This window comes from Ornithorhynchus anatinus, chromosome 2, assembly GCF_004115215.2.
Source record: "Ornithorhynchus anatinus isolate Pmale09 chromosome 2, mOrnAna1.pri.v4, whole genome shotgun sequence".
Taxonomy (NCBI): Eukaryota; Metazoa; Chordata; class Mammalia; order Monotremata; family Ornithorhynchidae; genus Ornithorhynchus; species Ornithorhynchus anatinus.
In genome coordinates this window covers 146,506,994-146,651,172 of record NC_041729.1, presented here as the reverse complement: position 1 = coordinate 146,651,172, position 144,179 = coordinate 146,506,994, and the positions used below count along the sequence as shown (strand labels likewise).

At 44.8% G+C, this 144,179-nt stretch overlaps 3 long non-coding RNA genes across 4 annotated transcripts; 2 read left to right on the top strand and 1 right to left on the bottom strand.

Annotated features, from left to right (window-relative positions):
* Nucleotides 1-50,907: 50,907 nt before the first annotated feature.
* Nucleotides 50,908-80,653, bottom strand: LOC114809245. Its single transcript, XR_003757023.2, has 3 exons — nt 80,179-80,653; nt 54,019-54,075; nt 50,908-51,158 (listed from the first exon to the last, which is right to left on the bottom strand). It is a non-coding gene; the product is annotated as an uncharacterized LOC114809245 (long non-coding RNA).
* Nucleotides 80,654-81,114: 461 nt separating this feature from the next.
* Nucleotides 81,115-103,937, top strand: LOC114809094. 2 transcript variants are annotated; one of them, XR_003756853.2, is made up of 3 exons: nt 81,115-81,319; nt 85,810-85,939; nt 103,895-103,937. It is a non-coding gene; the product is annotated as an uncharacterized LOC114809094 (long non-coding RNA). The 2 variants fall into 2 exon arrangements; XR_003756852.2 differs by lacking the exon at nt 103,895-103,937 and adding an exon at nt 94,358-94,552 and having other exon boundaries at nt 81,116-81,319.
* Nucleotides 103,938-103,952: 15 nt separating this feature from the next.
* LOC114809093 lies at nt 103,953-127,400 on the top strand. Its single transcript, XR_003756851.2, has 3 exons — nt 103,953-103,982; nt 116,289-116,396; nt 126,918-127,400. It is a non-coding gene; the product is annotated as an uncharacterized LOC114809093 (long non-coding RNA).
* The last annotated feature ends 16,779 nt before the right edge of the window (nt 127,401-144,179 follow it).

The window sequence follows — 144,179 nt, the reverse complement described above, 5'->3', positions numbered from 1 at the left end:
CCCCCACCCCCCCCAGCTCCACAGCACTAATGTATATATCTGCAATTTTATATATTTGTATTGATGACTATTTGTTATGGTGTCTGTCTCCTCTCCTTGAGACTGAGCTTGGTGTGGGCAGGGATTGTCACTCTTTAATGTTGTACTTTCCCAAGCGCTTAGTACAGTCTTCTGCACACAGCAAGTGCTTAATAAATACTATTGAATGTCTGAATGAATGTGGGACAGGGACTGTGTCCAATCTAATTTACTTTCGTCTACCCTAGGGCATAGGACAGTGTCCTGCACATAATAAGCACTTAAACACCACTCCGGTCCTTACTTCGTTCTGGTCCCCGGATCATTTTCCTACAAAAAAAGTTCAGGACGTGTCACCCCACTCCTTCAAAAACTCCATAGGTTGCCCATCCATCTCTGCATCAAAGACAGATTTTCCACCATTAGCTTTAAAGCACTCCATCAGCTCTCATCCCCTCCTACCTCACCTCCCTTCTCTCCTTCTCCATCCCAGCCCACACACTTCAGTCCTATGGAGCTGTTAACCTTCTCACCGTGCCTCACTCTCACCTCATCACCAACCCTTGGCTCACGTCCTGCTTCTAGCCTGGAACACCCTCCCTCTTTAAATCCGACAATGACTCTCCCCCCACTTCAAAGCCTTATTGAAGGCTCATCTCCTCCAAGAGGCCTTCCCTGACTAAGCCCCTGCCTGTCCTCTTCTCCCCCTCCCTGCTGCATCACCCTGACTTCCTCCCTTTGATCAGTCATTCCTTCAATCGTATTTTTTGAATGTTTACTGGGTGCAGAGCACTTCCCCCCTCCCAGCCCCACAACATTTATGTATATATCTCTAATTTATTATTTATATTAATATCTGACTCCCCCTCTAGAGTGTGAGGTCATAGTGGGCAGAGAATGTGTCTGTTGCCTTTGATTTCATTCAATCATGCTTGTTGAGCGCTTACAGTGTGCAAAGCACTATATTAACCACTTGTAAAGAACAATATAGCAATAAAGAGAGACAATCCCTACCCACAATAAGCTCATACTCTAGAGAGAGGGAGAGAGACAAAAATACAACCAAACAGGCATAAATATAAATAAATAGAATTATACTGTACTCTCCCAAGAGCTTAGTAGAGGACTCTGCAAACAGTAAGTGCTCAATAAATATAATTGAATGAATGAATATTATTATTGTTGTTCTTTTCATTATTATTATTATTGTTGTTGTTGTGAGGCTTTCTTCATTTGGTCCGCAAGTTGCTACACATTGTTGCATTGCATTGTCTGACTTCTCAGGTGCCCCAAGATGCTCCTGGTGTGGTTGATATTTCTCAGCAAGGAAAGTCTTTCCTTTCTGACTCTTTTCACCCTCTGACTGCAAGCTCACTCTCTGCACTGTAAGATCATTATGGTCAGAGACCGTTGCACTGTACTCTCTCAAGCACTTAGTACAATACTCTGCCCATAGCAAATGCTCAATAAATACCACAGATTAATTGGTCGATTGATTGGACCAGTTTTGCTGTCTTCTCTTTACATGCCCAGAATACTGACAGGTGCCAATTATTCAGCATCACAGCAACACACCCACTTAACTGCATATGTTGGTGTTGGTTCTTTGATTTTCATTTTTCAACAGGGCTGGGCTGCTTGTAATGTTGGAGCAGAGTAGATTATGTGACTCCTCATTTTCTGGAAACATTACCTTTTGAACTTTTGGTGGTTTTGAGACCAGTATTTGGTGCAGTGATAATAATAATGATAACTGGGGTATTTCAACAGTGCTTATTGTACTAAGCAGTGGGGTAGATGCAAGTTAATCAGGTCCCACGTGGGGGTCACAGGCTAAGTAGGAGGGAGAACAGGGTTTGACTTCCCATTTTGCAGATGAGAGAACTGAGATACAGAGATGTGAAATGACTTGCCTAAGGTCATACAACTGATTAGTGGCAGACCTGGGATTATAATCCAGATCCTCTGACACCAAGGCCCATATTTTTTCCCCTAGACCATGCTGCCTCCTAGTAACTAATCTCAAATTAATAACTAAAAATTTACCCCCCAAAATCTAACAGGCAATTTACATTTTTAAGGGCATAATGAGCTAGATATGAGGAACACCAAATGTTTAAAATGTTGATTTCATAGAGGGCTCCATTTCACATATATGTATATATATATATATGATGTTCTTAAGGGAAGCAGCATGGTGTAATGGATAGCACATGGGCCGGGGAGTCAGAAGGTCATGGGTTCTAATTCTGACTCCACCACTTTTCTGCTATGTGCCCTTGGGCAAGTCATTTCACTTCCCTGTGCCTCAGTTACATCATCGGTAAAATTGGGATTAACTGTGAGCCTCATGTGGGACAACCTGATTACCCTGTATCTACCCCAGCGCTTAGAACAGTGCTCTGCACATAGTAAGCACTTAAAAAATACCAACATTATTATTAAAATGGGGATTAAGACTGTGAGTCTGACGCAGGACAGGGACTGTGTCCAACCCAATTTACTTGAATTCACCCCAACACTTAGTACGATGCCCGGCACAGAGTAAGCACTTAACAATTATTATTACTATAAAATGTAAGCTCCATGTAGTCAGTGGACCTGTTACTTTATTTGATCCATCCCAAGTGCTCAGTAGAGTATCCTGTCTCCAGTAGTTATTCAATAAATGTTATTACTGAATCCACTAAGCAATGGTATTTATTGACCGTTACAATGGGCAGAGCATCTACTTTTACTGAAAGACCAGTATCTTCTATAACAGTGTATGCATGGAAAAAAACCAGGACAAATTAAATATCAAAGAGGATTAAAAATGAGTGAAATGAAGTCTAGATTCGCACCGCTTTTTGTTCCTTCATGTTGAATATCCGTTAATCAATCAGTAGCATTTATTGACGCCTATTTGCGTGTAGGGCACTGTGTTAGGCCTTGGGGGAGTACAATAGAAATTGGTCTCCATGATCCCTACTCTTATGAATATCTTTAAATACTTTACTCCCTTATCCAACATCAACAAGATCTATTTTTGTTCCACTCGGATGCCCCTTCATTAGCTGCCCTAAAGTGCTATATTAACATTTAGCCCTCGGAATAGATTATCTATAATCGCATCATTAAAAGAAATTACTCTGGTCAATTTGTAGTTCCTCAGACAGAGCTAAGGATTAGTAATACAGTGTTAATGAGTGAGCACTCTGCAGTGACATTTTTAAAAAAGGAATTTTACTTCATTGTTTCTTTTTTCTTTTGGTAATCAAAGTTCACATTTCAAAGAGGCAACAGGGTCACCTGACCCTGGTTCTTTTCTGGCATCTCTGGGGAGCTTGGGAAAGTCAATTAGCTTTTATGAGTCTCAACTAATTATAGGACCATCTGACACTAGCTGGGAAAGGATTTGAAGGAACTAGAGGCAGTCATCGGCCCCAAAATAAAGGCATTAGAGATTCGGTACTGCCTCAGTTGCATCTACCTAGAAGGATTTTCTCTTTCCCCAGTCCCATTCTGTCAAAGATAAGTGCTCGGTACAGCACAGTACAACAATAACGAGGCATTCTAGCATGGGCCTGGGGGTCAGAGGACCTCAGATCTAATCTTGGACAAGTCGCTTAAATTCTCTGGGTTCCAGATATCTCATCTGTAAAATAATAATGATAATAACAATAATACACAGCAGACAAGTGGTGAAGCCAGAATTAGAATCATGATCCTCTTGACTCCCAGGTCACGCTGGGAATTTAGACTGTGAGCTCCATGTGGGACAGGGACAGTGGCTAATCTGATTATCGTGTATCTACTTCAACGATTAATACTGGGCCTAGCAAGTGCTTAAAAATACTGCTAAAAAAGGATACTTAAGTCGCTTAAATTCTCTGGGTTCCAGATATCTCATCTGTAAAATAATAATGATGATAACAATAATACACAGAAGACGAGTGGTGAAGCCAGAATTAGAATCATGATCTTCTTGACTCCCAGGCCATGCTGGGAATTTAGACTGTGAGCTCCATGTGGGACAGACACAGTGGTTAATCTGATTATCGTGTATCTACCTCAACGACTAATACTGTGCCTGGCAAGTGCTTAAAAATGCTACTAAAAAAGGATACTGAGCCCTTAGAACAGTGCTCTATACATAAGAAGTGCTCAGTAATTACCATCGATTGACTGATGATTAGAGAAGCAGCGTGGCTCAGTGGAAAGAGCCCGGGCTTGCGAGTCAGAGGTCATGGGTTCTAATCCCGGCTCCACCACCTGTCAGGTGTGTGACTTTGGGCAAGTCACTTACCTTCTCTGTGCCGCAGTTACCTCATCTGTAAAATGGGGATTAAGGCTGTGAGCCTCATGTGGGACAACCTGTTTACCCTGTATCTACCCCAGTGCTTAGAACAGTGCTCTGCACATAGTAAGTGCTTAACAAATACCAACATTGTTGTTATTATTGATAAATGACTAGAGAGGATGAAGACTAAGTCTTCCTCTCTTCTCCCACTCCCTTCTGCATCACCCTTATTGCTCCCTTTATTCATGCGAAGCAGCGTGGCTCAGTGGAAAGAGCCCAGGCTTTGGAGTCAGAGGTCATGGGTTCGAATCCCGACTCTGCTACTTGTCAGTTGTGTGACTGTGGGCAAGTCACTTCACTGCTCGGTGCCTCAGTTACCTCATCTGTAAAATGGGGATTAACTGTGACCCTCATGTGGGACAATCTGATTACCCTGTATCTACCCCAGCGCTTAGAACAGTGCACTGCACATAGTAAGAGCTTAACAAATACCAATATTATTATCCTTTATTCATCCCAGATAGAGCCCTCCTTGTCCTCAGCTTCGCCACCCCTCCACATCTCCCTGACTGGCTCCCTTTTCTTTAACCCCTCCCCTGCCCACAGCACTTGTGTATATATGTACATATCTCCAATTCTATTTATATTGATACCTGCTTACTTGCTTTGATGTCTTTCTCCCCACTTCTAGACTGTAAGCCTGGTGTGGGCGGGGATTGTCTTTTTTTAGTGCTGAATTGTACTTTCCAAGTGCTTAGTACAGTGCTCTACACAATGTAAGCGCTCAATAAATTTGACTAAATGAATAAATGAATGAATCCTCCTTCCCAGCCCCACAGCACTTATGTACATATCTGTAATTTATTTATATGGAGCAGCATGGCTTAGTGGCAAGAACACGGGCTTGGGAGTCAGAGGACATGGGTTCGAATCCCAGCTCCTCCTTGGGCAAGCCACTTCACTTCTCTGTGCCTCAGTTACTTCATCTGTAAAATTGGGATTGAGACCGTGAGCTGCACGTGGGACAACCCGATTACCCTGAATCTACCCCAGCGTGCAGAACGGTGCCTGGCACATAGTAAGCACTTTAAAAATACCATCATTATTATTATTCATGTCTGTCTCCCCCTCTAAAGTGTAAGCTCATTGTGGGCAGGGAATGAGTCTGTTTACTGTTATAGGGTACTCTCCCAAGTGCTCAGTACAGTGTTGTGTACACAGTAAGTGCTCAATAAATACAACCGAATCAATTAATGAATGAACAGGAACTCCAGACGTCCTTCCTTCTCCATTACTGGTCAGGAGATCTTATGTCCCTTTTGCCTCCAACCGCTCTGACCCCTTTGGTGATTAGGTCCCTGCCATCCCACGCTTCACGATGTTGCAACCAATCCTAAGGTCACCTCAGGCCTAATGCCAAATTATCGAGGGATCTGCTCCTGCCTGATTTATCCAACCTCATCTCTCTGTACCTCGCTATTTAGTGCTCCAAATCTCTTCTATTGCTATATTGTACTCTTCCAAGGGCTTAGTACAGTGCTCAGCTCGTTAAATACTGCTCATTGATTGATTGATTGATAGGAAACTTTTCCAAACTAGCCTCTCTGTCTCCAGTCATTCTAATTAACCCATTTGGGAAGCAACGTGTCCTGAGAGAAGGGAGTTAGAGGACCTCGGTTCTAATCCAGTCACGACCAATTGTCTTCTGTGTGACCTTGAACAAGTCACTTGATCCCTCTGGGCTTCAGTTCAGTTTTTCTTATCTGTAAAATGGGGATTAAGTATCTGTTCTCCCTCTTACTTAAGGCCAAGAGCTCCATGTGGGACAGGAACTGTGTCCAATCTGATTTAACTTGTATTTACCCCAGAGCTTGGAATGGTACTTGACACACAATAAATGCTTAACAAATATGACAATTATTTACCTCCACTCTTTGGCATAGCTCTATACAGACTATACAGGGTCTTTTGATGGTGCCCTCATCAATCTTCTAACATCCTTGTGCTTCCATCTTTCATTTCATTTGCATGTTTTTGCCTCATCTCCTTCCTCTAGACTGTAAACTCATTAAGGGCAGGGAACATGTCTTCTAATTCTGTTTTATTGTATACTCCCAAGCATTTACTACAGTGCTCTGCATACAGTGAGCAGCAGGGCATGGCGGATAGAGCACGGACCTGGAAGTCAGAAGGTCATGGGTTCTAATTCCAGCTCCATCACTTGTCTGCTGTGTGACCTCGGGCAAGTCATTTCACTTCTCTGTGCCTCAGTTACCTCATCTGTAAAATGGGGATTGAGACTGTGAGCCCCATGTGGGACAGAGACTGGATCCAACCTGCTTTGCTTGTACCCAGTCCAGTGCTAGTCCAATGCCTGGCATGTAGTAAGTGTTTAACAAATACTATCATTTAAGCCCCACAGCACTTACGTATATATCTGTTATTTCATTTATTTATATTGATGTATGTCTGCTTACTTGTATTGATGTCTGTCTCCCCTCGCCCTAGACTGTGAGCTCATTGTGGGCAGTGATTGTCTCTTTTTATTGCTGTATTGCACTTTCCCAAGGGCTTAGTACGGTGCTCTGCACACAGTAAGCGCTCAGTAAATACACCTGAATGAATAGTAAGCACTCAATAAATGTGATTGATTGATTGATGTTCCTTAAAGACAAGAGACCATAACCGTCAAAAAAATTATTGAATGGCTACTGTGTAGAGGTTACTGTACTAAGAGCTTGGGAGAGTTCAACAGAGTTAGGAAGGCACGATCCCTGCCCCCTAAGAGCTTAGAGTGTGACATCCTTGTCTACGTGGCTCTGCACAGAATAAGTGCTCAAATATAGCAATCTCTTTGTCCAGTCAACAGCATCCTGGCCTTGATGAATGTTTCAGAGGCAAATTATCATAAGTTCCTTAGGAAAACACAGTATTCCTTTATAAAAGCCTGGAATCACGCTAAACACAGGAATACTGTGAAAAAGACTCAGTGCAGAGCCTTTCAGGAAAAAGCCGAGTTCATTTCCAATAATTACCATGGGCTGAATTCAAGTCTACTTTCCTTAGCACCACCTACATTTTCTGTCTGTCTCTCTGGTACGAGCAAGACAATTTTAATTTTGGAAGCTATCTTCTGTCTGGACCCGGTTTTGCCCTTCTTGTCTCACTTTCTCCTACCAACATCCACACGGAGCTTGACAACACTTTTCCAGGAGGAAGGTTTGTGTGACAGTACCAACTATCACCCTGAATATACGTGCAAATTAAGGATGACATAGTGGGCATCTCTAAATCAGAACTTTCTTAAAAAAATAAAGAAAAAGAAGCCAGCTGGCAAGTTATTTTCAGTCCACAATCCTGCCTTCGACCCATTATTTGCTCCTCAGAACTTTTGTGTGAAATTTCTAGTACTAGAACAGAGTGAAACCTGATTTTAGAAGTCAGATTTTTCTTTTTTAATCATCTGATCACTCTTTCAATCAATTATATTTATTGTTTACTGTGTGCAAAGCACTGTACTAAGCGCTTGAAAAGTACAATTTGGCAGCAGTTACAGACAATCCCCACCCAACAACAGGCTCACAGTCTAGAAGGGGGAGGCAGACAACGAAAAAAACCAAGTAGACAGGTCTCAATACCATCAAAGCAGATTAATAAAATCATAGATTATATACACATCATTAATAGAGTAATAAATGTGTACAAATACACACAAGTGCTGTGGGGAGGGGAAGGGGGTAGAGCAGATGGATGGAATAGGCATGATGAGGAGGGGAGGAAGGGGAGAGGGAAAGGGAGCGCTCAGTCTGGGAAGCCCTCCTGGAGGAGGTGAGCTCTCAGTAGGGCTTTGAAGTGGGGGAAGAGAATTAGTTTGGCGGATGTGAGGAGGGAGGGCATCCCAGGTCAGAGGTAGGATGAGGACCAGGAGTCGAGGCGGGACAGGCAAGAATGAGGCACAGTGAGGAGGTGAAAATGAGGTGAGGTGTGGAGGTGAGAATCACAGTGAGAATGAGCCAGAGGAGCAGAGTGTGTGGGATGGGCCATAGGAGGAGACAAGGGAGGTGAGGTAGGAGGAGGCAAGGTGATGGAAAGCTTTGAAGCTAGTAGTGAGGAGTTTTTGCTTCATGACAACATTGATGGGCAACCACTGGAGATTTTTGAGGATGGGAATGACTTTCCCAGAACGTTTCTGTAGAAAAATAATCTGGGCAGTGAAGTGAAGTACAGACTGAAGCGGAGAGAGACAGGAGGGTGGGAAATTAGAAAGGAGGCTGATGCAATAATCCAGTGGGATATTATGAGAGCTTGTACCAGCAACGTAGCAGTTTGGATGGAGAGGAAAGGGCAGATCTTGGTGATATTGTGAAGGTGAGACTGGCAGGTTTTGGTGATGGATTGGATGTGCGCGGTGAATGAGAGAGCAGAGTCAAGGGTGACACCAAGGTTGTGGGCTTGGCAGATGGGAAATCACCATAGATTGGTTTTCTCCGCCAGTTTTGTCTCTCAGTCACTTTCACTCAGTCATCTTTATTAAGTTCCCCCTGGATGTAAAGCACTGTACTCATACTTGGGAGAAAACACCAGTAGAAAAAGACATGGCCCTGCCCTCTGATGGCCTGAATCCAAGAGAGCTAGGCACATATTAATGATGTTATTTGTTAAGCGCTTACTATTCAGAATGCCTTCACCTTTCCCCTTCTAGACTGTGAGCCCGTTGTGGACAGGGAGTGTCTCTATTTGTTGCTAAATTGTACTTCTCCGGTGCTCAATAAATACGATTGAATGACTGAATGAATATGCCAGGAACTGTACTAAGCCCTGGGCTGGATTCACGTAAATAGGCTTGGACACAATCCCCGACCCACGTGGGGCTCACAGTCTCAATCCCCATTTCACAGATGAGGTAATTTGGGCCCAGAAAAGTGAAATGACTTGCTCAAGGTCAACCAGCAGATAAGTGGCAGAGCCGGAATTAGAACCCATAAACCTCTAACTCCCAGGTTCACGCTCTATCCCACTAGGCTATGCTGCTTCTCATTACACACGTATAAGGGGAGCAGGAATACTACTAAGTATATTACAGAGAGTATCTACATATATCTTTTTCTATCGCTATATATAGATATATATGAATACACATACACACCAATGTATACATATATTTAGAAAGAACTCTCATGCGCGCATGGTTGTGTGCATTTGTGTGTCTGTGCGCTGCCGATAGGCAAAAGTGTGCTGGGTGGTTAAGGGTGTTCATTGGACTGGTGACTTACAGAGTTACAATTCAATGAGGGAAGAGGTTGCTCCCAGTCCTGTCAGTGTCCTCTGGTCCTGAGATAATAATGTTGGTATTTGTTAAGCGCTTACTATGTGCAGAGCACTGTTCTAAGCACTGGGGTAGATACAGGGTAATCAGGTTGTCCCACATGAGGCGCACAGTCTTAATCCCCATTTTACAGATGAGAGAACTGAGGCCCAGAGAAGTCAAGGCCCATAGTCACCCAGCTGACAGGTGGCAGAGCCGGGTTCGAACCCAACACCTCTGACTCCCAAACCCGGGCTCTTCCACTGAGATAAAAACTGCTCCATTACAATCTCGGGCTCCTCCCTCACCGCTGAGAAAAGCCCTGTGCACCTTCCCGCCCACCACTCAGGGCTCCTACTCCCAGCCTGCTCCAGTCCATATGGACCGAGGATGAAAGCTGCTCCGGTTCACCTTATGCTCTGTGCCCACCTGGCCCTCACAGAGCCTTCGGAAGACTAGTGGCTGCAAGGATGCCCTGAAATCTGAGCCCCGAGGGGAAATTCTGTTCCTCTAGGCCCAGCAGAACTGATTCGGCTTTTATTTTGTATATGGGTCCGGTGTTACATTTTGATTTTTCTTCATCTCTGACCTATAGGTGTCCAGCCCCTTCTCCCACTTACACACTTAGATTGCGAGGCCCTCGAGGGACAGGGACCGCGTTTAATTCCCACCTGGGTATTCTCTCCCGGCAATGAATACAATGCCCTGCACATAGTAGGCAACTGATAATTATTATTTCTACTATCGCTACTGCTATCACCTACTGGATGGGATGTTAGGAGAGTTTTGAAGATGTGGAGAACTAAGGACTGGCAAATTTGAAGTGGAGGGCAAATTTAAAGCAGGGGAATGGTATGAGAGAGGAGTCAGAAGCACTTTCTGTCTCTGGCTTTATCTCTGGCTCTCCAGTTCCATGGGTGTTTCTCTCTTACTTGATCTTTCTCTCACTCTCTCTTTCTCTATCTCTCCCTATCTCTCTGTCACTTCTCCCCCCCATACTTTCTTCCTGACTTTCTTTCTTGCCTCTGACCCTGCCCTCCAGAGGCTCAAAATATTGTCCTCCCGCCCCCTCTGTCCCATTTAAAAAATCCTCATCAGTGATCTCACCACCTTAGCAGGGTGGTGAGATCTAATTTAATAGCTTAGACTGAAAACCCTCTAAATTAAGATAGATATTGGGGGATTTAAAGAACCTATTTCAAAGCAGGAATTTCAACCTCTATAATATGGCTAGCACTTAGTTTTACTGCTAGCCAAGCTGTTGCCCTTTAAAAGGAACCATAAGAATTCTGAAGATGGCACCTTCATCATTTTGTGCAACGAGTCATTACTGGACCACGATACCTTTCATTTAAATATCAAAATGTCATGGCCCCAAGTTCTAACCTGGACTTGACTGATCTGCTCCACAATTAATTTTTGAAAATTCAAACACTTATCAAAGCTATCTTGTTGATTTTGAATACTGAAGATCTGGCATGTGTTCAGAACTCCATCATTAAAGCAAGGGAGAAAGATGGTTATAAGAAGGCTTGATTGGGATTTAAAAAAACAACAGTAGTTTAATTATGAATGAGTGGCTTGGGAAATTATAATGTTAGACATAACTACAATCCACTGTAGGCACCACAGTAGTTTCAAAACTGCAATATTCATTAAAGCAGGTGTTTTTTTTTTAACAAAGACTATTTAAACGAGTATGCCAGACATTGATTCTATTTCTTGTCGAACACGGATGACCTCAACATAGTACGCTAGCTCTTTCTTGTCTTATGCCGTCGAGTCATGTCCAACCCATAGCAACACCACGGACACATCTGCTTCAGAATCCCCCCTCCAGCTGTAGTTGTTCTGGTAATGGATCCATAGAGTTTTCTCGGTCAAAATCCGGACGTGGTTGACCACTGCCTCCTTCCTCGCAGTAAACGTGTCCACCCTCGACTCTCTCCCATGCCGCTGCTGCCCAGCAAAGGAGTTTTGACTTGTAGCAGATGGCCTTCCACTCATTGGCCACCGGCCAAGCTAGGAATGGAATGGGGAGGCCCCTGCTTGACTCTCCCTCTCATAATCGAGACCGATAGAGTACTGGAAACTCTCCAGATGCCACCCTGAGAGGGGACATAGTACGCTGAATGGCGTTTAATTTGGAACTCTAAAATCCCAGCATGTGCCCAGAGTCATATAGTTATAGGCAGTAATCTCCTTCTGGATGGGGAATGTGTCTGCCCACTCTGTTGTATTGTGCTCTTAATAATAATTCATTCATTCAATCATATTTATTGAGCGCTTACTGTGTGCAGAGCACTGTACTAAGCACTTGGAAAGTGCAATTCAGGAACACACAGAGACAATCACCACCCACATTGGGCTCACCGTCTAGAAGGGGGGAGACAGGCATCAAAACACATAAGTACAGTGTACTGCACTCAATAAGTGCTTGGTAAATATCAATAATGTTACTAATAATGTTGGTATTTGTTAAGTGCTTACTATGTGCTGAGCACTGTTCTAAGCGCTGGGGTAGACACAGGGGAATCAGGCTGTCCCACGTGGGGCTCACAGTCTTAATCCCCATTTTACAGATGAGGTAACTGAGGCACCGAGAAGTTAAGTGACTTGCCCAAAGTCACGCAGCTGACAAGTGGCAGAGCCGGGATTCGAACCCATGACCTCTGACTCCAAAGCCCATGCTCTTTCCACTGAGCCATGCTGCTTCTCACTGATATCACTGATTAATAAGATAGTATGACAAAGAAACACCTCTCTCAATGACCTGGTTGGCAACTTTCTGAGGACATTACAAGCCTCCTTTACCACCAAGCTTGTTGAACTTTGTCTTGTACGCTGTTTTTTTATATCTATATTAAGTTATCTTTCCCTGAAAGTGTGTCGCCACACCATTCCCCTCTTATTGTTCCAGACTATGAGGCTCTGGAGAGCCATGGACCATGTCTAACCATCACTTATGTACTTTTTCCCTGCAGTTAGTAAACTGTTCTGCACACAGTAAGTGCTAAATAAATGATTATAATGAGGGTATTTAAGTGCTTACAATGTGCAGAGCACTGTTCTAAGCGCTGGGAGAGATACAGGGTCATCAGATTGTCCCACGTGAGGCTCACAGTCTTAATCCTCATTTTACAGATGAGGGAACTGAGGCACAGAGAAGTTAAGTGATTTGCCCAAAGTCACACAGCTGACAAGTGGTGGAGTCAAGATTATTCATTCATTCATTCATTCAATAGTATTTATTGAGCGCTTACTATGTGCAGAGCACTGTACTAAGCGCTTGGGATGAACAAGTCGGCAACAGATAGAGACGGTCCCTACCGTTTGACGGGCTTACGGTCTAATCGGGGGAGACGGACAGACAAGAACGATGGCACTAAACAGCGTCAAGGGGAAGAACATCTCGTAAAAACAATGGCAACTAAATAGAATCAAGGCGATGTACAATTCATTAACAAAATAAATAGGGTAACGAAAATATATACAGTCGAGCGGACGAGTACGGTGCTGTGGGGATGGGAAGGGAGAGGTGGAGGAGCAGAGGGAAAAGGGGAAAATGAGGCTTTAGCTGCGGAGAGGTAAAGGGGGGATGGCAGAGGGAGTAGAGGGGGAAGAGGAGCTCAATCTGGGAAGGCCTCTTGGAGGAGGTGATTTTTAAGTAAGGTTTTGAAGAGGGAAAGAGAATCAGTTTGGTGGAGGTGAGGAGGGAGGGCGTTCCGGGACCGCGGGAGGACGTGACCCGGGGGTCGACGGCGGGATAGGCGAGACCGAGGGACGGCGAGGAGGTGGGCGGCAGAGGAGCGGAGCGTGCGGGGTGGGCGGTAGAAAGAGAGAAGGGAGGAGAGGTAGGAAGGGGCAAGGGGATGGAGAGCCTTGAAGCCTAGAGTGAGGAGTTTTTGTTTGGAGCGGAGGTCGATAGGCAACCACTGGAGTCGTTTAAGAAGGGGAGTGACATGCCCAGATCGTTTCTGCGGGAAGATGAGCCGGGCGGCGGAGTGAAGAATAGACCGGAGAGGGGCGAGAGAGGAGGAAGGGAGGTCAGAGAGAAGGCTGACACGGTAGTCTAGCCGGGATATAACGAGAGCCCGTAATAGTAAGGTGGCCGTTTGGGTGGAGAGGAAAGGGCGGATCTTGGCGATATTGTAGAGGTGAAACCGGCAGGTCTTGGTAACGGATAGGATGTGTGGGGTGAACGAGAGGGACGAGTCAAGGATGACACCGAGATCGCGGGCCTGCGGGACGGGAAGGACGGTCGTGCCATCCACGGTGATGGAGAAGTCTGGGAGCGGACCGGGCTTGGGAGGGAAGATGAGGAGCTCAGTCTCGCTCATGTTGAGTTTTAGGTGGCGGGCCGACATCCAGGTGGAGACGTCCCGGAGGCGGGAGGAGACGCGAGCCCGAAGGGAGGGGGAGAGGACAGGGGCGGAGATGTAGATCTGCGTGTCACCTGCGTAGAGATGGTAGTCAGAGACGTGAGAGCGGATGAGTTCACCGAGGGAGTGAGTGTAAATGGAGAACGGAAGAGGGCCAAGAACTGACCCTTGAGGAACTCCAACAGTTAAAGGATGGGAGGGGGAAGAGGCTCCAGCATAGGAGACCGAGAATGATCGGCCAGAGAGGTAAGAGGAGAACCGAGAGAGGACAGAGTCCGTGAAGCCAAGGTGAGAGAAAGGTATGGAGGAGGAGGGGATGGTCGACAGTGTCAAAGGCAGCAGAGAGGTCAAGGAGGATCAGAATGGAGTAGGAGCCATTGGATTTGGCAAGAAGGAGGTCACGGGTGACCTTAGAGAGAGCAGTCTCGGTAGAGTGGAGGGGACGGAAGCCAGATTGGAGGGGGTCTAGGAGAGAATGGGAGTTAAGGAATTCTAGGCATCGATTGTAGACGACTCGTTCTAAGATTTTGGAAAGGAAGGGTAGTAGGGAGATAGGACGATAACTGGAGGGGGAAGTGGGGTCGAGAGTGGGTTTTTTTAGGATGGGGGAGACGTGGGCATGTTTGAAGGCAGAGGGGAAGGAGCCCTTGGAGATCGAGTGGTTAAAGATAGAAGTTAAGGAAGGGAGGAGGGCAGGGGCGATGGTTTTAAGAAGGTGAGAGGGAATGGGGTCCGAGGCGCAGGTGGAGGGGGTGGCACTTGCGAGGAGGGAGGAGATCTCCTCTGAGGATACTGCAGGGAAGGATGGGAAAGTAGGGGAGGGGGTCGTTGGGGGGGAGGGGAGAGGCGGAGGGGTGACTTTGGGGAGCTCAGACCTGATCGTGTTGATTTTCGTGAGGAAATAGGTGGCCAGATCATTAGGGGTGAGAGATGGGGGAGGGGGAGGAACAGGGGGCCTAAGGAGAGAGTTAAAGGTCCGGAACAATCGGCGGGGGTGACGGGCATGGGTGTCGATGAGGGAGGAGAAGAAGCTTTGCCTGGCGGAGGAGAGGGCAGAGTTAAGGCAGGAAAGGATAAATTTGAAGTGTGTGAGGTCGGCTCGGTGCTTGGACTTTCGCCAGCAGCGCTCGGCAGCTCGAGCATAGGAGCGTAGGAGGCGGACGGAGGAGGTGATCCAGGGCCGTGGGTTAGTGGAGCGAGAGCGGCGGAGGGAAAGGGGGGCGAGAGAGTCGAGATGAGTAGAGAGGGTGGAGTTGAGAGCGGAGACCCGATCGTCGAGAGTGGGAAGAGAGGACAGGGCGGCAAGGTGAGGAGAGATGCTATTGGAAAGACGGATGGGATCGAGAGAGCGGAGGTCTCTGTGGGGCAGTAGCGAAGATTTGCAGGGGGAGGGAGTGTGAGAGATGAGGCAGGTGAGAAGGTTATGGTCAGAGAGAGGGATTTCAGAGTCGGTGAGGGAGGAGATAGTGCAGCGGTAGGAGATGACGAGATCGAGGGTGTGACCGAGTCGGTGAGTGGGAGCGGTATGGTGGAGGAGGAGGTCGGCAGATTCGAGGAGGGATAGCAGGCGGGCGGCAGAGGAGTCGTCGGGTACATCCGTATGGATGTCGAAGTCTCCGAGGATCAGAGTGGGCAGAGAGAAGGAGAGGAGGAAGGTGAGAAAGGGGTCAAGGTGGTCGAAGAAGTCGGAGGTGGGACCGGGAGGGCGGTAGATGACGGCGACAAGTAACTGGAGTGGGTGGTAGAGGCGAATGATATGGGCTTCGAAGGAGGGGAAGGAGAGGGAGGGGGGAGGAGATTATAACCCATGACCTCTGACTCCCAAGCCCGGGCTCTTGCCACTATCCACACTACTATTGTTTCTTTCAGTCAAAACTGGTGTTGTTTTGCCAGCCATATCTTTCATTAAGCAACCTCAATAGAAGGGAGACAGCATGACCTAGTAGAAAAAACCCGGGGCTGGAAGTCAGGTGACAGGGGTTCCAATAATAATGATGGTAATTAATAAATAATAATACTTATTAATATAATGATGATATTTACTATGTGTCAAGCACTGTTCTAAGGGCTGGGATAGATATAAACTAATCAGGTTGGACACAGTCCCTGCCCCACATGGGGCTCATAGTCTTAATCCTCATTTTATATGTGAGGAAACTGAGGCCCAGAGAAGTTAAATGACTTGCTCAAGGTCACACAGCAGACAAGTGGTGGAGCTGGGATTAGAGTCCATGTCCTTCTGACTCCAGGTCCATGTTCTATCCACTAACCCAAACTGCTAGCCAGATCCTTGACTTGCCTGCTGTGTGGCTTTAGGCAAGTCACTGAATTCCTCTATGCCTCAGTTTCTGCACCTGTAAAATAGGGATTGAATACTTGTTCTCTCTCCTCTTGAGATTGTGAGCCCCAAGCCTGTGTTTTAGCTGACTGTATTGTATCTACCCCAGAACTTGACACAGTGTATGGCACAGAGTAGTGCTTGGGATGCACAGAGTAGTGGCCTAGTGGATACAGTATGGGCCAGGGAATCAGAAGGACCTGGGTTCTAGTTTTAGCTCTGCCACCTGTTTGACCTTGTCCTCACTTAATTTATTTGGGCCTCCGTTACTGCATATGTAAAATGGGGATTGACTCTGAGCCCCATGTGGGACAGGGATTGTGTCCAACCTGATCGCCTCGTTTCTACCTCAGCACTGAGAACAGTGTCTGGAGCATAGTAAGTGCTTAAAAAATGCCATAAAAAAGATTAAAACCTTAACGAGTGCCACGGTTAATAACTTTTGTGGTGTTTGTTCACTCAATCATATTTATTGAGCTCTTATTGTGTGCAAAGCACTGTACTAAGCCCTTGGCAGTGGAGAGAATACGGACACGGGAATCAGAAGGACCTGGGTTCTGATCCCGACTCAGCCACTCACCTGCCAATCACTCTCCCAAACACTCATTCTATCCCTAGAAGATTACTGCATCAGCCTCCATGCTGACGTCCCAACCTACTGTCTCTCCCCCCTCCAGTCCATACTCCACTCTACTGCCCGGATCATCTTTCTACAGAAACGTTCAGGACAAGTCACCCTCCTCCTCAAAAATCTCCAGTAATTGCCCAACCAACTCTGTGTCAAACAAAAAAACTCCTCACCATTGGCTTTAAAGCACTCCATCACCTTGTCCCCTCCTACCTCACCTCATTTCTCTCCTTCTACATCCCAGCCCACACACTTCACTCCTCTGGTGCTAACCTTCTCACTGGGCCTCCATTTTGCCTGTCTCACTGCGGACCCCTGGCCCACATTCTGCCTCTGGCCCGGAAAGCCCTCCCTCCTCAAATCAGACAGACAATTAATCTTTCCCTCTTCACTGTCTTATTGAAGGCACATCTCCTCCAAGAGGCCTTCCCAGAATAAGCCCCTCTTTTCTTCATCTCCCATTCATTCAATAATATTTATTGAGCGCTTACTACGTGCAGAGCACTGTACCAAGCGCTTGGAATATGCAATTCGGCAACAGAGAGAGACAGTCCCTGCCCATTGATGGGCTTACAGTATAATCGGGGGAGACAGACAAAAACAATAGCAATAAATATAATCAAGGGGATGTACATCTCATTAACAAAATGAATAGGGCAATAAAAATACACACGAATGAGCGGACGAGCACAGTGCTGAGGGGAGGGGAAGGGAGAGGGGGAGGAGCAGAGGAAAGCGGGGGGGGAAAGGGGGCTTAGCTGAGGAGAGGTTGGGGGGGCAGAGAGGCAGCAGAGGGAGCAGAGGGAAAAGGAGAAGCTCAGTCTGGGAAGGCCTCTTGGAGGAGGTGACCTCTCAGTAGGGCTCTGAAGAGGGGAAGAGAGTTCTCCCACTCCCTTCTGCGTTACCCTGACTTCTTCCCTTTGCTCTCCCCGCTCCCAGCTCCACAGCACTTACGTATATATCTCTAATTGTATTTATGTCTGTTATTTTGCATTATGTCTGTCTTCTCCCCACTCTGCCCTACCGAAGACTGTAAGCTCGTTGTGGGCAGGGATTGGCACTCTTTATCACTGTACTGTACTTTCCCAAGCATTTTGTATAGTGCTCTGCACAAAGTAAGCACTTAATAAATACAACTGAATGAATGAATGCCACTTGTCTGCCGTGTGACCTTGGGCAGGTAACTTCACTTCTCTGTGCCTCAGTTACCTCATCAGTAAAATGGGGACTAAGACTGTGAGACGGAGGCCGTGTCTAACCTGATTAGCTTGTACCTACCCTAGCGGTTAGAACAGTGCTTGGTGCATAGCAAGTGCTTAACAGACCATCATTATTATCATTATTACAATATAAGAATAAACAGGCACGTTCCCTGACCACACAAACTCACAGTGTAGAGGTGGAAACAGACATTAATATAGATTAATAAATAAATTTCAGATATATACATGTGTGCTATGGGGCTGGTGAGGCAGGGAGGTGGGATGAAAGAAGGGAGCAGGTCAGGGTGATACAGAAGGGAGTGGGAGAAGAGGAAAGGAGGGCTTAGTCAGGGAAGGCTCCTCGGAGGTTCGCACCTCTCTTTTCGCCTCTGCACTTCCCATGCATTTTTACAGACTGCAGCAGGAGGAGTCAGAATAGCAGTAATGGCATTTATACCGAGTGTCTACTGAGTGTAACACACTGAACTAAGCAGTGGGGAAATAAAGCAATCAATCATTCAGTGTTATTAGTAAAATTCTTCTTATTTGTGGAGCGCTCTCTTAAGCGCTTGGGAGAGTATGATACCACAGACTTTGTAAGCAAATTCCCTGCCAGTAAGGAGCTTCCAGGTTAGAATGTTCCAGGAGAATAACTCCAATGACTGAAAATGTGATTTTAGTTTCTGGGTAAGAACATTAAAATTGATATATTTATTAAACTACATTTTAAGTTCTACAAACTAGTTGCCAAATGAGTTGGAGTTCAGGTAAAGAATTTGGGCTTTTCTTCTCCTCAAGAACAGGTCTCCAAAATGGAAATAAAAGGACTCTTTGTTCTCAAAACTAATAATGATTGTGGAATTTGTTAAGTTTTCGTTATGTGAAAAGCACTATATTAAACACTGAGGTAAATACAAGATAGTCAGGTCCCTTAATCTGAAGAAGAAAGGAGACATTTTTCAGATGAGAGAACTGAGGCACAGCGAAGTTAAGTGATTTGCCGAGGATCACACAGCAGGTAAGTAGCAGACCTGGGATTAGAATACAGGTTTTCTGCCTCCCAAGCCCATACTCTTTCCACATGGCCATGCTGTTCGATTGACTTGGGGATATTGCTGAATCTAAGCATAACAGTAACATTATTATAATGATTAATAATCATCATAATATGTGCCAAGCACTGTACTAAGCACTGGGGAAGATACAAGATAATGAGGTCCCCAAAAGGGGCTCAAAATCTAAGTAGAAGAGAGAGCAGGTACTGAATCCCCATTTGGCAGATGAGGGAACTGAGGCCCCGAGAAGTTAAGCGTCATGCCCAAGCTCACACAGCAGACATGTGGTGAGCTGGTTTAGAACCCAGGTCCTCTGACTCCCAGGCCCAAGGTCTTTCCACTAGGCCAAATTGCTTCAGCTAGGTGATGTTATCGAAACCAGACTCTTGACACTCAGCCACACTACTCTTCGTGTGGAAGGTCAACAGATCCGGGCGCTTTCCCGTTTTTCATCCTTCTTGGGAAGAAACCGTAATGATGGCACCAGGGAACTGCGGTCGTGTCCCATCCATTTGGGGGCCGGCATTGTCTGCTATTCAGTCTAGAATATTATATTTATTTATGAAAGAGGATAAGTCCTTGTGGGCAGAGACCAGTCTACCAATTCTGTTAGACTCTCCCAAGTACTTAGTACAGTGCTCTGTATCTTTCTACTGCCCACCCCGCACGCTCCGCTCCTCCACCGCCCACCTCCTCACCGTCCCCCGTTCTCGCCTAGCCCGCCGTCGACCCCCGGGCCACGTCCTCCCCTGGTCCTGGAATGCCCTCCCTCCTCACCTCCGCCAAACTAATTCTCTTCCCCTCTTCAAAACCCTACTTAGAGCTCACTTCCTCCAAGAGGCCTTCCCAGACTGAGCTCCCCCTTTTCCCTCTGCTCCCTCTGCTCCCCCTCTACCCCCCCATCACCTCCCCTCAGCTAAGCCCTCTTTTCCCCCCTTTCCCTCTGATCCTCCCCCTCTCCCTTCCCCTCCTTTCAGCACCGTGCTCATCCGCTCAACTGTATATATTTTCATTACTCTATTTATTTTGTTAATGAGATGTACATCACCTTGATTCTATTATTTTGTTAATGAGACGTACATCACCTAGATTCTATTTATTTGCTAATGGTTTAATGAGATGTTCATCCCCTTGATTCTATTTATTGTTATTGTTATTGTCTACCTGTCTCCCCCGATTAGACTGTAAGCCCATCAAAGGGCAGGGATTGTCTCTTATCTGTTACCGATTTGTACATTCCAAGCGCTTAGTACAGTGCTCTGCACATAGTAAGCGCTCAATAAATACTACTGAATGAATAACTGCTCAGTAAATGCCACGGATCGACTGATTAGATATTAGCACCTAGTGGACCCTATTTAGAAGCTGGAACTCTTGACTAGTCAGTGCACATTCTTTGATAAAATTTTCCTTTCCCCCATTATCTTACTTTACTTCCTAAGTCAACTTGCCTCCTTATTCCAGACGACGGGCTTGGCTTGATTCTCTAGTGGAACTTGCAACGAGTTCCTCTATGCAAATGAGATAGGAAACACTTTATTTCATTCACATGGCAACGACAAAAGTATCGGGCAAAATTGATATAAAAAGACAAGAGGTCTAAAATCAGAGTTTTCTTGGCCTGCATAGTCATAGTGAAAAGAAGGCCGGACACACATGTAGGTTAAGTCATAGAGTCATATAGTCAATTTCAATCATCCAAGCTAATATTTCCACCCTGCAATTACATTAGCTGTACCTGTGACCAGTGATACAAAATAGAGTCATCAAGCTTATCATGCCTACCATGAAAATCCTTTGTTCCTTCCTCCAACGCGAAATCTGACTTTTCCTCTCTTTCTGCTGGGATTTTATTTCTCTCTCAAATGATTTTCTCCAAACTTAATAAGTATAAAACATACCTCAGAATCATTATCTTCTTTCGTTCCACTCTCTCAAACTCTTTATTAATAAAACATTATCCACTCTATTCTACCTCAGGGAAAAACTTCAACTATCATCCTGAGAACCTGCATGTCATAGTGGATAATAATGTTGGTATTTGTTAAGCGCTTACTATGTGCCGAGCACTGTTCTAAGTGCTAGGATAGACACAGGGTAATCAGGTTGTCCCACGTGAAGCTCACAGTTAATCCCCATTTTACAGATGAGGTAACTGAGGCACAGAGAAGTGAAGTGACTTGCCCACAGTCACACAGCTGACGAGTGGCAGAGCCGGGATTCAAACTCATGACCTCTGACTCCCAAGCCCGTGCTCTTTCCTCTGAGCCACGTTGCTTCTCAAGACCTTGATCTTGGGAGTCAGAAGGTCATGGGTTCTAATCTCTGCTCTGCCACTTGTCTGCTGTGTGACCTTGGACAGGTTACTCAAATTCTCTGGTCCTCAGTTACTTCATCTGTAAAATGGGGATTAGGACTGTGACCCCATGTGGGACATGGACTATATACAACCTGATCAGCTTTTTTTTTCTAATCTCTCTCCCCCTCTGCAGTCTCACAATTCCTCCTGGCTTCAAGACACCTCTACCTGGATGTCCTCCCATCACCACTTCAAGCTTAACATGTCCAAAACGGAGCTCCTTATCTTCCCACCCAAACCCGTCCTCCCCCTGACTTTCTCAACACTGTAGACAGCACCAACATCCTTCCTGTCTCCCCGGCTCATAATCTTGGTGTTATCCTTGATTCCTCTCCCTTATTCAACCCACATATTCAATCCGTCACTAAATCCTGTGGATCCCCTCTTCACAACATCGCTAAAATTCACCCTTTTCTCTCCATCCAAACTGCTATCATGTAATACAATCACTCATCCTCATAGAGAAGCAGCGTGGCTCAGTGGAAAGAGCCTGGGCTTGGGAGTCAGCGGTCACGGGTTCGAATCCCAGCTCTGCCACTTGTCAGCTGTGTGACTGTGGGCCGGTCACTTAACTTCTCTGTGCCTCAGTTACCTCATCTGCAAAATGGGGATAAAGACTGTGAGTCTCACGTGGGACAACCTGATTCCCCTGTATCTACCCCAGTGCTTAGAACAGTGCTCTGCACATAGTAAGCACTTAGCAAATACCAACATTATTATTATCCTAGCCTGCCTGGATTATGTCATCAGCCTCCACGTTGACCTCCCAGCCTCCTGCATCTCCCGACTCCAGTCCATACTTCACTCTGCTGTCTGGATCATTTTTCTACAAATTCATCCAGGATATGCCACCTCGCTCTTCCAAAAACTCCAGCAATTGCCCATCCACCTCTGCTTCAAACAAAAACTCCTCACCATTGGCGTTAAAGCAGTCAATCACCTTGCCCCCTCCTATCCCACCCGTCTACTCTCCTAACCCTAACCCAGCCCTCACACTTTTTCCCTGTAATACTATCCTTCACATTGTCCCTCGATCTCATCTACCTTGCTGTCCACCTCTCACCAACATCCTGCTCCTCCCTCCTCAATTCCGACAGATTTTTGCTCTCCCTCACTTCTTTGTCTTATTGAAGGCACATTTCCTCCATGAGGCCTTCCCAGACTAAGCCCCTCCTTTCCTCTTCTCCCATTCCCTTCTGCATTGCCCTGATTTGCTCCCTTTATTCTTCCCCCTTCCAGCCTCACAGCACTTATGTACATATCTGCAATTTATGTATTTTTATTGATTTCTTTCTCCCCACCTCTAGAATGTAAGTTCATTGCGGGCAAGGAATATGTCTGTTTACTGTTATACTGTATTCATGTCTGTCTCCCCCACTAGACTGTAAGCTCGTTGTGGGCAGGGAATATGTCCGTTTATTGTTGTATTGTACTCTCCCAAGTGCTTAGTACAATGCTTCGCACACAGTAAGCGATCAATGAATACGATTGAATGAATGATTGAATCTACTCCAGAACTTAAAGTAAAGAGGCTAACACATAGCAAGCATTTAACAAATACCACAAAAAAAGTTATTGCTCATTATCCCCAGGTTAACCCATATTTGTGGTTTAAGCGATCCTCAAGTAAAATAACCCTCTTTCTGTTGGGTAGTTTTGCTCAAGGATGACCACCATTTCACTGTCCAAGGGGCCCATTACCTTGTAGGTACATAGTGAATGAACTCTGGAATAAAGATTAAATCCAAATATAATTATTTATAAGAGCAAATTATATTCCCAGCTCAACCAGTCAACTCCTGTGTGACTTTGGACAAGTCATTCTACTTCTCTGTGCCTCAGTTACCTCATCTGTAAAATGGGGATTAAAATTATGAGTACTATGTGGAATTGGGACTATCCAACCCGACTATCTTGTATCTATTCCACTGTTAAGTATAGTGCCTGGCAAATAGTAAGCGCTCAATAAATACTATTGAATGAATGAATGAAATAGTAAATGCTTAACAAATATTATGATTAGTAATTATTAGTAGTAGTAGTACTAGTAAGAAAAAAACTTGGCTGTTCAGATTGCATTTATTTGTGTGGAGCCTAGGATTTCCTAACTTTTCTCTTTGCAAACACAATTAAGGGATCATCAGATTTTAATTATCATTAATTAATCAGTCAGTGGCATACTTTGAGCACTTGCCGTGTGCAGTGCACTGTACTCGGGGCTTGGGAGAGTACAGTGCAATAGATATGGTCCTGATCCCTGCCCACAAGGAACTTACAATCTATGAGAGGAGCTTAATTTTTCAGGCTTTCGATGAAAGGTTTCAAAAACTCAACCTCTGTTGTCCCCAAGACCTCTCAACAAAATGCTGTGAATTTTACTTTGTACACCTGAGTCAATGTTCTAACTAGGGAGGAGAGGAAGGTCTTGCTTCTTGGCTCAGCCTGGACAGAGAATGGAGGGAGAATTTTGTTTTAAGGAACAGAATGACTACCTAATGGAGTATTTAGGAACTGAGGATCGCAGTTGGAGAGTTTCCAGTATCTACCAGTCCATTCTGGCTCTACCAGTCCAAGCCTATGGGAGGGATAGCCTAGCAGAGGCATACTCTCTTAGGAGAAGCAGCGTGGCTCAGTGGATAGAGCATAGTCCTCAGAGTCAGAAGGATATGGGTTCTAATTCTGGCTCTGCCACATGTCTGTGTGACTTGGGGCAAGTCACTTCAATTCTCTGGGCCTCACTGACCTCATCTGTAAAATGAGGATTTAGAGTGTGAATCCTGTGTGGGATAGGGACTATGCCCAATCTAACTTGTAACTACCCCAGTGTTTAAAATAGTGTTTGGCAGATAGTAAGCACTTTACAAGTAGCATAATTATCATTATTATTATACCCATTCCATTTCTACCTTGAGTAGAAACTAGCGAGTTCATAGGTAATCAGCTACAAGTCAAAACTCACCCACTCCGGGCAGCAGCAGCACGGAGACATCGAGGTCAGAGACTCAGGTTTACTGTGTGGAAGAAGGTAATGGTAAACCACATCCAGGTTTACCACAAAAACTCAATGGATATAATACCCAGAATGCATATAGATAGAGGTGGGACATTCTGGGAGAGGACGTGTCCATGGAATCGCTGCGGGTTGGAGACGACTCGACAGCAAAAGACAAGTGCTACTGCTTGAGCCATTTGGGACAGGGGATGTGATGGTTATATTGTACTCTCCCAGGCGCTAATACAGTGCTCTGCACACAGTAAGCACTCACTAAATACAGCTGACTGACTGACTTGATACACTCCCCCTCGTGACCAAGCTTGGGTCTATTGGCTCCAAGAACTGATTTTATCCTGGACCCAGAGGGAAGAACAGCACAATTGCTCTTTTTTTTCCCCCTTCCTTCAGAATCTCTAACCCTTCAGATTTCCCCCACATTGCAGAAAGGCTAGGAAGAAAAGCTTGCCCAGATGAATCAATCACTGTTACTTACAGAGGACTTATTATGTGCAGAGTATTATACTAGGTATTTAAGATGGTACAATACAATAGAGATGGTGATAATGATAATAGTGCTTACTATGTGCCAAGCACTGTTCTAAGCGCTGGGTAAATACAATAATCTGGTTGGACCCTGTCTCTATCCCACATGGGGCTGACACTCTTAATCCCCATTTTTCACTGAGGCCCAGAGAAATGAAGTGACTTGCACAAGGTCACACCACAGACTTGTGGCTGATCCAGGATTAGAACCCAGACATGATCCCTGCCCTCACGAAGCTTACAATCCTGGCGCGAGAGGGGAGAAACATCCAAATCCATCCAAAATCGATCGTATCTATTAGGTGCTTACCGTGTGCAGGGCACTGTACTAAGCCCTTGGAAGACTACAACATAACAGAGCTGGTCGACATGTTCCCTACCCACGGCGAGGTTCTTAGGGGAAGGAGCCGAGTTTAAGGATATGTTACATGAGTGCTGCGGAGGTAGGGGTGAAGTGAGTAGCAAAGCACATAGTTGCATATATGTACAGAAACTTACACAAAAATGAAAGAGGGTGAGTGTTGTGATGTGAGCGAGGTTAATTTTGGGTGGGGATAATTTTCTGCTCAATCTCTTAACTGAATTTTTTTGAGGAGAAATTTGGGGTTGGACAACTGTCGCCTTCCCTAGCCGAAGAAAAGTACGTTGCAGCGTGGCTCAGTGGAAAGTGCACGGGCTTGGGAGTCAGAGGTCATGGGTTCGAATCCCCGCTCTGTCACTTGCCAGCTGTGTGATTGTGGGCAAGTCACTTCACTTCTCTGGGCCTCAGTTACCTCATCTGTAAAATGGGGATGAAGACTGTGAGCCTCACGTGGGACAACCTGATTACCCTGTATCTACACCAGCACTTAGAACAGTGCGCTGCACATAGTAAGCGCTTAACAAATATCACTGAAATGCTCAGGAGGGCGGGTCCCAACTGAATAAGTGGTACAGAGTAGTGATTAGGAGAGTAGTCAGGGAGGGCTTCCTGGAGGAGATAAATTTTTGCATGGCCTTGTAGAAGGGGAGGGCGGGGGCCTGTAGGATAAGAAATGAGAGAAAGGATGTGAGCAGGGAGTCTAAAGACAGAAAGCTGAATTGAGGCCCAGTAAAGGGGTTAGTGTTAGGGGAGAGGAGTGACTGTGAGCCCCACATTCTCTATCTGTTGCCAAATTGTACATTCCAAGCACTTAGTACAGTGCTCTGCACATAGTAAGCGCTCAATAAATACTATTGAATGAATGAGTGAATGAATGAATGAATGAGTGTGCAGCCTGAGTTGTAGAGGGATATGAGCGAGGAAGTAGGAAGAAGAGAATTCAACCCCAAGCACGTGGATCTTGGTTGAGGAGGGGCAGCCCAAATCTCGCTAGCTATGTTTCACTGTAACTTACTTTTCTTCAGCTAGGGAAGGCGACAATTGTCTAACCCCAAATTTCTCCTCAAAAAAATTCAATTAAGTAAGAGATTGAGCAGAAAATTATCCCCACCCAAAATTAACCTCGCTCACATCACAACACTCACCCTCTTCCATTTTTGTGTAAGTTTCTGTACATATATGCAACTATGTGCTTATATGTTGTATGTGTGTATGTACTTCAATCATATTTATAGAGTACTTCATTTGTACAGAGCATTGTCCTGGAAGAGCACAGTCCAACAGAGTTGTTAGACGTATTCCCTGACCACAAGAAGCTTACAGACGTATCCCCTGACCACGGCAAGCTTACAGCCTAGAGGGGGAGACAAACATTAATATAAATGAATCACGGATATGTTCATAAGTGCTACAGAGCAGAAGGTGGGGTGAATAAAGGGAGCAAATCCAAATGCAAGGGTGACGCAGAAAGGAGTGGGAGAAGAGGAAATGAGGGTTGTCTTGGGGAAGGCATAATTAAAAATACACATGCGCATTTTCCATATGAGAAAACTGAAGTCTAGAGAAGTTGTTAGTGACCCAAAGTCACACAGCAGGCAAATGGCAGAGCTGGGATTAGAACCCAGGTCCACTGATTCCCGGAATCTTGGCCTCTCCATCAGGCCGGGCTGCTTAAAGAAATCAGCTAGACCCGACAGTAGAGCAATCATCGATCCACAGCCAGTGATTGAGTGTCAATCACTGAAATTCTGCAGAATAATTTTGGGGGGAAGTTGGATTCTCAGGGTTCTTTATTTTGTGCTATTTGTTGAGCACTTACTATGCGTCAAGTACTTTCTAAGAGCTGGGGTAGGTAAGTGATCTAAGCCTATGGGGTTCACAGTCCAAGTTTGGGAGAGCAAGGTAGCTTTTTTACCTGGAGGAATCACAGCCCTTTGATAATCGATCCAAATTCCCTGCACAAATCTCAGAAGCTGAAATCCCAAAAAGCCAAACTCTCCATTTTCATTCATTCATTCATTCATATTTATTGAACAATTACTGTGTGCAAAGCACTGAACTAAGCACTTAATTACCACTTCAATAGCCCAAGGGGCTAATTAATATTCAATGTATCACAGGGGCTCTGGTGATGATACAGAACCCCAGACCACTCTAGATAAACAGCATGGCTCAGTGGAAAGAGCACGTGCTTGGAAGTCAGAGTTGTGGGTTCTGAACCCTGTTTTGCCACTTGTCAGCTGTGTGACCTTGGACAAATCACTTAACTTGCCTGGGCCTCAGTTACCTCATTGGTAAAATGGGGATTAAGGCTGTGAGTCCCACTTGGGACAACCTGATTACCTAGTAATCAGCGCTTAGAACAATGTTCGGCACACAGTAAGTGCTTAACAAATGCTATCCTACAAGTTTCACCATGTGATAGCTTTTATCCCGACCCCCTCACTTGTCAGCTGTGTGACTGTGGGCAAGTCACATCACTTCTCTGTGCCTCAGTTACCTCATCTGTAAAATGGGGATTAAGACTGTGAGCTCCACGTGGGACAACCTGATTCCCCTGTGTCTACCCCAGGCTTAGAACAGTGCTCTGCACATAGTAAGTGCTTAACAAATACCAACATTATCATTATTATTATTGCTCTGCACATAGTAAGCACTTAACAAATACCAACATTTTTATTATTATTATCTTAATTCAAGTGATGGGAAACAAAATCCCTTCACCAGAGATGAAACATGATCCTGTGGTAATAAGGATCTTGAAAATGTAGAATAGGAGATATTTAAGCAGCAAAGGGCTACAAAGTGTATTACCTTTCTGAGAAAAACTGTAAAGGCAAAGTTGACTACATTTGCTTCCGGGCTTCCAGTCTTTCTGGCATATGTTCCTGTATTCACCACACACTACTGACTGAAGGATACAAGGATCTACGTAAATTAAAGATCATTTCCTAGAGTCCTTTTCATGGTTGGCATTTAGATTATGCTCTCTAATAGCCGCTTCTTCCAGGGTGACATTTTGACCAGACAGTTTTACGGAAACTTGAACGTGAAACGCTAGCGATAAAAGATTCAACATCCGGATGGCTTTGACCAGATATCTCCTTTCCGGGTTTTCAAGTTTTGGTGATGTGCTCTGAATCCTGCCAATCATGGGCAATGCATCGCCAGATGGAGGATGGTAATTTTGATCGGGCCCAAATGGTAGAAAAAAAGAAGGAATTTCTTGGCATTGGAACCAAAGAATTAAAGGTCAAAATTCATTTAAGAGAAGCATTATCTTTCCACTTCAACATTGCATTGTAATATTCACTGTAATATTGGAACTTCTTCCCCTGGGGAAGAGTTTGCTCCACAATCTCCGTCTAAACTGTAAGTTGATTGTGAGCGGGGAATGTTCCTGTTATATTGTTCTCTGCCAAGCGTTCAGTACAGTGCTCTGCACATAGTAAGCAATCAATAAAGACGATTGACTGACTGACTCAATAAAAGTTGGTGAGACCTTTTCAACTACTGACCCTAAAGGGGATAGACCCTGGAATTTTTCATGTCAGGGCTCATCTGTCTATATAATTTGCCATGAGCATTATCGTTATTTTAGATAGAAGGGGAAGCAATAAATGCTGCCTAGATTTCCTTATTTTTTCTGCTTTACTTATCTCCCCTCTCTTTCCTCAGAAGCAGATTTTGCCCATTTCAATTAGCCAAGAAGGTTTGCACTGCATCGACAAATGCCTGTTAATAATGATAATAATAATAATAATTATAATAATTTTGGTATTTGTTAAGCGCTATGCGCCAAGCACTGTGCTAAGCGCTGGGGTAGATACAAGGTAATCAGGTTGTCCCACGTGGGGCTCAAAGTCTTAATCTCCATTTGGCAGATGAGGTAACTGAGGATTTGGGAGTCAGAGGTCGTGGGTTCTAATCCCAGCTCTGCCACTTACCAGCTGTGTGACCTTGGGCAAGTCACTTCACTTCTTTTTGCCTCAGTTACCTCACCTGTAAAAAATGGGGATTAAGAGTGTGCCCGAATGTGGGACAGGGTCTGTGTCTAACTTGATTACCTTGTATTTACTCCAGTGCTTAAAACAGTGCTTGCACATCATAAGTGCTTAACAAGAACCATTATGATTATTAAAAGAGGAGAAAATTCACCATCTGGGTCTTCACAAAGAGACTAGATGGACTCCCAAAGACCCACTCAACCTCCCCCTCTCTGCTTTGTCTCCTGGCTTTATCCTTGACTCCTCTCTCTTAATAATAACGCTAATAATTGTGGTATTTGTTAAGCACTTACTATGTGCCAGGCACTCTATTAAGTTCTGGTGTAGTTACAAGCAAATCAGGTTCATTCATTCATTCGTTCATTCAATCGTATTTATTGAGCACTTCTTATGTGCAGAGCACTGTACTAAGCGCTTGGAATGTACAATTCAGCAACAGATAGAGACAATCCCTGCCCAATGATGGGCTCACAGTCTAATCGGGGGAGACACCAAAGCAAAACATAACAAAACAAAAACAAGATATCATCAAGATAAATAGAATCAAGGAGATATACACCTCATTAACAAACTAAATAGGGTAATAAATAATATATATGTAATATATATACAAATGAATAAGTAATATATACAAATGATAAATAATATATATAAATGCTGGACTCAGTCCCTGTTCCACATGGGGCTCACAGTCTCAATCCCCATTTTACAGATGAAGAAACTGAGGCCCAGAGAAGTCAAGAGATTTGCCCAAGGTAACAGATCAGACAGGTGGACGAGCTAGGAGTAGGACCCAGGTCCTTCTGCGTCCCAGGCGCATGATCTGTCTACAAGGCCATGCTCAAATCCTGTCCATTCATTCTCCAAAACATCTCCAGCACTGACCCTTTACCAACAATCACCATTCTGCTCCAAAGATTTGTGATTGCTCTACTCGACTATTGCCTCAGCCTCCTCATTGACCTCCTGGCCTCCAGTCTCTCTCCCCTCTCTAATTTTTCACTTCACTGTGTAGCCCAGGATGTCGTGTGTCCCCATTCCTTCCAAAATCTCTACCGATTACCCATTCCTCTACCGATAACCCATTCCTCTCCACGTCAAGCAAAATTTCCTTCAAGGCGGTCAATCGGCTCTCTCCCGCCAATTTAACCTCTGCACTAGCCTAGTACACCCTAGCTCGCACGCTTTGCTCCTCCCAAACTACTCGTTGTGCCTCATTTTCATTTCTGTTACCTCTCACCCCTTTGTCACCTCTTCCTCCAGCCTGGAGTTCCCACCCTGTTCACATCTGGCAAACCACTACTCTCCCCATCCTCTCAGGACCATCAAAAATCACCTCTCCCCCAAGAAGATCGGGGTTCTAATCGCAACTCTGCCACTTGCGGCCTACAGTAAACACTCGATAAATATGATTGATTGTTGGATGACCCTGGGCAAATCACTTAACTCTTCTGTGCCTTAGTTTCCTCATCTCTAAGGGGGCTCAATATCTGTCTTCCCTCCTGCTCAGAATGTGAGCCCCATGTGGGACTGGAACTGTGTCTGATCTAAAATTACCTTGTACCATTTCGTACATTTACGCAATCAATGCAGCATTTAATATGTTCCTTGGCAAATAGTAAGCACTTAACAGAAAATGTTATTATCGTTATTAGTATTTTATTATTATTCCATTATGCATGTGAGCCTGTAGGAGGTTGTATTTCAGTGATCATAGGCTTACGTCTTTCTTTGAATGTCCATGACACAGTTTCTATGGGCACTGTTTATCATTGGTGACCTCTTTTAAAAAGGACAAGTCTGTGCAGTATATAAACACATCTTTGTATCTTTCTGAGTCCACGTGAATGTGTTTGCCTACGAGTATGTCTCTGAATATCTTCCATGCCTGATTGTAAGTTGTACTTAGACGAAGCATGGGTTCTTTGCTGACAAAATAGAAGCACTTTAGACCAATGCTGGCATGTAGATTAAGAAACTCTGGCCTCCCTTTTGAAGCCATCCTAATGGGCCTGAGAGCAAAGTCCTGGACACTGTGAGTGGTTGGAATCCTCTCCTCTACTCACTCTTTTCAAGTGTATATAAGTAAGTGGGTTACAAAGGTAATTTCCTCTCCCATTTCCAGTTGGTCAGAGAGCAGAGGGAGTTGCTGTTTTCTTTGTTTTAGGCCGCGGTCAAAAAAGGAGAAAACAAATTAGGCTTGACCTGAATCAAGTGGAATTTAACTCCTGAAATGTAGTTCTGAATTGATCACCAAATAATATTCAGGGGAATTCTATTTTGGCAAAGCAGTTAATAGAGCTGCACAATGGGGTGATATCCTCAAATGGTAAATGGGCCCCACCTTCCAGATCCCAGATAGAAATAGGTGGGAGATCTGAAACCTATCACCCTGATTTTTCTCTTCTACATCCCTAACTTCCCCTCTACCCATACATTATGGGTCAATTGTCCCATATTTAATTCATCCAAAAACATCCGGTGCTTACATCTACCGACTCTATTATATTTCGATCTCCCAAATGTTTAGTACCACCGTATATAGTCGGCACTCGATAAAGAAGATTGATTTCCAAATTAGACATTGTCTTTCTCTTTGATGGTATCACGTGTAATTTGAAACCAGTCCATAGGAATTATCCTATCTGACAAATGCTAGGGATGAGATTGCGGTTGGATTTCTGATTGATGAATGTTGTTTTATAAAACTCTAAATTGGATATGCTGAGAGAGGCAGTGCTATCTAATGGAAAGATCCCAGGCCTGGGAGACAGAGGACTTATTCTAACGCCACCACTTGCCTGTCACGTGACCTTGGCCAAATCACTTCACTTCTCCATGCCTCAGTTTCCTCATGGGTAAGATGGGGACTAATTACCTGTTCTACCTCCCTGTTGCACTGTGAACTGGAACCGTGTCCAACCTGATTAATTTGTATCTACTCTAGCATCTAGTACAGTGTTTTGTGTGTACTAAGTGTTTTTTACTGCTTATGTACTTATCCTTACACTCTGCTGTTTCCCCTTTAGGTAATTTATTTATGTGTCTGTCTCCCCTTCTAGGTTGTAAATACCTTGAGGGCAGGGATCGTGGCTGCCAACTTTACGAACTTAACTGTATTGCATTCTCCCAAGCATTTGGTGCAGTGTTCTGCACAGAGTAAACCCTCAATATATACCAGTGATTGATATTACAAAAAAATCATTATCCTATTTACACCTCTGCTAGCTAAGCAGCATGGCTTAGTGGAAAAAGCACAGGTTTGGGAGTCAGAAGTTGTGGGTTCTAATCCCGGATCCGCCACTGATCAGCTCTGTGACTTTGAGCAAGTCACTTGACTTCTCTGTGCCACAGTTACCTCATCTGCCAAATGGGGATTAAGACTGTGAGCCCCATGTGGGACAACCTGATTACCTTGTATCTACCCCAGTGTTTAGAACAGTGCTCAGCACATAGTAAGTGCTTAACAAATGCCATAATTATTATTATTATTATTATTAATAGAAGGATTAATTTGAAAATCCCTTCATCTCAGTCATAAATCATTGTTTAAAGTCGTGGGTTTTAATCCTGCCTCTGAATTTCTCTTTTACAAATGAAGACACTGAGGCCTAGAGAACTAAATGACTTGCCCAAGGTCACACAGCAGGAGAGTGGTGAACCTGTGATTAAAATGCAGGTCTCCTGACTTTCAAGCCTGTGACGTGTCTACTGACTCTATTTACTGTCCCAAGTGTTTAGTACAGTGTTATACACATAGTAAGCACTCTATAAGATTGATCTACTGTGTGAACTTGGGCAAGTCATTTCACTTCTCTGTGCCTCAGTTACCTCATCTGTAAAATAGGGATTGAGACTGTGAGTCCATGTGGGACAGAGACTGTGTCCAAACCGATTGTACCCACCCCAGTGCTTAGTACAGTGCCTGGCACATAGTAAGCCCTTCATAAATACCATAATTATTATTAAGAAAATCATTGCTTGACTGTCTCGTTCCAGAATAACCACCTGTCCCTCTCCACCTCATTTCCCAACTTCTTGGATAATCTTTCAAGAGAAATGAATGCTCAATGCTTCTACTATTTCTTCGTCAGCAAATCACTAGGTATGTGTTTCTATCCTCTATTCAAAGAATACTTGCTATACCTGACCCGTGAAAGAACCAAACGCTTTCCTCAAATTCACCCACTGTCTTCTGAATGTTCTTGTTTCACATGCCTCTAAATTCCACCCCTCCAATGTTCATTTCACTCCTTGCTCTCTCGTTTCCATAAGGTGTCTCTCTTCTCACTGCCCTCTAGTTCAGTTCTTTCAACTCCTGGAACATTTCCCTCCTGGAAGTTATCTGCGACATTCTCCCGTCTATTCAACTTCCTCAGTAAGGCACTTCTTTCTGTGGGTTATTGTGTCTTTGTCTTGTTTGCTCTCTGACTTTTATATTCACACACCTCTGTTTTTGCTCATAGAGGAAAAGCCAAAGGTACACATAAAACCTCACCATTAATTTTCTAGTAACATGGAAGAAAAAAAATCAATTCTGTAGCTGAAAGAGCCCGTTTTGAATTTTAATTCTGTACTAACCAGTCATTCAATTAGCAGTATTTGTGGAACAACTACTGTGTGCAGAACGCTGAACTAACCTCTTTTGAGAGTATAATAGAATTGGCAGGCATTGTCTCTGGCCTCAAGGAGTTTACATTCCAGCAGGCAGATTACAGATTAATTGGAGAAAACCTCTAGGAGATATGATTTCAGAAGGACTTTGAAGGTGAGAACAGCAGTCATCTATCAGATGTGAAGGGGAGGAGAGAGTTCTTTTTTATGACATTTGTTAAGCCCTTACTATGTGTCAAACACTATTCTAAGTCCTGGGATAGACACAAGTTAAATGGGTTGGACACAGTCCCTCTCCTGCACAGAGCTACAGTCTCAATAGGAGGTAAAAGAGGAGAACCAAGACACAGAGAAGTTAAGTGATCTCCCCAAGCTCACACAGCGAACGATTAGCAGAGTCGGGATTAGAATCTGACTACCAGACCCAGGTGCTTTCCATTAGACCACACTGTTTCTCCAGGCAAATGGAAAAGCATGAGCAAGAGATTAGAGGAAAGAGAGGCAAGAATGAATCCTAGTGAATAGGGTTAGCCATGGGCTAACCGGTTGTAGTTAGCACCAGACTGAGCTCCCCTTCTCCCTCTACTCCCTCTAACTCCCCCCCTTCACCTCTCTGCAGCTTAACCCTCTTTTCCCCCCATCTCCCTCTGCTCCTCCCCCTCTACCTTCCCGTCCCCTCAGCACTGTACTCATCTGCTCAACTGTATATATTTTCATCACCCTATTTATTTTGTTAATGAAATGTACATCGCCTCGATTCTATTTAGTTGCCACTGTGTTTACGAGATGTTCTTCCCCTCGACTCTATTCATTGCCATCGTTCTCGTCTGTCCGTCTCCCCCGATCAGACCGTAAGCCCGTCAAACGGCAGGGACTGTCTCTATCTGTTGCCGACTTGTTCATTCCAAGCGCTTAGTACAGTGCTCTGCACATAGTAAGTGCTCAATAAATACTATTGAATGAATGAATGAATGTAGCGGGAGAAGAGTGGAAAAATAGGATGAAAAGCCAATAATAGGGCTTTTTTGCTTGGTGTAGAGAGGAATGGATAGCCCTTAGAGGACTTTGAGTAATTGGAGGGATATGGGTGGAATTCTGTTAGCTCTGGGGTCTCTGGGTTGCCAAGCCACACTGACATGGTGCGCGGAAGCAGCAAGAAGCAGCTTTATTGTCTGAAGGTGGGGATGGGGTGGTTCAAGACACCAAAGAGGAGCGGCTCAGAAGGAGCGATTACATCTTTATCGCCAACCTACCAAAGAGCCATCCATCCCGATCTGATGGGTCATCTCTATCTGGGACCGTGTCAACCAAAGAGAGTCACCAGGGCCAAGCAGCAAGGCCTAGTGGCAAGAGCCCAGGCTTGGGAGTCAGAGAACGTGGGTTCTAATCCCAGCTCTGTCACTTGTCTGCTGTGACCTTGGGCAAGTCACTTCACTTTCCCGGTTCCTCAGTTTCCTCATCTGTAAAATGTGGATTAAGACCGTGAGCCCCAAGTAGGACAGGGACTGTGTCCAACCTGACTGCCCTGTATCTACCCCCAGCGAATAGAAGGGTGCTTTAATTTGTTCAATCATATTTATTGAGCACTTACTGTGTGCAGAGCACTGTATTAAGTGTTTGGAAAATATAATACAGAAATAAAGAGCCAATCCCTGCTGATAACGAGTGCTAAACAAATACCACAATCATTATTACAATCTACACGCTTAAGTCCACCTTTCCTCGGATCCATTCTTCTGCTATGGGTCCTTTTCTCCATCTGTGTTCTTCCATGATTGGTTGGTCGGGGTGCTGGTGGCTGTTCCCCTCCGTGAGCCCACCACCACCACCTCCATCTCCTGTCTCAACTGGTTTCGGCTAGGGATTGCAGTGGGTTCTTGCTTCTGTGCCCCGCTGTGGAATTTTTTCCTTCCGGTGGTCTATATTTCATAAACCTCGCTTTTCCTCTCACACCCACCCTTCAGCCGTGCATCCTTATCTGCATTCCTAGCATTCCACCTTACATCCTTTGGTGTTCCCGGCCTTTTAACATATAAAACTTCTAATGCATTTTAATTTGATGCACTATATATGATTGATGGATTGAATGAGTAAAACCTACATCCCCTCTCCTTTGTCACTGCATACCCCCACAAATTTACATTTTAGAGAAAAGATCCGGGCAGCTCGGTCAAGTGCAGACTGGAGAAAGCTAAGATCGGAAACAATGAGATCAGTGTGGAGAATGATATTCACCTTGAAATATCGATCTGTCATATTTTTGAACACCTACACTGCGGAGAGCATGATACTAAGCAGAATGAGGATTAGAATTAGTAGATACACTGCTCCCTGTCAAGGGGATTACAGTTTAGCAGAAGAGACAGGCCATGTTTCCCCACTCCTCAAAAAGCTCTAGTGGTTGCCAAATCCACCTCCATATCAAACAGAAACTCCTCATCATTGGCTCTAAAGCGGTCCATCCCCTTTCCCCCTCCAACCTCACCTCCCTGATTTCCTACTACAACGCAGCCCACACACTTTGCTCCTCCAGTGCCAACCTTCTCACAGTACCTCGATCTTGTCTATCTCATTGCAACCTCACATTCTGCCTCTGGCCTGGAATGCCCTCCCTTCTCAAAACCAACAGACAATTACTCTTCCCACCTTTCAAACCTTATTGAAGATATATCTCCTCCCAGAGGCCTTCCCTGACTAACCCCTCCCTTTCCTCTTCTCCTACTCCCTTCTTTTTCACTTTGACTTGCTTTCTTTATTCATCTTCCCTCCCAACCCCACAACATTTATGTACATATCTGTAATTCATTTATTTGTATCAACGTCTACCTCCTCACCTCTAGACTTTGACCTCTCTGTGGGCAAGGAATATGTCAGATTATTGTTATACTCTCCCAGGCATTTAGCACAGTATCTCCATACAGTAAGCACTCGATAAATACAATTGAATGAATGAAAGGAGAGAAACAGACACTAAAATAAATAACAGAGAAGAGGAAGTAACAGGGAAGAGAGATATATACAAAGGTACCTGAGGGGATTATGTGGATTTAAATGTTTTTTTGGCATGGAATCAATCAATCTGAGGTACTTATGGAGGGCTTAAGTGTGCAGAGCATGGAACTAATTGCTCAAGAACATACAGTAGAGTAGCTAAATATGGATCTCTTCCTTCACAGAGTTTTAGAACTGAAATGATAGTTGAGGCTATTTAATGGAGATAGCATAAATCTAGGATGTTTGGCCATTTCGATGGAGAAGATGAGCTAGATCCAGGGGTGATGGGGAGGAAATACAATGCAGAGGAAACATTGATAGGCTGAACATGTGGATTAATAGATATAAAGAAGTTGAGAAGCTTGCAGGGATGGGGAGGATGATAGTGATTCATTCATTCATTAGAATTTATTGAGTGCTTACTATGTGCAGAGCACTGCACTAAGTGCTTGGAATATACAATTTGGCAACAGATAGAGGCAATCCCTGCCCAATGACGGGCTTACAGTCTAAACGGGGGAGACAGCAAAGCAAAACAGAACAAAACAAAAACAAGACAACATCATCAAGATAAACAGAATCAAGGGGATGCACACCTCATTAACAAAATAAATAGGATAATAATGTATACCAATAATATATACAAATGAGCAGAGTGCTGAGGGGAGGGGAAGAGGGAAGAGCAGAAGGTGGTGGGGGGGAGGGGAGAAGAGGGGAAGCAGAGGGAAAGGAATGTCAAAAGGGATAGGAAAGCTAGGTGGAAGAGAGGAATTGGGAGGGAAGATAAGGAGTTCACCTGGGGACAAATTAAGGTTGAGGTCCTGGCAGGAAACCCATATAGAGCTAGAGATTTGGGATGTAGGAGCAGATGTGAGATTGTGGTGATGGTCCACAGTGCTGAAGGCATGTGAAAACTTGGGAAGAACTTAGGACAGAATCTATTCTATTAGACTTGGCAAAGAGGTCTTTGGTGACCTCCGAGAGAATGGCTCAGTGAAGTGAATGGGGAAGCAGCTGGCCTGTAGAAGGTCAAGGAGAGAGTTGAAAGAGAGGAAGTAGAGGCAGCAGCTGTGTAGAATAGGATAGGGAGACATGAAGGTGTTTAAAGGCAGAGGGGAAGGAACCATCAGAGACTGAAAATAGATGTCCTGGAAGGAAGAAGGTTTTATATGATGTGAAGGGGTTGGATGTTTAGAAAGAGGAGGTAAGTTTCAAAAACAGATGGGAAGGGTAGAGGTCGAAGACACAGTCTGCCTTCAAGATACACTTTAATGGGGGAGAACGACACAAAATACATTATAGATGAAAAGAGGAGGAAAAATGGATAGGACGAGGAGTGATAGGTTAGATGATATGGTATATAAATCAGTAGGTACAGAAATCCTGGGTGAACAGCAAGGAGGACCTGAAGGGAGACTAATTTTTGTCATTCCTTGAGCTTAATATTTATCCGCCCCACAGCCCTTTGGGGTAATATCTGTAATTTGTTTGTATTAACATCTGTCCCGCTCTTGGACTGTAGGCTCCTTGTGGGCAATGAAAAGGTCTATTAACTCTGTTGTATTGGGCTCACCCAGGTGTGGTGTAGTGGATAAATCAGGAGCCTGAGAGTCAGAAGGTCATGGATTCTAATCCCCCTCCCACCACTAGTCTGTTGTGTGACCTTGGGCAAATCACTTTAATTCTCAGTGCCTCAGTTACCTCATCCAAATCGAGGATCGAGGTTGTTAGACCCATGTGAGACAGGGACTGTGTCCAACCCGATTTGATTGTATCCACCTCAGTGCTTAGTACAGTTCCTGGCACATATCATACCATAATTATTATTATAATAGTGCTCTACATATAGTAAATGCTCAATAAATACCATTGATTGAATTATTCCTATTCTGATGGAAGCTTCAAATACAGGTCAGTTATGGAATTTTTTTTTCTTGCTTCTCTTTTTCCCTTAGGGTAAAAGATATTCAGCAAAGGCTTATACAAACAAATGGCATGGAATATACTCTTCCAAGGATTTATAAGAAAATGTCAATTCTCTCTCCCTCTTAGATTGTGAGCCCCACGTGGGACAGGAACTCTGTCTGGTCTGCTTATATTGGCTCAGCCCTGGTACTTAGTACAGTGCCTTGGCATATAGTAAGTCCTTAAAAAAGGGGCCTCTTGTGGGACATGGACTGTGTCCAACCTGATTATCTTGTATCTACCCCAGCTCCTTGCACATAAGTGCTTCAAAATTGCCATTAATAAAAATGAGAATGATGGTATTTGCTAAATATTTACTGTGTCAAACACTGTTCTAAGCACTGGGGTAGATACAAGGTAATCAGGTTGGACACAGTCCCTGTCCCCTGTGGTCTTAATCTCCATTTCACAAACCAGATAACTGAGACTCGAGAAGTGAAGTGACTTGTCTAATGTCACACAGCAGACAAGTGGCAGAAGGGGGATTAGAACCCAGGTCCTTCTGACTCCCAGACCCATGCTCTATCCCCTAGGCCCTAGTGTCGGTGACCGCACAACACTATACCAGGCCTGGCTCTCCATGCACAGACTGATTGACTGGGCACAAGATTTGTGTATTCTCACAGCCAAATATAGATGTGACCTTTAAGGGCCAGAGTTTTTTTGCGGTGTTGGGGGGAGGAGGGGAAGGGGGAAGGGAGACAGGGGGAAAGGGCACTGTCACCATGAAGGTTAAAACCAACCCAACACATAGCCATTCATTTAATCATTTATTGAGCACTTATTATGTATAGAGCACTGTATTAAGCTCTTGGTATAGTAGAATATAACAAATGGAATACATTCTCTGCTCACAACAAGCTAACACTCCTGAGTGATTCAGAAGTGGAGGATGAGTTGGTGGTGCTCTCAGCCTTAGAAATGTCCTACCAACGTCTGATAATAATAATTGTGGTATCTGTTAAATTCTTACTATGTGCCCAGCACTGTTCTCCGTGTGGGGTAGATAGGAGATAATCAGGGCCCAAGTGGGGCCATCGGTCTAAATAGGAAGGAGAACAAGTATTGAATTCCTATTTTTCAGGCGAGGGATCAGAGACATAGAGAAGTTGAGTGACTTGCCCATGGTCACACAGCAGACAGGTGGCAGAGCTGGGACTGGAACCCAGGACCTCTGACTCCCAGGCCCACTAACCCTACTGCTTCTCTGCCATAACATCTGAGGTTATGCCTTCTGGCAACTTGTACTGGCTCTTCCTTGCCGCTCGCAGGAGGCTCAGTTCACTGACTGTCTTCTCTGCCTTGTAGGGAAGGAGAAAGCTGAAGTTTCTTTAAGGAAGCAAGCTTCAGGCCCCGATCGTTCCAGCGAAAAGCTTTTCGTTCCTCAGTACTTGGCAGCCAAGATCGTTCTCTCCTGTGAGGCAGCTGTGTTGTTAAAAGCAGTTTCAAGTGGTTAATTATGTAAGGGTTCTTGCTTCTTCTAGCTGCTCTTCGATAAAACTGCTTAAATGGTTTGTTGAGGGTGCATTTAGTGGGCCGCGTTCTCGCACCTGTATTATATACAGATCAAGGTAGGACATGGTCAATTTGACAAATATCCAAAAAGGTGCATTAGGCTCCCAGGGGCACCTAGAAACAGGATGAAGATTTGGCAGTTGGGAAGGTTGAGAAAGTACCACCCTAGCCAATAGAGCCCTCAAAAATTCATCTGTTGCCATAGAGACCGTATTATCAGAATGACCTCATAGGCCACTGAAAAGCACCGCTACCAATCATCATCAGGCCTGTGACAGTGCATTTAAATGGCTGTGATAGAGCCCTCATCACACATCGCTTCAGGGCTATTCTGGGCTTTTTTCTGACCAGCAGAGAGAGACAACCTCAGTGGTGTGTTCATAATAATAATAATAATGGTATTTGTTAACCACTTACTATGTGCCGAGCACTATTCTAAGTGCTGGGGGTGATACAAGGTGATCAGGTAGTCCCACATAGGGCTCACAGTCTTAATCCCCATTTTAAAGATGAGGGAACGGAGGATCAGAGAAGTGACTTGCCCAAAGTCACACAGCTGACAAGCAGCAGAGCCGGGATTATTACCCAAGACCTCTGATTCCCAAACCTGGGATCTTTCCCCTGAGCCATGTTGCTTCTCAGTTATTGAGCTGATGAAAACTTTTGTGTCCTTTCATGTAGGTGGATGTTTAGCCCTAATCCAGATTTCAGTAGTCGTTGGTCTACTACTGGTCTGTAAACTACTCGTATCTGACAGACAATTACTCTCCCCAGCTTCAAAGCCTTTTTGGAGGCTCATCTCCTCCAAGAGGTCTTCCCTGATTAAGCCTTCCTTTCCTTTCCTTCCACTCTCCTGCGTCACCCTGACCTGCTTCCTTTATTCATCCCCCATCCCAGCCCCACAGCACTTATGTACATATATCCACATCATTTATTCATATTAATATCTGTCTCCCCCTCTAGACTCTAAGCTCACTGTGGGCAGGGAATGTGTCTGTTCTATCATTTTACTGAACTCTCCCAAATGCTTGGTACAGAGTTCTGCACACAGTAAACATATAATATATACGAGTGACCGACTCCCTGGTCACTCGCACCCAGAACAATTGGGTCTAGTGTTTATTTGGTAGTTTATGTAGCACTTCTCTTCCAAAGTGCCGAAGGTCCTGTATGGTTCAGGACAGTTAAACAGCAAAGTAGCATTTCCTAGTGGCAAGGTCGATCAATCCATTCATACTTATTGAGCATTATATGCAGAACATTGTTCTAAGCTCTTGGGAGAATATAACAGAGGTGGTAGACAGGCTTCCTGCTTTCAACAAGTTTCCATTCTAGGGGTTGAAATCATTGATATAAATAAAGAAATTGCTGGTATGTACATAAGTGCTGTGGGACTGAGGGAGGGGTGAATAAAGAGTGCAAATTCAAATTCTTATTGAAATCGCCATCCCCTCACCTCATTTTACCTCACATGCCCACACTATTTTTTTTTCCCCAAAGCTTGTAACACATCACAAAAGATTTTTGAATGAGCATTCAAATACTCTTCTTGGAATATAACCGCAAAGTTTCCAACCATCTGTGGTTGCAATCGATCAATCATCTTTATTGAGCTCATCTTGTGTGCAGAGCATTGTAGTAAACACTTGGGAAAGTATATTACAATAGAGTTATAAGATACGGTATCTACCCTGAAGGAGCTAGCCATCTAGATGGAAAGACCGACATTTAAAATCAATCACTGATAGGAAAAAATGGCAGAGTAAGGATAAGGAGAGATAGATAAATGATGTGGGGTGAGGTGAGTATCAGAGTGCTCAAGTGGTGAAGACCCAAGTGTATAGACAATTCCAATCGCTTATTACAGTGCTCTGCACATGGTAAACATTCAATAAATACTATTGAATCAATGAATGCAGAAGGGAGAGTGTATGGGGGGGGGGAAATGGGCTTAGTCAGAGAAGGCTCTTGGAGGAGCAGGATTTATAGAGAGGGACAGAGGTAGTCTGTTAGATGTGAAGGAAGAAAGTTCCAGGCCAGAGGGAGGATGTGAGCAAGACAGACAATACTGATGTACTGTGGGTACTTGGCAATAGAGGAGCAAAAAGTGTGAGGGCTGGGTTGTAGAAGGAAATCATCAGTGTAAGGTAGGAGGGAGAGAGCTAATTGAGTGCCTAAAAGTGCTTAGTACAATGCTCAGGACAGAGAGGAGATTCTGGTGGCACATAGTAAGCACTCAATATATGAATGGTGGGATTTGCATAAGAGGTGTGATGTGTGTGGTTGGTTTATGAAATTATGATGATGGAAACTGTAAAGCACTTACTAATAATGTTGGTATTTGTTAAGCGCTTACTATGTGCCGAGCACTGTTCTAAGCGCTGGGGTAGATACAAGGTGAGCAGGTTGTCCTCCGTAGGGCTCACAGTCTTCATCCCCATTTTACAGATGAGGAAACTGGGGCACAGAGAAGTGAAGTGACTTGCCCGAGGTCACACAGCTGACAAGTGGCAGAGCCGGGATTAGAACCCACGACCTCTGACTCCCAAGCCCGTGCTCTTTCCACTGAGCCACGCTGCTTCTCTACTTACTGTGGGTCAAACACTGCTCTAAGCTCTGGGGTAAATAAGAGCTAATCGGGTTGGGGACAGTCCCTGTCCCCCATGGGGCTCCCAGTCTTAATCCCCATTTTCCAGATGAGGCAACTGAGGCATAGAGAAGTAAAGTGACTTAACCAAGATCACAAAGCAGAAGAGTGGCAGAGCCGGGATTAGAAACGAGGACCTCCTGACTCCCAAGCCTGTGCTCTACCCACTAGGCCAGGCTGCGGCCTACCAGTTCTACCGGTCCCGAGATGAAGGGGTTTAACTCTAACGTGACACCACCTACCCTTTCCCGGCTTCCCCCCCACTGTCATGTGACACAAGGCTCTTGGAATCCATGAGCTCTTGCAGCCCCTGACTCTGCCCCACCGCTCCATTCCAGAGAAGGGAGTCATTCAATCATATGTATTAAGTGCTTACTGTGTGCGGAGCACTCCATTCATTCATTCAATAGTATTTATTGAGCGCTTACTATCTTCAGAGCACTGTACTAAGCACTTGGAATATACAAATCGGCAACAGATAGAGACCATCCCTACCCATCGACGGGCTCACAGTCTAACTGGGGGAGACGGACAAAAACAAGACAACATAAACAAGATAAATAGAATCAAGGGGATGGACACCTCATTAACAAAATAAATAGGGTAATAAAAATACATCCAAATGAGCACAGTGCTGAGGGGAGGGGAAGGGAGGGGGGAGGAGCAGAGGGAAAGGGGGGAAAAGGGGCTTAGCTGAGGGGAGGTGAAGGGGGGGCAGAGAGCGAGCAGAGGGAAAAGGGGAAGCTCAGTGTGGAAAGGCCTCTTGGAGGAGGTGAGCTCTAAGTAGGGCTTTGAAGAGGGGAAGAGAGTTAGTTTGGTGGAGGTCAGGAGGGAGGGCGTTCCGGGACAGCGGGAGGACGTGGGCCGGGGGTCGACGGCGGGATAGGCGAGAACGGGGGACGGTGAGGAGGTGGGCGGCGGAGGAGCGGAGCGTGCGGGGTGGGTGGTAGAAAGAGAGAAGGGAGGAGAGGTAGGAGGGGGCAAGGGGGTGGACAGCCTTGAAGTCCAGAGTGAGAAGTTTTTGTTTCTTGCAGAGGTTGATAGGCAACTACTGGAGGTTTTTAAGGAGAGGAGGGACATGCCCAGAGCGTTTCTGCAGAAAGGTGAGTCGGGCAGCAGAATGAAGAATAGACTGGAGCAGGGAGAGACAGGAGGAAGGGAGATCAGAGAGGAGGCTGACACAATAATCCAGCCAGGATATTATGAGAGCTTTGTACCAGTAAGATAGCCATTTGGATGGAGAGGAAAGGGCAGATCTTGGCGATACAGTAAAGATGAGATCGGCAGGCCTTGGTGACAGATTGGACGTGTGGGGTTGGGAAAGTACAATAGAATAGTAAAGAGAGACAATCCCTCCCCACAACGAGCTCAATCTAGAAGGCGGTGAGACAGGCATCAGCACAAATAGACATCAATAAATAATGATGGTATTTGTTAAATGCTTACTATGTGCCAAGCACTATTCTAAGCCCTGGGGTAGATACAAGGAAATCATGTTAGACAGAGTCCCCGTCCCAACATGGGGCTCACATTGTCAATCCCCATTTTACAGATGATGATGATGGTATTTGTTAAGCGCTTACTATGTGTCAGGCACTGTTCTAAGCACTGGGGTAGATACAAGGTAGTCAGGTTGTCCCATGTGAGGCTAACAGTCTTGATCCCCATTATACAGATGCGGTAACTGAGGCCCACAGAAGTTAAGTGACTTGCTCAAAGTCACAGAGCTGATAAGTGGCGGAGCCGGGTTTAGAACCCACGACCTCTGACTTCCAGGCCCGGGCTCTTTTCACTAAGCCACTGAGGCATGGAGAAGTGAAATAGCTTGCCCAAGGTCACACAGCAGAGTAGTGGCCTTCTGACTCCGAGGCCCGTGCTCTATCCACTAAGTCATGCTCAATCCACATGCTTCCCAGAGAGACTGCCTCCCCTCCCAGCCTGGAGGGGAGAAAAGTTCTGCCTCCCTCTTCCCCAGCCCTTCCCCGTCATCGGAAGATATGACCCCACAATTAATTTTTTTGGGGAATTTATTAAATGTTTCCTATGTGCAAAGCACTGTTCTAAGCGCTGGGGGATACAAGGTGATCATGTTGTCCCACGTGGGGCTCACAATTTTCATCCCCATTTTACAGATGAGGGAACTGAGGCCCAGAGAAGTGAACTGATTTGCCCAAAGTGACACAGCTGGCAAGCAACGGAGCCGAGATTAGAACCCATGACCTCTGACTCTCAAGCCCGGGTTCCTTCCACTGAGTCACACTGCTTCTCTAAACTATGTAGACACCAGAGCAGAAGGTGCCATAAAATGCTGAGTTTGAATCCCGGCTCTGCCACTTGTCTGCCGTGTCACCTTGAACAAGTCACTTCACTTCTCTGAGCCTCAATTACCTCATCTGGAAAATGGGGGTTAAGACTGGGAGCTCCATGTGGGACAGCCAATGTGTCCAAACTTATGAGTTTGTATCAACCCCAGAATATAGTAAGCTCTTAAATACTAATTATTATTATTATTATTATGGGATCATCTTGAAGGATTTCACCTGATTATGTTTCATAGTACAAAATGAGCCCATCCGTTATGGAACACTTTGTGCATAGTAAACAGTCAGATGCCACTGAATTATTAAAGCTTATGGTAAGATATTCATTCAATAGTATTTATTGAGCACTTACTATGTGCAAAGCACTGTACTAAGCGCTTGGAATGAACAAGTCGGCAACAGATAGAGACAGTCCCTGCCGTTTGACGGGCTTACGGTCTGATCGGGGGAGACGGGCAGACGAGAACGATGGCAATAAATAGAATCAAGGGGAAGAACATCTCATAAAATCAATGGTAACTAATTAGAATCAAGACGATGTATATTTCATTAACAAAATTAATAGGGTAATGAAAATATATACAGTTGAGCGGACGAGTACGGTGCTGAGGGGATGGGAAGGGAGAGGGGGAGGAGCAGAGGGAGATGGGGGGAAAAGAGGGTTTAGCTGCGGAGAGGTGAAGGGGGGCCGGTAGAGGGAGTAGAGGGAGAAGGGGAGCTCAGTGTGGGAAGGCCTCTTGGAGGAGGTGAGTTTTAAGTAGGGTTTTGAAGAGGGGAAGAGAATCAGTCTGTCGGAGGCGAGGAGGGAGGGCGTTCCGGGACCGCGGGAGGACGCGGCCCGGGGGTCGACGGCGGGACGGGCGAGACCGAGGGACGGTGAGGAGGTGGGCGGCGGAGGAGCGGAGCGTGCTGGGTGGGCAGTGGAAAGAGAGAAGGGAGGAGAGGTAGGAAGGGGCAAGGTGATGGAGAGCCTCGAAGCCTAGAGTGAGGAGTTTTTGTTTGGAGCGGAGGTCGATAGGCAACCACTGGAGGTGTTTAAGAAGGGAAGATATGGAGATAGAAGGGCAACCACCGGAGGTTCTTGAAGAGTGGGGAGATGTGGATTGAATGTTTTTGCAGAAAACTGATCTGGGCAGGAGAGTGAAGTATGGACTGGAATGGGGAGAGACAAGAGGCAGGGAGGTCAGCAAGGAGGCTCATGCATGGTCAAGCCGAATCCAAGTGCTTTGATCGGGATGATAACAGCTAGAGTGAGGAGGTTAGGGCGGATGAAGGACATTCTGTGAAGAGAGAACTGACAATGTCCACCTCTCCCCACGTTCAAAACCCTCCTGTAAATCAAGTCTCTTCCAGGTAGCCTTCCCTGAATAAGTCCTCATTTCCCCCAGGGAATAATGATGATAACTGTGCTATTTGTTAAGCACTTACTATGTGCCAAGCACTGTACTAAGCACTGGGATGGATAAAAGCAAACCAGGTTGGACACGGTCCCTGTCCCTGTCTTGATCCCCATTCGACACATAAGGTATTAGAACCCGTCACCTCTTACTCCCAAGCCCGGGCTCTTTCCACTGAGCCACGATGCTTCTCTACCCACTAGTCCCACCCTAACCACGGACAGCAACTTAAAAGTCCTTTGATCGCCATTCTCAGCCTCGCAAGGAAAGGTGCTATATAAAGAGAAGAAGCAATAAATGAGTTTTATGTGGAATTTAAAATGGCAGGCCAGATGTCTGCTTTTAATCAAGAAATGTTCTAGGCATTAGCCGCTTGTATGCTGAGCTTGAATTCTCACTCGTCTTTCCACGTTAAAAAGCGGGATGTGTCTCCATCGAGAAAATCAGAACGCTTCATTCATTTGAAGCCGCAAAGCCGACCGGAGAGCACAGAGTGGTCGAGGCAGCTTTTCTACTTTGAACTGATTTTGGTATATTATTCATGAAAACGGGAATACATTTAAACCATCACGCTGAATATTTTATTTCGTTTGCTAAGCTTTCACTCTGCTTATAAGGCTTTATCAGTTTGGAAACAACTTCATGGACATAGCCTGTCTTTATGGAAAAATAAACTCTCCTGTAGAAAACCTCTTTTCCAATCTGCCTCTAGCTGACTGACCTTAGAAACCACATCCACTCTGTGGAGATTGCTCCATGTCATCCAAAGCAATTCCACCTCCTCCAAAAACCCTTCCCCCATCAACACCCAAATGGTCTATCCATGATAACCCAATGGGCTTCCAACTGTCCACAAATTCACCACACGCTACTTATGGCAGAAGTTGCTGAAAGTGCAGGACGAGTGGCATTATAATAATAATAATAATGGTATTTGTTAATCGCTGACTATGTGCTGGGAATTCATTCATTCAGTAGTATTTATTGAGTGCTTCTATGTGCAGAGCACTGTACCAAATGCTTGGGATGTACAAATCGGTGACAGATTGAGATAGTCCCTCCATCCCCCCTGGGCAATGTTCTTGAAGCCCACCTACCCCACGGTCTTCCCAATGAGCAGGGAATGTAGTACTCACTGATTAATTGGCATCCTCTGAAAATAAATCAATGGTATTTACTGAACATTTACTGTGCCACCTGATATCAAATATATAAAATGTGTATATTGATATATAGAGAGAGAGAGAGAGAGAAGATGATAGAGAGAGAAGATGATAGAGAGAGAGAAGATGATAGAGAGAGAGAAGATGATAGAGAGAGAGATGGAGAGAGAGATAGGAGAGAGAGATAGGAGAGAGAGATAGGTAGAGATAGACAGGTAGAGATAGACAGGTAGAGATAGACAGGTAGAGATAGACAGGTAGAGATAGACAGGTAGAGATAGATAGGTAGAGATAGATAGAGATGATAGATAGGTAGAGATAGATAGAGATGATAGGTAGAGATAGATAGAGATGATAGATAGAGATAGATAGAGATAGAGATGATAGATAGGTAGAGATAGATAGAGATGATAGATAGGTAGAGATAGATAGAGATGATAGATAGGTAGAGATAGATAGAGATGATAGATAGGTAGAGATAGATAGAGATGATAGATAGGTAGAGATAGATAGAGATGATAGATAGGTAGAGATAGATAGAGATGATAGATAGAGATAGAGATGATAGAGATAGAGATAGATAGCTAGAGAGAGATATAGATATAGATATAGAGATAGATATAGAGATAGAGAGATATAGAGAGGTATAGATATATAGATAGATATAGAGAGATGTAGATAGCTATAGATAGCTATAGATAGCTATAGATAGCTATAGATAGCTATAGATAGCTATAGATAGCTATAGATAGATAGATAGACACCCATTGTACCAGATACACATTGTAAACAGCAAGCACTCAGGTGATTCACTCATTCATACATATAAAGAATATACTGTGTGCAGACCACTGTATTAAGCACTTAGGAGAGTCCAATGCAGTCAATCATTTATTGAGCCCTTACTATGAGAGAGCACTTACTAAGTGCTTGGGAAACTACAATAAAGCAACAAAGAGAGAAAACCTCTGCTCACAAAGGCCTCACAGTCCGGTGGGGGGAGACTGACATCAACACAGCAGTAAGACAATTTCTCTGCCCCAAATGAACTTACAGTCTAGAGAGGATTGATATGTAATATTGATATGATTGATGTGTGTATAAACATAATATGCTATATAGTCTCTGTGTCAATATTGGCAGTTTGCAACATACGGACGTGACTAGACTAATTTGAGTCTAGGTTTTATGGGGAAGCAGTGTGGGTCAGTGGAAAGAGCCCGGGCTTGGGAGTCTGAGGTCATGGGTTTGAATCCCAGCTCTGCCACTTGTCAGTTGTGTGACTGTGGGCAAGTCACTTAACCTCTCTGTGCCTCGGTACCTCATCTGTAAAATGGGGATGAAGACTGTGAGCCTCACGGGGTACAACCTGATGACCCTGTATCTACCCCAGTGCTTAGAACAGTGCACTGCACATAGCGCTTAAATACCAACATTGTTATTATTATTATTATTATGGATGACTGGCAAACCAAGTAGCACTGGTCAGCCTTTTAGGGGGAAAACTCAACAATTCTACCACACAATGGCCATCTATAGTACTTGGGTAGACTGTAAGCTTGTTGTGGTGAGGGAAATGTGTCTGTTACACTGTACTCTCCGAAACGCTCAGTAGAGTGCTCTGCAGACACTAAGCACTCAGTAAATATGACTGACAAAAATCCTCACCCCTTGTTTACTCAACTGTATATTCAATTGTTTATTCTGAATATTACGTGAGAAACAGTGCGGCTTAGTGGAAAGAACTTGAGCCTGAGAGTTAGAGGACCTGAGTTCCGATGTCAGCACGGACCTCTGTCTGCTGTGTGAACTTGGGCAAGTCGATTATCTTCTCTTTGCCTCAATTTCCTCATATGCAAAATGTGTTTCAATGCCTGTTCTCTACCCAACTAAAATTGTTAGTCCCGTATCGGACAAGGATTGGGTCTGACCAGATTAACTTATATTTATCTCAGAGTTTAGAACAGGGCTTCACGTACAGCAAGCACTTAATGTGATCACAATATAGTAATTATTATTCTATTAAAAAGTATTTTCATGTCTACCTTCTCCATTAGAGTGTGGAATCCTTGTGGACAATAATAGTGATAATTATGGTGGTATTTGTTAAGCACTTACTATGTCACTGTACTAAGCACTGGGTAGACACACGCTAATTGGGTTGAACATAGGGCTCACAGTCTTCATCCCCATTTTACAGATGAGGGAACTGAGGCACAGAGAAGTGAAGTGACTTGTCCAAGGTCACACAGCCGACAAGAAGCGGGGTCAGGATTAGAACCCAGGTGCTCTATCCATTGGACAACACTGCTTCTTGATTTGAATTCAGCACCTAGATATGCATAAATTCCTACTGGGCACTTAGGAATATACGAACAAATGGCATGGCCTTTGCTACTGAGGATTTTACAATCCCTTCAGGATAAAATGGAAGAAATACCAGCACTGTCCATCACCGCTTTCTTTCCACCACAGAATCATCACTCCAGATTGCCAAGAGGGTGGTAGGACATTCTGAAGGAGTCATTTGGCAACAAGAATTATTCAAACGGACTCCTATATTGATGAGTCAATCAAAAAGTAGTATTTATTGAGCACTGTACTAAGTGCTTGGGAGAGTAGAATATGACCGAGTTGTTCTATAGAGAGACGTTGCCCGCACACAGAGTAGCACTGCCCTAAAGGCATACGAGCAGTGGTCATTTAGTGGCATCCACTGAGTGCTTACAGTGTGCAGAGCACTGTATTAAATGCTGGGGAAAGTACAATATAACATAGTAGTCTCTGGTCCCTGTTCCTCATAGAGGTGAGGTGATCTTGCATATGCTGTGGTGTGCAATTTTAATTTGCCAAGAAGAACAAAGAAGATTCAGAGCTGTTAAATATGTAACGTACAACAAAGGTCACCCAAGACATTTTTTTTTTTTTACCTACAATAACATGGCTTCTGCCATTTCTCAGATTCTCACTCTTTCCTGCTGTCGGGGCTCATCAAACTAAAGGCGCATTTAGTCTGCTCCTCCTGGACGCTTGGCAGGATTCTATGCTGCTGAGGGGTGGGGGTTGTCTACAGCCAAAGACAGACAAAATGAATTAAAACAAAATTTCAGATGTTTACACAACTTCTGTGGGACTAAGGGAGAGAGGGATATCAAGTGCTTAAAAGGGTACAGATCCATATCCTTAATATAACTGTGGTATTTGTTAAGTTCTTACTATGTACCAGGCACTGTACTAAGCTCTGGGATGGATACCAGAGAGAAGCAGCATGGCTGAGTGGAAAGAGCCTGGGCTTGGGAGTCAGAGGTCATGGGTTCAAATCCCAGCCCTGCCGCTTGCCAGCTGTGTGACTTTGGGCAAGTCACTTAACTTCTCTGTGCCTCAGTTACCTCATCTGTCAAATGGGGATTAAAAACTGTGAGCCCCACGTGGGAGAACCTGATCACCTTGTATCCCCCCAGCGCCTAGAACAGTGCTTTGCACATAGTAAGCACTTAACAAATACCACCATTATTACACAAGAAAATCCCACTGAACAGAGTCTGCTCCCTTGGGGCTCACATGGGAGGGAACTGAGGCACAGAGAAGTGACGTGACTTGCCCGAGGTCACACAACGGACAAGTGGCAGAGCCGGAAATAGAACCCATGATCTGCTGACTCCCAGGCCCGTGTTCTATGCCATGCTGTTTCTCTAGGTGATACAGAAGGGAGAGGAAGTAGGAAAAAGGAGGGCTTAGTTTGGGATGGCCTCTTGGAAGAGATGTGATTTTACTAGGGGAGGAGAGAGAGGGGAAGAGAGGAGGAGAGAGGGAGGAGAGAGAGGGAGGAGAGAGAGGGAGGAGAGAGAGAGGGAGGAGAGAGAGGGAGGAGAGAGAGGGAGGAGAGAGAGGGAGGAGAGAGAGGGAGGAGAGAGAGGGAGGAGAGAGAGGGAGGATGGATGGACAGATGGAAGGAAGGGGTTTTCTGATGGATATGAAAAGGAGAGAGAGGCCTATGCCAGAGGGAGAATATGGGCAAGGGGTCAACTGCTAAAGAGGCAGAATTGAAGTCCAGTAAGTAGGTTGGCATTAGACGAGCAAAGTGTATGAACTGAGTTAGAGCAGGAAATCAGTGAGGTAAGGTAGAAGGAGGTGGGTTGATTAAGTGCTTTAAAGCTGATGGTAAGGTGTTTCTGTTTGATGCAGAGGTAGATGGGCAACCACTGGGGAAATAGGCACTCAACAGTTTTTGGTGGGGTTTTTTCAGAAAAACGATTTGAGCAGTAGAGTGAAGTGAGGCCCGAATGGGGAGGCAGGGAAGTCAGCAAACAGGCTGATGCTGTAGTCAAAGCAGGACATTGTAAGTGCTTACATCAGTGGAGTAGTAGGCTGTTGGGAGAGCAAAGGACAGGTGTTCGTCAAGTAGCGGTATTTATTGAACATCGAATGAAGAAGCAGCAGCATGGCCTAGTGAATGTAGCAGGGCCCTGGGAGTCTAAAGGACCTGGGTTCTAATGCCAGCTCCGTCACTTGTCTACTGTGTGACATCAGGCAAGTCACTTCATTACTCTGGGCCATTAGCTACCTCATCTGTAAAACTGAGATTTGAGCCCCATGTGGGATGGGGACTGTGTCCCACTCGATTAGCTCGCATCTAATGTAGCACTTGGAACAGAGCCTGGCACATGGCAAGCACTTCAATACCATAAAAAATAAATACATGGTATTTCTGCCATCAACAGCTGTGGTGGTTTATCTTCCTCCTCCAACTCTTAGTGAATCCTTTGCTTCTTCCAATATCCCCCATTAGATTGAAAGCTCCTTGAGGACAGTAACTATATTGGTCAATCATTTAATAGAACTCTCTCAGTTGAACTCTCCTAAGTTCTCTGCACTGCATTAATTGATTATTTTTTAAAGAGATTAATTTATGGTATTTGGTGAGGACTTGTGTGCCCAGCACTATTCTAAGTACTGGGGTAGATGTGCTTAGTACCTAGTCCCCGTCCCATACTGGGCTCCCAGTTTTAGTCCCCTTTTTACAGATGCGGTAACTGAGGCAGAGAGAAGTGACTTGCCCAAGGTCACCCAGCAAACAAATAATAATAATAATGGTATTTGTTAAGTGCTTACTCTGAGCCAAGCACTGTTCTAAGCACTGGGGTAGATACAGGGTAATCAGGTTGTGTCACATGGGGCTCAAAGTCTCACTCGCCCTTTTTCAGATGAGGTAACTGAGGCACAGAGAAGTTAAGTGACTTGCCCAAGGTCACACAGCAGACAGGTGGAGGAGTCGGGATTAGAACCTAGGTCCTCTGACTCCTAGGCCCATTCTACTAGGCCATGCTGCTTCTACGTTGGCAGTCCCGACCTTAGAGCAGCACAGAATCCTGCCAAGTGTCCAGGAGGAAAAAACTAAATGTGCATTTAGTATGATGAGCCCAGACAGCAGAAAACAAGTGAGAATGAGATGGCAGACAATATGCTACGGTAGGTCAGGAATGCCTGGGGTGACCTTTGTTGTACATTGCATATTTAACAGCTCTGACTGGTCTTTGTTCATCTTGGCGAATGAAAATTGCACATAGCGTATGCCGTATGACCTCATATGAGCCAACTGTGAATTTTATACTTTGTTTTTCCTCTTTCCGGCCCACCTTCTGCCTCTGATAACTGTTTGCCAATAGATCGATGACATCCGTGACCACGGCCAGAAACGTAACCCTGCAAAATATACACTGAGCGAGCTTCAGCGTATTTTAATAAAACTGAACATTCCCTTGAAAAATATTAATATTTAATTCCCACCAAGAACTGTTTCCTGCCTCCAAAAGCATTAGTTGTCTATGCAGAGAGACCAGAGATCTTTTTCAAAAACAGAATGCTTTGAAGTAATAGTGAAAACTTTTCAAAACATAATGTAGAAACCGAGAAGATAGGTGACCTACCACAGCAAGAGCCTGGAGCAAGTGAAGAAGGAAAGACACCCGTCAGTGAACCAGTGACTGCAAAAGAAACAAAAAACTGAAATCCCTCTGCCAATCTGGGGACTTTACGTTCTCATCCCTTTACCAGGACACACAAAAAATATATTTTATTATCTTTGGCAAATAGGATTGAATAATTTAGACAGTGATAGTGTTTTGGTCATAACGTGTCCAAAATAGAACGTCTTATCGTCCTCCCAAACACTGTCTTCCCCATCACGTCCTCCCAAACACTGTCTTCCCCATCACTGTAGATGACACCACCATCCTTCCTGTCTCACAAGCCTATGTTGTTGGTGTAATCTTTGACTCCTCTTTCTCATTCAATCCACATAATCATTAAATCCTTTGGATTCAGTCATCATGTCACTGCTAAAATCTGTCCTTTCTTCTCCAAAGCTACCACATTAATTCAAGCACTTAGAAAATTCCACCTTGATTACTGTATCAACTTTCTTGCTGACCTTCTTGCATCCTGTCTCCCCACACTCCAGATCATATTTCACTCTGCTGCCAGGATCATTTTTCTACAAAACATTCACTCCATGTTTCCCCACTCCTCAAGAACATCCAGTGTTTTCTCATCCACCTCCGCATCAAACAGAAACTTATCATAAACTTTAAAGTACTCAATCATCTCGCCCACTCCTACATCACCTCGCTAGGCTCCTATTACAACCGAGCCCACACGCTTTGTTCCTGTAATGTTAATCTTCTCACTGTACCTCGATTTCATTTATCTTGTTGCCGACCTCTCGCCCACATCCCCTTTCTGGCCTAGAATGCGTTCCCTCCTCATGTCCGACAATTACTCTCCCCCGACCTTAAAAGACTCGTTGAAGGCACATCTCCTCCAAGAAGCCTTCCATGACTGAGCCCTCCTTTCTTCTTCTCCTCCCACTCCCTTCTGCATCACCCTGACTTGCTCCCCTCTCAGCCCCACAGCACTTCTGTACATCTCTTTAATTTTATTTGTATTGATACCTGTCTCCCCCATTCTAGACTATAAGCTCATTGTGGGCAGGGAATGTGACTACTGTTGTATTTTACTTTCCCAAGCCTTTAGTATAGTGCTCTGCACACAATAAGCGCTCTATAAATACGACTGAATGAATACTATCTGTCTCCCCATGTAAACTGTAAGCACAATGTGAGTAGGGAATGTGTGTTTTTTTTATTGTACTGGATCCTCCCAAAACATACAACATAACAGTATTGTGTTCAAAAAGGCCTTCTCTCTTCTGCACCTTCCTGACTTCTTCCCTTCATTCATCTTCCCTCCCATCCACAGCACACGTGTGTATATGTAATATGTATATGTATATATATATGTAATTTATTTATATTAATGTCTGTCTCCCCCGCTAGACTGTGAGCAAGGAATGTGTCCACTGTTATACTGTACTCTCCCAAGAACTTAGTACAATGCTTTGCACACATTAAGCACTCAATATGATTGAATTGAAGTAAGCCCTCAATAAATGATTGGAAAAACACTGTGTGTGTGTGTGTGTGTGTGTGTGTGTGTGTAAAACTCTCTCTCTCCCCCCATAACATGCTAGCTGTAAAATATCCACAAAACTTAGTCTCAGCTCTCTGAGAGAAAGACTACATTTGTCGTGTAGCCTGGTAGGAGCTGAATTTAGTCAGCTAAAAATCCTCATTTCTGTGGAGCATTTCAGAGTTCGTACTCTGGGGTGAAAATAAATTGGATTCCCCTGGTTGTTGAATCAAGGGTTTAGGCTTCTGGGACTCCCTGGGTGCTTCAGGGGGAAGGACGAATGCATCGAGGCACCGAGGGTGAGATCTCAGGACGAGGATTACTGGAGCCTGGACAGTCAGTTGAGTCAGAGTCCAGATCGGAATGTTCAAAGGTTACATTAGAAGTGCATCTTCTGCCTCTCCATCTACGGAAAGAACAGCCTGCACAAAATGCTACTCTGACTAGGGTCATTCCTCTCAGCTTGGGCTGAATTAGGAAATCATTTTGAAGGAAAACAAGATATATCAGACCCTTATGCCATGTTCTCCCACAGGAAGCTGTAAGACATCTCCAGAGAGTGAAAAATGGTATAATATAAGCAATCCACAGAAGCCTGGTTCTTAAAGCCTATTCTTCCAATCTTCTCGACTGCCATTGTTCCAAAGTGGATAAAGAGAATGATAACATATGTTTACTGCTCTGCCAGAAAATCAAGAAATTCAACCAACCAGTGACATTTATTGATTGCTTACTGTGTGCCGACCGCTGTACTAAGCGCTTGGGAGAGTATGTTACAACATCACTGGGAGAAGAGAATCCTGTTCACAGTGAGCTTCTGATCTACGGAAAGCAAGTTTTCTTCTAGACTGTAAACTTAAGTGCTCACTTTTGCATACTGTATTTACCTACTCCACTTTTTCTCCCAAATGCTCAGGACAGTGATCTGCACACTTAAGTGCTCAATAATGCCACTGATGGTGGTGATGAGGATTTCCTCCCTTGTCAAGTCTCTTTGGTTCTCTTTTTCCCTTGCATTGGGCTCCTCATTTCCTTCCTTACTAGAAAAAGGGTGAGTTTTTTTTATTAGAATTCTCTTTAAAACATCAATTTGGATGTAAATATTTAAGCATGCAGATAAAATTATGGCAAAGGGTTTATGTTTCTAAGAGATGCAGGTTTTAGAATGCTCCTGTCATAGGGTGCATGCTGAGACCAGTACATCATGTCTGCAAAATACCATTTCATCCAGTAACACGTTCTAACTGTTCTAAGTGCTGGGGTAGTTACAAACTAATCAGGTTGGACACTGTCCTGTCCCTCGTGGGGCTCCCAGTCTCAATCCCCATTTTTCAGAACCCATGACTTCCTGATTCCCAGGCCCGTGCTCTATCCACTAAGCCAGACTGCTTCTCGGCTTCTAATCCTGGCTCTGCCACTCGTTTGCTGTGTGACCTTAGGCAAGTCAATTCACTTCCCTGTGGCTCAGTTACCTCATCTGTAAAATGGGGAATAAGACTGTGAGCCCCAGGGGGAATAGGGATTGTTTCCAATCTGATCGGCTTGTATATGCCCCAGCACTTAGTACAGTGACTGGCCCATAGTAAGTGCTTAATGAATACCATTTTAAAAAACAACAAAAAGCAGCCAAACAAAAACAAACAAAAAAATGGGTGCTTGGTTCAGCTCCTGGAACTCCATCCCCGTCCATATACACGACCACTCTGCCACCTTCAAACCCTTAAGATCACATCTCCCCCAAGAGGCCTTCAATTAAGCCCTACTCCTTCCTTCTACATCTTCTACACACTTGGATCTGTACCTGTAAACATTGATATTCATCCCACCTCAGCCCCACAGCACTTACACACATATCCGTTTTACCCCTCTAGTCTATAAGCTCCTTAGGGGTAGAGACGGTGTCCACCAGCCATGTTACATTTTACTGTGTGGAGACTACTAACCTAAGTGAGTGCTCAATAATCAATCGGCCACTGATTGATTGGTCGATTCCAAGTGTTTAGAACAGTTTACATTTTATTCAGCAGCCACTCTATAAATATCATCGGTACCTCCACAAAAAATGAATTTATCCCCACATTTCTGGAGTCGGGTGGGCTTCAGAGCCAACCCTTTCTAAAGTGGGGAATTTGGTTTCTCCTGATTGGACCCAGTACTTGACATGGCTTGAACATACTCTTACACTGATCATGTCCCTTTGTTTTTAGAACAGTGTTTGGCACGTAGTAAGCACTTAAATACCATATTATTATCAATTCAAATTTATTGAGCTTTTACTGTGTTTAGAGCACTGTACTAAGTGCTAGGGAGAGTACAATATGACAACATATATATTCCCGGCCCACAGTGAGCTTAAAGTCTAGAGGGGGAACCTGACATTAATATAAATAAATAAAATTACAGATATGTACATAAGTGCTGTGGGGCTGGGAGAGGGGAAGAATAATGGGAGCAAGTCAGAGTGACACAGAAAGGAATGGGAGAAGAGGAAAAGTGGGCTTAGTCAGAAAAGGCCTCTTGAAGGAGATGTGCCTTATTTGAAGTGGGGGGGAGAGTAATTGTCTATTGGATATATCACGACCACTGAATAGAGAATTGACTTGCTTATGTTTTTCCTTGTGCCTAAAGGACATTAACCTTTCCGTTGCCTAAAATATTTTTCCTCACTGGGCTGGAAGATTTTCCTTAATGAGGAACTAGATGTGTGGGGAAAAAAAAAAATGAATTTTTAAACTTCAGCCAATTCAGTAATCAAGGCCCTCTCTGAATCTGCCCTCAGTGAATTTTCCATTCTCTATGTGTAAAGCAGCTGACTTGAGCCTATCTCACAAGATCAATGAGGAAATCAAGGAAATAATGAGCAGAAAGTGCTTTGAAATCTCAGTGGAGAACAGAAATTCAAATGCAGTATATTCCCTTCTGTGAAACAAAAGGCATTCTGTTTTTCCCCAATTCGTTCTCTCTGAAAAATGGTTTGATGATTTGATCAATCTTTCAAAGTATTTCACCTCTGAGCACAAAGCAGCCATGTAAAACTTTGGCCCAGACAAAATCATTTTGAACAGTTATGATCAACTAAAATAGGCAATTAGCCTGAAAATCTGAGACAGTTCACGTGTGCAGTCTCTTTTGGCCTCTCCTTTGGCATGTTAGTAACTGAAGGAATCTGATTTAATTTAATTTCCCTTCTATCATGTTTCTTTTCCCAATCCTCAGGGACCATTTAAATACAGTTGGGCAGGCCTGTACATGAAAACCTCTACAACCAGCTTAAGGACCTGAGTTAACCTTCACCTCCCTCTAGTCCCAGAGGCTTAATAATATTATAATAATAGCATTTGTTAAGAGCTTACTATATGACAAGTACTGTTCTAAACACTGGGGAGAATACAAACAAGTCGGGTTAGACAGAGTTGCTCATCCCACAAGGGACACACGGTCTTAAACCCCACTTGACAGATGAGGTAACTAAAGCCCAGATTCATGACGTGACTTGCCCAAGTTTACGCAGCAGACGAGGAGCGGAGCAGGAATTAGAACCCAGGTCCATCCTCTATCCACTAGGCCACACTGTTTCTCTATTACCTTCTCTAATGCCTTAATACCACTACCTAGTGGAAAGAACACAGCACAGGGAGTCAAGAGACTTGGGTTCTAATCCCTGTTCTTCCCCTTGTCTGCTGGGTGACCTTGGACAAGTCATTTCTCTATACCTCTAACCTCATGTAGAAAAGTGGGGATTAAAGACCTGCTTCCCCCTCCCTATTAAACTGTGAGCCTAAGGTGGGACAGGGACTGTGTGTCCAATCTGCTTAAATTGCATCTATCCCAGTTCCTGGCACACAGATGGCACTTAACGAATGCCACAATTCTCATTTTTAGTCACGCATGCCATGTTCACTCCTTTAGGAGGTTGCTGGCAGTCCTAGACATGTTGAAAAAGAAACCCAAGTAGATCAACTAATTTTAAATGGATTGAATAATGAACCTAAAATTTAAATTAAATAATTGAAAGAGGGACATCATTTAATATTTTCCAGTAAAATTGTATTTGATGGGAATCATAACAAAATTCATGTAATTCTCAGCAGTCAAGATGTCAAATATGATGACTATTATGGTATCAGTTAAGCACTTATGTGTAAAAAACTATTCTAAGTACCAGGTTAGATAGAAATTAAACAGATTGGACAATCCCTATCCCACGCAGCTCTCAGCAGTGTGGCTTAGTGGATAGAGACCAGGCCTGGGAGTCAGAAGGACATGGGTTCTTATCCTGACTCAGCCACATTTCTGCTGTGTGACCATGGGCAAGTCACTTACCTTCTCTGTGCTTCAGTTACCTCACCTAGAAATGGGGATAAGAATGTGAGGCCCACGTGGGACAGGGACTGTGTCCAAACTGATTAACTTGTATGTATCCTAGTGTTTAGAACAGTGCTTGGCACATAGTGAGTGCTTAACAAGGACCATAATTATCATCATTAAATGCTTCAGAGCATAAAAGACAGAGTTGGTGGACACGTTCCCTGCCTACAAAGAGTTTACAGTAAGCTGTGTGACTGTGGGCAAGTCACTTAACTTCTCTGTGCCTCAGTTACCTCATCTGTAAAATGGGGAATAACTGTGAGCCTCTCGTGGAACAACTTGATTACCCTGTATCTACCCCAGCGCTTAGAACAGTGCTCGGCACATAGTAAGCACTTAAATACCAACATTATTATTATTATTATCTCCAGCTAGGTTGTAAGATGTTGAGGCCAAGAACTGTGTTCTACTTACCCTACTGTGCTTCCCAGTACAGTTTAGTACAGTGTTCCGTCCACAGTAAGCACTCAAAAAATACCACTCTTTGCTTCTAAGCAGGTATAGTGCTTAATTTTTTACATCCCAAAGTCATCTGATTTTACAACCCCTAGATTTATACATATCTCAAGCGGACACTTAAAGAACTTGTTCTTTATATGATTAAAATCCTTCTAAAAATCCCAGTGAACTATAAAGATACTTAGTATTTTGCCCAAGTTCTCAAGACCTTTTTTAAGGCAGCAGCTGGTAATTTCATAGGAGTAATTTGCACCATCGTAGTTAAATGCTTATCAATCAGAAGTTCCTAGAACAACTTATTTTGAAAAGTTGCTGTAGCAATTGTTGATATCATAGACAATTTAAAATTATACTGAAGAAGCTACCCACTGGGGTAAAAGCTTTTTCATTGGATTTCACACTGGAAAATGACACAGACCTCCTGTCTTCAACATCGAGGGGAAGAGTCTGTCATGAGGAATACTAAACCCTCTCTTCCTTAGGGAACAGGCCTGTATAGTAGAAGCAAGGCCTGGTGAAAAGACCGCGTGGGCTTGGTGGTCGGAGGACCTGGGTTTTAATTCTGACTCTACCAAGGGTCTGCTGTGTGACCTTGGGTAAGTGACTTCACTTTTCTGTGCCTCAGTTACCTCACCCGTAAAATGGGGATTCATTCGTTCAATAGTATCTATTGAGCACTTATGTGCGGAGCACTGTACTAAGCACCTTGGAATGCACTTAGAACAGTGCTCTGCACATAGTAAGCGCTTAACAAATACCAACATTATTATTACAATTCGGCAACAGAGACAATCCCTCCCCAGTGCGGGCTTACAGGCTAATCGGGGGAGACAGACAGCAGAGCAAAACAGAACTCTCCCAAGTGATAATAATAATAATGTTGGTATTTGTTAAGCGCTTACTATGTGCAGAGCACTGTTCTAAGCATTGGGGTAGACACAGGGGAATCAGGTTGTCCCACTTGAGGCTCACAGTCTTCATCCCCATTTTACAGATGAGGTAACAGGCACAGAGAAGTGAAGTGACTTGCCCAAAGTCACACAGCTGGCAGGTGGCAGAGCTGGGATTCAAACCCATGATCTCTGACTCCAAAGCCCGTGCTCTTTCCACTGAGCCACGCTAAGCGCTCAATAAATGATTGATTGAATAACTGTTCACCCTCCTACTTAGACACAGAACCATGTGGGATAGACTGCATCCAACTTGATTAACTTGCACTTCGGCACAGTTCCTGACACATAGTAAGCACTTAAATACCATTAAAAAAAGCATCACAACTTTCTCTGCCCATTTATTCATTTGTAAAATGGGATTAAATACCTGTTTACCTCCATGCTTCGACTCTGAGCCCCGAGTGGAACAGAGACTATGTCTGACCTGATGAACTGGTATCTACCCCAGTGCTTAAAAGTCATAATAGTGGTAATTATTAAGTGCTTACCATGCGTCAGGCACTGTACCAAGCACTGGGGTGGATAGAAGCAAATCGGGTTGGACACAGTCCCTGTTCCACGTGGGGCTCACAGTCTTAATCCCCACTTTACATATGAGGTAACTGAGGCCCAGAGAAGTGGCGTGTCTTGCCCACGGCCACACAGCAGACAAGCGGTGGACCTTCTGACTCCCAGGCCCGTGCTCTATCCACTACACCATGCTGCTTTCCCATGCTATGCTTGACACATAGTAAGTGCTTACCATTGTCATAATCATTTTATTGAAAGAATGGAGGATTTTATATACACTGGGAATTTTTATCCACAGGGGAAGACCTACAGCTCTGTTTGGGATTGGGCCAGCGAAGAAACAGGAAAAGGGGAAGGTCTGGAACCATTAGGTATCTTGGACTTCCCGGGGACTCAGGCGGGATGACCATTCATCCTCATATAGTCCAGCTTTCAGTTCCATCCTCTCTCAGTTCCTGATATATCAGGGAAGCATTTAATGATAATTATGGTATGTGCCAAGCACTGTTCTAAGTAAGCACTTACTCTACGTCATGTACTATTTTAAATGCTGGGGCAGGTACAAACTAATCGGGCTGAACACAGTCCCTGTCCCACATGGGACTCACAGTCTTAATTCTCATTTTAAAGATGAGATAACTGAGGCAAGGAGAAGTGAAGTGACGTGTCCAAACCCACACAGCAGACAGGTGGTGGAGCCGGGATCAGAGTCCAGATCCTTCTGATTCCCAGGCCCGTGGTCTATCCACTATACCATGGCGTCTTTCTGCCTGGTCTTTTTCATTTTTAAATGTCTAGCCTCCCTCTTGCCTCTGTCCCTGTCCCCAAATCCCATTGCTCAGAGTTATCTAAGTATAAGGGGACCTGGGAGGGGCAAATAGAAACTGCGAGCTACAAGTGGGACACGGACTGTGCCAACCTAATTATGTTTTACCTACCCCAGTGCTCAGTACAGTGCCTGGTACATAGTAAGCGCCTTACGATACCATTTAAAAAATAAAAAAGGATGGAAGCAGTCCCCTCAAACTCCCTGTGACACACTCTAGGATCTGTGGCTTTCAATCAGTGGCATTTACTGAGTTTACTGTGTGCAGACTGCTGGACTGAGATTACAGTTTCTACACCCTATACCCTTTTAGCTTTTGATATTCACCCCACCCTCAGCTCCACAGCACTTATGTACACATCTGTGATTTATTTAAACATCTCACTCCCCGTCTAGAACGTGAATTCATCTTGAGCATCTGTCCCAATTTCGATGCATAGGATACTCCCAAACACTTAGGATGGTGCTCCGCACCGACAGGGTGATAGAACGGATAGAGCGCCGGCCTGGGGATCAGAAGGACCTCGGTTCCAATCCCGGCTCCGCCATTTTCCCCGCTGTGTGACCTTGGGCCAGTCACCTCACTTCTCTGTGCCTGAGTTACCTCATCTGTAAAATGGGGATGAAGATTGTGAGCCCATATGGGTCACAGACTGTGTAGCAACCTGATTTACGTGCATCTACCTCACTGCTTTGTACAGCTAGAGAAGCAGCGTGGCTCAGTGGAAAGAGTCCGGGCTTGGGAGTCAGAGGTCATGAGTTCGAATCCCAACTCTGCCGCTTGTTGGCTGTGTGACTGTGGGCAAGTCACTTAACTTCTCTGTGCCTCAGTTACCTCATCTGGAAAATGGGGATGAACACTGTGAGCCTCACGAGGGACAACCTGATTACCCTGTATCTACCCCAGTGCTTAGAACAGTGCTCTGCACATAGTAAGCGCTTAACAAATACCAACATTATTATTACATAGGAAGTGCGTAACCAACACCATAAAAAAAATGCCTGAAGGATAAACAAAAACATACAAAAATGTTAAGGCATCTCCCTAACTCAAACTTTTGAGGAAGGAACCACGACATTAATGAATTCATTTGGTCATTCAGTTGTTTGCTTGGGCATTTATTCAGTTTCCTCAGCTATAAATTCAATTGATATTCTCTCTCTCCCCCTTAGAATGTGAGCCCGGTGTGCGACAGGGACTGTTTCGGACCTGATTAGCTTGTGTCTACCCCAGCATTTAGAACAGTGATTGCCACATGGTAAACGCTTAATAAATTACCGTAAAAAAAAAGTTCCACGTTTGGTTCCTCAAGAAATTCTACCTGTAGCACCTACGGGTCAGATTTGATACCACATGGCAGCATAGGATCGCCAATAATGAAGTTGGGGAATAAAGTCAGTTCCTTAGCATCCAAGCTATTCTCGCTTTAACGACACCGGTTGTGACAAGTGAGAGAATGAGCGAGAGCGAGATATCCCCCCAACCGCTGTACAGAGAGCTAAAAATGCAAACCCTAAAGTAAGAAGGGCAGAGGAAATATTTTAGAGATGTAGGTTAGACCTCACACAGTGATGCACTCCAGACCTAAACTAGGAGCCAACTACTGAAGCAGCAGCATGGCCTAGTGGATAGAGCCCTGCCCTGAGTTTTAATGCCAGTTCTGCCCCTGCTCTGCTTGGGCAAGTCACTTCACTTCTCTGTGCCGCAGTTCCCTCATCTGTAAAATGGGGATTAAGATTTGGAGCCCCACGTGGGCCAGGGGCTGTGTCCAACCTGATTAATTTGCATCTAACCGCAACATTTAATATGTTACCCGGCACTTAGCGCTTAACAAATAACATTAAAACAAACAAAAAAATCAACTGGCCTGATATACTTCAATCAAGAAAGGAATGGCTATTTGAGGAAAAGCCTTCCTAAGTTTTGAGAGGCAGGAGATAAGCCAAAAGAGCACCAGAAGCTGTACACATCATTCATTCAACGGCATTTATTGAGTGCTTACTATGTGCAGAGCACTGTAATAAACGCTTGACATCAATTGTGATAACCCGACAAATGACCACCTTCATATTTTCCCACCGAAGCCTGGACTGTGAGGCCTATGTTAATCGCTTCAGGCACAAACATGCTCATAGATGAATTTTATCATCTTTTTTTTTGTTGTTTTTTTTTTTTTTTAGTATTTAAGCGCTTACTATGTGTCAAGCACTGTTCTCAGCGCTGGAGTAGAAGATAATCAGGTTGTCCCACGTGGGGCTCACAGTCTTAATCCCCATTTTACAGATGAGGGAACTGAGGCGCAGAGAAGTTAAGCCACTTGCCTAAGGTCACACAGCAGACCAGTGGCGAAGCAGGGATTAGAAGCCACGTCCTCTGACTCCCAAGCCCATGTTCTTGCCTTATTCCTCTTATTGTGGGCAGTAAACATATCTACCAACTCCATTATACTATACTCTCCCAAGCACTTAGTTCTGAGCTCTGCACACAGTGAGCGCTCAATAAATATGATGGATTCTTCCGGTATGGGGCCTCTATACGTGTTCTTGTACTGGCTCCCAGATGTATTTAATAACTATATTCTTGGACTTGCACATGTTCAAAGTAGGCTCAATTTACATCACATAGCATTCTGAAATTGAGAATGAGCTTGACCCAGAATACTGAGACGTTAGATAGAATATAATATTTATAGAATATAATATAAAGAGAGAATATTATATATTATAGAGAATTACAGAGAAACAGCTGGGCAAGGTGGATACAGCCTGGGCCCGTGGGTCAAGCGGTCGTGGCTTCTAATGCTGGCTCTGCCACTTGTCTGCTGGTGATCTTGGGCAGGTCACTTCACTTCTCTGTGCCTCAGTTACCTCATCTGTAAAATAGGGATTGAGACTGAGTCCCATGTGGGACAGGGACTGTGTCCAACCTGAGTTGCTTGTATCCCCAGTGCTCAGTATAGTGCCTGGCACACAGTGCGCACTTAAATACCATAATTTTTATCATTATAACTCTAAACATCCTCTTTCTTGCACCTTCTCCGCATGGTCATCAGTAAAAATGAGGCTAAGTGCCTTATAAAGATGGTTCTCCAAGGATGCAGCTTTTAATATAAAACAATTTGATCTGACCAGTCAATCATATTTATTGAGCACTTCCTGTGTGCAGAGCACTGTACTAAGCATAGTATTTGTACTAAGCATTTGGGAGAGCACAATGTAAAAGACACATTCCCTGCCCACAGTGAGCTTACAGTCCATCAACTTTTCTTATCTAGCTTCCTGTCTAAAAAGTTGTGGTACTTCTTGAAAATAGCAGAAATCCTTGCATTTATAATAACTGTGGCATTTGTTAAGTGCTTACTATGTGCCAGGTACTTAACTAAATGCTGGATTTAGACCTCCTCTGTAAAATGGGGATGAAGACTTTGAGCCCTACGTGGGACAATCTGATTACCTTGTATGCCCCCAGTGCTTAGAACAGAGCTTGGCACATAGTAAGCGATTAACAAATACCAACATTTATTTTTTTTTAATTTCTTCTGGTGACTTTTCTTTAGCATTATAGAAAAGAGTGGAAATATTAAAGGATTCCACTTTAAAGCATTTCCCTCCCTAATATTTATTTCAATTGTACGAGCCTGACGCGAGACCTGATTATCTTATATCCACTCCAGAGTTTAGTGGAGTGCTTGGCACATAGTAAGCGCTTAACAAATAAAAAAAAAGTGTCTAAAAGCATAAGCAATTTTTTTTTTTTAATAGAATGGCAGAATTGTTTTTCCTTGCCTTTTTGTTAATTTTAACAAAAAATGAAATTAGACCATTGCATCTCCTGAGAGAAAAGGCCCATTATTAAAAAGTCATTACCACAACATCAATTGCAAGAAAGGCAATAGGTTTGACAAATAATAATGATGGTATTTATTAAGCACTTACTACCTGCCAGGCACTGTACTAAGCGGGGGGAGGGGGGGGGGGATACAAGCAAATGGGGCTTTACACAGTCCTTACCCCATGAGGGGCTCACAGCCTCAATCCCCACTGTACATACGAGGTAACTGAGGCACAGAGGACAGAAGGGACTTGTCCAAGGTCACACAGCAGACAAGTGGCAGAGCTGGGATTCGAACCCATGCCCTTCTGACTCCCAGTTCAGTGACCTATCCACTATGCCATGCTGCTTCACTATGGTTATAAATAGTGATTTCTTTTTTCTTTTAGGAATCAGAGAAAGATGAGCTCTTGTCTATTGTTTGCTTTCCTGTTGCCTTCCAGATAGATTGGATGATAAATCAATTACATGTATTGAGCACTTACTGCGTGCAGAGCACTGTACTAAGTGCTTGGGAGAGTTGGCATCCATGTTCCCTGCCCACAGAAGAGAGGTAAATAGAGCATCCGCCTCGTATTTTGAGCCTTAGCTTTGCAAGCATGTTCTGGGGAGGCTGACACTGGCTTTCACCCAGATTTTCTCCCTTTATTCACCACCCCCCTCCGCTCCACAGCACTTACATACATAACAAAAGTTTATTTATATTGTCTGCCTCCCTCTCTAGACTGTAAGCTCATTGTTGGCAAAGAACAAGTCTACCAACTATGTTTTACCGTACTCTTCCAAGAGCTTAGTACAGTATTGTGCGGATTAAGCGCTCAAAAAATACAATTGCTTGCTTCTGCATTTTCGAATCAATCGTTTTTAGTGAGTGCTTACTGCGTACGTAGCACTGGGCTAAGTGCTTGGGAGAGTACAATAAAACACAATCCCTGCCCTCCACAAGTTTATAGTCTGGGGGGTGGACTTCAAATGAGGGTGTATTTGAAGTACACGCTGTTGTGCTGCTCACACTTAAGTCACTGAGTAGGTGAGGGAGAAGCCACCACCAACCATCAGCTCAACATATACTCAATTGGAATTGAGTACACATATGAGAGAAAACCTGAAAGGTTGCTAAAACAAACCCAACCAGAATGTTTGGGTATTTTAAAGCATTAGCAATTGCTAAAAAAAAAAAGACCTTTCCAAAAGTCCGATGTGGGCATAATTTGTTCTAATATTCTAATAACTGCTATTAGAAGGGAAGTTATAACATGTCAGATTTCAGATGATTTGGAGTGGGAGGTGAATTGCTGTGCTCAGCTTCATGTAAATTTTCATATCACGAAATCCACAGAACATGCATGTGTGTGTGTATTATATATAAAAGGTCTCATGCATCAGGTGCCAATCCCATTTGAATGTAAGCATGAGGGGTGTTTTAGGAATCTGCATGGATAAAAATAGGGTGCCCTGTAATTGGGAACCGATGAAATGGCAGGGAAAAGGAAAAAGGTAGTGATACATTGAATTTGTGCTATACAGCTGAACTCTAGTCCCTACTGTGTCTCCTGCAATAACTGACAACCTTCAGCATTCCCAAATAGAAAATCATTCTTCCACTCTAAATAGGCCTAAGCCTTCCCTTTTACATCCCTATGGAAGTATTTCCTCACTGATCAGAATTATCACATATTGATTCATTTGGATTTTCCTCCTAAAGAACTCCAAAGACCTCCTCTGCCATTGTTATGTAGCTTCCTAAATCCTAAAATACATTTTCTGACACCTGAGGACAGAAAGAATGAAGGATGTAATGCTGAGCAAAATACTCTAGCTATTTTACAGGTCATAATTACAGAGATGGATTATAGCTTTACGTTTCTTCTTAAAAAAAAAAAAATAATAATCATCTCCCACCTCTGCCGAAATGTCCAGGAATGAATGGCATAAGGGTGACACTCAGTGGGAAGATACAAGATACACTGACTCTTATAAATTATCACTCGCAGTTGCCAAGGATAAAAATCTAACCCTCATGTTGTTCTTGTATTGTCTTTGCTTCCTTGTCCAGCATGACCTAGTGGATAGAGCACGGGCCTGGGAGTCAGAAGGTCGTGGGTTCTAATCCCAGCTCTGCCATTTGTCTGCTGTGTGACCTTAGGTAAGTCATTTATCTTCTCTGTGCCTCCATTCTCTCATCTGTAAAATGGGGATTAAGACTGTGAGCCCCATGTGGGACAGGGACTGTGTCCAAACCAATTATCTTGTATCTACCCCAGTGCTTAAAACAATGCTTGGCACATAGTGTTTAGCAAATACCATCCTTATCATTATTATTATCTCTGTTTACTTGACCATTCCAGGAATGGTGAGGTTTTCTGGCTGTTTATCAAACTGAGCAGGATTAATGGTTTGCTCATTTAGGGATTTTTTAGACCAATTTCAAGCAAATAATGATATTTATTAACAATATTAATATTATAATAAAGAAAAGGTATTTGTTAAGCAGTGACAAGATGCCAAATGAACTAAGAACTGGGTTAGATACTTGACACTCAAATCAAACACACTCCTCGTCTCACATGGGGCTCACATTCTAAAGGGAAAGGAGGATGGGTACAAGCTCCATTTCATAGATGAGGAAAAGGAGACACAGAGAAGATAAGTGACTTGCCCAAGGTCACCCAGCAGTCAAGTGGCAGAGAAATACTCTAGGTTCAAGGATTTGCGTTAACACAGATGGACTTTTGTTATGATGTCCTTGCATTATGCAACATAGCTGCACAACACACACACCATAATGGAATGAGCCGCTGGAACTGGATGGGGAGGGTAATTTCTCTTCTCCTCAGGGGAGCAAATGTCTGAAGTCAAGCTGGTGGAGGTGTAGTCGGATTAGATTTTAATTAGATTTTAAAATTTAATTTTAAATTTAGATTTTAAATGGCCCATTCTATAGAAGGGAAAGGGTCTAACTGATCTCTTGCTTATCCATTTTCCAGTGAATTGGATTTCTCTCACAAACAATGAAAACACTGTACGGTGGAACTTTCTGACAAAGACAACCTATTTCTACTGGGCCCGCCCAGAGTAGGAAGAAAGGTTTGGTCTGGGGAGAAATTAGCAAAATTCAAAAGAGTGGATCCTACATCAACATGTAACTCAGTAGCATAAATCAATCATACTTATTGAGTGCTTACTGTGTGCAAAGCACTGTACTAAGCTCTTGGGAGAGAAGCGGCGTGGCTCAGTGGAAAGAGCACAGGCTTGGAAGTCAGAGGTCATGGGTTCTAATCTCAGCTCCACCACTTGTCAGCTGTGTGACTTTGGGCAAATAATAATAATAATGTTAGCATTTGTTAAGCATTTACTATGTGCCGAGCACTGTTCTAAGCTGGGGGTGGGGGGGAATACAAAGTAACCAGGTTGTCCCAGGTGGGGCTCACAGTCTTAATCCCCATTTTACAGATGAGGTAACTGAGGCCCAGAGAAGTTAAGTGACTTGTCCAAAGTCACCCAGCTGATAAGTGGCAGAGCTGGGTTTAGAACCCACAACCTCTGACTCCTAAGCCCGGGCTCTTTTCACTGAGCCATGCTGCTTCTCTACAAATCACTTCACTTCTCTGTGCCTCAGTTCCCTCCTCTGTAAAATGGGAATTAAGACTGTGAGCCCCACCTGGGAGCACCTGCTTACTTTGTATCCCCCCCCAAAGCTAGAACAGTTCTTGGCATATAGTAAGGGCTTAACAAATATCATTATTATTATTACAATATAACAGACACTTTCCCCACAATGATCTTACAGTCTAGCCGGAGAGACAGACATTAATATAAATAGATTAAGGATATATACATAAGTGATGTGCAGGTGGGAGGGGGGTTGAATAAAGGGAGCAAGTCAGGGCGATTCAGAAGAGAGTGGATGAAGAGGAAAAGGGGAGCTTAGGCTCTGCCACTTGTCAGCTGTGTGACCGTGGGCAAGTCACTTCACTTCTCCGTGCCTCAGTTCCCTCATCTGTAAAATGGGGATTTACTGTGAGCCTCACGTGGGGCAACCTGATTACCCTGTATCTACCCCAGCGCTTAGAACAGTGCTCTGCACATAGTAAGTTCTTAACAAATACCAACATTATTAAGGAAGGTCTCTTGGAGGAGATGTGCTCCCAATGAGGCTTTGAGAGGAGGGAGAATATTGTCCGTCTGATTATGAAGAGGGAGGGCGTTCCAGGCGAAAAGCAAGATGTTGGCAAGAGGTCAGTGGCGAGATAGACAAGATCGAGGTACAGTGACTAGGTTGACAGAGTTTAGAACAGTGTTTGGCACATAAGTGCTTAACAAATACCATTATTATTATTATTATTATTAGAGGAGCAAAGTGTGCAAGGCGGATTGTAGTAGGAAAGTAAAGAGGTGAGGTAGGAGAGCGCAAGGTGATTGAGTGCTTTAAAGCGATGGTAAGGAGTTTGTTTGATGTGCAGGAGGATGAGCAACCAATGAAAGTTCTAAAGGAGTGGGGAAACATTGAACATTTCTGTAGAAAAATGATCCGGAAGCAGCGAAGTATGGACTGGAGTGGGGAGAGACAGGAAACAGAGGGTCAGAAAGGAGACCGATACAGTATTCGAGGTAGGATAGGATAAGTCCTTGGATCAGTGGGGTAAAATAATGCTAACAATAACAATAATAATTAAGCACTGATAACGTACAAAGCACCATCCTAAGCACTGTGGTAGATATAAGAAAATCAGGTTGGACTCGGTCCCTGTCACACATGTGGTGCGTAGTCTAAATAGGAGGGAGAACAGGTACGTAATCCCAGTTTTACAGTTGAGAAAACTGAAGGACAGAAAAATGAAGTGACTTGCCCAATGTCATACTGTAGGTAAGTGGCAGAATGGAGATTAGAAGTCAGGTCTCCTGACCCCCAAACATGTGCTCTTTCCAGTAGCTCAGGTTGTTTCCTGTGTCCCTTGACCTCACAATTCCTCTAGACCATAAATTCACTGTGGGCAGGCATCACATTTACCTACTGTTATTATGTTCTGTCAAATGCTCACTACTGCGCTGGGCACACAATAAGTGCTCAATAAATATGATTTGATTCATGAATCTTTTAGAAGTTAACGGATGCATGATTTGCAGGGGGGAAGTAGCAGGGGAAAGCCACAACTTGTCCATTTTAGCTCTTCTCCCCTTCCAGTCCCTCTGTTAGAGACCCTGCCTCTAATAATAATAATGATAATAATGGCATGTTAAGCATTTATGTGAGCACTGTATTAAGCGCTGGGGTGGATATAAGCAAATTGGATAGAGCATAGTCCGTCCCATGTGCGGCTCACTGTCTCAAGCCCCATTTTACAGATGAGACGACTGAGGCACAGAGAAGAGAAGGGACTTGCCCAAAGTCACACAGCAGACAAGTGGCAGAGTCAGGATTAGAACCCATGACCTTCTGATTCCCAGGCCCATGCTCTATCCTTACAACCTAATTGGTAAATTAGACTCAAGTGGAGAATTCAGAAAAAGGGGCGGGATACAGAAGCTTCTTCAAGATATTAGACCTGAACACAGTATTAAAAAAACACTCGTACACTACATTTTTTATGGCATTTGTTAAGCGCTTATTACGTGCCAGATACTGAATTAAGTGCTGGGGTAATACAAGATAATCAGGTTGGACACAGTCCACGTTCCACATGGGGCTCACAGTCTTAACCCCCCCATTTTACAGATGAGGTAATTGAGGCACCGAGAAGGTAAGTGACTTGCAGCAGATAAATGGCAGAGCTGGGATCAGAACTCATTCATTCATTCAATAGTACTTATTGAGCGCTTACTATGTGCAGAGCACTGTACTAAGCGCTTGGAATGAACAAGTCGGCAACAGATTCATTCATTCATTCATTCAATAGTATTTATTGAGCGCTTACTATGTGCAGAGCACTGTACTAAGCGCTTGAGATGAACAAGTCGGCAACAGATAGAGACAGTCCCTGCCGTTTGATGGGCTTACAGTCTAATCGGGGGAGACGGACAGACAAGAACAATGGCAATAGAGTCAAGGGGAAGAACATCTCGTAAAAACAATGGCAACTAAATAGAATCAAGACGATGTACAATTCATTAACAAAATAAATAGGGTAATGGAAATATATACAGTTGAGCGGACGAGTACAGTGCTGTGGGGATGGGAAGGGAGAGGTGGAGGAGCAGAGGGAAAAGGGGAAAAAGAGGGTTTAGCTGCGGAGAGGTAAAGGGGGGGATGGCAGAGGGAGTAGAGGGAAAAGAGGAGCTCAGTCTGGGAAGGCCTCTTGGAGGAGGTGAGTTTTAAGTAGGGTTTAAAGAGACGGTCCCTGCCGTTTGACGGGCTTACGGTCTGATCGGGGGAGACGGACGGACGAGAACGATGGTAATAAATAGAGTCGAGGGGAAGAACATCTCATAGAAACAATGGCAACTAAATAGAATCGAGGCGATGTACATTTCATTAACAAAATAAATAGGGCGATGAAAATATATACAGTTGGGCGGACGAGTACAGTGCTGAGGGGACGGGAAGGGAGAGGGGGAGGAGCAGAGGGAGATGGGGGGAAAAGAGGGTTAAGCAGCGGAGAGGTGAAGAGGGGGTGTTAGAGGGAGTAGAGGGAGAAGAAGAGCTCAGTCTGGGAAGGCCTCTCGGAGGAGGTGAGTTTTAAGTAGGGTTTTGAAGAGGGGAAGAGAATCGGTTTGACGGAGGTGAGGAGGGAGGGCGTTCCGGGACCGCGGGAGGACGCGGCCCGGGGGTCGACGGCGGGACGGGAGAGACCGAGGGACGGCGAGGAGGTGGGCGGTGGAGGAGCGGAGCATGCGGGGTGGGCGGTAGAAAGAGAGAAGGGAGGAGAGGTAGGGAGGGGCGAGGTGATGGAGAGCCTTGAAGCCTAGAGTGAGGAGTATTTGCTTGGAGCGGAGGTCGATGGGCAACCACTGGAGGTGTTTCAGAAGGGGAATGACATGCCCAGATGGTTTCTGCAGGAAGATGAGCCGGGCAGTGGAGTGAAGAATAGACTGGAGTGGGGAGAGAGAGGAGGAAGGGAGGTCAGAGAGAAGGCCGACACAGTAGTCTAGCCGGGTTATAACGAGAGCCCGGAGCGGTAAGGTAGCCTTTTGGGTGGAGAGGAGAGGGCGGATCTTGGCGATATTGTAAAGGTGAAACCAGCGGGTCTCGGTAACGGATAGGACGTGTGGGGTGAACGAGAGAGACAAGTCAAGGATGACACCGAGATCGCGGGCCCGAGAGACGGAAGGACGGTCGTGCTATCCATGGAGATAGGGAAATCTGGGAGAGGACCGGGTTTGGGAGGGAAGATGAGGAGCTCAGTCGCGCTCACGTTTAGTTTTAGGTGGAGACGTCCTGGAGGCAGGAGGAGATGCGAGCCCGAAGGGAGGGGGAGAGGACAGGGGCGGAGATGAGATCTGCATGTCATCTGCGTAGAGATGGTAGTCGAAGCCGTGAGAGCGAAGGAGTTCACCGAGGGAGTGAGTGTAAATGGAGAACGGAAGAGGGCCGAGAACTGACCCTTGAGGAACTCCAACAGTTAAAGGATGGGAGGGGGAGGAGGCGCCAACGAAGGAGACCGAGAATGACCGGCCAGAGAGGTGAGAGGAGAACCGGGAGAGGACGGAGTCCGTGAAGCCGAGGTGAGATAAGGTACGGAGGAGGAGGGGACGGTCGACGGTGTCAAAGGCAGCAGAGAGGTCGAGGAGGATCAGAATGGAGTAGGAGCCATTGGATTTGGCAAGAAGGAGGTCACGGGTGACCTTAGAGAGAGCAGTCTCGGTAGAGTGGAGGGGACGGAAGCCAGATCGGAGGGGTTCCGGGATAGAATGGGAGTTAAGGAATTCTAAGCATCGATTGTAGATGTCTCGTTCTAGGATTTTGGAAAGGAAGGGTAGTAGGGAGATAGGGCGATAACTGGAGGGGGAAGTGGGGTCGAGAGCGGGCTTTTTTAGGATGGGGGAGACGTGGGGAGGACTCAGGTTCTCCTGGCTCCCAGGCCCGTACTCTATCCTCTAGACCACGCTGCTTCTCTTAGGGATTTTTAGGAGTTTGCAGTCCAAACTCTGCTAATCAGGACAGATTTCCCTGAGTACTTGAATTTCAGGGAAAGTTGAGAGAACGATGCAAGATGAGTTTGCTTCAACAGGAAGCAGTGATATTGAAGAAGCGACTATGGGAAGTGAAGAGAAATCAATATGAAATCTGTGCTCACTCAAATTCAAGACCCAGGCAAAGAGTCCTTGTGGAAATCCTGAGAGCCCCAGTGATCCATGATTGCTAGTGTTCAGGCACAGCTCAGAAATTTAAGCCAGCCTCGGGCTTATGTCTAAGGACAATCCATTTGATAATAGTATCAGGTTCAGAACTGATATTTTCCTTTGAACCATCTCTGTGTTTTCTGGAACTCAAATCATGAAACTTCAGGGGACCCTAAGGGTGAAGCAATGTACTTTAGGTAGTTGTTTTTGAGTGCAGAGCACTGTACTAAAATGTTTGGGAGAGTTATAATTTAACAGTTCCCTGCCCACAAGGAGCTTACAGTCTACAGGGGGAGACAGATTAATATAAATAAAGTTACAGGTATGTAATAATTATAATTATAGTATTTGTAAAGCTCTTCCTCTGTGCAGAGCACCGTTCTAAGCGCTGGGGTAGACACGGGGTCATCAGGTTCTCCCAAGTGGGGCTCGCATTTTTTAATCCCCATTTTGACAGATGAGGTAACTGAGGCACAGAGAAGTGAAGCGACTTGCCCAAGGTCACACAGCAGACAAGTGGCGGAGCCGGGATTAGAACCCACGACCTCTGACTCCCAAGTGCCTTGGGGCTGGGAGGCTTGGCAAATAGTAAGCACAAATACTATTGCTCTTATTCCTTTGTCTCAGGGAAGGCTTCTATCTACCAACTCCTCTATTGTACTGCATTCTTCCAAGTGGGTTGTACAGTGCTCTGCCCACAGTAAGTGTTCAATAAATACTGTTGATCGACTGAGAAACAGGAAAATGCCCCACAGCTACCAACTTCAACAGTCTTATTTCCTCTACTTTTGACCAGAGACTGTTTAGTATATCAGCAGATATCTCCCAGAAGCCTCTAAACTATTCTGGTGGGTTTACCGGCCTTCGGCCGGGCCTATAACCTCGCTGCCCATTGCCCCAAGACTGTCACGCACCCCTCCGTTGGCAACGGAGAAAGGGGCTACCTATGAAATCGGGCTCACGCACAAGGATATAGAGGGTTTTGGTGACCTTAACTCCAACAGGCTGAGACCAGAATGAAAATAGCACTTTGTTTTTTTCCATCTCCCAGACAGGGCGAAACTATCAGGTCACCGTCATTTCCATTTTCTGCGATTTTCTCTTTGTGGCTTTTGAAGTTGGAAATTCAAAGGGATTTCACGTTTCATTAAGTCTGTTTAATTCAACAAAGCTGTGAGTCATCACCCGGCTTTTACTCACTAGAGTCAGGCAAGTTTACACGGGTGTCAATCGGCGATCGGTCATATTTATTGAGGGCTTAGTGCATGCAGAGCAATAATAATAATGGTATTTGATAACTGCTTTTAGGTCCCAAGTATTGTTCTAAGCAATGGGGGGGAATACAAGGTGATCAGGTTCATTCATTCATTCAATAGTATTTATTGAGCGCTTACTATGTGCAGAGCACTGTCCTAAGCGCTTGGAATGTTCAATTCGGCAACAGATAGAAACCATCCCTGCCCATTGATGGGCTTAAGGTACAGAGTGGCTCAGTGGAAAGAGCACGGGCTGGGGAGTCAGAGGTCATGGGTTTGAATCCCAGCTCGGCCACTTGTCAGCTGTGTGACTGTGGGCAAGTCACTTCACTTCTCTGTGCCTCAGTTCCCTCATCTGGAAAATGGGGATTAAGACTGTGAGCCCCACGTGGGACAACCTGATTCCCCTGTGTCTACCCCAGCGCTTAGAACAGTGCTCTGCACAGAGTAAGTGCTTAACAAATACCAACATTAATCGGGGGAGATGGACCAAAAAAATAGCAATAAATAGAATCAAGGGGATGTACATCTCATTAACAAAATAAATAGGGTAATAAAAATATATACAAATGAGCAGACGAGCACAGGGCTGAGGGGAGGGGAAGGGAGAGGGGGAGGAGCAGAGGAAAGTGGGGGGGGAAGGGGGCTTAGCTAAGGGGAGGTGAAGGGGGAGCAGAGAGGTAACTGAGGGAGAAGAGGGAAAAGGGGAAGCTCAGTGTGGGAAGGCCTCTTGGAGGAGGTGAGCTCTCAGTAGGGCTTTGAAGAGGGGAAGAGAATTAGTTTGGCGGAGGTGAGGAGGAGGGCGTTCCGGGACCGCGGGAGAACGTGGCCCAAAGTCACACAGATGACAAGAGCGGAGTGGGGATTAGAACCCATGACCTCTGACTCCCAAGCCCCTGCTCTTTCCACTGAGCCATGCTGCTTCTCTAGAAGCTTCTCTTTTACTAAGCACTTGGAAGAGTACACTATAAACAGAGTTGATAGGAGTGTTCCCTGCCCACAAGAAGCTTACAGCCTAGATCAGTTCTGTGTAAGAATCAAAACCCCACCGTGCTTGGCTGCAAGTGAAAACTTCTAATAATAATAATAATGGTATCTGTTAGGCACTTACTATGTCCCAGCCACTGTACTAAGCGCTGGTGAGGACACTAGCAAATCGGGTTAGGTACAATCCCTGTCCCACATGGTACAATCCTCATTTTACAGATAACCGAGGCAAAGTGAAGTGACTTACCCGAGGTCACACAGCAGACAAGGGGTGGAGCCGAGATTGGAACCCATGACCTTTGGACTCCTAGGCCTGTACTCTATCAACTAAGCCATGCTGCTTCTAGTGGACAGGGAGAATGTGTCATTTTTGTCCTGGGCACTTAGTACAGTACACTGCACCCTGTGAGATCTCAATAAATACCATTCCCACCCCCAAGGAATTCTCCCTTAACTTGTGTCCAACGCAAGTCTTCTGCACTGAAGCAGAATGGCCTAGAGGAGTCAAAAGGACCAAGGACTTGGGTTCTAATTGTAAACCCATTACCTCTCTGCTTTGTGACCTTTCACTCCCTTCTGCATCACCGTTGCACTTGGATTTTGCACCCTTTATTCACCCTAATAATAATAATAATGTTGGAATTTGTTATGCACTTATGTGACAAGACCTGTTCTAAGTGCTGGGGTGGATAAAAGGCCATCTGGATGTCCCACGTGGGGTTCACAGTCTTAAACCCCATTTTACAGTTGAGGGAACTGAGGTACAGAGAATTGAAATGTCTTGCCCAAAGTCACACAGCCGACGAGTGGTGGAGGCGGGATTAGAACCCACGACCTCCGACTCCCGGGCCCATGCCACTAGGCCACACAGCTTCCCTACCTTCAGCCCCACAGCACATACATTTAAATTTATATTAAAATCCGTCTCTCCCATTAGACTGTAAGCTTTTGGGGGGCAGCTTACTCTCCCAAGCGCTTAGTATAGTGTTCTTCTTATCTATCACCTCTATTCTTTTCAGTCAGTCGTATTTGATCATTTACTGTATGCAGAGTACTGTACTACGCTCCTGGGAGAGTACAAAACAATAGATACGTTCCCTGATCGTACCAAGCATACAGTTTAATACAAATAGTGTATTGAATATCATAAATATTCTATTGTACTCTTCCAAGCGCTTAACAGTGCTCTGCACACAGCAAGTGCTCAATAAATACAATTGATCGAGAGTAGTCACTATATTCATGTTACTTCCTATTTCCTTGGAGCTAAAGTTGCTACAAAATAACACAGCTGCATCAACTAAAGATGGAAATAGACACGAAAAAATCAGATCTAGAATGACAGATAACAAGAACTAGGTTGGCTCAGTAGGATTTCAATAGGCAAAATCCTTAATGATCTACCGAGGGTTCACAAAACTATCTCTGTTGCAAACCAGCTGGAAAACCCCAAAGCAGAGATGCATGGGGACCATTATCAAATGCATCATGATAAAATAGCACTTCAAATCCACATCTAGTGTGGACACCCAGACAAAGTCAAGAGTTGCATTTCATTTCCAGTTTATTTCTGGGCGCCACACATGTAAAATAAATTCACTTGGCAGGAATTTCAACTCCTGCTTTAGCCATTTATCTCATAGATTCTTGAGAAGATTCCATTGATTTAGAAAAAATTAGTGGATAACATACTTGAAACTTCCTTGTATTTTTGCAAAGTTCATGATTTTTTGCTTCTACAGGGGATCGGACAATGAATTCTCAGTGATTTATTTAGACAATTCTTCAAAATAATCAGATTTTAACTCTGATTAATTTAACCCCAAGTAGAAAACTGGAACTGGACTTGGACTGGAAGGACCATTCAATTCAGGTATTCAATCCAGACTGCACAGAGACTGAGGCAATAATAATTATGGTATTATGGTATTTGTTTAGCCCATACTCTGCACTAAGCATTGCCTTAAGAACTGGAATAGCTCCAAGATAATCAGATGGGACAATTCCTGTCCCAGATGAGACTCGCTCTTAAAAAGAAATAGGAAGAACAGGACCTTTATCCCCATTTTGCCAAAGAGGAAACTGAGGCGCAGAGTGATTAAGTGACTCACTCAAGGTCACTCCACAGGCCACTGGAAGCCATTTTTTTTTCTTCCAGTCTCACACTGTTTCATATCCTCTGAAAAACTGTTAGACCTTTGTGGGCAGGGAATATGCTTACCAACTCTGTCATATTTTACTCTTTCAACCACTTAGTAAAATAGGTGATCAATAAATACAATTAATTTAATGAATGAGTCACAGAAGGAGAGAGGATAGAGAAAAGGTTTCAGCAGCACTATATAAATGTTCTTTTCAGACACTGCATTTAACTCATAATAATAATAATTGTGGTATTTGCTAAGTGCTTACTATGAAACACTGTATTTCACACTGGGTTCACTACAAGATAATCAGGTGCTACATGCGGCTCATAATCCAATTAAGAAGAAAAACGCATATTGAATTCCCATTTTGCCCAAGAGGGAACTGAAGCAGAGAGAAGACAAGTGAGTTGCCCAAGATCACACAGCCGACCAGAGGCGGAAGGGGCATTATCACCCAGGTCCTCTGATTTCCAAGTCATGCTACTTCTCCAACTCATCTCTGGAACTGCAGAAATCAAGGAGATGTATAGAAAAGGGCAACTTAGGTGATCTCCCTTAGTGTTAGTGTAAATTCTCTCCTGTGGCGTTACTAAAATACTAATGATTTAGGAAAACAGAAAAAGGAAAATGAAATATGTTCTGCATTGCTCTTTCCTCTCTTCTAATCACCAGAAAAGTGAAATATAATTAAGGCACACTAAGTGATCTTTCACACTATGTTATGAGTTTTAAGAAATTCCACCCTGGAATATTGCTGGGACAAATCACAGAAAAAAACTGCATTTTCATGAACATTGAACATATTTAGCTCTGTTTAAACATTGGTTTAACATGAACCAATCCAGGTGTCTTTATGTGGAAAAGGGTGAAAATCAATGACCCTCTGAAGGAGAAATGATACTTTTCTTAGAATCCCTGCACACTCTAAACCAATCAATACTAGTCCAGTTATTTCCCCCATGTAAACAAATGCATCTATAAGAGAAACAAGACACTCTGTACCTTCATTCACAGAAGAGAGGGTGACTGATGAAAGAACATGGAAACCAGCTTCCTTGCGTGGATCAGGCCTTTATACAAGTTGCTTCTAACAGGCTCTCAGGTGTTTCCAATTTCTTTAACCCAGGTGTTGAGCTGGAAATCATTCTACTTGGCTGACAGGTGTAGAAGAAATGGTCAAAAAGTCATTTAACAAAGCTTTGGGATTTTTCCTGTAAAATAAATTCACTTGCAAGTTGTTTAGGGACAGCCATTTCTGAAGCACAACTCAGTATTTCTTCCCCTCTGAAAAGAATGTCCTAATTCAGTGCTTCCCTCCCAAAGATCCACATTAACAATTAATTCCTAAGGATAATGTAAAGCGGATCAGAATATCCCTAGATAGTAAATAATGGTGTACTGGTTCCATAGACCCTCTGATAATTCTTACATCAATCAATAATACTGATTGATCGCCTACAGGGTGGAAGGCAATGCACTGAACTAACAATAGTAATTGCAGTATTTGCATTGAATTGAGTGCTGAATAATAATGATAATAATGGTATTTGTTAAGCTGTGTCCAGCCTGATTAGCTTGTATCTACCCCAGCGCTTAGAAGAGTGCTCAACACATAGTAAGCGCTGAACCACTACCATCATTATTATCATCATTTCAATTATTTAAACGCTTTCTTTGTGCTAAGCGCCATACTAAGCAATCGGGTAGATGCAAGGTATTCAGGGTGGACACATTTTACCGCTACCAAGGTTGACATTCTAAGTATGAGGGAGAACGGGGATTGAATCCCCCTTACAGATGAGGAAACAGGGGCCCAGAGGAGTTAAGTAACTCTGCCGGGAAGACACCAGCCCCTCAAACGACAAATGTTCCTATCCCGATCAGTCCTAACTCATTCTGGACGACACCATATCCCCTTCCGCTCTCTCCCCGCGAGGCCTTATCTTCTCCCCCTCCCCGTGACTCCCGGCAAAGATAGAGACATCGGCTTCCTCTCCCCAAACCGACGAGCCGCGGCCAGACTTCCACCAACAAAGCCATTTGTGTGAGTCCCTAGGAAATTATCGGGTTGGGCAGAGATAGCAGAAGTAATCGCTGCCCCGGATGTGAAGAAAAACTGGTCGGGAGATTTTCTTCCTCTGAGGTCAGTATTCTTAAAAGATTTTTTTTCTTTAAAGTGTCTACATCATGGTTTACAGTTCTTAAGAATGTAGGAAACAGCTGTTCCCTGCCTGTTATTTTCTGCCTTTAAATCATCTAAATGCTTCCAATAATTCCTGTGTGCGTTCTCCCCGTGCTTCAGAACTCGTTTGAAAACTGAAGGCAAAAAAAGAAGAAAAAAAAAAAGCACGAAAATAGCAATCGTCCCTCGGCAAAGCCTCAGGGTGACTGACAGTAACCTGAAAGTGAATTAAGGATTTGCTTCAATGAAGGAGGCCAGTAAAGGAAGATCAAGGAAATATGCTTATTGAGGGTTTTCTCTGGGCAGAGCAGGGGAGAGAGAACTGTTACGGGAAAACCTACTCCCCGTGGACAAGAGCTACTGGAAAGTTCCTCTCCTGAGTCCTGTGGTTGGCCCCTTGCTGTCACCTTTCCCTGCCCCTCCCCCATCACCCAGAAAGGAGCCACTTCACCAGTTTAATCCACTGGGAAGTGGATTCGATGCTACAAGAGGGAAGAACAGATTGGTACGGAAGGAAAAAAATCTTCTGTGAGCCTCCACACACCCTTCTTCAATCAATCCACCAGTGGTATTGATTGAGCGCTTACTGTGTAGCGAGTACTGTGCCAGGAGTTTGAGAGAGGACAATACCACAGAATTAGCAGACGTGTCCATGGAGGATTGGTTGGCCGGACCCCCCAAAGACCCCTTGCCATTCCTCCCTTTGCTGCGAGGACATTTCAAAAGACAAGCCATTAGAGAAGCTTCATGGCCTAGTGGATAGAACACGGACCTGGGAGTGAGAAGGACCTCGGTTCTGATCCTGTCTCAGCTAATTGTCGGCTGTGTGACCGTGCGCAAAGACAGCACACGGGCCTGGGAGTCAGAAGGCCATGGGTTCTAATCCTGTCTCTGCTGCTTGCTTGCTGTGTGACCTTCGGCAGGTCACTTCACTTCTCTGGGCGTCAGTTACCTCATCTGTAAAACGGAGATTGAGGCTGTGAGCCCCCCATGGGACAGGGACTGTGTCCGACCTGATTTGTTTGTACCCAGCCCAGCGCTTAGTACAGTGCCGGGCACATAGTAAATGCTTAAAAAAAATACTGCTATTGTCATTATCATTATCATCAAATGCACACAGTAAGTGCTCAATAAATATAATTGAATGAATGAATGAATGGTCTCAGCCAGATTCAGAGAGAGGCCTGAGAAACTTTCTTTCTTCTACACATCCTAACTCAGAGACTTCTTTAGATTTTAAGCTCCTTGGGAGCAGGGGAAGTGTCTACCAAATCTATTGCATTATACTCTCACTAGCGCTTAATACAGGGTTCTGCATATAGAAAGTGCTCAATAAGTATGATTGATTGATTGATTGATTCTCTTCAAGTGATCGGTGTGTTTTCCACTGTCCATTTAGCAAGTCTGGCTTTTGTTCTTACACCCAAGCTTCTGGTTCCATCTTACCCGCATTCCCGGTTTTTCATCTGGCCCCCTTTTTTACAACCGGCTCTTCCGCCTCATACTCCATAACCATAGCCAGGGGAAGCAGCGTGGCTCAGTGGAAAGAGCCCGGGCTTCGGAGTCAGAGGTCATGGGTTCGACTCCCGGCTCTGCCACTTGTCAGCTGTGGGACTGTGGGCAAGTCACTTCACTTCTCTGGGCCTCATTTACCTCATCTGTAAAATGGGGATTAACTGTGAGCCTCACGTGGGACGACGTGATTACCCTGTATCTCCCCCAGCGCTTAGAACAGTGCTCTGCACATAGTAAGCGCTTAACAAATACCAGCATTAATTAATTAACCCTACTGGGGTCACGCAGGACCCAGCCTCTGCAGCCCGCCCACTTTCAACCTCATCCCTGCCATGTTGCCGAGGTCACGTGACTCCTGTAACAACTCCAGTGAAGTTAGTAGTCATGATCCCTGTCCTTAAGGAAATTCCAATCACGACATAATGATTAGAGAATAGGTCTGGGAGTCAGAAGGTAATGGGTTCTAATCCCAGCTTTGCCACGTGTCTGCTGTGTGGTCTTAGGAAAGTCACTTCACTTCTCTGGGCCTCCTTTACCTCATTTGTAAAATGGGGATGGAGATTCTGAACTCTACTAAGAGAAGCAGCGTGGCTCAGTGGAAAGAGCCCGGGCTTTGGAGTCAGGGGTCATGGGTTCGAATCCTGGCTCTGCCACTTGTCGGCTGTGTGCCTGTGGGCAAGTCACTTAACTTCTCTGTGCCTCAGTTACCTCATCTGTAAAATGGGGATTAAGACTGTGAGCCCCACGTGGGACAACCTGATTCCCCTGTATCTACCCCAGCGCTTAGAACAGTGCTCTGCACATAGTAAGCGCTTAACAAATATCAACATTATTATTATTAGGACTACATCCAACCCGATTTGGTTGTATCTACCCAGTGCTTAGTACAGTACGTGGCACATAGTAAGCACTTAACAAATACCATTATTATTATTTATTTATGTTGGCATTTAAGAGCTTACTATGTGCCAGGTACTGTTCTAAGCACTGGGGTAATAATAATAATGTTGGTTGTTGTTAAGCGCTTACTATGTGCAGAGCAGTCTTCTAAGCGCTGGGGGAGATACAGGGTAATCAGGTTGTCCCACGTGAGGCTCACAGTCTTAATCCCCATTTTACAGATGAGGGAACTGAGGCCCAGAGAAGTGAAGTGACTTGCCCACAGGCACACAGCTGACAAGTGGCGGAGCTGGGATTCAAACCCATGACCTCTGACTCCCAAGCCCGGGCTCTTTCCATTGAGCCACGCTGCTTCTCTGAGCCATGCTGCTTCTAGGCACAGAGAAGTTAAGTGACTTGCCCAAAGTCACCCAGCTGACAGGTGGCAGAGCCGGAATTAGAACCCGTGACCTCTGATTCCCGAGCCCGGGCTCTTACCACTAAGTCACGCTGCTTGACTTAACTTAGCATTATTAGAACAGTGCTCGGCACATAGTAAGCGCTTAACAAATACCAACATCATTATTATTAGTAGCAGTAGTAGCATTTTCAAATGTAGGCTCATCTTTTTGCTCTGTTCCTTAACTTTTAATAAGAAATTGTTATTACGGTCAGGAGGACTAATTCTCTGGAGAAGACACTAATGCTAGGAAAAGTCCAGGGAAAACGTGGAAGAGGCTCACCGGCAGCTAGATGGATAGAGACCGTAACAACGATAACAGAATAACCGTTAGAAAGGTCGCGGATCACCGCGGAGGACAGGACGTTCTGGAGAGAGAATATCCATGGAGTCACTGTGATTCGGAAACGACTCGATGGCACTTAAAAATAATAATAAAATGAAGCACAGAGGAGAAAAGGAAAGTCATATGTGGGTAAGTGGCATGGAACGCAGAGGACCCAGGCTGAACAAACGTTCATCAAATCAATCCATCAGTGGTATTTATTGATACTACTTATTTACTATTTATTATCAGATTGACGGCACTTAGCACAGAGGACAATACAACTGAGTTAGTGAACGCATTTCCTGTCCACAAGGAGGTTATAGTTTAGAGGGGGAAACAGACACTGAAACAAATTACAGATAGGGGAAAGGGCAGATTATAAGGATACGTATATAAATCCTTTCATTCAATAGTATTTATTGAGCGCTCACCATGTGCAGAGCACTGTACTAAGCGCTTGGGATGAACAAGTCGGCAACAGATAGAGACGGTCCCTGCCGTTTGACGGGCTTACGGTCTAGTCTAAATCCTGTGGGACCGGGGAGATGCGGGGAGGGAGGGAATGTAGCGTGAAGTACTTAAAGGGTTCAGATGCAGCAAGGGAATGTGTCTACGACCCTGTTCTATTGTACTCTCCCAAATGTCTAATACAAATAAGTGCTCTGCAAAGGGTACTATTTATTTATATTTATTATTTATTTGTATTAAAGTCTGTTTCCCCCTCTAGGCTGTAAGTGCATTGTGGGCAAGGGATGGGTCTGTTTGTTATTCTACTGCACCCTCCTAAGTGTTTTGTACAGAAGTGTTTAGTGAGAAGCAGCGTGGCTCAGTGGAAAGAGCACGGGCTTTGGAGTCGGAGGTCATGGGTTCGACTCCCGGCTCTGCCGCTTGTCAGCTGTGTGACTGTGGGCAAGTCACTTCACTTCTCTGGGCCTCAGTTCCCTCATCTGTAAAATGGGGATTAAGACTGTGAGCCCCACATGGGACAACCTGATTCCCCTGTGTCTACCCCAGCGCTTAGAACAGTGCTCTGCACATAGTAAGCGCTTAACAAATACCAGCGTTATTATTACAGTACTCTGCACATAGTAATCACTCAATAAATACGATCGCTTGCTTGATTGATTGATTGCCCAGAACAGGGACCTACAGCAGGTAATTTGTAGAACTACAAAACAAAAAAAGAACTACGCAACAGTTGTAATTATCCATTCATTTAAAACCATATATCCTTTTTGCGTTTTGCCTTATATCTCTTCTGTCACGAAGTATCAGGATGAAGGAATGAACACGATGTAGAAAAAAAAAGAGAAGGATGCAGGGAAACGAGCAGCGTTTTGAACGGTGGAACGCTCCTATCTCATTTTCATACAGCGATACGCTCGTGCTTCAAGGAAAGGTCAGTACAAGCCACATCCTGATCTTGGTTGAGAAAGCGTAAACTGTCCCTGAGAAAAAAGCAAAAGAATCAATGTCCAATTGTCTTCTCACCAACTGAATAAGACGAAGCACTCGGTGGCAGAGCTCTGAATGAAGAGGTCGGTATAGTAAGTGTGATTTATGGACATGTCTTCCTTCTTACATGGCCTTCTTAGGGAATTTAGAGCACTGCATGAATCTTTCATAAAGGTATAATACATCACAGGAGATACGAATGACCTTTATAGCAATTTGAGGTTTGTGTGTTTGCCAAAGAATAGCCTTCTACTAACGAGTCGGTGTTTCACATTTATAATCTCCTGCATTTATGTGGCACCTTCGGCAAATGTTTAGCAAGATGCTCTGACGGAAGAATAATGGCACCAGTAGCCTTTCAGTCGGAAGAGTCTCGAAAGGGGGGAGGGGAAAGCGGGAGCGCTCTCTGGGATGAGTAGTGAGCACATTTAATGGGTTCCACAGTAGTGGAAGGGGAAGGTGGGGGACGAAAGGCAATAATAATGTTGGTATTTGTTAAGCGCTTACTATGAGCCGAGCACCGTTCTAAGCGCTGGGGGAGATACAGGGTAATCAGGTTGCCCCACGTGAGTCTCACAGTTAATCCCCATTTTACAGATGAGGGAACTGAGGCACAGAGACGTGAAGTGACTTGCCCACAGTCACACAGCTGACAGGTGGCAGAGCCAGGAGTCGAACCCATGACCTCTGACTCCGAAGCCCAGGCTCTTTCCACTAAACCACGCTGCTTCCCAAAATCAGCCAAGAATCTTACCATTCATTCATTCATTCATTCAATAGTATTTATTGAGCACTTACTTTGTGTAGAGCACCGTACTAAGCGCTTGGAGTGTACAATTCGGCAACAGATAGAGACGATCCCTGCCCAATAACGGGCTCACAGTCCAAACAGGGGAGACAGACAGCAAAGCAAAACAGAATAAAACAAAGCAAGTAGTCTGGCCCATTACCAGCCTAATGGGACCAGACATTCCACATTAGGTTGACAGACGTGACTCTCCCGAGTCTGGTTCCACCAATCCCTGATGAAGATGACGATGGCCTTTGTTAAGCGCTTACTATGTGCAGGGCACTGTTCTAAGCGCCGGGGTAGATACAAGGTTATCGGGTTGTCCCACGTGGGGCTCAAAGTCTTAATCCCCATTTTCCAGATGAGGTCACTGAAGCACAGAGAAGTTAACTGACTTGCCCAAAATCCCACAGCTGACAAGTGGCGGAGGAGGATTAGAACCCACGACCTCTGACTCCCAAACCCGGGCTCTTTCCTCTAAGCCACACTGCCACCCTGTGGCTATTAGTTCCAAGCCACATTGACCAACACACCACTGTCTCTACTAAATAGAAATAATAATAATAATGATGATGGTATTTGTTAAGCGCTTACTATGCGCAAAGCCCTGTTCTAAGCGCCGGGGGATACAAAGTGATCAGGTCGTCCCAGGTGGGGCTCACAGTTTTAATCCCCATTTTACAGATGAGGTCACTGAGGCACAGAGAAGTGCCTGTCCTCTTTTTCCCTTCCCCTCTCAATGCCCCTTCTCTTTCTTCCCAGCACACCTTCTCTTTCTCCCACCATCTCTGCAATTTTGTCTGTCTCTGAAGGTGCTTCCCTACATACAGCCTGAAAAAACAAATTCTGTTCAAAGACATTATTTATTTAAACAAATTATTTATGTTTATATTCATTCCTGTCTCCCCCTCTAGACTGTAAGTTTGCTGTGGGTAAGGAATGTGTCTGTTTATTGTTATACTGTACTCTCCCGGGAATTAGTACAGTGCTCTCCACATACTAAAAGCTTAATACATTTGACTGCCTGACTGACAACTTCATCCCAATTCCCGGCCACTTGCTTCTTGTTACAAAGCAGACGCAAATTTTCCTTTTTTCCAAACTCAGGAAACTAGGTTGGAAATAAAAGAGCTTTTATTTTCTTCCTCGTCTCATAAAGGTAGCCCGAAGCCTCAAGATGTCGATTTTCAGAACAGAAGCGTTTCCAGAATAGGAGGAAACATTATTCTGAGTTACTGCTGTGACTACTTTCCGTGAGACTGATGCATTCGCAGGCTGATTCTAATTAGGTGTTTAGGTGAATGCTTAGGTGATGACCAAATAGATGCTCTGAACTCTATCATCTCTATTCAACTCTACTCATTCGCTCCCCGATCCCTTTGTCGCTCTTGCACCACTAACCCACAGCCCTGGATCACCTGCACTGTCCACCTCCTTCGCTCTCACGCTCGAGCCGCCGAACGCTGCTGGCGGAAATCTAGATGAGAGGCCAACCTTGTCCACTTTAACTGTGTCTTTTCTTGCCTTAACTCTGCCCGCTCCTCTGCATGGCAAAACTATTTCTCTTCACTTATTGACACCCAGGCCCATCACCCTCGTCAGTTGTTCCGGACATCTGACTCCCTCCTCAGTCCCCTGTCCCTCCCTCTCCCCCATCCCTCACCCCCAACTCTCTGGCCAACTCCTTCATTAAGAAAATTAACACCATCAGGCTCCCCCAAATCACCCCTCCCCCCCCTCCATCCACCCCTCTTCTCGGCCCCCTTTTCAACTTTCCCATCCTTCCCAGCAGTATCTTCAGAGGAGATCTCCTGCCTCCTCTCAAGTGCCATCTCCTTCACTTGCATATCGGACCTCATTCCCTTTCACCGTATAAAAACTCTCACCCTGTCCCTCCTCCCTTTCTTAACTTCCATCTTCAACCTCTCACTCTCCAATGGCTTCTTACCCTCTGCCTTCAAACATGTCCACGTCTCCTCCATCCTAAAAATCTCTCCAATGGCCCCATATCCCCTTCCAGTTATCACCCCATCTCCCTCCTACCCTTCCTTTCCAAACTCCTAGAGTGAGTCATCTGCACTCGCTGCCTCGAATTCCTCTCCTCCAACTCTGGCCTGGACCCTCCAATCTGAATTCTGTCCCTTACACTCCACTGAAACCACCTTCTCAAAGGTCAACAATGACCTCCTTTTTGCCAAATCCAATGGCTCCTACTTCATCCTAATCCTCCTCGACCTCTCAGTTGTCTTTGACCCTGTGGACCACCCCCTTCTCCTCAATATGTTATCCAATCTTGGTTTCTGTGACTCTTTCCTCTCCTGGTTCTCCTTCTACCTCTTTGGCGGTTGGTTCTCAGTCTCCTTCATGGGCTCCTCCTTCTTCTCCCATCCCCTAAATGTAGGGGTCCCTCAAGGTTCAGTTCTTGGGCTCCTTCTATTCTCCACTCACTCACTCCATTGGAGAACTTCATCGCTCCCATGGCTTCAACTATCATCTCTATGCAGATGACACCCAAATCTATATTTCCTCCCTTGTTCTCTCTCCTTCCCTCCAGGCTCATATCTCCTCCTGCCTACAGGACATCTCTACTTGGATGTTCTCCCGCCACCTAAAACTCAACATGTCTAAGACCGAGCTCCTTATCTTCCCCCCTAAACTCTGTCCTCTCCCTTAACTTTCCCATCATTGTGGATGGCACTACCATCCTTATCCCTATCACCGTGGATGGTACGACCATCCTTCCCATCTCTCGGGCCCGCAACCTCGGTGTCATCTTTGACTCGGCTCTCTCGTTCACGCCACACATCCGATCTGTTACCAAAACCTGCCGGTCTCACCTTTATAATATCGTCAAGATCTGCCCTTTCCTCTCCACCCAAATGGCTACCTTACCAATACGGGCTCTCGTTATATCCCGGCTAGACTACCGTGTCGGCCTTCTCTCTGACCTCCCTTCCTCCTCTCTCGCCCCGCTCCGGTCTATTCTTCACTCCGCCGCCCGGCTCATCTTCCCGCAGAAACGATCTGGGCCTGTCACTCCCCTTCTTTTAAAAACCTCCAGTGGTTGCCTATCGACCTCCGCACGAAACAAAAACTTCTCACTCTAGGCTTCAAGGCTCTCCATCACCTTTCTCCTTCCTACCTCTCCTCCTTTCTCTCTTTCTACTGACCACCCCGCACGCTCCACTCCTCTGCCGCCCACCTCCTCACCGTCCCCCCTTCTCGCCTATCCCGCCGTCGACCCCTGGGCCACGTCCTCCCACGGTCCCGGAACGCCCTCCCTCCTCGCCTCCGCCAAACTCATTCTCTTCCCCTCTTCAAAACCCTACTTATAGCTCAGCTCCTCCAAGAGGCCTTCCCACACTGAGCTCCCCTTTTCCCTCTGCTCCCTGTACCTAACCCTTCACCTCTCCACAGCTAAAACCTCTTCTCCCCCCTCTGTTTCTGCTCCTCCCCCTCTCCCATCCCCTCCCCTCAGCACTGTGCTCGTCCGCTCAACTGTATATATCTTCATCACCCTATTTATTTTGTTAATGAGATGTACATCACCCTGATTCTATTTATTTGCTGTTGTTTTAATGAGATGTTCTTCCCCTCGATTCTGTTTATTGCCATTGTTCTTATCTATCCGTCTCCCCCGATTAGACCGTAAGCCCGTCAAAGGCAGGGACTGTCTCTATCTGTTACCAATTTGTAAATTCCAAGCACTTAGTACAGTTCTCTGCACGTAGAAAGTGCTCAATATATACTATTGAATGAATGAATGAATGCATCCTTCCCGTCTCACAAGCCCGTATCCTTGGTGTCATCCTTGACTCCACTCTCTCTTTCACCCCACACATCAAGTCTGTCACCAAAACCTGCTGGTCTCATCTTCACAGAGGGGTAGAGCAGAGGGAGGGAGTCAGGGCGATGGGGAGGAGGAGAGTAGGAGCAGAGGAAAAGGGGGGCTTAGTCTGGGACGGCCTCCTGGAGGAAGTGAAGGGAGTATGTCAGGGTGACACAGAAGGGAGTGGGAGAAGGGGAAATGAGGGCTTTGTCATGGAAGGCTCCTTGGAGGAGGTGTGCTTTCAATAAGGCTTTGAAGCAGGGAAGAGCAATTCTCTTCATAGTTATATAGCACATGCTATAGCACATAATATAGCACATGTTATAGCCTATAGCACGTGAGTTAGAGAAGCAGCGTGGCTCAGTGGAAAGAGACCGGGCTTGGGAGTCAGAGGTCATGGGTTCGAATCCCGACTCTGCCATTTTTCAGCTGTGTGTCTGTGGGTCCGTCTCTTCACTTCTCTGTGCCTCAGTTACCTCGTCTGTAAAATGGGGATTAACTGTGAGCCTCACGTGGGACGACCTGATTACCCTGTATCTACCCCAGTGCTTAGAACAGTGCTCTGCACATAGTAAGCGCTTAACAAATACCAACATTATTATTATTATTATTAAACACATCCTTAATATAGTGATTAAGATGATGTATTTCTGTTCAATCAATCAATCAGTCATACTCATTGACCACTTACTGCGAGCAGAGCACCGTTCTCAGTGCTGGAGAGAGCACAGTATGACAGAGTTGATAGACCTGTTCCCTGCCCACAGTGAGTTTACAATCTAGAGGACTTTAAGCTCCCTTCTCTTCCGTTTGTTCTCTTCTTGTAGAAGTGGAGAGAGCCTGAGGTATAACTAATAATAATTATTACGGTATTTGTTAAGCACTTACTATGTGCCAAGCACTGTCTTAAGCTCTGGGGTAGATACGAGGTAGTCAGGTTGTCTCACGTGGGGCTCACACAGTCTTAATCCCCATTTTACAGATGAGGTAACCGAGGCCCAGAGAAGTGAAGTGATTTGCCCAAGGTCACACAGAAGACAAGTGGACAAGTGGTCTACTTCGACTGAGAACCCAATGCGGGACCTGATTATCTTGTATGAGGGCTTGGCACATAATATGTCCTTCACAAATACGACAATTATTATTACTATTATTAACTGAAAACTTTAGAACTGAAGTGAGGCGTTGGAACAGTGATTTCTTGATGCCTCTCAACTTGTGGTTGGAAAACATGACTGAACTCTGTGTGGAATTGCTCATTAGAATCGTAGTTACAGGCCCAGAAGTGGGAGGGTTGCGTCCCATGATAGAGACACACCGAGTCTCATGTTTCAAGTTAACCCACAGTGAAGTCTCTTTATGGTGCCTGGCACTATATAGAATGGAAGGTGATAATAAGAAAAGGGACTGAATCCATCTTCCCTCCAAAAGAACTAAGAGACTATTTCCCGAGCCCTTTTCTTCCCCCGCACCTGAAAAGGCTACCTCACCAAATGGAAACTGAATGAGATTTATGTATCCATTTAAATCCTACCTACTGGGATTTCAAAGTTCTGAAAAAAAAAGATATGTGATTTTCTAATAATAATTGTGGTATTTGTTAAGCACTTACTGTGTGTCTGTCTCCCCCGATTAGACCGTAAGCCCGTCAAAGGGCAGGGACTGTCTCTATCTGTTACCGATTTGTACATTCCAAGCGCTTAGTACAGTGCTCTGCACATAGTAAGTGCTCAACAAATACTATTGAGTGAATGAATGAACTGTACTAAGCGCTGGGTGGCTCAGTGGAAAGAGCACGGGCTTGACTACTGTGCGGGCTCGGGCAAGCCACTTCACTTCTCTGGGCTGCAGTTACCTCATCTGGAAAATGGGGATTAAGACTTTGAGCCCCAATTGTTCTACAGAGACGCTCTGGGCATGTCATCCCCCTCTTCAGAAATCTCCAGTGATTGCCTCTCAACCTTCTTATCAAGCAAAAACTCGTCACTCTTGGCTTCAAAGCTGTCCATCCCCTTGCCCCCTCCTACCTCACCCCCCTTCTCTCCTCCTACAGCCCAGTCCACACAGTCCCTCTGCAGCTAGCCTCCTCACTGTGCCTCAGTTTCTCTTGTCCCGCCGTCGACGCCTGGCCCACGTCCTATCTCTGGCCTGGAACGCCCTCCCTCCGCACAGCCACAAAACTAGCACACTCCCCCCCCCTTCGAGGCCCTACTGAAAGCTCACATCCTCCAGGAGGCCTTCCCAAACTGAGCTCCCCTTTTCCTCTACTCCTCCCCATCCCATTGCCCTGACTCCCTCTCTCTGCTCTATCCTCCTCCCCAGCCCCCAGCACTTGTGTACATGTGTACATATTTATTATTCTATTTATTTGATTAATGATGTGTATATATCTATAATTCTATTCATTTAAATTGATGCTATTGATGCCTGTCCACCTGATTTGCTTTGTTTTGTTGCCTGGCTCCCCCCTTCTAGACTGGGAGCCTGTTGTTGGGTAGGAATTGTCTCTGTCACTGAACTGTACTTTCCAAGTGCTTAGTACAGTACTCCGCACACAGTAAGCGCTCAATAAATAGGATCGAATGGATGAGTAAATGAATGACAATGTGATTACCTTGAATCTACCCCAGCGCTTAGAACAGTGCTCGGCAAATAGTACGCGCTCAACGAATACCATCATTTATTACAAAGGCATTGGGTTGGACACAGTCCTTGTGCCACATGGGGCTCACAGTCTTAATCCCCATTTTACAAATGAGGGAACTGAGCCACAGAGAAGTGAAGTGAGCAGTCCTTAGTGGCAGAGCCGGGGTTAGAACCGTGATCCTTCAGACTCTGCGATCAGCATTCTATCCACTAGACCATTTATTCATTCATTCATTCATTCGTATTCATTGAGCACCTACTATGTGCAGAGCACTGTACTAAGTGCTTGGAGTGTACAATTTGGCAACAGATAGAGACAATCCCTGTCCAATAACGGGTTCGTAGTCTAAACAGGGGAGACAGCAAAGCAAAACAGAGCAAAACAAAACAAGCAGTCTAGTGCAGACATTATCAAGATAAATAGAATCATAGAGATATGCACATCATTAACAAAATAAATAGGGTAATAAATAATATATATGAATATGCACAGTGCTGAGGGGAGGGGAAGGGGGAAAGCAGTGAAAATGGGGAAGGGGGAAGAGCAGAGGGCAGGAAAGGGGGGAATGGGGAGGGGAGAAGGAGCAGAGGGAAAGCGGGGGCGGTGGGGTAATAATAATAATGTTGCATTTGTTATGCACTTACTATGTGCCAAGCACTGTTCTAAATGCTGAAGGAGATAAAGGTAATCAGATTGTCCCACGTGGGGCTCACTGTCTTAATCCCCATTTTACAGAGGAGGTAACTGAGGCACAGAGAAATTAAGTGACTTGCCCCAAGTCACCCAGCTGAGAAGTGGCGGAGCCGGGATTAGACCACTCTGAGAGCCAGGGACCATGTCAAATTTCCAACTTTATATTCTTTCTCAGAGTTTAGTCCAGAGATCTGTACACAGTAAGTACTCAGGACTATTATGACTGCCTACTTCAGTAGTAGACAACAATGCCTAAAGAACGGTCAATAGACACGCTCCATTTGTAGGAAGAACTTGAAATTGAAAAAAAAAGACATTGAAGTGAGGTAACAGGTTGGTAACTTCAGCACTTATCTTGCTTAGGGGAATTAAATAAGACTGTTCCAATATTTCATGTTTGCAGCAGGACATTGTGTAACTCCAGCTCCTGAGTTCTTTTTACCGGGATAAAGAAGACTGGAAAATGGCTGGATTAGCGGGCACCGATGCACTCATAAATCACTGGAGAAGAAAGCAATTCTGAGAAATACTGAGCTGGTCAACATCCTCCAGAGGGGTGTTTTGGCTTGTTTTTCTATGCCAATATTGAAGAAATAAAATGGGGAAACTTGCAGTGAGCAAATATTTTCACCACCTAATAGGTCCAAGTTGACTGTAGACAATATTAGGTTGGATTTAGAATGCCCCTAGGGGTGGGAAATCGAAAGTTGTAAAGCACATTTCTGAAATTCCTCAGGGAGTTCTGCAATTTTTACAATTCCGTTTTATCTCCCCCATTCAGCCAAGGGATCACCCGAAATAGACTGCATACATTATTACATTTTTTTTTTTAATCACAGTTTGCTTCTTGGGTCTAGAAGTGATTAGGACAACCTCATTAGAGCTTCATTAGTAATTTCGTCCGTGACCATACAGCTGATCCCCAAGGTAACATCTGGTATACGGTCCTCTCCCTAAATCTTTCTCCAGCGTTTGTCTTGGGCATCGGAAGGGTTAATGGCTGAGGAACACTAGCAGATCTGGCTGGGTTTACCCAGCAGTGGTTGCCTGGTAACCATTCCAAAGGAACATTGAGTCTCAGGCTTCTTACCTGTTCAAAATCCCATTATCGAAGGGAAAAAAAAAAATTCACATGGAAAAGGGATAGCTCAAAGGCTTTTTGATCATCGGTAGGAAACGGTAGTAGGTGTGAAGTTTCCCTTACTCCCTCTCCAAAGTTCATTTAAAAGCAGCCAGTGTAATGAAATGTAGCATTTTATGTAGATTCGGGTATCTTACCGTGGAAGTCAGAGGATGTGAGTTCGAATTTCCGCTCCTCCACTTGTCTGCTGTGTGACCATGGGCAAACCATTTAAAAACTCTGTGCTTCAGTTCCCTCACCTGTAAAATGGGGATTAAGACTGTGAGCCCCAAGTGGGACAACCTGATTACCTTGTATCTACCCCAGCGCTTAGAACAGTGCTTGGCACACAGTAAGCGCTTAACAAATGCCGTGATTATTTCTTATTATTATTTACGGAAACATGATAGTGTGTTGGTCAGTTCTTGTGTAAATCACAAACCACCTGATAGTTTACCTAAGTGCTGTTCTTATTAACAGAAAACTATGGATGCCCCGCCATCACCACGAATTTAACGTCAATCTATCGATCAATAGATGGTATTTACGCTGCACTTACTGTGTGCAGAGCACTGTACCCTGTGCTTGGGAGAGTACAACAATAAACAGACACATTCCCTGCCCACAACGAGCTTACAGTCTAGAGGAGAGAGACATTAGTGTGAATAAATAATGTTTAAGATGTAATGCATAGATAACCCCAAATTCATGTATGTGCATTATTAATACATGCATAAATATACACAATTATTTTATGTCCAAAGCAAAGTGCCTCATCTTCCTATCAAAAACCTCTCCTCCTCTACATTTCACCATCACTATTGACAATACCACCCTCCTTTCTGTCTCATTCTTTCATTCATTCAATAGTATTTATGGAGCGCTTACTATGTGCAGAGCACTGGACTAAGCGCTTGGAATGGACAAATGGGTAACAGATAGAGACGGTCCCTGCCCTTTGATGGGCTTACGGTCTAAGCAGTGCTGCCTAGTGGAAAGAGCACGGGCCTGGGAGTCAGAGGACCTGGGTTCTAATCCCTGCTCTGCCACTTGTCTACTGTGTGACTTTGGGCGAGTCACTTAACTTCTGTGCACCTCAGTTACCTCATCTATAAAATGGGGACAAAGACTATGAGTTCTATGTGGGTGAGGTACTGTGTTTGACCCTATCATCTTGTATCTACCCTAGTGCTTAATATGGTGCCTGGTACATAGTAAGCACTTAACGAATATCATAATTCATAACCTTTACTCATCTACCTAGCCACTTTTCCTTCTCCCTATCTGTTAATCGCATTTGCTTCTGTCTTCCTTGCTATACTGTAAGCTCCTTGAGGACACTGGATTCTATCTACTACTCTAGTGTACTCTCCTTAAATATATGTTCAAGTTGAGTCGGTACAATGTGCTAACTTTTTTCAGCACAGAACGGTCACACGGCCATTTGCTGCCACATGCCAGACTATCCTTGCAGGGATTGAAGAAGCTATGCCTTTGTGTTCAGGAGCCCGGGCTCGGGAGTCAGAGGTCATGCGTTCGAATGCCGACTCAGCCACTTGTCAGCTGTGTGACCGTGGGCAAGTCACTTCACTTCTCTGGGCCTCATCTGTAAAATGGGGATGAAGACTGTGAGCCCCACGTGGGCCCACCTGGTCACCTTGTATCCCCTCCCAGTGCTTAGAACAGTAGTCTGCACATAGTAAGCGCTTAACAAATACCAACATTATTATTCAATCAGGGTGACCATATTTTCTGCTTATCCACTGTCACCCAAGCCTACTTCCTCAGCATCATTCTGGAGTAGCAATGCGGAGCGAATATAGTCATATTTGCCCACTGAGCAGACTGTGTCCACCATATCTGCCAGACATCCAATGGGAGGCAAATTTGGTACAAACGATCCCCCAGATGTTTTCCCCAGTGTCCATTGGAGAAAATATGAACGAAATCTAAGCAGCCACTTTTGAAGTCAAAAGAGAGTGGAAATAAACAAAAATTTATTAAAACTCAAGTTTTCTTTTTGTTGAGATAAATGAAAGGGAAAAAGAAGTGTTTTTCTTTTTCAGGCAGGGTGATACTTGGTCCCCAGAGGAAATCAGGAGTCATTTCCGGGGGTCCATTTGAGGCCCTGTAACCTGCCCTTAGGGACTGTTTGCTTTTTCTTTTTTCTTCCCCTCTCCTTTCTCTTTTCAGTTCTTCCTTCCTCCCTTCCCCCGACTGGTAGTAATAGAATTTGCCAAGCAGCCAATGGGTACAATACTTAGAGCCCGGGAGTCAGAAGGACCTGGATTCTTAATCCAACTCTGCCACTTGTCTGTTGGGTGACCTTCGGCAAGTCACTTCACTCTCCGGGCCTCAGTTACCTCAACTGCAAAATGGGGATTAACAGTGTGAGCTCCATTTAGGACAGGGACTGTGTCCAACCTGATTAACTGTATTTACCCCAGAGCTTAGGACAGTGCCTGGCACATAGTAAGCATTTAACAAGTATCATTATTAATATCATTATTATTATATTATTATTATCATTGCAAATCAAATGTAACATTCCCTGTCCAGAAGAAGATTACACTCCAATGGGGAGGCAGACATGAAAATATTACAAATACAGTATTATCCGAAGAAACATTTGAATATACGAATACGGTGTACAAAAGTGCTCAGGATGAGTACAAACAAATGAATAAAGTCTGGAGATTGCTATGGGGTAATTGAATAATTTCTCATGTGGAAACTAATCAAGGAAGGCTTGTTGGAGGAGGTGCTCTTTTAGGTGGGCATTAAATGTGTGGAAAGTGCTCTGTTTTGCCACGAGGGATGATTACCTGTAATTTATTTTAATGTCTGCCTCCCTCCTTAGTTTGTAAGTTCCTCGAGGGCAGGAATCACGACTACTTACTTATATACTCTCCCAAGCACTTAGTAAGCTCAGTAATAGTAATGATAATAATAATGATAATTATGGTATTAGTTAAGGAATTACTATGTGCCAAGCACTGTCCTAAGCACCGGGGTGGATACGGGTAATCAGGTTGTCCCAGGTGGGGCTCACCATCTTAATCCCCATTTTACAAGATGAGGTAACTGAGGCCCAGAGAAGTGAAGTGACTTGCCCAAGGTCACGCAGCAGACAGGTGGTGAAGCCAGGATTAAAACTCACATCCTCTGACTCTCATGCCCGTGCTCTTACTCCATAAAATTTTTGGTTGATTGATTGGTATTATTAACATAGATGAAAAATCTAAAAGAAAGAATAGGCTTAGGATGGAAGATGACTACTCTTCCTTTTTTAGTTTCCAGTTTTTCCTCTTCCTTTTCCTTCTCCCTCTACCTGTTAGAACCATTCAGGAAAGTTCCAGATTCCTATCATGATGTCTGGTGTTCAGTGAATATTTGTATCTAGGCTTTTTTTCAAAAAAAAAATTAGATGATGTAGTAATTAAGTATAACCCTGAGCTCTTTAAACTCCTCTCTGACACTTAAGAACGTGTCTTTGTGGAAAGAGCACGGCCTTGGGAGTCAGAGGTAACGGGTTCTAATCCTGCTCCGCCACTTGCCAGCTGTGTGACTTTGGGCAAGTCGCTTAACTTCTCCGGGCCTCAGTTACCTCATCTGTAAAATGGGGATTACGACTGTGAGCCCCACGTGGGACGACCTGATGACCCTGTCCCTCTCCCCCGATTAGACTGTAAACCCATCGAAGGGCAGGGACTGTCTCTATCTGTTACCCATTTGTCCATTCCAAGCGCTTAGTACAGTGTTCTGCACATAGTAAGCGCTCAATAAATACTATTGAATTACCTTGTGTATACCCCAGCGTTTAGAACAGTGCTTGGCACATAGTAAACACTTAACAAATATCATCATTATTATTATTACTATTACTCCAGCACTTAGAACAGTGCAGGACACATAGTAAGCACTTAACATGCCATCATTATCACTATTACTATAGTAGGAGAGTAGCGAGATGAGGTAGGATAGGGCAAGGTGAATGATGCGATGGCAGCCAAAATACACACTGACACAAAAACATTTGGAAACACACACACACACACACACACAAAGGGATCATCGACAATCAGACCTGCTTGAAGCGGAATTGAGCCAAAGCGGCGGAGAAGGTAAGAAACAAGTGGAACTGCTCTTGCGGTCATTTGCTCCTAGGCATTTAGCCAAAGCCGACGGATGCAGAAGCCATGACCTGCGGAGCACGGAGTCGAATCCCCGCAGCGGTAGCTGGGAGCTTCGGCCCGCATTTGGATCACAGGTCGCCTGGGTCACTTCTCGCTGAAATCTCCTCATTCGTCCAATTCCTGGCTGCTGCTGCTCTTGTTTGCCCGTGGCTCAGTGGAAAGAGCCTGGGCTTCGGGGTCAGAGGTCACGGGTTCCACTCCCGGCTCGGCCACTTGTCAGCTGTGTGACTGTGGGCGAGTCACTTCACTTCTCTGTTCCTCGGTTACCTCATCTGTAAAAGGGGATTAACTGTGAGCCTCACGTGGGACGACCCGATCACCCTGTATCTACCCCAGTGCTTAGAACAGTGCTCTGCACATAGTAAGCGCTTAACAAATACCAACATTATTATGCTTAGCTCACTCCTGAGGTCTTGCTATCACCACCTCGGCTGGCCTGGCCAAATGACAAACTCCACGCCGGTTCTTCCTTCTCAAAATCTTTTCCACAAGTGGCAAGACGAGGGCTCAATGGGTCACCTTCCCGCCGAGGGGGGAAAAAAGGATGGTTGCCTGGAGACTGGATAACCGTCGTCCAGATAGCCACAAGACTGGACCAGATGATATCTTCGGGTACCTCTCTTGGAGAAGCATCGTGACTCTAGAGGAAAGAAACCCTGCCGGGGAGTCAGAGAACCTGGGTTCTAATCCCGGCTCCACCACTTGTATGTTGTTTATTCATTCAATCGCTTTTATTGAGCACTTACAGTGTGCAGAGCACTGGACTAAGCACTTGGAAAGTACAATTTGGCAACAGATAGAGATAATCTCTACTCAATGACGGGATCACAGTCTAGAAGAGGGGAGACAGACAACAAAACAAAACAAGTAGTCAGGAATCAATACCATCATTTAAAAAATAGTATTACAGATACATGTCATTAATAAAATAAATAGAATAATAAACATGTACATATATACACAAGTGCTGAGGGGCAGGGAGGGGGGTAGAGCGGAGGGAGTGTGTTTTGTGACCTTGGGCAAAGTACTTCACTTCTCTAGGCTCAGTCACCTCATCTGTAAAATAGAGATGAAGACTGTGAGCCCCATTTGGGACAGAAACTGTGTCCAACCTGATTAACGTATATCTACCCCAGCACCTAGAACAGTTCTTGGCACATAATAAGCGCTTACCCAGTTCCATAATTAATATTATATTATTACTCTCTTTGCTCAGTTCCCTCATGTGCAAAATGGAAATCCAATCCCTGTTCTCCCTCCTACTCAGACTGTAAGCCCCATGTGGGACCTGATTATCTTGTATCTACCCCACTGCCTAGTATAGAATTGGCACACGCTTAACAAATACCACGTCTCTTTCATTCTACAACCTTGAAAAAATCCCGGGAAAGGGGAAGCACATTATATTTCTTTGTAGCTACAGTGTCACTAATTCCTGCCCAGGAAGTTCTCATCTAGATATTAACACTTGGCCTAGATTCTCTCCCATGCAATTTAATGAGGTCCCTGCTGAACACCGTTACATAAACATTGGTTCTGCAAAACACTTGGAACACTAGTGCCATTTTTTCACAATTGTCAACAGAATGGCATTTCTCAATGCTATCGTTCCTGTCTGTCCGTCTCCCCCGATTAGACCGTAAGCCCGTCAAAGGGCAGGGACTGTCTCTATCCGTTGCCGATTTGTCCATTCCAAGCGCTTAGTGCAGTGCTCTGCACATAGTAAGCTCTCAGTAAATACTATCGGATGGATGAATGAATGAATAATTAAATATCATTCAATCAATCAGTGGTATTTCTTGGGCACTTATTGTGTGCTGTACTATAGTAAAAAATTGGGAGAGTATAATGCAATAGAGTTGGAAGCCACAATCCCTGTCCAGAAGGAGTTTACAGTCTAGCGGAGAGTGGCGATAGATGTTACCATGACCCAAGGGGAAATTTGACACACTGCATGCCATCTGCAGTCCAGTAGCAGCAAGATGCCCACTACGCTGAGCTTGCGTCAGCCCAGGACAGACAACCTAGTCATCTCTGGAACTACCCAAGGAAATAATGATAATTAATTATGGTACTTTTTAAGTGCTTGTTATGTGCCAAGCGCTATTCTAAGCGCTGGGCTAGATACAAATTAGTTAGGTTGGACACAGTCCCTGTCCCACATGAGACTCACGCTCTCATCCCCATTTTACAGATGAGGTAACTGAAGCACAGAAAGGTGAAGGTTCATGCATATAAGCTTCAAAACAAAGCTCTCTTAAGGCAAGTGTTCCCACATACTATGAGGAGGGGATTTTTTTATGGAATTTGGTAAGAGCTCACTGTGTGCCAGGCACTGTTCTAAGCACTGAGGTAGACCCAATTTTCTTGAGAAGAGGTCCTCGCTTGTTCCCGTAAAGGTGCGTCAAAGGACAGGAGGAAGTTGCTCGTCTTGAAGGAGTCTTTGAAGGGTTGGGAACTAAGGGGAGGAATTTGGGAAGGATTTGGGAATTTGGATTTCTTTATCTATAAAAGGTCTAAGCCTTTGTTGAAAAGTGTGCCTCTACCAGATTATACCGGGATGGAGTAAACTCGCTGTGGGCAGGGAATGTGTCTGTTTACTGTTGTACTGTACTCTCCCAAGTGCTTAGTACAGTTCTCTGCACACGGTAAGCGCTCAATAAATACGACTGACTGACCGATCGACGTGCAGGGCCAAGGGGTAGCTTTAATGACTGGAAACCATGATCCGTTGTGTGGTCCCTTGGGGTAATGATTACTAATCAGGACAGTCTTGTTACCTGAGCTGGTCATTAGTAGAAAAAGATGTTAAAATACATGGAAATGGGACAATATAAGGATAACAGCATGGTCTAGTGGATAAAGCATGGGCCTGGGAGTCAGAAGGTCCTAGGTTCTAATTCTGGCTTCGCCACTTGTCTGCTGTGTGACTTTGGGCAAGTCACTTCTCTGGGCCTCAGTTACCTCATTTGTAAAATGGGGATTAAGATCGTGTGACCCATGTGGGACAAGGACCGTGTCCACCCCAATTAGCTTGTACAGTGCCTGGCACATAGTGAGTGCTTAAAAAATGCCACAATTATCATTATTATCATTATTTTTGAATGTCGTGGGACTGCGGGTGAGGTGACTGTCCAGTGGTACAGATCCACAAGCATAGATAATGCAGGAGGAAGGCCAAGAGAAGAAATGAGGGCTTAGTCAGGGAAGGCCTGTGATTTATTGCCATTGTTCTCGTCTGTCCGTCTCCCCCGATCAGACCGTAAGCCCGTCAAACGGCAGGGACCGTCTCTATCTGTTGCCGACTTGTTCATTCCAAGCGCTTAGTACAGTGCTCTGCACATGGTAAGTGCTCAATAAATACTATTGAATGAATAAATGAATGCAGGAACTATGTCCAACAGGATTTGCTTTATATTAATGCCTGCCTCCCCGCCTCTCCCTGACTCCCGCCTAGACTGTTAGCTTGTTGTGGGCAGGGAATGTGTCTGTTTATTGTGGTATTGTACTCTTCCAAGCGATTAGCATAGTGCTCTGCACAAAGTAAGCTTTCAAAAAAAATGATCGAATGAATGAATGCTTGTATCCACTCCAGAGCTTGGTAGAATGCCTGGCATACAGTACGTGCTTAACAGATACCACAGTTATTAGAGAAGCAGCGTGGCTCCGTGGAAAGAGCAGGGGCTTAGGAGTCAGAGGTGATGGGTTCTAATCCTGGCTCCGCCACCTGTCAGCTGTGTGACTTTGGGCAAGTCACTTAACTTCTTGGTGCCTCAGTGACCTCATCTGGAAAATGAGGATTAAGACTGTGAGCCTCCCATGGGACAACCTGATTATCCTGAATCTACCCCAGTGCTTAGAACAGTGCTCAGCACATAGTAAGCGCTTAACAAAGACCAACATTATTATTAATTATTATTATTATTCACTAGGAAGACTGCAATATAACAGATGCATTCCCTGTCCACAATGAATTTACAGTATAGAAGGATGAACTTACAGTTTAGAGATGAATATCTGAGCTTTCAACAACATTTAATACTTAATTTAATTGAAGGTAATAGTTAATAGTTTCTTAACAAGGTAAACTAAAGACTGTAAGCTCCTCCTGGAGACTGTGAGCTTCTTGAGAGGAAGGATCTTGACTACTTATTGGGTGGAAACAACCCACATTCTACCCACATATTCAATCTGTCACCAAATCCTACTGGTTCTATCTTCACAACATCACTAAACTACACCCTTTCCTCTTCCTCTAAATTGCTACCACATTAATCCAAGCACTCTCCTCAATCCACTCAGATTACTGAGAAGCAGTATGGCCTAGGGGCAAGAGCATGGGCTTGAGAATCAGAGGATGTGGGTACTAATCCCAGCTCCACCACTTGCCTGTTGTGTCACCTTGGGCAAGTCACTTCACTTCTCTGGGCTTCAGTTACCTCATCTCTAAAATGAGGATTGAGACTGTCAGCCCCACATGGGACAAAGGACGGTGTCCAACTCGATTTGCTTATAATCACCTAAATGCTTCGTTTAGTGGCTGGAACTTATAAGCACCTAACAAATACCATCATTATTATTATTATTATCATTTATTCGTATTAATGTCTGTTTCCCCCTTTAGGCAGTAAGTTCACTGTGGGCAGGGAACGTGTCTACCAACTCGGTTGTACTGTGCTCTCCCAAGCACTTAGTACAGTGCTCTGCACAAGGTAGGTGATCAATAAACACGATTAATTGACTGATCGATTACTGTATTGTTCTTTCCCTGTACTGATCTATAAATTGAAGGTAATAAGGAAAATAAATCTCCTTCAAATGGTCTTTTCTTGTATACTTTATATACCTGTACCCTTTAATTTCCCTGTAGACTTCCTGGGGCTCTCACTTTACCGGTCCTTTCCCTTCTTAATTAATTAATTGTGGTATTTATTAAGTGCTTACTATGAGTCAAACACTATTCTAAACACTGGGGTAGATACAAGCTAGACATGTTGGACACATTCCCTGTTCCACATGGGCCTCACAGTCTCAATCCCCATTTTTACAGATAAGGTAACTGAGGCACAGAGAAGTGAAATTCATTCAATCACATTTATTGAGTGCTTACTGTGTGCAGAGTACTGTATTAAGCACTTGGAAAGTACAGTTCCGCAACAAATAAAGACAATCCCTACCCAACAACAGACTCACAGTCTAGAAATGACTTGCCCAAGGTCACTGAGCTGACAAGTGGTGGAGCTGGGATTAGAACCCAGGTCTTCTGACTCCCAGGCCCGTGCTCTTCCCACTACGCCACGCTGCTTCCTTTCAGTTCGCCTGAAATTCCAGTCCCACCCTCTCCAATTTCCTAGCTCACAAGGTGTCCTTTATCATGGTGATGGCCTGCAGTGTAGATCGAGTTAGTTCCTGGAGAAAGATTTCCCAAACTAATTTCCCAAATGCCCTTTAAGGGAAAACATAGTAGAAATATCGTCCTCACCTTACCTGGATAATGGGTGTCAGGTCCCACGTGGCCAACTCGGTACCTGACATTATATTAGAAGGTTCGTATGTTGGGGCCACTGAGGGAATGATTACCACAACTTAGTCAGAAACTAAATAATTTACTATGCAGCATGCACTCAACAGAAAATCAAAGATTCATCTATAGCAAAGAACACGATCATACCCCACCCTTTCCAGCGTGGCTCAGTGGAAAGAGCACGGGCTTTGGAGTCAGAGGTCAAGCGTTCGAATATCGGCTCTGCCACTTGTCAGCTGTGTGACTGTGGGCAAGTCGCTTACCTTCTCTGTGCCTCAGTTACCTCATCTGTAAAATGGGGATTAAGACTGTGAGCCCCACGTGGGATAACCTGATTCCCCTGTGTCTACCCCAGCGTTTAGAACAGTGCTCTGCACATAGCAAGTGCTTAACAAATACCGTTATTATTATTATTATTATTTCCAGGCATAGAATTTATCTACTGCAAGGTGGTCAATCTCACTGGGCAATCAGGTCTTTATCGAGCCAGACTGGCCCGGGCGTCCCCAACCTAAGAGGTTCCTGGGCTCAGCCTCTCTCTGCCTTCCCTTCGGAGGACAGTGAGTAGCGACATGGATCTCATTTCACCATCCTCTTATTCTATTCTTGTCGACTGTAACATCGAGCTTCTTCCTGGTATGTCCTAATCCATTACTACCAAACGATTTGCTCGATTTTTACATTTCGGGATGACAGTGCAGTTTTCTTTCTTCTCCAGTTTTCCTTTCTTCTCCCAATCACTAAACCAGGGGTCCCTCCACTTTGACAGGATGTGATAAGCAGAAGGCTGGGGGTCGTGTTTGTTGAGCGAGTTCATTTAGGAAGTAGATTAAAGGACGAGTTAATGTTAAAAAGAGTTAGTTTCAAGAAGTTGTCCAGGGGTCGAGTTAATGCCGAGATCTTTAGCTTAGTTAATTTTCCTTCAATCCTCCACCCCAGCCACAGCAAGGGCATGGCCCTGGATCACTTCCAGTGTCAGAGCTGTGAGGAGCCCAGTGCGGGGGCCTACAAGCCTGACATCCCTTTCCTAAAGGCAAACAACAGAGTATTAGGTGAATCCACAACCGTAAAAATGCGAGGAATAAAACAATGCGCATTATCATTTGGGCTTTGCTTGGAGCCTATCTGTCCATCCGGTCGTGATCACGGAAGCGATCCGCAGAACTTTTAACATGTTGCTTACGCAAGGTGCGAACCACACTGGTCAATGGGGTGACCCAGGTGTACAAATTATAGTCGCTTTCTAAGCAAGTCACAAATTCATGCAAGACAAGTAGTCACGAATGTGGATTTCATCCACTTAAACATCTGTGTCCTTCCTTACGGAAGAGAGTGCTGGTGAAATTATTCTGTTCATAAATCAATCAGCCCTTTCCCCACTATTTATCCTTATTTTTTCCCCACTACACCCTATCTGGAAAGCCTTCACTTCTCTCAAACTAACCTACTCTCTGTGCCTTGTTCTCATCTCTCTGACTGCCAATCTCTTGCCAATGCCCTCTTTTCGGGTTGGAATTCCCTCCCTCTTTATATCTGGCAAACCACTATTCTTCCTATCTTCAAGGCTCTTCCATAATCTCATCTTTTCTAGAGGCCTTTCCTTCCCTCTCCCCCTCTAGACTATAAGGTCAATGTGGGCAGGGAATGTACCTGTCTTATTGTTATATTGTACTCTCCCAAACGCTTAGTACAGTATTCTGAACACAGTAAACATTCAATAAATACGTTTGACTGAAGGACTACCTACTGATTAATCGCTCATCTCCTTCCCTTATTTCCCTTTACCTACTGCTACTTCAGTCCATCTTCTACTTGGATAAACACTTGGATACTCATCCTCTTACCTCTCTGTTCCAGAACTATTGCATACATATCTTTAAAACGTCTTTCTTCCCTAGATTTCATAAATCATTGTCTACTAACTCTGTTGTACTCTCCCCATTATTGTTGTTTATTGAGTTTTTACTGTGTGCAGAGGACAGTATAAAGAGTATTGAAAGTGCAGAGGACTCTCAGTACAGTGCTCTGTACACAATAAGTGTACAACGAGCTCACACTCTAGAGGCGGGGAGACAGACATCAATACAAGTAAACAGAAATCAATATAAATAAATAAATTACAGCTATATACATAAGGGCTGTGGGGTGGGGAGAGAGGGGGAAGAGCAAAGGGAGCAAGTCAGGGTGACGCAGAAGGGAGGGGGAGATAAGGAAATGTAAGGCTTAGACTGGAAAGGCCTCTTGGAGGAAATGTGACTTCAGTAAGGCTTTCAATTCAATCATATTTATTGAGCGCTTATGTGCAGAGCACTGTACTAAGCACTTGGAATGTACAACTTGGCAATAGATAGAGACAACACCTGCCCAACAACAGGCTCACAGTCTAAACAAGCGGGAAAGTGTAATTGTCTGGCAGATTTAAGGAGGGAGGGCATTCCAGGTCAGAGGTAGGACGTGGGCCAGGGGTCGGTGGCGAGACAGGCAAGAACGAGGCACAGTTAGAAGGTTAGCACCAGAGGACCAAAGTACGCGGGCTGGGATGTAGAAGGAGAGAAGCGAGTTGTGGTAGGAGGGGCCAAGGTGACGGAGTGCTTTAAAACCAATGGTGAGGTGTTTTTGTTTGATACGAGGTAGATGGCAACCACTGGAGGTTTTTGAGGAGGGGGGTGATAAGTCCTTAACGTTTCTGTAGAAAGATTATCCGGGCAGCGGAGTGAAGTATGGACTGAAGTGGGGAGAGGCAGGAGGTTGGGAGGTCAGAAAGGAGGCTGATGCAGTCGTCTAAGTGGGATAGGATGAGTGATTGTACTGATGTGTCAGCGGTTTGGATGGAGAGGAAAGGGCAGATTTTAGCGAGGGTGTGAAGATAAGACTGACAGGATTTGGTGATGGATTGGTTATGTGGGTTGAATGAGAGAATGGTGTCAAGGATAACACCAAGGTTACAGGCTTTTGAGACAGGAAGGATGGTAGTGCTGGCAACAGTGACGGCAAAGGCCAGGAGAGGACAGAGTTTAGGTGGGAAGATAAGGATCTGTTTTGGACATATTAAGTTTGAGGTGACAGGAGGACAACCAAGTAGAGATGTCTTGAAGGCAATAGGTGATGCAAGCCTGGAGAGAGGGAGAGAGATCAAGGGAGGAGATGTAGATTTGGGTGTCATCAGATTTGGGTATCATTCGCATAGAGATAGTAGTTGAAGCCTTGGGAGCGAATGATTTCTCCAAGAGAATGAGTGTAGATGGAGAATTGAAGGGAACAGAGAACTGAACCTCGAGGGACCACTCCCCCCCCGCCCCAAAGTTAGGGATGGGAGCGGGAGGAGGAGCCTGTGAAGGAGACTGAGAATGAATGGCTAGATAGATGAGGAGAACCAGGAGAGGACCAAATCAGCGAAGCCAAGGTTGGATAACGTAACCAGGAGAAGGGGGAGGCCCACAGTGTCAAGAGCAGCGGAGAGGTCGAGGAGGATTAGGATGGAGTAGGAGTCGGATATAACAAGAAGGAGATCATTGGTGACCTTTGAGAGGGTGATTTCAGTGGAGTGAAGGGGACGGAAGCCAGATTGGAGGGGTCCAGGAGAGAATTGGAGGAGATGAATTTGAGACCGTGGATGTAGACAACTCACTCAAAGAGTTTGGAGAGGAAAGGTAGGAAAGAGAAGGAGTGATAAATGGAGGAAGCTGTGGGGTCAAGCCAGGGTTTTTTTTAGGACGGGGGAGACATGGGCATGTTTGAAAGCAGGGGAGAAGAAGCCACTGGAGAGTAAACAGTTGAAGATGGCTGTTAAGGAGGGAAAGAGAGAAGGAGCGAGAGTCTTAATAAGGTGCGAAGGAATGGGATCCGATGTGCATACGGAAGGGATGGTATTTGAGAGGAGGCAGGAGATTTCTGGAGATACTGCTGGGAAGGATGGGAAATTTGAAGAGGGGGCCGTGAGGAGGGGGAATGAGGAGGGGGAAGGGTGATTTTAGGGATCTCACACCTGATGGTATTAATTTTCTTAATAAAGTAGATGGCCAGATATTTGGGGGCAAGAGATGGGGGAGGTAGTGGGACGGGGGCCTGAGGAGGGAGTTAAATACCTTGAACAACTGGCGAGGGTGATGGGCATGGGTGTCAATAAGGAAAGAGAAATAGTTTTGCCAGGCAGAGGAGAAGGCAGAGTTAAAGCAAGTTAAACCAGAATCCTGCATTCTGATATGATACTATGAATTTTATTGCTCATCACTGGTCCGAATTTGGTCCTAGTCTATGCAAAACAAAGGAAAAAAAAGAAAGAATTTCTTCAAATGTGTCCAAAAATAAATTGCAATTGGGAGTCAGTCGGATAGACAGGAATTGGACAGATTCTAAACAGCAGCACATTTTCAAAGTCAGCTAGGATTAAAACTAATCAGAGATCATTGTTAGGGTTAGTAACCCAGGTTTGTAAGAGCAGGTTTGCATACGATGATGGGAAGAGACAACATGTTCCCACCGTTCTCCATTTACACTCACTCCCTCGGTGAACTCATCCGCTCTCACGGCTTTGACTACCATCTCTACGCAGATGACACGCAGATCTACATCTCCGCCCCTGTCCTCTCCCCCTCCCTTCGGGCTCGCATCTCCTCCCGCCTCTGGGACGTCTCCACCTGGATGTCGGCCCGCCACCTAAAACTCAACATGAGCGAGACTGAGCTCCTCATCTTCCCTCCCAAGCCCGGTCCGCTCCCAGACTTCTCCATCACCGTGGATGGCACGACCGTCCTTCCCGTCTCTCGGGCCCGCGATCTCGGTGTCATCCTTGACTCGTCCCTCTCGTTCACCCCACACATCCTATCCGTTACCGAGACCTGCCGGTTTCACCTCTACAATATCGCCAAGATCCGCCCTTTCCTCTCCACCTAAACGGCTACCTTACCGTTACGGGCTCTCGTTATATCCCGGCTAGACTACCGTGTCAGCCTTCTCTCCGACCTCCCTTCCTCCTCTCTCGCCCCGCTCCGGTCTATTCTTCACTCCGCTGCCCGGCTCATCTTCCTGCAGAAACGATCTGGGTCTGTCACTCCCCTTCTTAAACAACTCCAGTGGTTGCCCATCGACCTCCGCTCCAAACAAAAACTCCTCACTCTAGGCTTCGAGGCTCTCCATCACCTCGCCCCTTCCTACCTCTCCTCCCTTCTCTCTTTCTACCGCCCACCCCGCACGCTCCGCTCCTCCGCCGCCCACCTCCTCGCCGTCCCTCAGTCTCGCTTATCCCGCCGTCGACCCCCGGGTCACATCCTCCCGCGGTCCCGGAACGCCCTCCCTCCTCACCTCCGCCAAACCGATTCTCTTTCCCTCTTCAAAACCCTACTTAAAAATCACCTCCTCCGAGAGGCGTTCCCAGACTGAGCTCCTCTTCCCCCTCTACTCCCTCTGCCATCCCCCTTTACCTCTCCGCAGCTAAAGCCTCATTTTCCCCTTTTCCCTCTGCTCCTCCACCTCTCCCTTCCCATCCCCACAGCACCGTACTCGTCCGCTCGACTGTATATATTTTCGTTACCCTATTTATTTTGTTAATGAATTGTACATCGCCTCGATTCTATTTAGTTGTCATTGTTTTTACGAGATGTTCTTCCCCTCGACTCTGTTTATTGCCATCGTTCTTGTCTGTCCGTCTCCCCCGATCAGACCGTAAGCCCGTCAAACGGCAGGGACTGTCTCTATCTGTTGCCGACTTGTTCATCCCAAGCGCTTAGTACAGTGCTCTGCACATAGTAAGCGCTCAATAAATACTATTGAATGAATGAATGAATGAATGAATGAATGAATGAACACTGACACTGTATCTGAATGAGGCTCTCTGTCCAGCCGCAGTGAATAAAACAATAAATAATAATTATTAAATACTACTTTGATTGAGTGCATGGCACTATATTCAATGTTTTGGAGAATACAACAGACTTAGAAGATATGATCCCTGCTCTCAAGCAGATTACAAGCAAGCGGGAGAAAGAGTCCTTAAAATAAATAACAAGTAGGAGGAAGCAAATCAGTTTAAAGAATTGCATTTCGGAGGGATTCATTCATTCATTCAATCATATTTATTAAGTGCTTACTGTGTGGAGAGCATTGTACTAAGCACTTGGAACATACAGTACAGCAATAAAAAGGGGCAATCTCTGCCCACAGTGGGTTTACAATCTGGGCAGGGGAGACAGACATCAAAATGAGTAAACAGGCATCACTCTGAGGTGAGGTGAGTACCCAAGTGCTTTTTTACCCCTTATATAGACTGTAAGCAGAATTGTGGACGGGGACTGTGTCTCTTATATTGCTATATTATACTCTCCCAATTGCTTAGTACAGTGTTCCGCATATGGTAAGTGCTCGATAAATATGATGGATTGATTGACTGATTGATTAGGGAGTGAGGGCTCAAGTGTGTAAGTCATGCAGTAATGGGGGAGATGGTTCAAAGGGATGAGAAATTAGTCAGGAAAATCTTCTTGAAGGAGATATGATTTTGGTAGATCTTTGAATAACATACTAGCGGTATTAGCTAAGTGCTTATTATATGCCAAGCACGGTTCTAAGCACTAGGATAGATACAAGATAATCAGGTTGGACACAGTCCCTGCCCCACAAGGGGCTAGCAGTCAAAGTAGGAAGAAATAGAATTGAATTCCCATTTTACGCATGAGGAAACTGAGCGACAGAGAAGTTAAATGATTTTCCCAAGTTCACACAGCAGACTAGTGTCAGAGCTGGAATTAGAACCCAGCTCCTCTGACTTCCAGGACCACGCTTTTCTCCACTAGACCACACTGGTTCCAGGTGAGACTAGTGGTGGTCTGTTGGATGTGGAGCGGGAGGGAATCCCAGGGGGTTGAGAGGGAGTCTGCAGACGGTCTGAGATGAAAAAGATGTAATCGTGGTACCCGAGTAGCTTGGCTTGCAGGAACCAAGTGTATGAACTCGTTATAGTGAGAAAGGATTGAAGAGACATTGGGAGGAGAGGGTTGATTAAAGGATCTTAAAGGGTTACTGGAATATCTATCTCTGGTGGTTGAGAACTTTTTATATAGTATTTGTTAAGCCTTTACTTTGCACCAGAACTACACTGGGGTAAATATGTGCTAATCAGGTTGGACAGAGTCCATGTCCCATGTGGGACTCTTGGTCATATCCCCATTTTACAGATGAGGTAACTCGGGCACAGAGAAATGAGGTGACTTGCCCAAGGTCATGCAGCAGACAGGTGGTGGATCTGGGATTAGAACCCAGGTCTTTGCTCTATCCACTAGGCCACGCCTCTTCTCCCCTTTGTGACAGAGAACCTGAGCCCCAAGGTTGGCACAAGAATAATCTACTGCTAAATTAATAATAATAATAATAATAATTTTGATATTTGTTAAGCGCTTACTATGTGCCGAGCACCGTTCTAAGCGCTGGGGGAGATACAGGGTAATCAGGTTGTCCCACTTGAGGCTCACAGTTGATCCCCATTTTACAGATGAGGGAAATGAGGCACCGAGAAGTGAAGTCACTTGCCCGAAGTCATACACCTGAAAGGTGGCCGAGGCGGGATTAGAACCCATGACCTCTGACTCCTAAGCCCGTGCTGTTTCCACTGAGCCCTCACTGTGGGTACTTACTAGAGGAGTGGCGCGGCTTATTGGAAAGAGCATGGGCCTGGGAGACAGAGGTCACAGGTTCTAATCCCGGCCCCACCACTTCTCAGCTGTGTGACCTTGGGCATCTCACTTCACTTCTCTGCATCTCAGATGTGAGCCCGTCATTGGGCAGGGATTGTCTCTATCTGTTGCCAAATCGTCCATTCCAAGCGCTTACTACAGTGCTCTGCACATAGTAAGCACTCAACAAATACTATGGAACAAATGAATACCTCATCTGCAAAGTGGGGATTAAGACTGTAAGCCCCACGTGGGACAAACTGATTACCTTGCATCTCCCCCAGTGCTTAGAACAGGGGTTGGCACATAGTAAGGGCTTAACGAATACCATCATTATTATTCATTCCCCCCCTCCCCTCCCCATTTACTTTGTTTCCACTCCATTGGAAGCCTCTCAACCTGAACAACGGCAGGTGACAAGCCTCAGTAGAGGATGGACGATTTCATCATTTATAGCCTTTGGTCTCCTGGAGGGGCCTGGTCTCAGATGGTTTCAACTAGAAGCTTGTGATCCATCCCTCTTACGCCTTGATCACACCCCCCTCCAGCCTGGAACTCCCTCCCCTTTCATCGTGGCTCAGTGGAAAGAGCATGGGCTTTGGAGTCAGAGGTCAAGAGTTCGAATCCCAGCTCTGCCACTTGTCAGCTGTGTGACTGTGGGCAAGTCACTTCACTTCTCTGGGCCTCAGTGACCTCATCTGTAAAATGGGAATTAAGACTGTGAGCCCTCCGTGGGACGACCTGATTATCCTGTGTCTATCCCAGCGCTTAGAACAGTGCTCGGCACATAGTAAGCGCTTAACAAATACCAACATTATTATTATCTGGGTGGATCACCGGTCTCCCCTTCTTCCAAGTGTTGCTTCTAACCCTGGCTCCACTACTTGTCTGTTGTGTGACCTTGGGCAAGTCACTTCACTTCTCTGGGCTTCAGTTACCACCTCTGGAAGATGGAGATTGAGACTGTGAGCCCCACATGGAGAAGCAGCGTGGCTCAGTGGAAAGAGCCTGGGCTTTGGAGTCGGAGGTCATGGGTTCGAATTCCTGTTATGCCACTTGTCAGCTGTGTGACTGTGGGCAAGTCACTTAACTTCTCTGTGCCTCAGTGACCTCATCTGTAAAATGGGGATTAACTGTGAGCCTCACGTGGGACAACCTGATGACCCTGTATCTCCCCAGGTGCTTAGAACAGTGCTCTGCACATAGTAAGCGCTTAACAACTACCAACATGGGGCAACCTGATTACTTTGTACCTTCCCCAGTGCTTAGAAGGGTGCTTGGTGCATAGTAAACATTTAACAAATATCATAATAATAATTATCGTCATTATTATAATTGTCTGTCCAGATAGCACAGAGCAGCATGGCCCAGGGGATAGACCACAGGCCAGGGAGTCAGAAGGCTCTGGGTTCTAAACCCGGTTCTGCCTCTTGTCTGTTGTGTGACCTTGGGTAAGTCATTTAACTTCTCTGAGGTTCCTTCATCTGTAAAACGGGGATTAAGATTTTGAGCCCCAGGGGGATCGGGGACTGTGTCCAACTCAATTATCTTATATCTAGCCCAACGCTTAGTCCAGTGTCTGACACATAGTAAGTACTTAACAAATGCCATAATAATAGTCATTATTATTATCATTATCTCTGTAATTCAGGTCATGGCAAGCAACAGTGTTGTTTGGATTTTGTTTTGGACTTGAGCTCTGAACAACGATCAATCAATCCATCAGTCCAGCAGTGGTATTTTTTGAACACTTACTATGTGCAGAACCCTTAGAAGAATACATTTTAACCACCATGAATTTGGTTGCGTTATTTTTTTTTCTGCTATAGCCGCTTTGAGTTGTGAGTAGTTGGAGTTAATCAGCAGTCTTTAAGATAAGCAACCAATCGATGTTTTTCATTGTGTTAATTGATCAATCAATCATACTTATTGAGTACTTACGCTATGCCAAGCACTGTACTAAGCCCTTGGGAGAGTACAATACGACAATAAAACAGATATATTCCCTGCCATCTGTTGGATGTGGAGTACTTACTAAGAGTTCGAGGGAGTATAATAGAGCTGGTAATAAATCGATGAACGGAATTTAAGGAGCGCTTACACCGTTCAGAACACTGTATAGTTCTCCACTGCACTTGGGAACGGACCCTACCAAAGCGTTAGTTGAAATGAGCCCTGCCCAAAGGACCTTAATTGCCTGGAATGACAGTTTATAGTTCTGTCTAGTGCCTTCCACTAGGGTTGAACCTGGTTTGAAAGGAAGCAACTTGTAAGTCGTCGTATGCTCATTCTTTCCTTCTGAATCCAAATCGCTGTCACGTTAGTACAATCACTCATCCTGTCCTGCCTGGATGACTGCATCAGCCTTCTTTCTTATCTCCCAACCTCTTGCTTCTCCCCACTCTAGTCCATACTTCACTCCACTGACCAGATCATCTTTTTACAGAAACGTTCAGGGCATGTCACCCTCCTCCTCAAAAACCTCCAGGGGTTGCCTATCCACCTCCATAGCAAACAAAAACTTCTCACTATTGGCTTTAAGACTCTCCATCACCTTGGCCCTTCCTACCTCACCTCCCTTCTCTCCTCCTACATCCCAGCCCTCACCCTCCGCTCCTCTGGTGCTAACCTTCTCACTGTGCTTCCATCTCACCTGTCTCGCCGCCGACTCCTGGCCCACACCCTGCCTCTGGCCTGGAATGCCCTCCCTCCTCAAATCTGCCAGGCATTCACTCTCCCCCACTTCAAAGCCCTACTGAAGGTGCATCACCTCCAGGAGGCCTTCGTGACTACACCCTGCTTTTCCTCAGCTCCCACTTCCTTCCGTGTCATCATGACTCGCTCCCTTCCCTCTTCCCTCCACCGCCCCACAATACTTATGTATATATGAACAAATCTATAACTTTATTTATGTATATTGATGTCCATTTACTCGTATTAATGTCTTTCTCCTCACCCCTAGACTGTGAGCCTGTTGTGGGCAGGGATTGTCTCTCTTTATTGCTAAAGTGTACTTTCCAAGTGTTTAGTACAGTGCTCTGCACACAGTAACCGTTCAGTAAATACAACTGGATGACATATGATTAAAGGAAATGCCCACTTCAGTTGCTGGTTGGGACTCTTGCTCACTCTAAACTAAGCTCAGTGTGGAAAGGAAATGTGTCAGTTATATTGTACTCTCCCTGGCACTTAGTACAGTGTTCTGCAAACAGTAAGCATACAATAATAATAATAATAATGATGGCATTTATTAAGCACTTAGTATGTGCCATTGGCTGACTGACTTATGAAGACTCTTGGAGAGCCAGCAGATGGCTTCTGATCTAATCTGAATCAATAATGTGAAGGTGGAAAGCCTCTTCCCCCTCTGAGGATGACACCTGGAGAGTTTCCAGTACTCTCCCAGTCCCGGTTACAGGAGAGAGAGTCAAGCAGAGGCCTGTCCATTCCATTCCCACCTTGGCCAGTGGCTAGTGACCGGCAGGACATCTGCTACAAGTCAGAATTTACCTGTGCTGGGTAGCAACGGCACGGGACGCAGTCGAGGACGGAGACTCAAGTTGACTGGGCGGAAGGAGGCAGTGGTCAACCACTTCCATATTTTTTCCAAGAAAACGCTACGGAAACACTACCAGAACAACTGTAGATGGAGGTGGGGTGTTCTGGGAGAGATGTGTCCATGATGTCGCTATGGGTCAGAGGCGACTCAACAACATAAGACAAGACCCCCGGGCTTAGAATAGTGCTTGACACATAGTAAGCACGTAACCAATTCCATCATTATTATTATAATAATTAACAAGTATTGCATTGATTCTTTGTCTCTCCAGGCTGTGTGGTAGGATTTGTTTTTGCCTCAAAGAAGACCTTTCTACATTTATCAGCATCTTGTAGTATTTCCAGCCACGTAACAGCTATTTTACCATCCCGTGATGCAGGTAAACCTTGTTCTCAGCAACAAAACGTACAAAAGCATCATAAACATTGCAAATCTTTCCAATCCCTGTTTAGTTGTTACCGCTGTCATTCTATAGTGGGATTTCAGGACTAGAAACCCCAGAAAATTGCACTACCATTTAAGAGCAGTCTATTTCTCCAAAGAATCGGCTGTCTTCAAACCGATTCACGTTTGCTCTGGAATCGAGGCGGTAAAGAAAACAGAAAGTAAATGATCCCTGTGAATACTTGCAGCATTTGTAATATGTTTCATCTAAAATAGCAAACTTAGGATGATGTGGTATGTGTCTGGCACTCCACTTGTGAGAATCTCTGCGCTTCAAAGTGCAGAAGCAGCATAGCTTAGTGGGTAGAGCAAGGGGTGGCAGTCACAAGAACCTTGGTTCTAAAACTAAGTCCACCACTTGTCTGCTGTGAGACCTTGGGTAAGTCACTTCACTTCATTGTTCCTCAGTTACCTCATCTATAAAATGGGGATTAAGACTGTGGGCCCCATGTGGGACATGGACTGTGGCCAACCTGATTAGCTTGTATCTATCCCATTACTTTGTTCAATGCCTGGCACATAGTAAATGCTTAAAAAATGCCGTAAAAAAAAATTCTCCCAAAAACAGTTACTGACAGGGGCAGCCTATAAAACAGTAGGGCAGTTGGTGGTCAAGGAAGACCTATCAAGGGGAAAAGGCCTTGAGAATAAGTGAGAATTTCATTTCCAACATTCTTTTTCTCAGCAATCAAACCAGCACAATGAGAAAAGAAAAGCTTGCCTTTTAGGGACACAGTGGTAAAATAGAAATATAAAGTGACTAGAATACAATACAATATCAAAAAAACAAGAAATCAAGACTGCCCCAACATAAAATGGGGTACCAATCAATCAATCACATCCACTGAGTGCTTACCAGGTGCAGAACACTCTACTAAGCACTTGGGAGAGCACAGTTCAACATAAAAGCCGGGACTAAAGCCCTGAACTCTTCAGGCTTTTCTCCTTTTCTCTAACAATAATAATTAATGATTGTGGTGTTTGTTAAGCACTTACTATTTACCAAGCAGTGTACTAAGTGAACAGGGAATGTATCTATTTTTTGCCATATTGGACTCTCCCAAGCTCTTAGTACAGTGCTCTGCACACAGTAAGTGCTCAATAAATAAGATTGACTGAATGAATGAATAAATGCATGAATGGATAGATACAAAATAATCAGGTACAAGGTGGGTCTCATATTCTATGCAGGAGAAAGAACAGGTATTGAATCCCCATTTTATATATGAGATAACCGAGGCACAGAGAAGTTAAGTGATTTGTCCAAAGGTTGTGACAGAGTCAGGATTAGAACCCAGGTCCTCTGACTCCCAGACCCAAGTGAGCTCTTTCCACTAGGCCACACTGCTTCCCTTCGCCTTGGCATATGCTCACAATATGTTCTGAGGCATTCACTGGTATTTCTGATGTGATATTGCTGGCACTTCAAATTTTTCTGGCATTTACATGGATGAATTTGAAAGACCATTTAATTGAACCCGAAACCACATAATTATCATAATTGCTCCTTTGCCTTCATGCTTGGAACTTCACTGTGCATCAGCTTTGTAAAAAGTAGCAGTTGAACATTTCCTGGATTTTCCAAACCATGGCAGGAAACCATTCCAAATGATTTCCAAATATACAGAAGCAGCATGACTTGGTGGATACAGTTTGGGCCTTGGAGTCAAAAGAAACTGGGTTCTAATCCTGGCTCCACCACTTGTCTGCTGTGGGACCTTGGGCATGTCACTTAACTTCTGTGTCTCAATTACTTCATCTGTAAAATGGAGATTAAAACTGTGAGCCCAACACACAACAGGGACCGTGTCCAACCTGATTAGCTTGGATCTACTCTAGATTTTAGGACTGTAAACCCCATGTGGGCAGGGATTGTCTCTCTTCATTGCTGAACTGTACTATCCCAGTGCTTAGTACAGTGCTCTGCACCAAGTAAGCACTCAATAAATATGATTGAATGAATGAATACAGTGCCTGGCACATAGTAAGGTCATAACAAATACCATTATTTCAAAAAAAAAATTAATAAAAGGGCCTCGGTTCTAATCCCAGTTCTGCCACTTGTCTGTTGTGTGACATTGGGCAAATCACTTCACTTCTCAGTTCCTCAGTACCTCATCGGAAAAATGGGGATTAAAACTGTGGGCCCCATGTGGGAGATGAACTATGTCCAACCCGTCTAGCTTGTATCTACCCCAGCCCTTATTAGTCAGTCAATCATATTTATTGAGTGCTTACCATGTGCATAAATCTGTACTAAGCGCTTGGGAGAGTATACTGTAACAATAAACAGACACATTATTACAGTGTCTGGGTCATAGTAAGTGCTTATCAAGTACCATTAAAAAAAATGACAGACAGTAGAACTGTTCAGGACCAGCTGGCATGTTTGGAACAGGGAATTGGCTTGAGGTGCCTTGCAGTGGACAGTGGGAAGACCGTGGCAGAATGTACCTTAGACAGCAGGCAGAAAGCGGAGAGAGGGTGGTCATTTCAGAGGTAACCACCTTTTTTTCAGAGAGATCTTGTCTTCAAGTAGGAGAAATGAAAACCGCACCAGGCACTCTGGTTAGTGAATCCAAAAGGTCATCTGTGCTTTATACAAAATAGAAGGGATGATAAAATGATAAAAGCAGTGATCATAATAATAATGATAATAATATTTGTTGCGTACTTATTATGTGCCAGAAAATGTACTAAGCACTGGGGTGGATATAAGAGAATCCATTTGGACACCTAAAACTCAACATGAGCGAGACTGAGCTCCTCATCTTCCCTCCCAAACCCGGTCCTCTCCCAGACTTCCCTATCACTGTGGATGGCACGACCATCCTTCCCGTCTCTCAGGCCCGCAATCTCGGTGTCATCTTCGATTCGTCTCTCTCGTTCACCCCACACATCCTATCCATTACCGAGACCCGCCGGTCTCACCTTTACAATATCGCCAAGATCCGCCCTTTCCTCTCCACCCAAACGGCTACCTTACCGCTACGGGCTCTCGTTGTATCCCGGCTAGACTACTGTGTCGGCCTGCTCTCCGATCTCCCTTCCTCCTCTCTCGCCCCGCTCCAGTCTATTCTTCACTCCGCCGCCCGGCTCATCTTCCTGCAGAAACGCTCTGGGCCCGTCACTCCCCTTCTTAAACACCTCCAGTGGTTGCCTATCGACCTCCGCTCCAAACAAAAACTCCTCACTCTAGGCTTCGAGGCTCCCCATTACCTTGCCCCTTCCTACCTCTCCTCCCTTCTCTCTTTCTACTGCCTGCCCCACATGCTCCGCTCCTCCGCCGCCCACCTCCTCACCGTCCCTCGGTCTCGCCCATCCCGCCGTCGACCCCCGGGCCGCGTCCTCCCGCGGTCCCGGAACGCCCTCCCTCCTCACCTCCGCCAAACTCATTCTCTTCCCCTCTTCAAAACCCTACTTAAAACTCACCTCCTCCAAGAGGCCTTCCCAGACTGAGCTCCCCTTCTCCCTCTACTCCCTCTACTGCCCCCCCTTCACCTCTCTGCAGCTTAACCCTCTTTTCCCCCCATCTCCCTCTGCTTCTCCCCATCTCCCTTCCCATCCCCTCGGCACTGTACTCGTCTGCTCGACTGTATATATTTACATTACTCTATTTATTTTGTTAATGAAATGTACATCGCCTTGATTCTATATAGTTGCCATTGTTTTTACGAGATGTTCTTCCCCTCGACTCTATTCATTGCCGTTGTTCTCGTCTGCCCGTCTCCCCCGATCAGACCGTAAGCCCGTCAAAGGGCAGGGACCGTCTCTATCTGTTGCCGACTTGTTCATTCCAAGCGCTTAGTACAGTGCTCTGCACATAGTAAGCACTCAATAAATACTACTGAATGAATGAATGAATTACACAGTCCCTGTTCCACATGGGGCTCACAGTCTTAATCCCCATCCTACAGATGAGGAAACTGAGACACAGAGATGTTAAGTGACTTGCCCAAGGTCACACAGCAGACAAGTGGTGAAGCCAGAGTTAGAATCCAGGTCCTTTTGATTCCTAGGCCCGGGCTCTTTCCACTAGTCTCCACTGCATCTCACACTGTTATGAATTGGCCTTAGCAGCCTCTGCTACACAGAATAAAATCTGATTGCTAGAAACATCATTTTCTGTTCTGAAGGACAGTTGAATATACTCTTCCCAGAATTTAATAATCATAGTAGTGACATATTCTAAGCATTAACAATGCTCAAAGAATTTTACCAAAAACTGGGGAAAGAAATCAGGACTGATTCAGATATAGTTCTTTGCCTACAAGGACTTCACAGGAGAGAGAAGGGAATAGAAATATCAAGGTAAAATCAGAGAAACAACAATTCTACTACAGAAGCAATGTGGCCTAGTGGAAACAGCACGGGCCTGGGGGACAGAGGATCTGGGTTCTAATCCTAGCTGTGCCACATGTCTGCTGGGTGACCTTGGGCAATTAATTTAACTTCTCTGTGCCTGTTACCCCATCTGTAAAATGGGGATTTAATCATGTATTCCTTCAATCATATTTAGTAAGCATTTACTGTGTGCAGAGCACCATACTAAGCACTTGGGACAATACAATACAACAATAAAGAGTGACAACGAGCTCACAGTCTAGAGGTGGGAGACATGCATCAATACAAATGAATAAAATGACATATATTCATTCATTCAATAGTATTTATTGAGCGCTTATTATGTGCAGAGCACTTTACTAAGCGCTTGGAATGAACAAGTCGGCAACAGATAGAGACAGTCCCTGCCGTTTGACGGGCTTGCGTGGCTCAGTGGAAAGAGCACGGACTTTGGAGTCAGGGCTCATGAGTTCGAATCCCAGCTCTGCCACTTGTCGGCTGTGTGACTGTGGGCAAGTCACTTAACTTCTCTGTGCCTCAGTTCCCTCATCTGTAAAATGGGGATTAAGACTGTGAGCCCCACGTGGGACAACCTGATTCCCCTATGTCTACCCCAGAGCTTAGAACAGTGTTCGGCACATAGTAAGCGCTTAACAAGTACCAACATTATTATTATTAATCGGGGGAGACGGACAGACAAGAACAATGGCAATAAATACAGTCAAGGGGAAGAACATCTCGTAAAAACAATGGCAACTAAATAGAATCGAGGCGATGTACAGTTCATTAAAATAAATAGGGTAAAGAAAATATATACAGTTGAGCAGATGAGTACAGTGCTGAGGGGACGGGGACGGCAGGAGCAGAGGGAAATGGGGGGAAAAGAGAGTTAAGCTGCAGAGAGGTGAAGGGGGGGTGGTAGAGGGAGAAGGGGAGCTCAGTCTGGGAAGGCCTCTTGGAGGAGGTGAGTTTTATATACAAAAGTGCTGTGGGGCTGGGATTGGGGAAAAGAGCCAAAGAGCAAGTCATGGTAATGCAGAAGGGAGTGAGAGATGAGGAAAAATGGGGCTTAGTCTGAGAAGGCCTCTTGGAGGAGATGGGCCTTCGTAAGGCTTTGAAGAGAAGAAGAGTCGTTGTCTGGTAGATTTGAGGAGGGAGGGAGGTTCCAGGCCAGAGTCTCCCTCCTAATTAGACTGTGAGCCCCATGTGGGATAGGGACTGTGTCCAACATAATTAACTTGTATTTGCCCCACTATTTAGAACAGTTCGCTGATGAAATTAGGCTTTGCCTAGAGGCTAGGACCTGGGAGTCAGAAGGACCTGTGTTCTAATCCCAGCTCCACCATTTGTCTGCTGTGTGACCATGGAAAGTCACTTCACTTCTCTGGGCCTCAGTTACCTCATCTGGAAAATGGGGATTAAGACTGTGAGCCCCCTGTGGGACAGGGACTGTGTCCAATCTGTTTAGCTTGGATCTACCCCAGTGCTTAGAACAGTGATCGACACATAGTAAGCACTTAACAAATTCCATCACCGTTATTATTACCTAGTCAGGGTAGGTGGGGAGGGCTATCTAGAAGCAGCAGCTGGAGAAGCAGCATGGCTCAGTGGAAAGAGCCCGGGCTTGGGAGTCAGAGGTTATAGGTTCGAATCCAGGCTCTGCCACTTGTCAGCTCTGTGACTGTGGGCAAGTCTCTTAACTTATCTGGACCTCAGTTCTCTCTTCTGTAAAATGGGGGTTGAGACTGAGAGCCTCATGTGGGACAACCTGATTACCCTGTATTTACCCCAGCACTTAGAACAGTGCTCTGCACTAGGAAGCGCTTAACAAATACCAACATTATCCAGATCACCTCAGAGCCCTGGAGTTCTGATCAGGGTGGGGAGTCATTCATTCATTCAATCATGTTTATTGAGCACTTACTGGGTGCAGAGCACTGTACTAAGCGTTTGGAAAGTACAATTCCGCACCGGGGTGCGTACAATACGATAACAGACACATTCATTCATTCGATCATATTCATTGAGCACTTACTGCAAACAAAGTGCTCAGGTGAGTACAATACAACAGCAAACAGATACATTCCCTGCCCACAACGAGCTCATAGTCCGAGGGTGGGTGGGGGACAGATATTAGTACACATAAAATAAATGAATAAATAAATAAATTACAAACATATACTTCTGTACCGTGGGGCTCGGAGTTCTAAGGTAATGTCACCCTGAGAGATAGAGGGGCTGTCTCAGATCTGATTGCGTCAAAACTATCCCACATTTATCGCAGTGTTTGGCACACAGGTTTACCGATTACCACATCTACTATTAGACTGGAAACTCCTTGATGGTGGGGATGGTGTCTACTAATTTTATTGTGATAAGAATCATAATAATTGTGGTATTTGTTAAGCGCGTACTATGTGTCAGGCACTGGAGTAAGCTCTGGTGTGGAAACAAGCAAACTGTCCCTCATGGGGCTCACAGCCTTAATCACTCTTTTACAGAAGAGGAAACTGAGACTCAGAGAAGTGAAGTGACTACCCCAAGGTAACACAGGAGGCAAGCGGCGGGGCTGGGATTAGAACCTAGGTGCTTCTGAATCCCAGGGCTGTGCTGCATCCACTAGGCCATGTTTCTCCTAATCAGTCAACCTATCAGTGGTATTTACTGAGTTCGTAATATGAGCAAAGCACTGTACTAAACACTTGGGAGAGTACAATGTAACAGAGTGAGCAGACACACTCCCATAAAGCCTACAACGCGCTGACAGTCTAGAGACAAGCTTGCTAAATAAATGCCAAGGATCGATCTATTTATTTAGAATAGCAGGATGACATAGTGGATAGGGCATGGGTTTGGAAGTCATAACGTCATGGGTTCTAATCCCAGCTCCACCACTTGTCTATTGTGTGACCTTGGGCAAGTAACTTCACTTCTCGATACTTCAGTTACCTCAGCTGGACAATGAGACCAAATTTTTTCTGTCCCTCCATTGAGGTGCAAGGATTTTCATTCCACAGATTTAAAAACAAATTAGAAGAAATTTAGCAAAACTGCAATTACCATAAAGAAGTATAATTTGCCTCAGGCAAAATAACTACCTTTCATACAATTGTGAGCAAGGAGAGAAATGATTTGTTTTGGATAATGATAATAATAATGTTGGTATTTGTAAAGCGCTTACTATGTGCAGAGCACTGTTCTAAGCACTGGGGTAGATTTACAAGGCAATCAGGTTGTCCCACGTGAGGCTCACAGTCTTTATCCCCATTTTACAGATGAGGTAACTGAGGCACAGAGAAGTGAAGTGACTGGCCCAAAGTCACCCAGCTGATAAGTGGCGGAGCTGGGATTCGAACTCATGCCCTCTGACTCCCAAGCCCGTGCTCTTTCCACTGAGCCATGCTGCTTCTCATATGGAGATGGTGTAGCTCTAGCTCTAGCTTGGACTCATAGGTTTAAGAAACAAATGTTTATGCTGAAAATCTTAAAACTTAATTTTCATGGTGACCTCTATCAGAGTGCATGCACAATCCATGGGAGAAAAATCCAATTGCTCAAGTTATTTAAGCTCAAAATAGTTGTCCTCCTTAGGAAAAAAACAGCAATTTAAGGCTTTTACAAAATGAAATGTTTAATTGAGAGTAAAGCAATAATTTACCATGCAAACACAAAAAGTTCCGTAATTTGTTAAACAGTCACACTAAGATCACATCGTGTAAACTGAACCAGATTTCCAAATCTGTTCATAAACACCAGAGGGTGTAGCTCTAATCCAAAGGGGTCTCTGCACATTTTTCACCTAAATCCCAGTTATTGTGCTGCTGTCCACTTACATATCCAGCTGTGTGCCTGATGTGGGGTTTTAACAGCTTTCAGGTTTCATTATATGTGGCTTAAAATCTTAATCGCTAAGAAAGAATATAGGCCAACTCCCCCTTTTCTTGTCTTTTACGCCAAAAATGATGGTTGCTGAAAAATTTGGATATTTGGGCATTGATTCCTCCCAGTTTTGTTGTGTTTTCCTGTGTACATTTTGTCTTGGGCAGCTGGGCAGCTGGGGAAGGTAAGAATCAGTCAATCAATAATCAATGGCATTTATCGAACGCACACTGTGTACAGAGCATTGTACTAAATACTTGGGAGGGTACAATACAACAGAGTTAGACATGTTCCCTGCCTACAATAAGCTTACAATCTAGAGGATGGAATGAAAGCAAAGGCAATGGAGGGAGGAGAAGGGAGGGGGAAGGAAAATAGAGGAGGAGAAGGGAGGAGGAGGAGGTAGAAAAAAGAGAGAGGACGAGGAGGAGGGAGAGGAGGAGGGAAACTGAGAAGGGAGGAAGAGGAAATGGAGAAGGAAGAGGGATGAGGAAGAAGGAAGACAGGAGGAAGATAAAAAGGAGAAGGAGGGAAAAGGAAGAGGGTTGTCTTCACCATACTCCTTTTGTTTCTTTTTTACCCTCCAACCCCTGTTGTTTAGGGGTTTTTTGGGTTTTTTTTATTTGGGTATCTGTTAAGCACTTACTGTGTGCCAGGCGTTGCATTAAGCACTGGAGTAGATATGAGGTAGTCAGTTTGGACACAGTCCATGCCTTCTGTGGGGCTCACAGTTTAAATATCCATTTTACAGATGAGGTAACTGAGGCACAAATAGGTGAGGCGAACTGCCGAAGGTCAAACAGAAGACAAGTGGCGGGGCCGGAATTAGAACCCAAGTCCTTCTGTGGTCTATCCACTAGGCCAGGCTGCTTGTAGGGAACAATTCACATAAAAGTCTGATGAAAAATCCACTGATCCCCAACCTTTGCTATTTCTTCTCCACTATGACTACACCAGGATGCCCCAACTCTGTCCCTGGTAAAGCATGGCTCAGTCGCACACCTTACAGATTAGAGAGAAGCAGAGTTAGTTCTGGAATGCTAACACGGAGGCTTGGGACAGGGAAGATAAAACAACCAGCAGAAGCAGAGAGTAAATAATTAGGTGCTCTCGCTTGGAGGAGGATGGACAGAAAACCTGTCAACCAACACTGTTATATTGTACTCTCACAAGTGCTTACTACAGTGTTCTGCACACAGTAAGCGCTCAGTAAATACGAGTGATTGATAAATTCATTTGTAGAAGCAGCGTGGCTCAGTGGAAAGAGCATGGGCTTGGGAGTCAGAGGTCATGGGTTCTAATCCTGGCTCCGCCACTTGTCAGCTGTGTGACTTTGGGCAGGGCACTTCACTTCTCTGGGCCTCAGTTACCTCATCTGTAAAATGGGGATGAAAACTGTGAGCCCCACGTGGGACAACCTGATCACCCTGTGTCTCCCCCAGCGCTTAGAACAGCGCTTTGCACATAGTAAGCGCTTAACAAATACTATCATTATTATTAGTAGTATTATTATTACATGTTTCTCCATATCTCCATCACCACCCCGGATAACCATGAGGACTTGCACGTAAGCATGATGAATTTTGTTTCACCGCTGGGCAGGGCACATGATGCAAAAAATTTCATCCTAGTGAGATAAGTCCTGCTTCCCCTTGCCTTCCCCTCTTCACTCCATCCTCCCAGGTCTTTGCATTCCCAGCAGTTTCTCTGCCTTTCTAATTCATTCATTCATTCATTCATTCAATAGTATTTATTGAGCACTTACTATGTGCAGAGCACTGTACTAAGTGCTTGGAATGTACAAATTGGCAACAGATAGAGACAGTCCCTGCCCACTGACGGGCTTACGGTCTAATCGGGGGAGACGGACAGATAGAAACAATAGCAATAAATAGAATCAAGGGGATGAACATCTCCCGAAAACAATAACAATAAATAGAATCAAGGTGATGTACATCTCATTAACAAAATTAATCGGGTGATGAAAATATATATAATCCCCTCTCCTGTGACCCTAAAGATCCACCTGTCCTCTGCAAACCCCTTCTACTTTTCCCCACCCACCCATCTACTCTTCATTCCCTGTACCCACCCTCTCTCACATCCCAGTGGCTCCCTGGACCTCTCTACCCTCCATCAGCTCTCCCTGGCCCGGGCCCGTGATCAACTTTACCCACTGCTTTTCTTTTCTTCCCCTTTGTTAAAAAAAACCTAATTCCACCGTGGCCACCAGTCCTGAAAGAGAAGCTGGATTGGATGAAGACGAACGAGCAGTAAAGATTGGAAGAAGGACTATAAACAACCTTCATAATGCTGATGATACAACCCTACTAGCAGAAAGTGAAGAAGACTTGAAGGGCTTATTATTAAAAGTTAAGGAACAGAGCAAAAAGATGGACGGATATTTAAACGTCAAGAAAACAAAGATCATGACAACTGGAAGTTTTAATACATTTGCAGTGGATGGAGAGCAGATTGATATAGTTGACAGTTTTTCTCCCCTGGGATAGATAATCAATAATAAAGGAAATAGTAGCCAAGAAATACTCCAAAGATTAATGTTAGGAAGACTAGCTATGAAGAGCCTGGAAAAAGTCATGAAATGCGCTGATGTAACGACTGCCATAAAAATTGAGGTCTGAGCTCTGCAAAGTCACCGCTCCCCTTCTCCTTCTTCCCCTCTCCCGCTCCCAACCCTCTCCCCTACTTTCCCATCCTTCCCTGCAGTATCCTCAGAGGAGATCTCCTCCCTCCTCGCAAGTGCCACCCCCTCCACCTTGCTTTGGACTCCATTCCCTCTCACCTTATAAAAATTATTGCCCCTTCTCTCCTCCCCTCCTTAACTTCTACCTTTAACCGTTCACTCTCCAACGGCTTCTTCCCCTCTGCCTTCAACATGCCCATGTCTCCCCCATCCTAAAAGAACTCTCTCTCGACCCCTCTTCCCCTTCCAGTTATCGTCCTATCTCCCTCCTACCCTTCTTTTCCAAACTCCTAGAACGAGTCATCTACATTCGCTGCCTTGAATTCTTCAACTCCAACTCTCTCCTGGACCCCCTCCAATCTGGCTTCCGTCCCCTCCACCCCCCTGAAACTGCCCTCTCAAAGGTCACCAATGACCTCCTTCTTGCCAAATCCAATGGCTCCTATACTATACTAATCCTCCTCGACCTCTCAGATGCCTTTGACACTGTCGACCATCCCCTTCTCCTCCACACTCTATCTCACCTTGGCTTCACGGAACCCGTCCTCTCCTGGTTCTCCTCATCTCTCTGGCCGGTCATTCTCGGTCTCCTTCACGGGCTCCTCCTCCCCCTCCTATTCTGTAACTGCCGGGGTGCCTCAAGGGTCAGTTCTTGGTCCCCTTCTGTTCTCCATCTACACTAACTCCCTTGGTGAACTCATTCGCTGCCACGGCTTCAACTCTCATCTCTACTCAGATGACGCCCAAATCTACATCCCCTCCCCTGTTCTCTCCCCATCCCTCCAGGCTCGTATCTTCTCCTGCAACCAGAACATCTCCACCTGGATGTCTGCCCGCCACCTAAAACTCAACATGTCTAAAACTGGGCTCCTTATCTTCCCTCCCAAACCCAGTCCTCTCCTGATTTCCCTGTCACTGTGAAAGTCGAACGGGCCCCCTGTCAGAGAACCAATGTGGAAACCTTGGCAGGGGAAAGCAAAGAGAGAAAACTGCAGTTTATGGACTGTGACCCACTGAAGATGTGTCAGTGAATTTTGACACTCACCATATTAAATCCTGACTACACTCGCAGGTTTCCAATTGCACAAAACTTGTGAAACCTCACATTAAGGAAAACTAGCCATTCTATGTGTCCTCTAGACTGTTAACTCACTGTGAGCAGGGGAGGTGTCTGCTTATTGTTATATTGTACTCTCCCAAGTGTTTAGTACTGTACTTTGCACTCAGTAAGCTCTCAATAAATATGACTGACTGAATGAATGATGCCACGTGCAGGTGTACAACAATTTCTTCCATAACAATATTAATAACTGTGGTATTCGTTAAGCACTTCCTATATGCCAAGTACTGTATTAAATGCTCATGTAATAATGTTGGTATTTGTTAAGCACTTACTATGTGCAGAGCACTGTTCTAAGCGCTGGGGTAGGTACAGGGTTATCAGGTTGTCCCACGTGAGGCTCACAGCTAATCCCCATTTTACAGATGAGGTAACTGAGGCACAGAGAAGTTAAGTGACTTGCCCACAGTCACACAGCTGACAAGAGGTAGACCAGGGATTCGAACCCATGACCTCTGACTCCCAAGCCCGGGCTCTTTCCACTGAGCCACACTGCTTCTCAACACAAGGTAATCATGTCCCACCTGGGGCTTATATTTTATTAAGAATGGGGAATGGGTATTGAATCCCCATTTTGCATAGTTTAGAAAGCTGGGCAGTGAACGTGTCTGCTAATTCTGTTGTATTCTACTTTTCCAAGTGCCCAGAATGGTGCTCTGCAAGTAGTAAGTGCTCAATAATTAATAATGATAATGATAATGAAGACATTTGTTAAGTGCTTACTATGTGCAAAACACTGTTCTAAGTGCTGGGGAGGATAATAGGTGATCATGAGGGGCTCACAGTCTTAATCCCCATTTTACAGAGGAGGTAACTGAGGCAAAGAGAAGTTAAGTGACTTGCTCAAAGCCACACAGCTAACAAGTGGCGGAGCTGGGATTTGAACCATGACCTCTGACTCCCAAGCCCGTGCTCTTTCCACCGAGCCACGCTACCAATTGATCGATTGATCAATTAATTGGGTCCAAGTTGACAGTGTCAGAAGGCGGTTTCCTAATTCCATTATCTCATTCTAGCCAAAGTGGATATCTAAAACATGCTTTTTTTTTTCTGAACTGACTGTATGTCAAAAGTGTTTCCCGCATAACCTTTGGTCTTCTGTTGTAGATCCATACTCAGCGGTGAATTTGGTTGTAGTGATGTTTCTTTGACCACGAAGGGCAATTATGTATCTAAATATCTATCTCATATTTATCATATATCACACAGGCTTGGGAGTCAGAGGTGGTGACTTCTGATCCCGGCTCTGCCACTTATCAGCCGTATGACTCTGGGCAAGTCACTTAACTTCTCTGTGCCTCAGTTACCTCATCTGTAAAATGGGGATGAAGACCGCGAGCCCCACATGGGACAACCTGATTATCTTGTATGTATCCCAACACTTAGCCCTTTGTTGGGTAGGTATTGTCTCTATTTAAGTGCTTAGTACAGTGCTCTGCACATAGTAAGTGCTCAATAAATATGACTGAATGACTATAATACAATAATTTTTATATACCATTTGTAGTATATTATATGTGCAAATATACATATATATAATTATTGAGGTGATACATATGTACGTGTTTATGTATGATTATTGTGATTATAATAATTACAATATAATTTATTCCATCCAAAATAGTCAGTCTCTTTAGGAACACCAGGACTGTGGCTAGCCACTGTTGTATCCTAAATTCCTCCAGTTATTCTGTTCATTCATTCATTCATTCATTCATTCATTCATTCATTCATTCATTCATTCATTCAACTGTATTTATTGAGCCCTGACTGGATTATTGCATCAGCCTCCTCTCTAGTCTCCCCTCTTCCTGCCTCTTCCCGCTCCAGTCTATTCTTCACTACGCTGCCCGGAATATCTTTCTACAGAAACGCTCTGGGCATGTCACTCCCCTCCTCAAAACTCTCTAAATTTATCTATTTTGATGGTGTTGACGCCTGACAAAACTTGTTTTGTTTTGTTGTCTGTCGCTTCCATTGAGACTGTGAGCCCGTTTTGGGGCAGGGATTGCCTCTATCTGTTGCCAAATTGTACATTCTCAGCACTTAGTACAGTGCTCTGCAAACAGTGAGCGCTCAATAAATCGGATTGAATGAATGAATGACTGTTCTTTCCACGCAGGTTGTGGGAGCTTCTCTGGTCAGCGTTCCCTAACTCTCTGTACCCTTTTCATTGCCACCACCCTTCACCTTCAGACCATCGGTAACCAGTCATCTCCCTCATACTGGGGCTGGCTGCAGGAAGCTCAGGGAGAAAGCACTCCCTCCTGGGCCCACGGGCTCTCCAGATCCACATTTGATCCCCCCTTTTGTCCCCTCCATCACCTGGACCTTCTTCTCACACTTCCCAGAGGCAGGCACCAAAGTCTGGGACCTCAGCAATAATTAACAGTTTTTTAAGAAGGAGACAATGAAATCCATTCCAGTTCCAACCACCTTGCCCTGGATCTAATATTTTTCCTCCCAGTACTGTTCTTCTTGGGGTGCTCCAGGTTTCAGACTCATATTCTCCAAGTCATTTGGAAGCAGAGTCTCTCCGGGTCCTTTCTCCCCATCAGGGGTACTAGAGCATTGTGCCTTAGTGGCTAGAGCATGGGCCTGGGAGTCAGAAGGACCTGGATTCTAATCCCAGCTCTGCCCCTCACCTGGTGTGTGACCTTAGGCAAGTCACTCACATTCTGTGTGCCTCAGTTCCCTCTTCTGGAAAATGGGGAGAAGAGCCTGAGCCCCATATGTGACAGAGACTGCGTTCAACCTGATTCACTTATATCTATCCCAGTGCTTAGGAAGGTGTTTGGTTCTTGTCTGTCCGTCTCCCCCGATTAGACTGTAAGCCCGTCAAACAGCAGGGACCGTCTCTATCTGTTGCCGACTTGTTCATTCCAAGCGCTTAGTACAGTGCTCTGCACATAGTAAGCGCTCAATAAATACTATTGAATGAATGAATACATAGTAAGCACTTAACAAGTACCATCATCATAATAATAATAACTTGGTCATCCGGGGTGAGGCTATCCTAAATCTCACCCGGCAGGATCCTCTCCCTTTAATCCTTGGGTTTGGCATCCATTCAGGGTCACGGGAAGTATCCTCCTTGTATTGTGGTTTCCCAGGAGCACGACTCACCTCTCCCTCCCCGCCACGTCCCCACCTCCTTACCTCAAGATGACCGAGGGTCTTCTTCTACCCCTATTTCATCCCTAATCCTGCCCTCTGATTGGCTCAGCTGAGTATTTACACGTTCTCAGAAATGGGATTCACTGAGTGATTCTCCTGACTTCCTCTTCCCTCTCTGAAATGCGGGGTCCAGGAGAATTGACTCTCACAATAATGTATAATAGCATATTGTATTATGCTATGTTACGTTATATTATACCATATTTATCATACAATATTATACAAGATAACTAATAATATTAATTATTGTATTTGTCAAGTGCTTACTCTGTGCCAGGTACTGTACTAAACCCTAAGGGAAATACAAGACAACCGAGTCAGAGCAGTTCCTTTGTCACATAGGGCTCACGGTCTTAATCCCCATATTACAGTAAGGTCACTGAGGCACAGAGAAGTGAAGTGCCCAAGGGCACATAACAGACAAGTGACAGAGCTGCGATTAGAACACACTGTGGGGAGGGAATGCTTCTATTTATTGTTATATTGTACTCTCCCAAGCGTTTAGTACAGTGCTCTGCACACAGTAAACACTCAATAAATATGATTGAATGAATGAATGAATGAACCCACATCCTCTGACTCCCAGGCCCATGCTCTATCCACTAGGCCATGTTGCTTTTCCATGTAGATCTAGAAAGAAGTAGAGCTTTCTGGAACAGTCCACCATGATCCAATGATTAAGGCATCTTCCATGGAACCACCCAGCTTGATTTTTACGTGATTTTAATAAAGGGACTTGGCTGCGGTCGGTGCTCTCATTAGCCATGGGGAGCCAGTTCTTGTGAATTGTAGTTAAGTCTCAAAACAACTGTAGGTCTGGTTATTAAAAGCTGTGCTGCAAGCCAGTCTCGCGGGGAAAGGATTTATGGATTTTGGCTGAAGGAAGGATTTTATTCTCCTGCGGGAAACCTTGCCATGAGCCTGTTTCATTGTTGTGCAATCGACCCACTCAAGTCATCCATTAGGTGAGCTGTGCCCTGGGTTCGTGTGCCCACAAAGTGGACATTTGTCATTCAACATTTGTGGGCAGAAAAAAAAGAATTCATTGCAGGCAACTAAAAATTATCCTCCAAAATGGTATTGCTTTCACCTGTACAGCAATAGAAACTTGATTTTTCAGACAAAAAGCTCTTGGCAAGAGGGAGCAAACCTTCGGGCCACCGATCACTCACTGAATCTGCCTATTACCCAATAGAAAGCTTTCTCTCCACTGTTTTAACTACTTTTTTTCTCTGTTTAACTTGTTTTTCATAATCTTTTTCCCCTTTCTTTTATGAAATGTGTTAACGTGCTAACTATGTATGAGGCACTGTTCTAAGCATGCTAGGGTAGATATGAGATAATCAGGTTGGACACAGTTCCTGTCTCATGTGGGGCTCACAATCTTAATCCTCATTTTACAGATGAGGGAACTGAGGCCCAAAGAAGTGCCTCTCTCTATATACATATAATCATATCTCTTATTCTTTTTCTTATATCAACAATTCTTTTTATTATATCTATAATTCTTTTCATATGCAGCTGATGCCTATTTACTTGTTTTGATGTCTGTGTGAGCAGAGATTGTCTCTGTTACTGAATCGCATTTCCCAAGTTTAGGACAGTGCTCTGCACACAGTAAGTGCTCAATAAATACAAACGAATGAATGAATAGAATGAAGTGACTTGCTCAAGGTCTCACAGCAGATAGGCTGAGTCAGGATTAGAACTCAGGTCCTTCTGACTCCTGGGCCCATGTTCTATCCATCAGGTCATGTTGCTTCTCTACTCGAATAGAATAGCTCTTGAATACTTAGAATAGCTTTAGATTATGACAGAATAGCTCTCCAATAGCTACTTTAGGACTGATAGAGTAGCCATAGCTAAAACACTTCTTTTTAAGCACTGATTCATCCTCATACCCATTTTTACATGCTCCTTTTCCTCCTATCTATAATTATTTTGTGTCCCTTTCCCTTGTTAGATTGCAAGCTCCATGAGGGTGGAGATCATGCCTTCTAACTCTATGGAATTGCCCCAAGTATTTGTTACAGTGCTCTGTCTACTATCGGAACTCAAAAAAAAATCAAATTGTTTATCCTGATTCTTGCTACTGAAATCTTTTAAGCTAGTCCCCTTCCAGGTACTACCCCACCTCCCTCCTCCCATTTCCATCCAAACCTCTCAAACAGGTGGTAATGATAATAATGGTGGTATTTGTTAAGCGCTTACTATGTGCCAAGCACTGTTCTAAGCACTGAAGGGATACAAAGTGATCAGGTTGTACCACGTGGGGCTCACAGTTTTAATCCCCATTTTACAGATGAGGTAACTGAGGCACAGAGAAGTTAAGTGACTTACCCAAAGTCGCAGAGCTGACGAGTGGCGGAGTCGGAATTAGAACCCACGACCTCTGCCTCCCAAGCCTGGGCTCTTTCCATGAAGCCACGCTGCTTCTCCACTGCTTCCACTTCCTCTCCTCCAATTGCCTTCTGGATTCTCAAGAGTCTGATTTTCATTCCCATCTCTCCACTGTGTCAGTGTTTTCCAAGTTACAAATGCCAAAATCCAAGGGACTCCATTCTGTCCTAATTTACCTCAACCTCTCGGCTGCCTTTAACCCTGTGTCTTCAACCACTTCTTTCTCCAGCTTACACTATGTAGCCTTAGTTTTTCTGAGAGTTTTCTTTGGATTTGCCTCTTAACTCTCTGGCCAATCCTTCTCAGTGTCATCCAACAGCTTTTCTCCTGCCTCCCATCCCCCTCAATATATTTGTCCCTCCCTCACCCCTCGGGCCCATTCATTCATTCAATAGTATTTATTGAGCCCTTACTATGTGCAGAGCACCTGTACTAAGCACTTGGAATGTACAATTCGACAACAGATAGAGACGATCCCTGCCCAATGGCGGGCTTACAGTCTAATCGGGGGAGACGGACAAAAATAAGACAACATAATCATGATGAATAGAATCAAGGGGATGTACACCTCATTAACAAAATATATAGGGTAATAAAAATATATACACGTGTGGCCTGTGGAAACCCCACTCCATTATAGGAAAGCGTCCCTTCACCTGTTCCTCACCCAATCACTGCTCCTCCTCGCCATCACCAAAAACTGGCTTTCACCAGATGACACTGTCTCCCCTGTGGCTCGTTCTAGAGGGGGCCTCATCTTTGCCCATTCCCCAAGACTGACGGGGAAAGGAGTCATCATCTTCCTTTCTGCCATTTTGCATCATCTCTCTCCCATAATCTCTCTCCCTTCCTTTGAAGCCCATATCCTCTGCCCACCCACTCCATTTACTTAATTATAATAATAATAATAACTGTCATTATGGTACCTGTGATTACTATGTGCCAAGCACTGTTCTAAGTACTGGGGTAGGACAAGTTAATCAGGTGGGACACAGTCCCTGTCCCACTTTGGGATCACATTCTTAATCCTCATTTTTTACAGATGAGGTAACTGAGGCCCAGAGAAGTGAAGTGATTTGCCCATGTTCACACAGCAGACATGCGACCTCTGACTCCCAGGCCCGTGCTCTATCTACTAAGCCATATTACCTCCCCTCAAGCCCCACCTCCAACCTTCTGAACCATTTTGATTCCTTTTCCCAACCTTACCTCAATCCCTGGAGACTTCATTATCCATGTGGATCTTCCCTACTACCCTTCCGACGCCTGCTTCCCCTCACTCCTCAGCTCCACTGACCTTTCATTCATTCATCCAATCCTATTTATTGAGCCCTTACTGTGTGCAAATCACTGTACTAAGCACTTGGGAGAGTGCGACACAACAACAAACACATACTCTCCCTGCCCACAGTGAGCTCACAGTCTGGAGGGGGAAACAAACATTAATATACAGAAATAGATCGATAAACAAATAAATAAATAAATTAAAAATCTCCTGCTCCATCCTATCTCACCCGCTTAACAATTTAGACATGTGTTTGGTTTCATTATCTCTTGTCACTACACAATTTCTAATCTCATCTACTCTGAAATTCCTCTATTTGACCACAACGTCCCCACCTGCCTCCTCTCCCACATATCATCAGTGGTACTTACTGAGTGCTAACTGTGTGCAGAGCACTGTATTAATCACTTGGGAGAGTACTACAGCAAAGTTGGTAGATATGTTCCCTACCCAGATGAGCTTGCAGTCTAGTAGGTGAGACAGACATTAATGCAAATACATATTTACCCATCTAAAAGAGAGCTCTGATCTAACAACACCTTCCACGTGTTCAAAGTTATCGTGCCCCATTTGATCTCCAAACCCAATCTACCTTCTCTTGAAGCACAAATCCAGGCCCTCACCTCTGCCCTTTCCACTAAACTCAATGCTCTCGTTCCCCTATATCTCTGTCATTCCCTTGTAGCCAACACTCAGCTCTGTATCGACTACTCAGTCCGCTTTCTCCACTCTTGCACTCAAGCTGTGGAGAGCTGATGGTGGAAATCCAGACTCCAGGCCAATCTCATCCTCTTGCAACTCATCATCACCTGCTTTACCTCTCCCCTCACCTCCACCCCACAACAATACTTCTCCATCGTTATTGCCTGCTGCTGTTTTAGACTTTTAATGCCTTCTTCCAACCCCCTCCCCCTCTGCCTCCCCATCCCTTGCCATCATGACCTTTCCACCTTATTTACTGATAAAATTGAAGATGTAAATTAGGTGTAGTCTTCCTAAAGTTTCCCCTGTGCCTCCCTGGTCCCTCCCTCGTCCTGCCCCTGTTGACTCTCTCATCCTTCCCAGCAGAATCTCAGGAAGAGATCTCCCTCCTCCTTGCAAAATCTACTCCCTCCACCTGTGCCTGTGACCATCCCTTCAAATCACATCAAAACATTGACTCCCTCCCATTTTTTACTCCCTGACCACTATCTTCAACTGTTGACTCTCTAATGTTTCTTTCCTTACCCAGTTCTTTCGAACATGCCCATGTACCACCTATCCTGCAAAAAAAAAAAACCCTCCTTGATCCCACGGCACCCTACAGTTATCACTCCATCTCCTTCCTACCATTCCTTTTCAAACTCTTCGAGCGAGTTGATTAAACCCTCTGCCTTCACTTCCTCTCCTCCGATTATCTTCTTGTCACCCTGCAATCTAGCTTCTGCCCCCTCCACTCTATGGAAACTGCCTTCTCTAAGGCCACTAGTGATCTCCTCCTTGCCAAATTCAAGGGCCTCTACTCCATCCTAAATCTCCTCGACCTTTCGGCTGCCTTCGACACTGTGGACCACACCTTTCTCTTAAAACACTATCTAACCTTGGCATCGCTGACACTGTCCTCTCATGGTTACCCTTTTATTTATCTGGCCATTCCTCAGTCTCTTTTGAAAGCTCTAAATTTGATCGGTTCTAACTTCACAGCATCTTTAGAATCAGGCCTTTCTTTTCCATCTAAACTGCAATCACTCTGATCCAAGAATTTATTATTCTCCACATAGACTATTGTAGCAGCCTTCTCTCCTGCGTCTCTGTTTCCTGCCTCTCCCCACTCCAGTCCATACTTCACTCTGCTACCCAGATTAATTTCTAAAATTCATTCTGTTCATAATGCCCCACTCCTCAAATACCTCCAGTGGTTACCCTTCCAACACCAATTCAAACATAAATTCCTTACCATAGGCTTTGAAGCACTTAATCCGTTTTTCCTATCCTACTACAACCCACCCTGCGAACTTCACTCCTCCAATGTCAACCTACTTACTGTACCTCGATCTCATCTATCTCTCCACTGAAACCTTGAACAAGTCCTCCCTCTGGCTTACAACTCCTTTTTTAAAAATAGTATTTGTTAAGTGCTTACTATGCATCAGACAGTGCTGGCTGGGGTAGATACAAGCTAATCAGGTTGGATACAATACATGCCCCACAAAGGACCCAAGGTCTTAATCTCCATTTTACAGATGAGGGAACTGAGGCCCATAGAAGTGAAGTGACTTGCCCAAGGTGATGCAGACAAGTGGCAGGGCAGTGATTAGAACCCAGGTCCTTCTGACTCCCAGGCTGGTGCTCTATCCACAAGGCCATGCTACTTCTCATATCTCCATTCATAACTAGGAGTGCAATTCTCTCTCCAGTTTCAAAACCCTAGTAAAATCACCACTTCTCCCAGAAGCCTCTTCCCACTAAGCTTCCATTTCCTCTTTTCGCTTTTCCTTCTGCTTCTCTTTTGCACTTAGATCTGTAACTCTTCAGCACTTGATATTCACCCCACGTCCAGCCCTGCAGCCCATAAGTTCAAATCCTTATAGTCAGCCATTTCCCCTAGCTGTAGTTTACTTATTGTCTGCCTCACCCTCTGAACTGTAAACTCCTCGTAGACAGGGATCATGTCTACCAACCTTACTGAATTGTAATCTCCTGAGCGCTCTCCACACACCACTCAATAAATGCCATTTTTTATGGTATATTTTAAGCACTCACTATGTATCCTTCAAGAAGCCTTCCCTGACTAAGCCCTCCTCTCCTCTTCCCCCACTCCTGCGTCGCCCTTATTTCCTCCCTTCATTCATCTTGCCTCCTATCCCCACAGCTCTTATTTATATATCTGTATATATGTAAATGTAATTTATTTATTTACTTGTTCTATTAATGCCTGTCTCCCCCTCTACACTGTGAGCTTGTTTTGGACAGGGAATGTGACTGTTTGTTGTTATATTGTATTCTCCCAGGCACTTAGTATAGTGCTTTGCATACAGTAAGTGCTCGATAAATACGATTGAATGGATGTGCTGGAATAGATGAAGGCTTTTTTTAAAATTGTCATTATATTTGCTAAACACTTACTATGTGTCAAGCACTGTTCTAAGCAGTGGAGTAAATACAAGTTACACATATAGGATACAGTCCCTGTACCATATGGGGCTCACAGTCTAGGTAGGAGGGAAAATAGGTGTTTAACACCCATTTTACAGTTGAGAAAATTGAAGCACAAAGAAGTAAAGTGACTTGCCCAAGATCACACAGCAGACCAGTGGTGAAACCGAGACTAGAAGCCAGGCCCTCAAACTCATTATTGAGTTAATCAATGAGAAGCCGGGTGTCTAATGGAAAGAAAACATTGATTAATCGATTTGTTCCCTCCTTGTTCTCTGCCACTCTGTATGAGTCTCTCCTTTCCCCCCCTCTTTTTGAAATGTCTTTTTCTTCTCTATTTTTGTCTCTCTACACTTCTGCATCTTTATCTTTCCTATAACTGGCTCTTTAAGTCCTGTCTCTGGCCCTGCCCCATCATATCAACTGTATTTACTAAGTGCTTACTGTGTGCAGAGCACTGTGCTAAGCACTCGGGAGCATGCAATATAACCGAGTTGAGAGACATGTTCCCTGCCCAGAACATGCTTACAGCAGAGAGGTAGCTGACAGTCTAGTAGGAGCTTATGTCTCACTTTGAGCTTCTCCAACTCCATCCACTCACCTTGCTTCTGGGGTAAATTGCCCCCCAAATCGCTCCAGAGCCTGGCTTTACCACTGTGCATAACGATAACTGCTTCTGCCAAGTTTCCTCCTCTGCTTTGTCTTTCATTCCACAGCTGCCCCAACCAATTTAAGGCCCTCAAGATTGAGGAGTCTAACTCTATCCCGATTCTCCTGATCCCATGCTGCTTCGCCTCTGCAATTAAATCACCTCTTAGGTCACATCGAAAATGTGGGAAAACTAAAGTTTGGGGAGTGGAGAGAAGAGGCCTCCTATTTGGCGAAGTAAATGCCATTTAATAATTAATAAAAATAATCATGCTACTTGTTAAGCGCTTACTCCATGCCCAACACTGTACTAGGCACTGGGGTAGATAAAACAGTCAGTTCCCACATGAGCCTCTCACTTTAAGTCAGACGGAGAACAGGTATCGTATCCCCATTTTGCAATGAGGAAAGCGAGGCACAGGGAGGTTTTGCGATCGTCCAAGGTCACACAGCAGACAAGTGACGGAACCAGGATTACAACCCAGATTCCCTGACTCTCAGGTCTGTTTTTTTTCCACTAGGCCACGTTGTTCCTCGTAATTTTTCTAACATTAAAGCAGAGATGAGGCTATTATTCAGGTCATAGAAAATTTCAGTTTAGCAAGAAGGTGAAGAGGAGGTAAGAGAAGAAAAAGGGTACAAAAGGAAGAGAAAAGGGAGAGGAAGACTTCAGGATGCTTAGGTCGCATCAGTTCCCTAATGCACTCTTTAAAGTATCTGTTGCCGACTTGTTCATTCCAAGCGCTTAGTACAGTGCTCTGCACATAGTAAGCGCTCAATAAATACTACTGAATGAATGAATGAATAAAGTGTTACATCGATTAGACCGTAATCCCGTCAAAGGGCAGGGACTGTCTCTGTTACCAATTTGTTCATCCCAAGTGCTTAGTACAGTGCTCTGCACATAGGAAGCGCTCAATAAATACTATTGAATGAATGAATCCAATAGACACACCCTGGATTAACTCCCCCTTGCCCCATACTATGTTGTCAAATTTTCACCGTTTTCCACAAGCAACATATGTGGCTATCAATGCTTACAATTACGTGGCCGTAGTAGTAATACTTATTAAGTGATTATTGTGTACAGAACACCGTACTAAGCACTGGAAATAGTCCAAAAATGGGAATTTAGCACACTTCGTGGTCTTCATGAGGCTCACAGTGGAGAAGCAGCGTGGCTCAGTGGAAGGAGCTTGGGCTTCCGAGTCAGAGGTCATGGGTTCGACTCTCGACTCTGCCACTTGTCAACTGTGTGACTGTGGGCAAGTCACTTAACTTCTCTGTGACTCAGTGAACTCATCTGTAAAATGGTGATTAACTGTGAGCCTCACGTGGGACGACCTGATTATCCTGTATCTACCCCAGCGCTTAGAACAGTGCTCTGCACATAGTAAGCGCTTAACAAATACCAACATTAAAAGAAATGTTTGATCTGCTTTTCAAAAATCATGGTGAGGTATATATGTGGTAAAGGCAATTATATGAGTAAATAAAGTGCATGTAGAGTTTGCGCCCTGGCTTTGGTCCAAGTTTTGTCCCTCCTGACCGAACTGGGTATTTCATTCATTCATTCATTCATTAGTATTTATTGAGCGCTTACTATGTGCAGAGCACTGTACTAAGCGCTTGGAATGTACTAATCGGCATCGGGTAGAGACAGTCCCTGCCCATTGATGGGATTACAGTCTAATCGGTGGAGACAGACGGACAAGAACAATAGCAATAAATAGAATCAAGGGGATGAACATCTCATTAAAACAATAGCAATAAATAGAATCAAGGTGATGTACATCTCCTTAACAAAATAAATAGGGTAATAAAAATATATACAATTGAGCGGAGGAGCACAGTGCTGAGGGGAGGGGAAGGGAGAGGGGAAGGAGCAGAGGGAAAGCAGGGGGGGGAAAGGGGGCTTAGCAGAGGGGAGGTGAAGGTGGGGGGGGGGCAGCAGAGGGAGCAGAGGGAAAAGGGGAAGCTCAGTGTGGGAAGGCCTCTTGGAGGAGGTGAGCTCTAAGTAGGGCTTTGAAGAGGGGAAGAGAATTAGTTTGGTGGAGGTGAGGGAAGTTAGCTGCTTCCTTCTTCAGTTCCACCTTGCAATGGTGGCCTGCCTGACATTTTAAACGCTCAAATTATTTGAAAAGATCTTTTTTAATAAACACAGAATTCAAATATATGGCTTAGTTGCAATAGATATCAGTTAATTACAAAGCCATTTTAAAATTAGATGAAGTAAGCTAAATTCTCATTTTCAGTAGCATCACTTTAACCATTATTTCTTTCTCCTGAAATAATGGACCTTCTCATTTTTTTTTCATTTAACATTTAGCTTATCCTTACCTTTTTCAGGGTAGTTTGGATAGCAGAAGCTCCTCCTTGGCTCTCAGGTCCTCATTTCCAGATTAGTTTCTTTTTTTATCGCAGAGATTTTTGAGAAATTTCCTACAAAGAATCCACATTGATGATCCTTTATATTTATAAAGAGAGGTATAAGTTTTTTTCAGATCAATTTTATTTGGTAGCAGCTTCAATTCCACAGCTTCAAGTAGTGCTCCCTTGATTGATGTGGCAGCAGAATTAAATTAAATAAGATATATTAAATTAAAATTAAATCCTGATCAGCAAAATTAAAGATTAACTGTCCACTAGGTAATCTAATCAGCTTTCTTTAGTGCTGTAATAAATAATAATGACAGTGAGATTTTTATCAGCGGGTGAGATTGAAGCTGATAATAATAATAATAATAACAACATAATAGCTATGGTTTTTGTTAAGCGTTTGCTATGTTCCAGGCACCTTATTAAGTGATGGGATGATTACAAGCAAATTGAGTTGGGCATAGTCCCTGTCCCCTCCTAGGGCTTACAGTCTTAATGCCCATTTTACAGAAGAGGTAGCTGAGGCCCTGAGAAGTGAAGTGACTTGCCGGAGATCACACAGCAGAAAAGCGGCCAAACCAGTACAAGACCTTAAACTCACTGTGGGCAGGGAATGTGCCTGTTTATCACTGTATTGCACTTCCCCAAGCGTTTAGTACAGTTCTCTGAACACAGTAAATGCTCGATAAATACGATTGAGTGAATGAATGAATCCTGGCCTGTGTTCTAATCACTAGGCCAAGCTCTCTTTCCTGAGCGCTTGGAAGAGTACAGTACAAAAGAGTTGATATACATGATCCCTGTCCAGAAGGAGCTTATGGTCTCCATTTCTATGGCTAAATGCTAGGTTGATTGGCCTTCTGCCACTGTCTCCTTACTGACTACAGCATCACAATATCCTTGAATTTTTCTTCATCGGGCATATAAGGCTCTTCAGCTATCCAACCTCTTTGCGGTGTCCCCGTTTCACCTCATTTTATGGCATGCAGGTGTCTGATTTCCCCATAGTTCTACTCAGCTAAGTATACTCTGAGGAAAACTGCATCAGTGCTGGTGAACTGCCTTGATTCCAGGCATTTAGGAATCTGCCTTGCCATTTGAGGATAAATACCATCATCAAAGCACTGGGCCCGAGTGGATAATGGGAGTCAGAAGGACCTGGGTTCTAAACCTGGATCCGCCACTTGTCTGTTTTGTGACCTCGGGCAAATCCCTTAACTTCTCTGTGCCTCAGTTACCTCATCTGTAAAATGAGGGTTAAGATTGCGAGCTCCACGTGGGACATGGACTGTGTCCAACCTGATTAGCTCTTATCTACCTCAGCACTTAATACACTTAATACAGTGTCTGGCAGATCTTAAGCTCATTCCTGCCCCACGATACATATGTAAATATTTTTATAATCTGTTCTTTCCCCTATCCCTAATCTACTCTAATGTCTCTCTCCCCCTGTAGACATATGGCCCAATGTGGACAGAGATCTTGTCCAGCAATACTGTTGTACTGTACTTTCCCAAACAGTACAGTGTTCTGCAAATAGTAAGCACTCAATAAATACCACTCACTGATTAAATTTTTTATGCACTTAATATGTGCTAAGTACTGTACTAAATCCTGGGGAAAATACAAGATAATCCGCTTTGGCACAGCCCCTATTCTACATGGGACTCAGAGTCTAGGTAGGAAGTTGGCAGGCACTGAAAACCCATTTTACAGATGAGAAAACTGAGGTACAGAGAAGTTAAATAAGTTGCCCATGGTCATACAGCAGGAAAATGATGGAGCCAGGATTCGAATAATACCGATAACAATAATAATAATAATGATTGTATTTGTTAAGTGCTTATTATGTGTCAAGTGCCATTCTAAGCACTGGAGTAGACACAAAGTAATCAGGTTGTTCCACGCGGGGGCTCCCAGTCTTAGTCCCCATTTTACAGATGAGGTAACTGAAGCACAGAGAAGCTAAGTGGTCACACAGCAGACGAGTGGCGGAGCCAGGATTAAAACCCATGTCCTTTGATTCCCAGGTCCTTCCTCTTTCTGCTAAGTCACAGGGCTTCCCCAACAACCGACTTGCTACAAAACAGTTACAAAATTTGTAGATTTGGGGGGTGCATGACCACAAGGCAAAATTATCCAAATACTCCAACTTTTGAATGACTGTCTATAATAATAATAATGTTGGTATTTGTTAAGTGCTTACTCAAGTCCGCTCAACTGTATATATTTTCGTTACCCTATTTATTTTGTTAATGAATTGTACATCGCCTCGATTCTATTTAGTTGCCATTGTTTTTACGAGATGTTCTTCCCCTCGACGCTGTTTATTGCCATCGTTCTCGTCTGTCCGTCTCCCCCAATTAGACTGTAAGCCCGTCAAACGGCAGGGACTGTCTCTATCTGTTGCCGACTTGTTCATCCCAAGCGCTTAGTACAGTGCTCTGCACATAGTAAGCGCTCAATAAATACTATTGAATGAATGAATGAATACTATGTGCCGAGCACTGTTCTAAGCACTGGGGTAGATACAGGGTAATCAGGTTGTCCCACGTGAGGCTCACAGTCTTCATCCCCATTTTACAGATGAGGGAACTGAGGCACAGAGAAGTGAAGTGACTTGCCCACAGTCACACAGCTGACAAGG